Source organism: Cryptomeria japonica, chromosome 7, assembly GCF_030272615.1.
Source record: "Cryptomeria japonica chromosome 7, Sugi_1.0, whole genome shotgun sequence".
In the NCBI taxonomy this organism is placed as follows: Eukaryota; Viridiplantae; Streptophyta; class Pinopsida; order Cupressales; family Cupressaceae; genus Cryptomeria; species Cryptomeria japonica.
Window position 1 is genome coordinate 230,943,231 of NC_081411.1, and position 144,179 is coordinate 231,087,409.

Below are 144,179 nucleotides of genomic sequence, written 5' to 3' on the forward strand. Positions count from 1 at the left end.
AATGAATCATATGATACCAAATCTAAGCAACCAGTGCTTGCATTATCCGGAAATCCTCAAAATATGAAAAATCTTAAAAATGCTAATACAAATGCTAACACATATACCCCAAACACTGATCAAGGATAACTCAACACAAACAACACCAACGATACTCAAAGAAAAAACATGAATCCGGGACCTGACAACAATTCACGCAACAACACGAACAATTTCCAAAAGCGTATCTTCACACCACTAGGACAATCATTAGAATCTGCATTCAGAGAACTTTTGGCAAACAAGATTCTTTCTTTGCCTCCAATCAGAAACTATGAACCCCCAATCAAACCACCTTGGTGGAATGATTCACACTATTGTGATTTCCATCGCAACAAGGGTCATAGAACAAACGAGTGCATGAGATTGAAACACATAGTACAGGACATGATTGATCAAGGTGACTTAACGGTGGACGGTCTCAAAACAAATGGTGATCACAGAGCCTTCAAAAATCCTCTCCCAAATTACAACAAAGATGGAGCATCAACTTCAGATGATACACACGGAGCTCGTATCAATCACATCTACAACAACAAGATCAACCACATATCAGCTGAAAATCATCAAGTCAATGTCATCACCATTCGAGATTGGCATGATCATGAATCTGTCAATGTAACAACCCGAACTCAGAAATATGTCTTGAAGGGACATACTGCACCTACAACTACCACACCAAAAATCCAATATGACTTGGCTAGCCAACTACGCTAGACTCCAGCTCAGATATCTATCCTAGAATTATTGAAACTATCACCAAAGCACAAAGACATATTGGAGCAAGCACTATTGGAAACAAATGTACTTCAAAATCTGGATACAGACAGATTTCAAGCCATGGTCGCCCATATGATAGGACCTCATAACCTCACCTTCTCAGAGCATGACAATACTTCCTTGAGTCATCTGCATAATACTCCTCTCCATATTGAAGTCATTTTTTGCAAACACCGAGTAAAAAGAGTCTTAATAGATGGAGGAGCCAGACTTAATATCTGTACTTTAAAGCTTATCCGTGCATTAGGCTTCTCAAAAGAATCTATTGATCCTTGCAAGAAGATTACCATAAAAGCATATGATGATGAGGAAAGGTCCTCTAGAGGAACAGTGATATTACCTATCCAAGTAGGACTAGTATAAAAGGATACTATATGTCAAGTCTTAGACATAGATCTAACCTACAATATCTTGTTAGGATGCCCTTGGATACATGAAATGCAAGCAGTACCTTCTACGTATCACCAGTGTGTCAAGTTTCCTTATGATGGATAAGAAATCTCCATATCAGCTGATCATAATCCATTTCAACATTGCAACACAATGGGGATAGCCCAAGACAGTTTGGTTCCTCATAATAGAGAAAAGTAATGATCCTTGACATCAGATCTACAAACAGTAAAACCCAACTCCTTATTGAGAGACTTCAAGCAGAAGATGCAAATCAAAGACCAGGGCATGGGAGAATACTCTTTGCAACCTTTATGTTAGGCCAAATTACCAACATCACCTAGATTGCATGGTTTTCCTACTACATCAACACATCTGGCCACTCAGCCCATCACCAAATTTGATGGTACCTTCATCCAATTGGGCACTCTGGCACATGAATCAGAAGACAAGGACGTTCTTAGCTGGTTATACAAAGATGAGGAAGAAGATCATAGAGTAACCACTCTAGACATTGTTCTACCGACACACCTGTATGGAAAAGGCTACTTAATCATGAAGCAAATGGGATATGGCAGTAAAGGACCTATTGGGAAATGCAAAGAAGGAGTCACTGAACCTATAGATCTTCCTTCACAACCTAGTAGAAACAAAGTAGGATTGGGTTCTAAACTCACATTCCTATTTAAACAGCCACCACACACAACTACAAAACCTCAATGGAAGGTAAAGAAGAAGTATAAAGAAGAATCCTGGCAGGAAGCACTCTTTGAATTAGCAGAAACAATCCGCAAGGCACGGGAATGTCAAAATCAAAAGTTGCATCAGGGAGAGCTTCTAAGTCATAAGAAGGCCCTATTTGCAGTAGTAGCTCATATTCAAACACCAATGTCTCAAGAACAAATCATATCATCTCCAGATACCGTTATTCCTCCTCGAGGAAGTACAGTCTATGAACAAATCCAGAAAGTAGAAGATGGATCTGATACAGAATCAACAAAAACCATCAAAATGGTATCCATCATCAAAGATTTATTTTCACCATACAACATACCTATTTACAGCACAGATCGAATCTGGGATGATGCCTATGAGATAGATTCCAATGAATATGAATGGGGTACCTGCTCCAATGCTACTATAAATATCCTAGACGATACTAATTCTATATCCCTTTCTCAAGAAGAACATAATGTAGAAGATAGACCTCTTGAATTTGGACCGCAGAATATCTATGATGCCACAGAAAGCGAACAGAAACATTATGAGCAAGTATACGTAGAGGATAATACCATCGAAGACCTCGACGAAATCCTGGACTTCTTTAAAACCAAGAACAATCATGATGAAAACTCTGTCCTAACACTCATAGTAGTCGAACTTGATCCACCCAACGATTCCTTACCGCTTGTCTTTCCTGACCTCATTGACTGGGATGAACCTAAAACACATGATATACCAATTTTCCCAGATGATGAATCTATTATCAATTACCTATGTACCGTAAATCTGGAAACAGGCTCTACCAGTGAACAAAATAACGATGTCTACAAACCAGGGAGTGCCAAGTCTCTCAGTTGCAAAAATGAACTAAGTAAAGGATCTCATGCTGAAAACCAGTCAATGGCAGCTCTAGATCACAAAAAAGTAAAAATAAAGGACACATCTAAGGGTGAAAACCTTTTTAAGGCACCCAACGATGGGAGACTTTACACTCTTCCTGAGCACTTTCATGAGCGATCACCCATTTTGATTGAGCCCACTCAATCAATCAACATTGGTACCACAGAAGCAGCCAGAAACATACACCTTGCAGAATCTCTAACAGAGGCAGAAAGATCAGTATTCATCATCTTCTTTAAAGAATAACAAATTAACTTTGCTTGGTCATATGCTGATATGCCCGGAGTAGATCCACACTTAATCATGCATCACTTGTCCATTTCTACAGGAGTTAAGCCAGTCAAGCAAAAGCTACGAAAGATGAATCCACAGGTGGCACTCATGGTCAAAACTAAACTAAAGAAACTATTAGATGTCAGATTCATCTGACCCATTGACTATGTAAAATGGATTTCCAACATCGTTCCGGTATCAAAACCAGATGGTAGTATCAGAATATGCACTGACTTCAGAGACGTCAACAAAGCTTGTCCAAAAGACGACTTTCCTCTACCAAGTATCGACATCATTGTAGATCTCACAGCAGGCCATGGAATGCTCTCACTAATGGACGGTTTCTCAGGCTATAATCAAATTAAAATAGCTCCTGAAGATCAAGATAAAACAGCATTCACCTGTCCTTGGGGAACGTACTGTTGGAATGTTATGCCTTTTGGCTTAAAGAATGCAGGGGCCACTTATCAAAGAGCAATGACAACAATCCTCCATGACATGATGCACACATTTATGGAAGACTATGTGGATGATTTACTAGCTAAATCCTTCACTAGAGCAGAACATCTCAGCATCCTAACAAAGATCTTTGATCGATTGGAGAAATTCCAAGTCAGGCTCAACTCTAAAAAGTGTGTCTTCAAGGTTACATTAGGCAAGTTACTAGGCTACATAGTCTCAGCTAAAGGTATTGAAGTAGATCTAGCAAAGGTACAAGCCATTATGGACATGCCACCACCACAGAATATCAGTCAACTCAGATCTCTACAAGGATGACTTCAATCAATCAGATGATTCATCGCTCAGCTAGCAGATAAAAGTCTACCATTTAACCATTTACTACACAAAAATGTACCATTCAAATGGGAGGCCAGGTGTGTAGAATCTTTTTACCAAATCAAACAGTACCTGATGAATCCACCAGTTCTAGTACCACCAGTCGCAGGAAAGCCACTTATCCTATATATCTCAACAACAGATATATCACTGGGGGCACTATTGGCACAAGAAGATCAACAAGGAAAGGAACGAGCCATATATTACATCAGTCGGACATTGAATGGCTATGAACTCAACTATACATTCATTGAAAAGGCTTGCCTAACAGTGGTCTTCACATCTTAGAAGTTCTGACATTATATGCTAGCACATACCATTAAGCTAGTAGCAAAAATTGATCCTCTCAAATATCTACTTAGCAAGGCAGCTCTTACAGGCTGATTGGCTAAATGGGTCATGATTCTTAGTGAATTTGACATCCAATACATAGAAAACGAGCCATCAAGGGACAAGTAATTGCAGATCAGTTGGCTGAAGCACCACTCCCCGACAAACACACCATGGAGATTGAATTTCCAGACAGGGATGTTCTTGCTCTTTCTACCAAACAATGGACCCTATACTTTGACGAATCCTATACACAACACGGTTCAGGTGCTGGCATTTTGTTCATCACTCCTGAAGGACACACTATACCAAGATCATATAGGCTTATGTTTCCCTGCACCAATAATGTGGCTGAATATGAGGCATTGGTTATAGGCATCAAAATGGCCGTAGAATGGAAAATCACAGAGTTAAAGGTCTATGGGGACTCACAACTAGTTGTCCATCAAATCAACAACAACTATCAGACAAAGGATGACAAGCTACTACCCTACAAACGAATGGTGGATGACTTCAAACAGTATTTTGTGCACATCACCTTCAAGCAAATACCAAGGTTGAACAACAAAGCAGTCGATGCAATGGCTACAATCGCTTCATTACTACAAATTCTAGAGCAACAGAGTCGTTACGAGTTCCTGGTAGAGCAATTGTTCTCCCCCGCCTATGACCACTCTGATTCCCATGTTATCTATGCCTTGACTGGTTTAGATTCTCCGTTATAAGGACCGATATACGACTACCTCAAGCACAATATCTTACCAATTGACCAATCTCGTAACCAAAAACATAACTTTATCCGACAAGCTGCTCGTTACACCCTTACTGCTAATACTTTGTATCGTCGAGGTCTAGATGGTACTCTTCTTCATTGCCTTGATCGTAATGATTCTGATTCTGCTTTACACGAGCTTCACGAAGGTATTTGTGGCACACATTCAAGTGGCACTACTCTTGCTAAAAAGCTTCTACGGATGGGATACTACTGGCCTATAATGGAGAAAGACTCATATCATTTCGCCAAGAAATGTCCTAAATGCCAAATCCATGGTAATCTGATACATGCACCAGTCCAGGAACTGCAGCCATTTACAACATCCTGGCCTTTTTGTTAGTGGGGACTAGACCTAGTTGGCAAGATTCATCCTTCATCATCAAATGGACACAAGTTCATTATAACAGCAACATAATACTTTACCAAATGGATAGAAGCAGTTCCCATGACCACAGTGACCGGGAAACAAATTGCCTCTTTTATCCTCAATTATCTGATCTGCAGATATGGTATTCCAAGTTCAATTATCATAGATAATGGATGGCCCTTCAAGAATCAAGATGTCCAAGAACTATGTGAAAAATTCAAAATCCAACATAGATTCTCTACACCATACTACCCACAGGGAAATGGTCAAGCGGAAGCATCTAACAAGACAATACTGAAAATCCTGAAGAAAACAGTGAATGATGCAGGCAAAGATTGGCACATACAACTCAATCCAGCACTTTGGGCATGCAGAACTAGCATCCGCACATCTACAGGAGCAACACCATACTCATTGGTATATGGATCAGAAGCCATTTTACCCCTGGAGGTAGAAATCCCATCTCTCAGAGTCTCTTCGAAAGGTTTAATCCCAGATGAAGAGTATCGAGTTAACCAACTGCAAGAACTTGAACTATTAGATGAAAGACACCAACATGCTTATACTCATCTCAAAGCATATCAACAACGTATGTGCAGGAGCTACAATCACAAGGTCATTCCCTGCAACTTCAAGGTTGGTGACCTAGTCCTCAAAGAAAATCCAAGAAATCAGCAAGATTGAGAAAAGAAAGGGAAATTTGAACCTAACTGGTTGGGTCCCTATGTTATCATATCAGTCTATGGATTAGGTGCCTATCAGCTAACAAATTCTGAAGGAGATGTGCTCGACAAACCAACTAACATCATCCATCTAAAGAGGTACTAAACTTAAGTGGCCTAGTGCACGGAAAAAGCTAAAATAAGCAAAAAAAAAAAAATCCAGAAAAAGCAAAAACATTAAGTACAAATAAAAACAAATGGTGAAAACCTAGTAAACAGGCACTCTTGTGAAAGAATGGCTCCTCCATCTATGTCAATACCATTTTATCCATACAAACACTATCAACCATCACCCAACACTTAGCAAATATCCATTCAGGACATACTTAGCATAGTCACTATCCTGATTTGTCTATATATATCCTCTTACCACTAATCTACCATGGCTTGGAAATCACTATACATATTCACATCAAGAGGCACACTCAGCTAGGGGCATTCCAATCATCTAAAAATTGGTAAACATTCAAGACATCAAGGCTATTTGCAAAACTCCAGAGCATGACATCCAACAACCAAAACTACACTTCATCGCAACACAAAACAATTCACAAAAATACCAAGGATGGATGATTTTCTGAAGTACTAAATGTTGCATTCTTGCATAAAAATCTTGACTATTTTTGCATTTTGAATTTTTTTCAAAATTGGATTTTCTTTCTTATCTCACAAAATGCTTCAAAGCTAGAGATCAAGGGGAACTTCCAATATTTTCTTAGTCTTCTATCTGGGAGGCAATCACTTGTACTATATGAATACATGCCTCAAGACGTGATACATCGAGTATCACTAAAGGCCTGATTCCACTTCACACATACAAATGATTTAATCTTGTATGTTTATGCAATACGCACTCAGGTCGTCCTAGTTCAATTATACCTTGACGCTTATGCTATCTTGCAAAATCAAAAATCATGTAAATTTTTCTCAGGTCATTATGGTTCAATTATACCATTATGCTTGTATAAATTTTCAACATATCCTAAACAAATCAATGCTCAATGATGATATCTACAAAGAAAGCAAACGAATGGCTATATCGGATGGCAAATACAGAATGAGGGATGCTCCAAAACATTAGTTGCATATCATTTAAACATGTTTTCATATCATTTTAACATCATTGCATATCATTTTACATTTAGTTGCAAATCAAATCATCTATGTCATTTTAAGATACATCACACCACATATCCAATCATACATCTCATTTTCAAGATACATCTCACAGCATATAAACACATACATCCTGCATCATATATTATATCATCTATTTAAAGCATTGCATCACATAAACAAAATAACCCAAATAAATGCATCCATATAAACACCCCACATGATCAACAAAAATGGTGCCGTAGATATATATATCTCAAAAATGATCCAAATGTACAAAATGTGTCAAACACTGTGTCCAGTACAAAGAATACAATGCTCAAAAATACAACAGAGACCATGTCTCTCAAGTATGACTATCCCCTAATGGAGATGGTCTCGCTCCAGATGCACCCACCCCTGGATCCCTAGGAGGGTCTTGTCTCGGTGGCCCTGTGACACCTCGGCTCTCAAATCATGACCCAGTATCTCAAGATCGACTAGATCTCGACTGTGCAAAACTCTATACTCGGCGATCCCTGGGTACTGCAGCCTCATAGTGCCGCCAATAGTACTTTGCCTCTTGGGCTCTCAATGCCAGCTCTCTTAGGGTGTCTCTCATTGGACCACCCACCGCTGCTCTCTGCATACTCGACACCACCTCCTCCGCTCATCCCCTCCGCTCTATCTCAGTGTCCTGCTCAGTGGTCAACTGAGAAATCTACCACTGATAGGTCAAAATCTGTGCCTGCAGCTGCTGAACAGTCACCTGTAGGGTCCAGATCTGAGCATCCTCAATGTGACCCAGGATCCAAACCCGTAGTGGTACCTATGCTAGAGGAACCCCTCCCACTCGGCCTGTCCTTGGTGCTCGAGGTGCGAGTACATCCGTCCTCCTCCTTTGTGCCGGTTGCATAGCCTCCTCTATACCACCCACTACAGCTAACACCTCCCCCACTCTCCCCTCTCTATCGGCTCCGATAGCCAATCCACCTCTCCCCCTATCTATCCTTGCCTGTCTCACCACTCTATCCACACCTCTATCCCCTCTCCTCCCTCTATCTCCCCGCCTCCCTCTGGCTCCTCTCCCTTGTCCTCCTCCTCCATCCTCCCCATCATCTCTGTCATCTCCCCCGTCTCCCTCCTCCTCATCCGAATCAAAGGCTGGCCTCATCTCCTCAAGATCAGATATCCTGGCCACCGCCCGCACAACAAACAATCGAGCAAACTCATTCGTCATGCCCGCATCCTAAATCTCAGGGGCATAATCCCATATATGCCCTGCTAACCCCACAAACTCCTCCACCGCCACTGCACTATCAATGGTTGGCCCCCAATCAACCACATCCTATCATCGCCGTGCATATAGACATGCTCCCTGTGGAATACCCTACTGGTGCCCAAACTACCTCAAAACTTGGGTCACCACAAACCTCTCAATCACAAACGGGGTCCTCCCGATCAGATGTCTGGTCATGAAAACAAAGGGCATCTCCAGCCCATCCTCAACCCACACCTCACATCCTGTATACGGTCGCCATGTGACCGTATCAATGTCATCAAGTACCCTCCTCCAATGCTCTAGTTTGCCCAGCTTGCGCTGGACAACTAGACCCCTGTATCAATAGGCATATGCTGCTACTATGGGCCTGTCCCTGTCTGCTAGTGGCCTCGCTGCTGGAATATGCTCCCAGCACCATACCTGTAATAAAGTCATGCCAGCTGACAAATTGCCGTAACTGAGATATACTACCTCATGTAGACCCCTGTATAAATGGGCCAGTATAGCTGACCCCCATGAAAACTTCCGTCCCTGTGTAACCATCTCCTCCAACACCAGCCCCCATCCCACCGAGAATCCCTTTGACCTGCGATCAAGACAAAGGAATCCACCAATGAACCCTGCTAGTATGGATGGCAGCGGTGCATAATCTAGGTCCAAAAACTCCCACCATGGAATCTCATAGCTGCAGACTGTATCATCCTGGAAAATACGATGCAGTGCCTTGGTCCCACCCTCCTCCGACTGCTCATATGGTAGTAGTGCCCCTACTACAGGGATGAGCAGAATGTGGTAACAGTCCTCTGGTGTGACTATCATCTCTCTAGTGGCAAAATGGAAGGTGTTCGTATCACTGTGCCATCTCTCCGCAAGTGCTATCAATAGCCCCTGGTTCACAGTAAACCGAGGCATATCTAAGAGGGAAGTCAACCCACATCTCTCGATAATATCGAGATCAGCCTGCGACAACTGCGGTATCAATGTCCATGGTTTGGGAAATCTCTCCCACGACTGCACCACACCCAATTGCTCCTGTCAACAAGCAAAACAAATCCAATATCAGTTTCCACATCAAAACAAAGATATCAAAATCAAACTCACATCAACCACATGAAACAATTTGCTCATCTATATCAAAGTTCAAAATCCTATCATTTCATATCAACTTGTAAAACAACTCAAGTTCTCAAAAACCATATCAAAACTTGTAACACAACTCAAGTCTCCACAAATCACATAAACTTGTAAAACAATTCAAGTTTCCCACCCATATCAGCTTGTAAAACAACTCAAGTTTCCAACCCATATCAGCTTGTAACACAAATTAGGCTTCACACATTGAACTTGAAACAGAACAAGCAAATAAATCATATTTTGATCAACACAACACATTGATATCTATACATCACTTGGAATATTGCAAATCAAAATAAGTTATACCGATGCTCATATTGGACAAATCCATAAAATCATGACAGACAGGCACGACAAATTTACAAATCGGCTCATCTCGCAAAAATTTTCCAGATGCGCTAAAACAGACTCCCGCTGCGCTAAAACTCTCCCACACGCTAGGCTATTTTTCCTATGCTCTAATCTATTTTCCCTATGCGCTAGATTGACTCTACACGCTAAATCTTTCCCCCCATGCACCACCTAACCTACCCTATGCACTAGAATGACTCTACGTGCTAATCTACACCTCCTAGGCTCTACCCGTTTGACTCTATGCGCTAGGTTAATCCTACATGCTAAACCCCCTTACCTATGCGAACCCCTGCAACCCCTATGCGCTAGGTCTACCCTACGCGCTAACTTGTTGACCTGACGTGCTATCCGATGGTTGCCATGCGCTATTCTACACATATGCCCTAACCTATATTTCCTATGCGCTATCCTATCTATTTCGGACGCGACCCCTAATATTTGACTAGATTCGCTACTTTAAACTTTGTATGCGCTAATCTATGCCCTAGACGTGCTAAACCGTTTAACCCAAACTTTGAAAATCAAAAAACGACTAAAAATGACAAAATGAAAAGTCAAAAGAGGGTCAAAAATGTTGACTTACTGGTGGTCCATGCGCTATAAGTCTCCGGTACCTCCGAACGCGCTCGAAACGGTGTCTATGATATGGAATAGGCATTTTCTCTATAGACCAAATTCTCTTTCTTCAAAGTCAACAAAGCACAAATGAATCTAATTCAAGCCCTTTTCCCCTATTATAAGAGGAAAATGAAATTAGGGTTAGCCGAATGGACCTGTAATATGGTCGCGGTCTCCCCTATACCATAACATTTGTAACTTATCAGGAGATGAATCAATTTGCACACATTTCACATACCCAAAATCATACACATCATATGCAACTCATCAAATTAAATCAAAAAATTTATATTGATTCATCTCTCGAGGGGGCATCACCATCAACTATCGAATCTGGGGCATCACACATCAAATCAAATCTGAGGTACAACTTGTAAATCGAAAGAACGACACAAAAATTGCATTTGATCATAAATCACAAAAACACGTCATTTTATTTGAAATAACATGTGCACACACATCACTTCAAAGAGGGGCAAAATGTAGACATATAAAAATGACCATATTCCTAAATGAATATTTTATGTTCATTTCTCTATTTAATTAAACCCAATTTAATTAAATTACCCACATTCCTCTATTTAATTAAGTAAATTACTCAATTTATTTAAATTAAATTCACTGTACCCATTTAATGAATGAATCATTTTATTCAATTAAACCCCCCTATCCACTTTTAATTAGATTCAAATTTAATAAAATAGTTATCTTAAATTGAATAAATCTAATTTATTTAATTTCCCCAAATTGCAACCAAATTGAATTAAAATACTTTATTTCAATTAAATCCTATTATCCCTCCATCCACTTGCAAAATCCTACATGTCCCACTTGCCTTCCTAAACCCCTTTCTAATCCCTTCTAGACTCTTCTAATCACTTCTAATTATCCTAACCCATCTTCTAAACTTTGTCACATCCCTAAGCAAAGGGAAGCCACTTCTCAAAACCTCAAAGTCTTTGATAGCCATTAAAGGCTTCAAGTCTTCAACCACTTAATTCCTCAAAGTCTTTGATAACCATTAAAGGCTTCCAACTTTCAACCACTTAATCCCCCAAAGTCTCCAATAACCATTAATGATTAACTCAAACCCTCTTACATGGTTAAAGAATTTGTTTTAACTCAACCTTTACTCAACCCAAGGGTCTCATCAGGCCTTTAATGTTTTAACCATGATTATCTCTTAATCATTTGCACAAAGGTTTATCTTTGGATTAAGTCTTAATCCAGTGGGTAATCCTAACTTAAGCTTGACCCTTATCTCTAGATGACCATAAGGTCTTCTCAGGCATTTAATGTCTCCAACCCCTTCTCTCAACCCAATCTTATGTTGACAGTTGTCACCATTTCATTGGTGCAAATTGTAAACATGGATCCCCAACTTTCAAACTCATCCGTTGATTAACTCTTTCAAGCCTGACCATCCATTGCCCTATTTTTGCTATAAATAGAGCTCTCATTCCTCCATTTTTAACAGATCATCCCCCAAATTTGTAGTATCACACTTATGCTCAAATACATTCAAACTTTCATATCATTTTTATGCTCATCATTTAGCCTCTTTTAAATCAGGAACTAGTCTAAATATGCATGTTTAGAATAATTTCTTTATCATTTTAGCTCAATCATAGACTAATATATCATGTTAGGATAGTATTCATACTAACCTTGTCATCTTATCATCTAGTTTATTGCATTTCTAGAATCATACATAGTTTAACATACCTTTCATTCTAAAATCTATCAAAACATCCCTCGTTCTTGCATTTGCCATCCCTAAACCATTTTGCTCAGTGATCTGAGAGCAAAAACATTGGTTTGAGGGACATTGTAAGATAGAGATCCTTGGGACCAACCTTGGGAAGCTGAGTAATACTTCATTACTCCATAGCTTGCACCAAGAAGTCCTGTGTGTGTGTGTGTGGATAGGTATTTTGGAACATTTTTCACATATTAAGTTCTATCGACCCACTTTTCCCGCATACAAGATATAGTCAAGAGGGATAGGGAAATTAAAGAAGTTGAACTGTTAGGCATTTGTGGTTCTATAAATAATTAGGAAATGAAAAGATGTATATATGTTTGCAATAGAATATTTTTTACCAGAAAACCCCAATAAATAAGCTTAATGATGAGTAGAGTAAATGAGATAATAAATGAGGCCAAAGATGGTTGGGCTAAATTCTTGCAAAAGAATCATGATTTCCTTACTTCTCAAGAAGAATTTGCTAAGGCAACAACTCCCACCATTCTAGATAGATCCAAGTGTTGGGACTCATTAAATTTGAGTCAAGTTTTGAGCCCCATTTCAAAAACTTTCTATTGCATTTTCAGAAAGGCACCTAATCTCATTCAGGTGGCCTAGTTAGAGAGAGGGTAAAATGGAGCCAGTTGATTTTCAAAGGGTAAGGCTTGGGAAATGTATCCTACACCTTTAATTTGACCTATGCAGTGTGTTGCAGCTTTCAGATTTCAGTTTGGATCAATTTATCAAGTACCCATTTCAAGGGGCAAGCTGAAAGTGCATTTTAGGTGCAAATGCAAATTTGATTGAGTAGCCTACTTTGAGTGCTTATATCTTTTGCCCTGTTGATTTTCATGATGAAATTAAAACTGGCTTGAATTCTATGCATAAAAATGCACCTCTGTGCAAAATTTCAAGTCTTTATGAATCCATTTGCTTAGTTCGGTAAGCTCGATCTGTTTGCAATTTGTGTTGTTTGACAAGTCCTTGTTTTAGCTGCTAGTCGGAGCCCTATTTTGCATAAGTGTAAAAGTTGCCTCAGTGAATGTCATGTCAGAGTATTTCTTATGGGCTATTGTTGGTGTAAATGACAAGTTATGTTTCTAGTTTCAAGCTCCTGCCAATCCGTTTAATTGGTTTTCAAAAGGGTTTCTTGAGCCATCTATTTCAGTGTTCCGTACTTTCATTGCTATATCAGTTAAAGTAGCTATTTTCATGAGCGCACCATTTGCACCCAATCAACCTTTTGGTCAAATTGAGAATTTTGAGATTTGATATGTACTTCAAAGTACCTATGCCTTAGATTTGAGGGTCTACAGAGATCATTTGATATTTTTAAGAAAGGCATCATGAGTTGCCTGTGCATTGACTTCATCAGGTCCACAGTGCCGACAAAGCCAATTGGTCATCTTTGACCATTAATATCTCTTCACTCAGGATTCGTCTTGAGAAACCACTTGGTAGAGTTCATACTCGTATATCAGAGTACATGCTTGTTAGATGGCAAGGTCCAGAAAGGTGTTTTGACTAGTTTGAAAATTATGTATTCGCGATTAAATGCAAAAATGTGGTGCAGGTGCTTGAAAGTTGCAAAACTCAGTTTGATGATCCGAAAATGATTTTGATCGATTCTAGAGGTATGTTTAAGGTTCGTGAGAAATTTTCAAGGTTAGTTGCATGAAAACAAAATTGTTTTTAGCCAGACCCACTTTTAGGCCCGACTTGGCTCATGCATGTGCATTGATTTTGTTGGCAAATTGGTTTATTAAGAGATGATTTCGTTTCATTATGTGGGCATATAACTAAGAGGATTTTATGGAACTTTATGGTTTTGAAATTTTGGGTCAATATGTCATATGTTTAGTTCTCATTTTCCATTCATAGCTACTTTGAAGAAAAGAAGGAATAAACACATATAAGATTATTCAAGAACATAGTTTGGGCACAAACACAGTGATTTGAAAATGCCTATGGACAACTCTTGTAGTAATTAAAGACAATAAGAGTAGAAAAGGTAGATTCAAAGAGACTTTGATAGTTTTATAACGGAAAGAGAAGCTACAATATACATAGATAGTGAAATCAAAACTACAAAGTCATTTACACAACAACACACAAGCAAATCAGAAATTAAATGAGTTTGAAAGTCTAATGATTGCTGAGAATGTGTAGTCATTTTGGATGAGAGAAGTCCATGACTGTATATCTATAAAAATAGTTCATGATAAAGAATAATGGATAAGGATCATGCACATTACTCATTATATGGGTTCACTATCAAAAGAGTAGAATCATCATCACAGTCACGGCAACAACTCATGGACAGTAGTGAAAAAAAGGACAATGTCAGAGCAAAGGAGACTTTAGTGAAATGCAATCAGCAACCAACTATACTCCCTCCTCCCACTCATGGTAAAGAACATCTTAAAATTTAATGGCAAATACAAATGGCAAGTCTGAGTCCTCCCTCCTCCTTGTTGTGGTACGTGGGCATTTTCAAACTTTAGAAAATGCAAATTGTTGGGCGTGAAGCATGGGCCTGTTGAAGAGGCAATGGAACTTCACATGAGAAGCTTCAAAGCAAAATGCAAACATCTCCTCCCTCTCAGCCGTAGCTGGTGAAAAAAGCCATTGGAAACTTTCAAGTAAATGAAAAGGCTTTGTGAACTTTTAGGTGTGGTTACCATATCAATGAACCTTGCCAATATCCTTCCAGTGGCATGGTGAATAGACTACAGGAAACCCCAAATCAAATGCCAGATGATGCCCCTGCATGGAGAGTATGGAGAGTTAAAATGAAATGTAAATGGCAGCCTCCTCCCTGCATGGTGTGTGGAGTGTGGAGGGCATTAAACCTCCTATGCGTGGTTGAAAAGGGCATTATAAAATTAAAGAAAACACCAAAAGTGCCATTAAAAGCCTTCAGAAGAGCATTTCTGGGAAAATGTATTATCCCACATTGGTGGTGAGAGAAAATTTTTTGGTATTTATAAGCAAAAACACACTCATTCATAGTGTCAAAGCCTTGAAGGCTTTTGACACAAGGAGTCGGTTAGGCCCCAAGGCGGACCCCACGCACACGAGCGCGCTTCCTGAGGCGACCAAGGAGGCCAAGTGGCGACCAGGTGGACCCACGGAGGCACCGATCCTGAGGTGAGTTTTGCAAAGAAAGAGAGACTTAACCGGTGAGAGGGTTGCAGGAGATCCAATGTTGCACATTGATTCGTGAAGGGAAGATGATTGAAAGTTAAGCTTCGCAAAATGGCGAAAAGCATGCACGAAAAGGCAAAGGTTAAAGAGTGAGCAAGTTTTGTGAAGATCGATGGCCAATGTGATTTTGTGAGACAAAGATGCATGCCTGTTACCCTTTGTGAAATGGTGAAAGGTGATGTGGGAGGTCCAAGTGGAGGTCTAGCTCACGGGTCCCACTGATATGGTGGACAAGTGGCGATAAACAAGCAGTCTAGTAGTAGTCTAGTGGTGGTGATGAGGCGGACAAGTGGCAGAAAGATGATGTGTCATCCCAGGTGGTGCCTAGTGGACCCCATCAGCAAATCATAAGCTGCCATGTGGTAGGGCATCAAGAGTTAAAAATTTGAAAAATCAAAGTTAAATATATAGTTTCAACTATAGGGAGAAATTCCAAAATTTAAATAACAGGTGCATATCCAAGTTTAATTCGCTTGAGAGGTTATTTTTGCCCGAAATAGCAAGTATTATATATCACCAGAAAGCTCTCAGAATGAGCCATGCACTTATGGAATTATTTTCAACAAATGTGGGATATTTTGAGAGTAGTTTCCATGGGAAGGAGAAAGGAAAATATCCAGTTGGAGAAAGGGGACACTTGGTAGTGTGTTATGCAGACCTGATTTTTTTCCCTCCTCTTTTTATTCTATTTTTTTCTCAATTGTAAGGGTTCCAAAAATTTTGAGGAAGTGCTCAGACTTCATCTCTTCCAGTTCTGAGTTTTCTGGAAGATTGTACAGGGCAGTGCTTTTTTTTTAGTAATGGAGTTTAATTCTTGTTGTAGTTGTTCTTAGTTGCAAGTTCTTGTGTATGTAAGGCATGCATAAATTCACACAAGATTGTCTCTAGATTTGTACTTCCATTCTATTCAAATCAGATCCTCAAGGAGGATGAAATTTGTTATCTCAAGGAGATAGTTGTGATTGTCTGTAGGGATTCTTCAAGGAAGGATTTAAATTCTATAATAAATCATGGATAGTGGAATACAGTTTCAAGATCTAATGATTTTGTTAATGATCTTAGTAATACATTTATGCAAGGCATTAATACAAGAATACCTAATAATGAAGATGGATTTTCAATCAAAATTTTCATCTATAGTTTGATGTGTGACTTTGTTACCCTTGGATAAGGCACTGATCTTGCAATGAAGGCGATTCTCAAACCAATTTAAAATCCAATTAGAATATCTTTATTTTATGTTATGTTTTGAAATGTTTCATCTATCTCATGCTCAAGCATAGCTGAGTTGTATGTGTAGATCTAGCCCATTTGTAGTAACCCACTTGTTGTTGAGCCCTTGTGAGATCTATCTGTTTCTGTTGATGTTGTCATAGGTGTGTAATAGGTTTAATTTTAAGAATCAAAGGTATACCCACCTAGGTTTTGCAGAGCTTGAAGAGTAGAAGGATTCATATCCTTGTCATGTTGTCCAAGCCCTGAGGTTCTTCATAGATTGAATTGGCTACTTCATAGATCCATTGCAAGTGTACTTGGGTTAATAAGTTTTGATGAACAACACCAAGGGAAAAGGAATTTTTGGAAGCTTGGATCAAATTTCGAATGAGCCAGTAGTTAAATCTAAAATTGATGAGAGTGTACAGACTAAACTGGTAGAGACAACATTTATACAGTATGAGCAAGGTAATATAAATAATGTATAAGATGATGGACTTGTAAAGCACTAAGAGGGGGGGGTGAATCAGTGACACCAAAAGCAATACTAGTTTAAACACTGATTGGTAGATATACTTAGAAAGTTTGTTAAACACTATGCATGCAATCCAAACTGATATAAAAGCATCCACAATAAGTAACAAGTGTTTATACGTGGAAAACCCAAATGGGAAAAGCCACGGTGCTCGATGTAACTCACAAGTTAACTATCTACAGTAATAGATAACTGGCTGGTTAAGGTCCACAAAAGGTTTCTCTTCTAGGAGAAAATCCTATTAGAGATCCCAAAGCTTAGTTAAAAGTTATACCCTATTAAAGGTAGTACCCTGTTAGGAGTAACCTCAGTAGAGGATTTCTGAATCCAAACTAATGGATCACCTCGTTAGAGATTACCCGGTTAGGGGATTTGACTGTTGTAGTGATTAGAAAACAACAGATGGTGTAATCTAGTAGTAGCACAACTTTCTTGAATAGATCCTCTTCTACGCTCAAAACTTCATTACCAACATACTCTACAACTTAACACTTCTACCTTCGCATCAAATCATCTCATATAATATCTCATTTTCTCATACCAAAATAATTCATTGTGATTTCAATATATAGACATTTAGATTTCATGTCAGCCTTTAGAAATCATATCACAATTTCCTAGGTGCAGTGTATTTGGTCAAACAATCATAACTCATCACAGAAATATCACCAAAATTTGTCAGTGAGGATAACTCATCACATAATCAACAAATACTGGTTGGAACAACAATACTGGTTGAAGTTAAACATATAAACCATTTGTCCTTTAATTCTCCTCTGATAATCTCCATTGGATCTTCAGGTTGATGTTGAGTTATGAATATCCATATATAAATATATATATATACACCAGTTGTCGCCATGCATGTACTGGTTGTCACCATGTACCGATTTGATATAAACCTTCTAGTATATTGGCTGCAATATAAATAAATTTGAAGTCACACCGGTAGACAATGTGAACATATGTGTGTGTATGTGTTACATCAATGACAACATATAAAGTAATTCATTCCAATCATTATCAAGCCAACAATCTCTCCCTTTGGAATTGATGCAACACTTCAAAAATTTTACAGCAATACCACTAAGTGTGCTTACAAAAATTTGTACACATATAAAGTACACATATATTTCTACAACTCACTCCTACTCCCCCTTACTACATACAACATACCAAATTTTCACAACACACATATATATTTCTACTCCCCCTTTGACAACAATGCCAAATTGAAAAGCAAAATACATATATATATATATAGAAAATTTTGTATCAAAGTGTTTTACATATACAAAAAACTTTGGAAATCTGAATCAAGATGTATGTAGTACAATCCTTAGAAAAATGTCACTAAAGTTACTCTTCAATTGAGAAAAAACATGTTCCCATGTCTCTAGTAAGTTCTCAATGATCTCAATTGTGGTCATAATTTGAGTACAAAACTCTTCCATTGAATCAAGTGTACATGTCTCTGGGGTAGTCAAAATTGCCTCTGCATTCTTGTAGGCTCTTTGCAAGATGTCCACTTGGGGTCTAAGAAGATTCTTGAACTCCTTCAGGGATCAAAGTATTTTTGCCTTTTCAAAATCATAGGTATCTAATCTATTTTGTAAATCATCCACAAATTTGCCAAAAGCAAAAATAGAGTCTTGTAATGGTACATATGCATTGCATATCTTCTCTAGCTCTTGATTCATTTCATTTCTTTTGTTATTAATATCAGAATAAAGGAATGAAATATTAGAAGTAGATACAATAATTTTCGCTCTTGTTTGAATAACTTTTCTTAATAAATATTTATTAAGAGATAGAGCATTTTTTTCTGTATCAATTTCTTTCATTAGCTACTCTCCATGCTTCTTCCTATAGCTCTTCTCAACATAAGTATGTGTTGCTTCTTCTAGGGTCTTAAGTTGATCAGATGCATCAGCAACCAATTGACCAAGTTTTCAAATAGGAGATGGAAAATGACCTGTAGTAGTTTCCAGTAGAAGACTTGTTAGAATATCCACTATATTCTGAATGGTTTCTTCTTCCATTTTCTGCTCTTTTAGTGTCTTCTTTTGTTCTCTAGATTGCATGACAGTTGCAATCTTCATCAATTTTTTTGCAATCATATTATCAACAATTCTATGCCCTGTGATGCCTAATGAGTCATCATCATCTTCACCAGTCGGCTGAATGACTAATGTTTTTACCTGTTTAGGAGATGTAACCTTATTAATTTTCCCTTTCTCTTGTTATATCTCTGTCTCGTGTTCATAAATCTATGTATCAACTTTTTCAACAGATTCCTTCTAAGTGGTTTGTGAAATCGGTTGGGGTTGGGGTTTCACTAATTGATCTTTTGCCGGTTGAATATCCACTCCTGGTTGAGTTGCAGGTATCTCAACTGTAGTAACCTGTGATTCTGAAATTGTCAGTGGATGCATATTAGGTGTAGTCACATCTCCAGATAGATCTATTAATTCTTGAATATCATCAACAAGTATGAATTGTTGGGAAGTAGTGGCATCCTTCTTCTTGACAGGATAGATAACATCAACCTGCACAATTTCTTCCTCATCCATTTCTAGTCGATCAACAGTCTCTTGCTCAACTTTGGGAGAATGTTTAAAATCTTGCATCAGTTGGACATTATGAGCAATCTGATGAGTCTCAATTTCAACAGGTTGTACCTTCCCATTGACTAGCTTCAATCTTCTTGATTTGAAAGAAAATTGGGCTTTATACTGATCAAGCAATTTGATTAACTCATCCTTTGATAAATCAGAAAAATATTGCACAAATACATCATCAATAATTTCTTTTTCTTTCTTCACCACTTCCTCCCATTTATTCAAAATAATAGAATATAAAGAATTAGAAATATCCTTTTCAAGATCATGAGGTAATCTATTGTAATAACACAAATAACTGATTACCTTTTGAACAATTTGTTCCTTATGATCTTCATTGAAAGAATCAAAATGATCTTTGACATTATCAAATATGTTTCTCCCAAATGTCTTCACTGTTCTCTCAAAATTAGTCGTAGGCTTGTAAGTTAAGACATTAATAGGAATAGTTGCTTTCATTTTCTTGGGTTCTTCCTCAGTATCAGTGTCTTCAGATTCTCCTTGGAGAATCAATTTTTGAACTCTTTTCCTTGATGCAGTCTGCTTCTTTACATATACTTTAGGTTCTAGATACTTTTTAGTTTGGACACTTCATGTCACTCTAATGCTTTTTGTTACCAAAGGTGTTTTCTCAGCCTTCTTCCTCTTACCTTTTCCACTAATGGTTGGAGCACTACTGGTTCAAGCTTTTGGAGTTTGAACTTCAACTATATCCTTTCTTGTCTTCTTTTTGTCCACTCAAGATGCCAACACATTATTGGCAGAACCGATCAATAAGTCATAATTGACTTCATAACTCATGTCTTCCATCTCTTTTTCTCTAGGCTCAATAGCCTCCATTAGACAAAAATCAATGGTGTCTGTGAAAATAATGTCCTTAGCAAAGTTTTTCACCACATCCTCAAGTAGCCCTACCCTCATACTCATTTTATTTTGAAATTCATTGAAATATTTATTCATTGCAGCAAAGAAAGTGTTCCTCACAACCTTAATATTGTTCTTAATCTAGGCAATTACCGGTAGATCCTTAGACCATTCAAGATCACCAATTCCTAGTAGGAAATTATGGAAATAAAAGAATAAACTAACCAACAACTAACCAAGTTTAAATTTTAGACTATTGTCCTTCTTGATAGACTGAAGATTCAACATTAATTGGCTCCTTATGGCCTCACATAGGTCATAATTAGCATTTTCAGCTATCATTTTATAAGCATTATGCACTGTTGTAGATGGTACACTATTTATTCTATTGGAATAGAATATTTGGTAGCCTATAACCATAGTTGCCAATTTAACCATTGGGTCCCTAATGTTATTGACAGAAAAAGCACGCCCATCAAAGGTTGATGAGGTTAGAGTGTTTACTGTCTCTTTTGAAATTCACCTAAGCTTAGGCTTATCACCAGTTGAACAAAAACTAGTTACTGCTTGAATAGCCTCCTTGGTTATAGTGTGAGTCCTTTCCAAATACATGTTTTCCCCATGAAAGCGACTCAGAATAATTTGAATATGTTCCTCTTCAAAATATTCAAGAAAATAAGTTGCATTATGAAAACCTTTCTCATAAACCCTAATATACTCGGGTTGAATCTTTCCATTTTCATCGCAAAGGGATTTTAACTGAGAATAGATCGACAATGATCCTAAATCCTCAATTTTACAATCAATGTAGCTAGACAAATATCCTTTCACTATGACTCCATTAGGAACTTGAGATAAAGCATTATAAGACACAATCCATTCCAACTTCACAACCTCCATAGATTCAGATGTCATCATCAATTTCTCTACTTGCTTAGACAATGATGCCATTATAGATAAAGTAGATTCAAAGTAGGATTTTTCAAAGAAATACCTTACTTTACTCATGCTACCTTGGTTACCGGTTGATTACTCAAGTGCACACTAGTTTGGTCTACACTAACCTTCAAGTTAGCTTGCCCATGCAAATCATGATACAACTTTGACTAAAATTTAATAACTCTTTCTTTTCTTTGCAAGTGCTCAATAATTCTCTCTCAAATGAATTTGGGTAAACATAACAAAGAAAAACTCACTTTTATCCTTTTTACCTACTACATTAAATGTTCACCCGTTAAGGTTACAAACCCTAATTACACCATTTAATGATGCATACAATATTGACAGATGAAAAACTAATTGAAAAACTTTGAAAAACTATTGACTAAAGTTATCAAAATTTCATGCATTCACATTCTCTTACCACTTATTATTTTCGAGGGGTCCAGAAGTAGATTTACCACTATGATCCCCTTAGCCATATTGAAGGGCTCAGTTCACTGGTGTAGGATTCTCCACATTGGCTGAAGGATTAGTTTCTTCTATAGATATATCATCACTCTTATTTTTCCATATTCGATTCATTTCTTCTCTGGTTTTCTCAATATTTACCTTCTTCTTGCCTTTCTAATCTTCAGAATGATTAACTGGTTTGTCCTTTCTAGATCTACAAAATTTCGCCATATGTCCTAGTTTGTGACTATGATAGCAAGCCATTCCAGATGATCTCCAATGTCCTACATTGCCTCTTCCATTTCTCCTTCTGCAATTCAATGCCACATGACCAAAGTTGTTACAAATGGTGCAAATAACATTCGTTACCTTTTCCATCTCAAATGAACTAAACCATTTGACATAGGATCTTTTCCAGTTCATGTTACTCTGGTTATCATAGTTTCTCATCCAGTTGGCATAAGGTCTTGGATTCATGTGCGGTACTAGATTATTTTCTCAATATCTGCATTCAACTGATCTATGTCCATACATTTTGCATGTGAAACAATGACCTTCAAATTTCTTGGATATATACCTAGTGTTTGTATTGTAGCTTGCATTTTCATTATGTTTATTTCTACACACATTTGCAGTATGACCAGGTTTATGGCAAACAAAGAAAATAGGTTTAAAAACCTTCTTATCGATAGGCTTATAAGCTTTAGGAGTAGTTTTGTCCTTATGAATGTTTCTCTTTGTACCAGAAGATTCTCCTTTCTCAGATGTGTTAAAACCAAGTCCAGAGGTATCACCTTTAATCCTTTGTGATTGAATCTGCTCATCCAGCAAGGTAGAACTTTTGTTAAACTTTTCCAGCTTTCCATTAGCTTCGGTGAGCTATCTAGTAAGATCTTCATTATGTTTTGACAGAGTCTCTCTAGGAGATGATGTCGATTCAAGATCGAGTTGTAAGGTCTCTTTTTCTTCTTTCTCTGCATGCTAATGCTCATGCAAAGTAGCATTCTCTCGCTTGATCTTGGTAATCTCATGATCTCTTTCTTTGATGAGATCTTCAGCTATCCTCTTGGCTTCTAGTTCCTAACTCATGCGGATAGTTAGGGTTTCTATCTCTCTCCACAGATTTAGCTTTTCACTATTTAGTTTTTCAACTTCCTCAGCTAAAGCATCAATATTGGCCTCATCTGAAGAACTAGTATCCGATATTTCCTATAGTTGTTCGGTTCGCTCTCTCCTTTTGACTTGAGAAACTTTTACTTATTATCATGTGGTTGGTTTATTTACTTTATGTTTTATGTTTCTTCATTTACTGGTTTATATGTGTATGTTGTAAGAAGCTAAAATCATATATTACTGGCAGAACACTAATTAACCCCCCCCTCTTAGTGTTCTTGGATTCATTGTATTCCAACACATTAGTTACTCACTGTGATAACTCTGCTATAGATATATCAAAGAATTCAGTATTTCACTCTAAGACCAAGCATATATATATCAAGTATAAATTTTTGAAGGAGAAGGTGGACAAAAATGAAGTTAGATCGGTTTATGTGAACACTAAAAAACAGATTGTAGACATCTTCATTAAACCATTTCCTAAAGAATCATTTGAGTACCTCAGAGACAAATTAGGGGTTTTTGCCCCTCTGGCAAAAAAATGATTGATGCTTTTTGGAATTAGTTTGGTATGCATTATTAGAACTACTATTCATTCTGGATAGATGTGGTGATGCTACTACTCAGGGGAAGTAGTTAGTCTTGTGATTCAGTGGTTTATGATTTTTCTTTTATATTTATGTCAGATATCTGGCATTAACGTTAAAGGGGGAGATATATTCATGTGGAAAACTTAGGAGATATATACATTAGGGGGATAAATTTGTAGAACTTAACTTAGATATCATCTATAGGGAGAGTGCGGATCAAAACTTCATTGTTATATTCTTGTGTGGGAGATTTGTTTGGTATTTATTGGCACTTTGATGTTTTTCACATCTAGTGTTTCCATCAATGCAAAAGGGGGATATTGTTGGTGATTTAGAGGAATTGATTATGTGTTGCGTTGATGTTTTGTCATTGATGTCAACACTAGTTGCTTTGGTTGTTCATTGGTATCCTTTTGGTCCCACTAGGTTGATTGGTTTATGGTTGGTAGCTCATGATGATCCGGTATACTCCAGTATGATTTTGCTTATGGAATTGCCTTAGATCTTCTATTCATGCTACTGAGATACATGTCTAGCTAGTTGGTTTTAATTTGGTAATTGGATGCTATCGTTTATGCTAGTAAGCTTGGTTTGTTGATCTGGTGAGGGTTTCATCGATAGAGCTTTGTTGAAGATCTTTTGATGTTATGCATAAGTGGTGTTGGTGTGGCTTCTAGTAGAGTTTTAGGATGCTTATGGTGATCATGTTTGAGACTTGACTAGTTGGGATCATTTCCTTAGCATGTGTGGACCTAAATTGGGTCCGACAGTATCTAGGTTATGGGCCGAATTAATGTAACGTGTAGATTGGTCTTCTCGATGTGTTTCTGGGATGAATTATGGGTTGGATGACTATTGTTTGGTCTCAGGCCGACATGTTTTATAATTATGTAATTAGTTTATTGTTTAGTGGCCAAACTTATTGTTTATTGTCGAGGTTTTGTATATATATGTGCATGATCTCATTGTAAATCATGATAGATGATGGATGGAATTGTAAGCAAGCGAATAATTTAATAATCATTCGTGAAGAGGATTTGGTCAATCAATAGTGTGTTGGTATTTTGGATATGTTGATATGGTTTTGTCATTGATGTCAACACTTGTCAACCTTATCAGCACTTTGAGATTTGGTTTTGTCCACCGGCATGTAAGTAACTTATGCACAGTCACTGGTATTTGGTTCACCAGCAGGTTATATTGTTCAACGACACTTGGAATGACTTGGAGACTACCTGGTTATGTAAAAGACATTATTTGATCACTTAGTTTTCAAAATTTTGTTATTCATCTATTTGGGTTTGCATATTTGTTGATACCGACAAATAGGTCCAGGTTATGCACTGGCAAGCACATCTATTCCAGATCAGCATGACACGTTATGAAGATTATTTGTTATTATTGCAAATGCATTGAGCCAACATGATGTATCACATATTGATTTATTTGTAATTGATTTTATTGTAATATTCTTTGTAAGCCGACCTACACAATTGGTCTTAGGTTATGGTATAAATGTAAGATCTCATTTGTGAGATTGATATAGGATTGAAATGGGAATGTAAGTAAGTGCAAATAAGGTATATGCGAAAATAAGCAGAGCTATACATGCAGACATCATTTGAAGATTGAAGGAAGGTTTGAAGAAGGAAAATCAAAGCTTAACCACTACTGAATCTAGCATATGAAGATGCTATTTTGAGTAGTACATTATCATTGGATTTAACCATCCAATTCTAGTCAGTGTAACTCCCATTTTGTGATTGAGCAGTGAGCTCTAGGCAGCTGGCCTTTCTGCATGTGCAGACTCCATATTGTACACACATATTATCTGTAGTAGTATCATCTAATTGTGGGTAAGGCTTCCCACCATGGTTTTTCCCCTTACAGGGTTTCCACATACAAATATTTGTGTTATGTGTTGTGGATGTTATTGTCTTTCTATTTCATGCATTAATCTTTACCGGTACTGCAATTAACTGATAAAACTGTCTACCAACATAAAGTTTGGTTTACCAGTATTAAGCATTAAGTTTTGGTTAAGTTAATTTTGGTTTGAATTTATTGGAAAATTGATTCACCCCCCCCACTCGGTTGTCTCTGGGACCTAACAATTGGTATCAGAGACTAGTCCTCTTTTTGTAGAAGTTTAACAGCTTGAGGAGATCCAATGTCTTCTAACTATTTCAGGAAGGAAAGTCCTAAACTTGAAGGAACCAACTATGGCATATGGAAGATCAATATGAAGACACATTTGAATTGCATTGGAAAGGACATATCGGATGTTACAAAGAATGGTTATACTGCTCCTACTCAAGGTCAACCTAATACACCAAACTTGGCTAAAGATGAGGAAAATGATTGCAAAGCAAGAGAAGCACTTTTAAGCGCATTGTCAGATAAGCAAATCATTGGATTATCAGATAGATCTACTACTAAAGCTATTTGGGACAAATTGGAAACATTGAATGAAGGTGATACTATTCACATTAAAAATCCCATGACTAAGGTTTTTGGCTGGGTTACTTTTTCCCCTGTTTAGTTTTCCAACAGTGCAAGGCGTACAAGACAATTGTTAGCTCGGCGGTACTCCCTCGGTCCATATTTGACGTTCAATTTTTGGAGTACCGCAATGGTGACAAATAGAAAGACGTGCTGATTGGGTTTCTTTTTAGGGCCCACCTTTTAGTGCAGTAAGCAAATGGTTACCCGACACCATCATGCTTTGGTGGGTGCATTTCTGTTTCAAAGAATTTTCTAGCTTGCTTGTCCACGGTTAGTGAAATCTTTTTGGTTTATGACAATATGAAGATCATTGCAGGCAGGGACTAAAGTCTCAGGACCATTTTGCTGGGTGTGATCTTCAGGGCGACATGACATGGTTTTCTATTTGGGGGTGGTTATGCCTTTTTAGTGTGTTTGGGAGTTCTTTTCCAGAGTCGTGGGCTCTATTTATGCTTGTTTTTTCCCTTTTAGCAGGGGTTCAAAACTTTTCAAGAACATTTAAGTTTTCTTAGTAGGAATTTTAGCCTTTTAAAACTATTACTATTTTCTGGAGAAGGTTATTCAAATTGTGCCTACGGCCTGTGTGATACTTATTTCAGTATGCTTTGATGGTCTTTTCTATGTTGTTCTATTAGAATTGCAATAATTTTGGGAATATATTTATCTAAGATTTTTTCGATTAAACTATGTTTTACATTTGTTATCTGGTAAATGAATGATGAGTCTTTCCTTATGTTGCAAATAAATTTAATTGTATCTTGGTTATGTTCCTGATTCAGACTTGTAGATTGTTGAATGGGCTTAAAAAATCATATGTACTTGGGTTTTATATGCTCATGTCTTTTAAAAAATGCTTTGTTGTATCACCTCAATAGTCTAGATTTACTATTCTTAAATTTTTTTCTTTTCCCTTTCCTCCAAACCCATAAGGAAGAGCAAGCTTCTCAATCCCAAAGGTTATTCAGTGAAACCCATGCAACTAGTCCCCCATCATTGAATTTTCCATACGGCTGTTCATTTCCAAGGTAAAATTTAGAGTCAACATTTATTTTTCTCCCACGCTCGGTGGGACAAATTACTTCAAATATATCTCTAAGATAGTTTATGAGTCATAAGCCTGTCACTAGGAGTCAAACAACTTTAAATCTTCACCTTATTTTTCCTCCATTGGTGATCGTCTATTCAGCCACAGCTTCATCCTCTCTGAGTTTTCCCGAAGTCATACACGCTGTGATGGTACACGTTCCCCCCATAAATTTGTAACCTGGGATAATGGTAGCCCTCTCATTCCCCCAGTTCCACCCATGGTTTGGGGAGCCATCCCTATAGCTACGCTTAAGGTCATTCCTAAGTTGATAGGAGAATGTCATAAAACTCCTAGGGAGCATTTGCAAGATGTAGCCACTGTCTGCACTGTCCATGGTATCACTAAACAAAATGTAGCTCTAAGATTGCTCGTAGCCTCTTTCAAGGGAAAAGCTTTGGACTGGTTCAAATCCTTAGGCCCCAACACTATAGGAGATTGGGATCAGTTGGGAGATCATTTCTTTTAGAGATTCTCAGATAAAGTCGACAGATCATCCTTGATGCACCAACTCATCACAATAAAGAGGGCTCCGACCGAAGCACTAACTGATTTTAATATGAGATTTCAATGAACCTGGTAGAGGATACCATTGTCTGGTTGCCCTTCGATGGATATGGCTTACGTATTCTATCTGAAAGCTTTCAATTCTAATATATCAGTGATGATTCAATCTTTAGGAGGTAATACTCTTCCGCAAACATTTGACATAGCAGCCCAAGCTAAAAATAACCTTATCAACGCTGGGAAGCTATCCCCTCACCCTATAATGCTAGTAGTCCCTGAAATATCAACTCAAGTCTTAGAAGAAGCCACTCCCAGTACGTCCGCTCCATAATCTATGTATTCATTCCCTACTCCCCAAACCACCTCTTTGGCAGCTGAAGTTAGTGATATGAATAATCTCCTAAGATCCTTCTCCAATCAAATTGTCAACCTAAAAAGAGCCTAGGTATTGCTCGCCAAGCCCACGTTTTAGAAAAATGTCCAAGAGAATCGACCTCCGTACCAACATACAAATCATCATGCTGATAAACCTCCTTAGCTGAATGGCCAAATAGTCCCAGTCCCCAATCTGTTGTAGGTTGTCTACCCAACCACTGGTAGGGAACTGATAGTGGGCCAAAATAACTTGGTGGATGACACCAACTCTTGGTGTTTCCTATGCAACAATTCTCATACTTTGAGGAATTGCCCAAGAGGGAATTTTTAGAAGAGGGTTGTAGAACAAAATAATTCATTCATTATGCTAGATGACTCTGCATATACATTTCTGGGTATGGATAATGTGGATTTTGTGACTCAAATGCAAGGGATGTCATTGCAACAAGAAGCAGAGATTACCCCTGATCATGCACTTTTTTCATGGATGGAAGTCGAGGAAGTAGTGCTGACCAATGTCGCAATCACCCCGAAGGATGGAACCCCTCTCGTGCACTCAGATTACAATCTCTACTCTAAAAGGTGTTTGACTGGGGAAAGCATTGGTAGTATGAGAGTAGTTCCTATGGACAGACCCCCCAAACAATCGGTCATTAATTTTGCCTATCCAAGAAAATAGTTCATCCATTATAAGCCAAAGGAGTCAAAGGTTCTCATGCCTCAGGTGCAAGATGTGGTAGAACAGTTGAAGAAGGCCCCATCTCATGTCTCTTTGTGGGATCTTCTGAGTATTCCATAGAAATAGAATAGACTAAGAGAGGTGTTGTCTCATGACGGAAAAGATGCAAGTGTGATAGCTCCACAATCTCTTCAGACTGATGGAACGGGTCTCCGACTAGCAGCGGGCAAAGTGCACTCTCCGGTCGTATTGACAAATGAAGGCTCGCCCCCTACTACCCAAGGAGAAGGTAAGCCTAAGCCAAATCCATTCTACCTTATCCTTATAGTTGGAGATGAAATTTTGCATAACTCCATGATAGATTCTAGGGCTAGCACTACTGTCATGCCTAAGAAAATCACCAAAGTATTAAAATTTAGGTATGACCCTTTGAATAAAGAGGTCATGCAGCTCGATGGGAACAGGGTTCAGATGGTAGGTCTCATAAAAAACCTCCCCCTAACATTATTTACATGTCCAAGTGTGACGGTGTCTCAAGAAGTAGTAGTCATTGACATCCCACCTGTCTTTGGACTCTGTCTTTCTTAAGATTTTACCGCTAAAATAGGAGGCTATATGTCCCTAGATTGGTCCCATCTCATCCTCCATACCCAACACAATGCCAAGCTGAAAATCCTTTCAGAACCCCTTCATGTTGAGCATATAGTCGACCAAGCCTTGATTAATTTCAAATCTACCCACACCTCTATATCAAATGATGAACGAAAGGTGGTAGAGCTTTTAGAAGACGAAGAAGTAATGGGAGAAATTCCACCTCAGCAAGAAGCCTTCTTGAATGAGTTCATAGATTCAAACCTCTTCTCTAACTACCATGCCACCAGCCTAGGTACCTATTGCATTTTTGAAGAAAATCAGATCATCCCAAAGCTTACTACGGATCCGTTCTCTAAAGAGCAGTTGTCTTCAACAATATGGACCCTACACTTCAACAGTGCCAAATACAAGATGGGCTCTAGAGTGGGAGTTTGTCTCACTCCCCCTTTGGGAAAACAAATCCTAAAGCCTTTCCGGTTGTAGTTTGCGTCCTCAAATAATGAAGTGCAGTATGAAGGACTGATTCAAGGTTTGAACATGGCGGAAAGGATGGGCATTAAAAAGTTGAAAGTCCTTGGTGATTATGAGCTGGTGGTTCATCAAGTTTGAGGGATATCTAGTGCCAAGCATACCCGCATGAGGTCTTATCATGCTAGAGTGTGGGATCTAATAGAGGTTTCAATGCTTTCAATATAATAAGCATTCCTCAAAAACTAAATATGATAGTAGACCAAATGGCCACCATCAAAGCACAATTTGATCCTGCTATGGACTTCCTAAGTAGCTCCCAAGCAGTCAGCATGGTTGTCCACCCGACTATCCCAGATAATGATACTTATAGGCAAGTGTTCAAGAGTGATGAACAGATCACTTTGTTCATCCAAAGCTCGAGAGAATTTGTTGATCAGATACAACCTAAGATAGAAGAAGCCTATGGGAATTAGGTCATCCAGCTGAGATCCAACAAGCTCCCTAATGGTTTGATCACTTTAGAGAACCTGTTTGACCATGAGGATGCCAAAAAGGATAAGCAGAAGCTCACAAAAAACAAAGAGGATTATGCTGAAATGTCAGTTAGCAGTGGAAGAGTTCTCAAGGTAGGAAAGGGTATTTCCTCCAAAGACAGAAAGAAGTTGGCTCGATATTGTGATGAATATGAAGGTGCCATGGCTTGGTCTAATGAGGATTTAAGGGGATACGATCCTAATATCATCTAGCATACCATTGAGCTTGCAAATCAGGCCAAGTCGATCAGTAGAAGCAAAGACCGGTTAACCCAAAAATTGAATCTCTCATGGCCCAAGAGTTGAAAAAGTTGATCGAATGAAGGATCATTTACCCCATAAAACATAGTACATGGGTGTCAAATTGGTCCCTGTTAGGAAAAACAATGGAGATATCTGACTCTACATGGATTTTTGAGATCTAAATCAAGCATCTCTCAAAGAACACTATCCTCTGCCATCAATGGAACAATTACTGAGCACAGTGGCGGGATTAGAAATGTTCTTAATGCTCGACGATTTCTCAGGATATAACCAGGTAAGTGTGAAAGTGGTGGAGCAACACAAGACGACATTCACCACTAAGTGGGGAATGTTTACGTACCAAAAGATGCCCTTCAGATTGTCAAATGTTGGGGAAACATTTCAAAGGGCCATGGATTTATCTTTCAAAGAGATAATTAATAAGATCATCTTAATATACTTAGATGACCTAATTGTGTTTTCCAAATACTGGGAGGATCATTTTGAGCATCTCGGATTAGTCCTCCAAAAATGTCTTAAATTTGGGGTTCCTCAAAGAAATTTACTTGGGCATATAGTTTCAAAAGAGGGTGTTTCCATTGATCCAGACCGGTTCAAAGCCATTAAAGACCTTCCCCTCCCAGTCAATAAAAAGGGAGTACAATCTTTTTTAGGAAAGGTCAATTTTGTTAGTCATTTTATTTCTGAATTTGTCAGAATAATAAGACCCATCACTCTCATGTTAAAAAAAGATATACATTTCAAATGGACTACTGAGGCCATAAAAGCTTTTGATGAAATAAAAAAAATCTATCTGCTCTACTCCCATATTGTCTAACCCAGACATGTCAAAGGACTTCATAATGTACATTTTTTTCTGGTTAGCATAGCATCGCTATGGTCCTAACCCAAAAAGATGCCCAAAGAGGAGGAGAGCATCCCATAGCTTTCCATTCAAAAAATCTTAAGGATTATGAGGCCTGATACAACTTTGTCAAGAAGAAAGCCTAAGCTATTGTAAAAGGAATAAAAAAATTCAAGCATTTCAAGGCTTGTAATAAAACCATGATGTACGTAGCCCATCCCACAGTAAGGGAATACATTATGGAGGGTGACATCACTGAAAAAAGGGCAAATTGGATCACCAAGATTCTGGAATATGATGTTGATATCAAGCCAACAAATCTCATTTGTGGGAGAGGCCTATGTGAATATATAGTAAAAGAATGTGATCCCCACGATGATGAAGTGGCCAAAGAGGAAACGGTGATGTTTTTGCTTGATGTTCTGAATGACAGCTAGATTGACAAAAGAAAGCACTTTATGAAGACTTGAATTTTTCCCAAAAATCTTCCCCCGGCGAAGAGGAGATTTTATAGACTCCAAAATAGTGGTTTCCGCTTAATAGATGAAAATCTTTTCAAAAGAAATTTTAATGGAGTCCTGCTCCGTTGTGTAGACTAGAGCCAAGCTGAGAAAATCCTACATGAGTTCCACTATGGCTCCTCAGGAGGCTATTTCTCTGCACCCACAACCGCTATCAAGATTACTCAAGCTAGATATTTTTGGCCATCCATGTTCAAAGATACACATAATTTAGTGAGGGGATGTAAAGAGTGCTAGTATTACACAGGAAGGAGTAAGAAAGCTGCAACACCACTCAGGCCCGTGTCAGTGGAAGAGCTTTTTACTGAATGGGGCCTTGATTTTATCAAAATGATCAACCCCCTATTGGTATTTTGATATGGTTTTGTCATTGATGTCAACACCTACTGAAAACAAGCACTTTGGAGATCCAGCAACATTCATCGGCAAGCAAGTAAGTATTGCACAGTTACTGGTGTATGGTTCACCAACAGGATATAATGTTCACCGGTACCTGGAATGATATGGAAGACACTTGGTAATGTCGAAGACATCGTATGGACACTTTGTTTTGAAGGATTGATCATTGGTATATTCATATTTACATATTTGCTTTTACCGGCAAATAGGTCCAGGGTTATCTAGGGTTACACCCGTAGGTTTATCATTTCTAGATCAGTATGGCACGCTATGGAGATGATTTATTATTGATGTAAATGCATTTAGCTGACATGTTTAATTGGTTATTGCATCGGATATTATATTGTTTGTAAAATGTTTTTATTGTAATATCTTGTAGAGCTGACCTACTAAAATTGGTCTTAGGGTATGGTATAAATGTAAGATCTTATTTGTAAGATCAAGTGTGGAATGTGAAAAATAATTGTGTGAAGGTATATGTGAGATTAAGTAGAGGTATACATGAAGACATCATTTGAAGGTGAATATAGGTTTTTGTAGAAGCATATCAGCATTACACTAATACTAAATCCAGCATATGAAGATGCTATTTTGTGCAGTACATTCTTATTGGATTTAACCAACTATACTCAGTGTGACTCCCATTTGTGATTGAGCAGTGAGCTCTAGGCTATTGGCCTTTCTACATGTGCGGACCCCATTTTTGTACACTTACTATCTGTAGTAGTATCATTTGATTGTGGGTAAGGTTTCCCACCATGGTTTTTCCCCTTATAGGGTTTCCACGTACAAATATTGGTGTTATGTGTTGTGGATGACTTTATGTTTATGTTTCATGCATTAATCCTTACCGGTATAGCAATTTACTATTAACACTATCTACCGGCACACTTAACTAGTTTATCGATATTCAACATTAAGTTGGTTAATTGGTTTTTGGTTTGAATTTATTAGATAACTGATTCACCCCCCCCCCTCTCAGTTGTCTCCGAGACCTAACAATTGGTATCAGAGCTTAGTCCTCTTTTGCAGAAGTTTAACAACTTGAGGAGATCCAATGTCTACTAATTACTTCAGGAAGGACAGTCCTAAACTTGATAGAACCAACTATGGTATATGGAAGATCAGAATGGAGAAACATCTGCATTACATCGATAAAGACATTTGGGAAGTTACAAAGAATGGTTATACTGCTGCTGTAGCTAGTCAGACTGCTCTGACTACCTTAGCCAAAGATGAAGAGAATGATTCCAAAGCAAGAGAAGCACTTTTGAGCGCAGTATCAGATCAACAAATTATGGGATTATCAGATAGGTCTACTTCTAAAGCTATTTGCAATCATTTGGAAACACTGAATGAAGGAGATTCCACAATCAAGATTGCCAAACTTGAAAGCTTCTGAGTTAGGTATGAACATCTGAAAATGGAAGAAGATGAAAGGATTTCTGCTTTTATGGAAAGAGTAAATGAAATTGTTTTGGGTATTAAATGTTGTGGAGGAACCTTGAGTGAGGATGAAACTGTTTCAAAAATCTTAAGAGGTTTGCCACTGGCATATAAAATGAAGGTTACTACTATAAATGAGTTGAGAACAATGCCTAATACATCAGTGACTAGGGATACATTGATTGGAAAACTTTCAGCTTTTGAAATTGAAGAATTTGGTCTTGTTGCTACTATAAAAACTGATTTGGCCTTTAAAGCATCAACATCATCTGCTCCATCATTTGACAAATCAGACTAGAAAGCATTTTATGCAAGAGAACTTGAAGAAACCAAGAAGGAGAATGAAGAGCTTGAAGAACTTGAAGCACTATTTGCAAGAAAAATGTCAAAAGGTCCAATTGGAAGTAAGTATGAAGGTAAAGCACCATTTAAATGTTTTAACTGCAATAAAATTGGTCATATGGCTTCGAGATGCCCTGATAGACATGCTAGACTAAGACAAGAAGCTAGAAGAACATACAAGCCTAATCCTGAATATCAGAGATACAGATTTAAGAAGAACAAAGACAAATCTTGTTACATTGTTGATGAAGGTGTGACTGATGATTCTAATGAGGATCCAACAAACAATGGATGGGTTTTTGTTGCTATAACAAAAGATCAACTGGCACCTACTACTGAACTGATAGAACAAGCCCTAGCAGCTAAAGTTGAAGCAAAGGATGAATGGATCATTGACTCAGGATGCTCACATCACATGATTGGAGACAAAGGTAAATTCTTGAACTTTCAAGAATACAATGGAGGTTTAGTAAGATTTGGAGATGACAAAGCCTGTTCAATCAAATGTAAGGGTTCAATATCTCTTGATGGTAAGCACAACACTAACAATGTCTACTATGTTGAAGTATTAAAGCATAATATTTTAAGTGTTGGTTAATTAGTTGAGAAGGGATTTCAGTTACAATTTAAAAATGGAAAATGCAAAATCATGAATAGAACTGGTTTGGAAATTGCAACCGGTAATCAGACTAGAGGTAATATCTTTCATTTGAATAACAATGAAAAGACATGCTTAATTGCACATATAGATGAAAGTTGGTTATGGCATAAGAGACTATGTCATGTAAACTTTGATTGCATGGTAAAAATCAGTACTTCTATGGTAGTTAGAGATCTACCTAAAATTGTGAAACCTCATAACACAATTTGTAAGGAATGTCAATTTGGAAAACAAGTTAGAGCTAGTTTCAAAAGTATTCCAGAAAAATCCAATAATGCTCTTGATTTAATTCACACTAATTTATGTGGTCCAGCTAGAACTAAAAGCTTACAAGGTGATAGATATTTCATGCTAATTATTGATGATTATTCTAGAATGTGTTGGGTTACTTTTCTCAGAGAAAAATCAAAAGCACTTGGGAAGTTCAAACTGTTGGGGCTGATAAAAATTGAGTCAAGTTTAGAGGCCCAATCCAAAAATTTGCTCTGCATACCTAAACGAGTCAGTTTGAAGGGCCTAGTTTGCGAGGGGGTAAAATGGAGCTAGTTGATTTTCAGAGGGTAAGGCTCGGGATTCATGTCCCACACCTTTCATTTGGCCTATTTAGTGTGTGGCAACTTTCAAAATTCAGTTTGGATAAGTTTATGAGGTACCCGTTTTGAGGGGTGAGCTGGAAGTGCATCTTAGGCACAAATGCAGATTTTATTGAGTAGCCTACTTTGAGCGATTACATCTTTTGCCCTGTTGATTGTCATGAAAAAATTCAAAGTGGATTCAATTCTATGCATAAATGTGAGTCAGCTCACAAATTTTCAAGTCTTAATGAATCCATTTGCTCAGTTTTTGAAGCCGATTCCGTTTGCAGTTTCTATGTTTTGGCAAGTCCCTGTTTCGACAGCTAGTCAGAGCCCTATTTCGCATAAGTGTAAAAGTTGCCTCAGTAAGCGTCATTCCATAATGTTCATTCCGAGCTGATGTTGGTATAAATGATGAGTTACGTTTCAAATTTCAAGGCTCTACCAATCCGTTTGATCGGTTTTCAAAAGAGCTCATCTTGCCATCATTTTCAGTTACCCGCACTCCAGTGTTAGATCAGTTAATGTTGCCATTTTTGTGTGCGCGCCATTTGCGTCCTGTCAGTCTGGTGATCGAACTGAGAATTCAAAGGTTTAATATGTACTTAAAGGTACCTATGTTCCGAATTCGAGAGCCTACGGAGGTCGTTCGATATTTTTGAGAAAGGCGTCATGTGTTGCCAGAACATTGACTTCATCAGGTCCGTAGTGTCTACAAGGCCAGTTGGCCATTTTCGGAAATTAATATCTCTTCGCTCGGGACTCGTCTTGAGAAACCGTTTGGTAGATGTCATCCTTGTATATCAAAGTACATGCCTGTCAGATGGCGAGCTCCAGAAAGGTGTTTTGACAGGTTTGAAAATTACGTCATCGCGATTAAATGCGAAAATTGTGGCGTAATTGCCTAAAGGATGTAAAATGCAATTTTATGATCCGAAAATGGTTCCGATCATTTACAGAGGTATGTTTGAGGTCCGTGAAGCACTCCAGGGGTCAGTTGCATGAAAACGAAATTTTTTTAGTCGGACCCACTTTGGGGCCCGACCCGGCTCGACTGCAATTCGTCGGTTGGACAGTGAGAGAGCCGAGAAAGTTCAAAACCAAGTGCAAAATGATATGTATGTCAGGAAATGTAGTTGAGAGGATACCCTTGGGAAGGCCTTGGCTAATGATCAGTGTTAATAATGACACAGATTTTAACTTCTGCAAAGCTTAATTCGATCCAGGAGATTGTCTAATTGATTGTTCAAGACCATGTGAAAGAGTTTGCCCCGCTGGTGCAAGTAAATTTGAAAGCTCAATTCATTACAATGATGTGCCTCTTAATGCTAGCTCTATTTCCAAGTTTCCAATTTTTTCCCAAGGCAAGAGTAATTAGTGAACATGTCTATGGTTGTGGTCGTTGATTCATTCAAGGAATTGTGGAATAATCTATCAAATTGTGTGGAGCAACTGAAGCTTATTGCATAATATATTGCATTTAGTCCAGGCGTGATGAATAAGGGGTACTTCGGGTTTAAGTCTTGTTTTCAAATTCTCAATGGGCTCGCTTTGCATGTTCTATTGAAGTAAGCTCGCCTGATTTAGGCGATTCAATAATTGAAACTTTGAATTCCATGTATTCAATCATGGAGCCATTCCTATGATTTTACAATCTTTGGCATTTGTAAAGGACCCAGCTGGGCGTGGAGATGAGGAAAAGGTTGCATAGACATTCTTGCCAACCAATGACCTCCCTGCAGCATGGCTATGGAGTGTAGCCGAACCTTGAGTAGTGCATTGCATGGTCAATGGAGATGGCGTTGAAAGGTGTTTCAGAATGGAGGCCAAGGCAGCGTGGAGTTCCTTTGGTCGATGCAGCCCCAAACGAAACCAGCTTATCATCTCCTCCAAACGCTATGGCTTGTAACGTCTCCCATGCCGTGGGTTGCAAAAGGTAAGAGGCGTTTGGTGATGGAGCGTGGTGGGAGAAGGCGATGCCAAAGACCTCCCTGTATCATGGCTCCTCCCTCACACTCCTCCTTCGCACTTCCCCTCCCTCTACGTAGTTCTTCCCTTCCATTTGTGTGACATGTGCAAGTGCTTCTACTATATTGGCAGGGCAAATGATTGAAATGGGCATCTCTAGCATCCTGAGGGATATTCTTACTGCTTCTGGCATTGTATCGCAGATTACAATTCCTTTGTTTTCAAACAATTCAACTAATCAATTGCAGAACATTGTCTCCTTTGTGAATGATCTTCTTCCATCCGTATCTAATGAGAAAATTTCACTTCCCACCAGTGATGAACGTGATGATAGAGATAACTCAGCTAGAGAAAAGCTATTTCAAGAAAAACCTGAGCTTTTGGTGCAATTTGGAATGAATCTTTTTCAACTTATGATTCAGATATATGGTCTAAGCATCAATGCTCAAGTTAGCCGCCACTGTCTGAAAGTTATCAGCAAACTATTGTACCTCAGCACTCCAGAGATTTTGCAGCCATTATTAAAGGAAACCAACATATCAAGATTTTTGGCGAGAATTTTATCTGGCAAAGATTCTGAAATTTCACTTGTAGCAGTACAGATGGTGGAAATTTTAATTCAGAAACTTCCGGACATTACGTTCAATATGTTCATGAGAGAAGGTGTTTTTCATGCAGTGGGTACACTTATATCTATAGGGAGCACTGTCTCAGAAGAGGATAAAACTCATACAACATGGAATACGTGGTCAGAAAGTGAAGAAGAAAGTGAAGCAAATCAAATAGAAGAAATTGTCAATGCTCATGCAAGGCAATTTAAGGCTACATACTTTATTTCAAATTCAGGGGCTAGAGCTACAAAAAGTTTTTGCAAGTTGATAAATCTTTGAAAGAAGTATAACAACGAAATACCATCAATCATTGCTAATATTCTGGCTGAACTATGCCAAGATGATGGCGTATCAACTTTTGAGTTTGTTAAAAGTGGGGTTGTGGCATCCTTACTAAATTATTTTGCAGGCAAGGACTTGAAAAGAGATAAGATGTTAAAATCTGATTCCATTGAGCATTAGTTAGAAACAATGAAAAGACCACCGATTTCCAAGAAATTAAAAAATCGCCATTAAAGACTCAGAAATTGCTTCAAAAATGAAGCTCCAGGCCTAATCGCTTTGTCCCACATGCGCTGGGAGAGGGACATTTTTAGTGTTTATATACAAAAACTCACAGCAATATAATGTCTAAGCCTTAAACGCTTTTGACACAAGGTGTCCATGGGCGCTCAAGGCGGGCCCATGCATGAGCACGCTTCTCGAGGTGAAGGAGGAGTTGACTGGACGAAGACCAAGTGGACCCCACGCAGGCACGTTTCCCGAAGGAAACAGGTGAAATTTTGCAGACGACGGCCGGGTTAACGAGCGAGCAAGTTCGAGAGAGATCAACGGCTCGCGCTATTTCACGAAGGAAGATGCACAAAGTTTAAACCTCGCGAAATAGTGAAAGTGAACAAGAGCCGTCCACGTGGCATGTAGGTGGCGGGTACAGTCAGTGCTCCAGCAAGCGAGTCCCGGTGAGGTGGCACCAAGAGGCAGTGACGTGGCCGACAAGTGGCAAAAGATGAGGTGTCATCTCAGGTGGCGCCCAGTAGACCCTATCAGCCAATCAGATCCCGCCACGTGGCAAGACGTCAGAGCACATTTGGAGATGAAAAATTTAAAATTAAAATTGTTTATTATATAGTTTAGACTATATTAATAAATGAAAAATTTAAATGTTTAAGCATATTGGGGAATTAATTTGCCCAGGGTCTAAATTTTGGCCAAAATATAAAGTATTATATATCGTCGGAAAGCTCTCGGAGTGAGGAATCTAATTATGAGGTTAATTTTGAAAAATGTGGGATATTTTGGATGCAGTTTTCATGAGAACGAAATTCAGTTAGAGAAGGGACACTTGGCAATTCAGTTGCAGATTTTTTTTTCTTCCCTCATCTTTTTATTCCCCATTCTTCTCAGTGGTAGGGGTTCCAGAAATTTGGAGAATGACTCCATTTTTTATGGCTTCCAATTCTGAGAATTCTTCCAGATTGTACAGAGAAGGGTTATCCTTTTAGTAATGGAGTTCGATTCTTTGCTATAGGTGTTCTTAGCTGCAGGTTCTTGTGTATGTAAGGCATGCACAAATTCACATAGAAGTTGTCTCTGGATTTGTATTTTCATTATATTCAGATCAAATCCTCAAGGAGGATGAGATTTGTTATCTCAAGGAGGTAATTGTGATTGTTTGCAGGGATTCTTCAAGGAAGAATTTAAATTCTGTAATAAATCATGAATAATAGAATATAGTGTCTGGATTTGATATTTTCTGTGAGTGAGCTGAGTAATGCATTTATGCAAGGTATTAAATGCATGAATATTTAATAATGAAGATGGATTTGCAATATAAGGTTTCATTTATAGTTTGATGTGTGACTCTGTTGCCCAATGGATAAGGCACTGATCTTACAAGTTTGGGGATGTCTTTCAGAACAACATTTTAAAAGATAAATCTATTTTCCCTTCATGTTTAGGGGTGTTTGTGTTCCATTCTTTCCAAGCTCTATTTCATCCTATTGCTTGTATAGATCTAGCCAATCTGTAATGTTTCCTAATATGTTAAGCTTGTGAAATGATTTGTCTGCTCATTGTTGATGCAGTCTTATGTTTGTGATCGTTGTATTCAATGCATCAAAAGGGTGTCCCCCCCTAGGTCTAGCAGAACCTGAAGTGCAAGAGGATCATTAGGATCCTATGTTATGTTGTCCAAGCCCTGAGGTGTTTCATTGATTGAGATCGGCTATCTCATAGATAGATTTGCACGTGTCTTGGGTTATCACTTTTGGTGAACAACACAAACTATTCAAAGCAATGGTTGAGAATGAAACCGGTAAGAAAATCAAATGTTTAAGATTAGATCAAGGAGGAGAACTCACATCTAAGGACTTTAATACATTCTGTGAAGTGAATGGAATCAAAAATAGTTATCAGCACCTCAGACACCATAGCAGAATGGAGTTATTGAAAGGAAAAATAGAACTATCTTGGATGTAGCAAGAAGTATGTTATCAGAAGCAAATCTACCACATGTGTACTGGAGAGTGGTAGTTAGCACTGCTGTCTATACATTCAACAAAGTTCATATCAAAGGTGAAACCGGTGAGACCCCTCATGAACTATGGTTTGGTAATACTCCTACTCTTAAGTATTTCAGAATTTTTGGAAGTAAATGTTATATTAGAAGAGATGAGTATATTGGCAAATTTGATCCTAGAAGTGATGAAAGAATATTTCTTGGTTATTCATCTAAGAGCAAGGCATGTAGATGTTTTAACAAAAGATTGCAGAAAATTGTTGAGAGTACAAATGTAAAGATTGATGAACAATTCAGAGGAACTTCAAGGTATATAGACTTTGAACTAGCAACAAAAATTGTGACAAATGAACCTACACTGAATCCATCGGTACAAAATGAAGATCCAGTTACCCCAGTATCATCAGAGGATTCCACGGTAATTGAAGAACAACAAAAAACTAAGACACCCCAGTATGTAAGATTGAATCATTCTAAAGATCAGATAATTGGAAACAAATTTAAAGGAGCTATGACAAGAGGAAGATTGGCAAATGAAGAGGTATATCTTATTTCTCAAATTGAACCATCATCTATCAATGAGGTATGTGAAGATAAATTTTGGATTAAAGCTATGGAAGAAGAAATAGGACAAATTGAAAAAAATAATACTTGGACATTAGTTCCCCGGCCTAAAGATAAAAATGTAATTGGAACCAAATGGGTATTTAGAAACAAACTTAATGAAGATGGTAAGATTGTCAGAAATAAAGCAAGACTAGTGTGTAAGGGATATTCTCAGAAAGAAGGAGTTGATTACAATGAAACCTTTGCACCGGTAGCCAGAATTGAGGCAGTCAGATTATTCTTGGCTTTTGCAGCTCACAAGGACTACAAAGTCTATCAAATGGATATTAAATGTGCATTTTTGAATGGAGATCTTAAAGAGGAAGTATATATTGAACAACTTGATGGATTTTCTTTGATAGATGACAAGAATATGGTTTGCAGGTTAAAAAAGCTCTGTATGGATTGAAACAAGCCCCAAGAGCTTGGTATGCAAGATTGGATAAGTATCTTTTAAAGATTGGTTTTACTAAAGGAAATGCAGATAGCAATTTATATTACAAAGTAACTAATGATGACATCTTGATTATTGAAGTATTTGTTGATGATATAATCTTTGGAGGAGAAGATGGACTATGTAAAGAATTTTCTATTAAAATGCAGCAATAATTTGAAATGTCTATGATTGGAGAAATAAAATTCTTTTTAGGATTGCAGATTTCACAGACTGATAAAGGTATATTTTTGAGTCAATCCAAATACTTGAAAGAACTACTAAAGAAATTTGGGATGGGGAACTCTAAATCGTAAGCACACCTATGACCACAAATGACAAATTATCTCAAAGGGATGAATCTACACCTGTTAATCCAACTAGATACAAATCTATGATTGGAGGTTTACTGTATTTGACACAAACCAAACCTGATATTATGAATGCAGTATGTATTGTTTCTAGATTTCAAAGTAATCCTAGGGAAAATCATGAATCAGTAGTAAAAAGGATTTTCCGGTACTTACAAGGTACAACAAATCTTGGATTATGGTATCCTAGAGATGAAATTTTTGATCTATGTGCATATACAGATGCAAATTGGGAAGGAGATGTGGATGATAGAAAAAGCACCACTAGAGGAGCATTCTTTCTTGGAAAGATATTAGTTTCTTGGTTGAGTAAGAAATAGAGTTGTACATCTTTATCAACAACAGAATCAGAATATGTTGTAGCAGAAACTAACTATACACAAGTACTATGGCTTAAGCAAATGTTGAAAGACATAAAGGAAAAATGCAAGGAACCTATTACTATATATTGTGATAACACTACAACAATTGATATATCTAAGAATCTGGTATTACATTCTAAAACAAAACATGTTTCTATCAAACTGAATTTTCTAAGGGAAAAAGTTGAAGAAAAAGAGATAAAACTGGTTTATGTGAATACTAAAGAACAACTTGCAGATATTTTCATAAAACCTTTGCCTAAGGAGACTTTTGAATATCTTAGAGATTAGCTTCGAGTCATACCACCACCGGTAGAGACTTAGACAGTTGATGATTGTCATCAACCGGCAGAATTAAAAGACAAATCTTTATTCCGGTCTTTGATGAGGAAGCTACTTCTCAGGGGGAGTAGTTGGTATTTTGTATGAACTTGATTTTTGTAACTTTGGCATTTTATGTCAAAGGGGGAGATATATCTATGGAAAAACATGTTATCTTTTAAGGAGAGATAGAGATTGGTATTGAAGATTAATCTTTGGATAAACACATGTTGCTCCCAAGGGGAGAAATTGTTGTTTAGGAGATTTTTGGTATTTGGCATTTCTGTTTTGGCACTTTGATGGTTTTTCCATCTTGTGTTGCCATCAATGCCAAAGGGGGAGATTGTTGATATTTTGGTATGGTTTTGTCATTGATGTCAACACCTACTGAAAACAAGCACTTTGGAGATCCAGCAACATTCACCGGCAAGAAACTAACTATTGCACAATTACTGGTATATGGTTTACCGATAGGATATAATGTTCACCGGTACTTGGAATGATATGGAAGACACTTGGTAATGTCAAAGACATCGTATGGACACTTTGTTTTGAAGGATTGATCATTGGTATATTCATATTTACATATTTCCTTTTACTGGCAAATAGGTCTAGAGTTATCTAGGGTTACACTAGCAGGTTTATCTTTTCCAGATCAACATGGCACGCTATGGAGATGATTTATTATTGATGTAAACACATTTAGCCAACATGTTTAATCGGTTATTATATCGAATATTTTATTGTTTGTAAAATATTTTTATTGTAATATCTTGTAGAGCCGACCTACTAAAATTGGTCTTAGGGTATGGTATAAATGTAAGATCTTATTTGTAAGATCAAGTGTGGAATGCAAAAAAGAATTATGTGAAGGTATATGTGAGATTAAGCAGAGGTATACATGAAGACATCATTTAAAGGTGAAGATAGGTTTTTGTAGAAGAATATCAGCATTACACTAGTATTGAATCCAACATATGAAGATGCTATTTTGTGCAGTACATTCTTATTGGATTTAACCATCCAACTGTAGTCAGTGTGACTCCCATTTGTGATTGAGCAGTGAGTTCTAGGCTTTTGGCCTTTCTGCATGTGCAGACCCCATTTTTATATACTTACTATCTACAGTAGTATCATTTGATTGTGGGTAAGGTTTCCCACCATGGTTTTTCCCATTATAGGGTTTCCACATACAAATATTGGTGTTATGTATTGTGGATGACTTTATGTTTATGTTTCATGCATTAATCCTTACTGGAATAGCAATTTACTATTAACACTATCTACCGGCACACTTAACTGGTTTATCGGTATTAAGCATTAAGTTGGTTAATTGGTTTTTGGTTTCAATTTCTTAGACAACTGATTCACCCCCCCTCTCAGTTGTCGCCAAGACCTAACATCCCCCCAAGTTCAGCTAGACATAAGTGGATCTTGATTGCTACTAATTATTTCACCAGATGGTCCGAAGCTATTCCTTTACAGAATTCATCAGAAAGCGAGGTGTTGGATTTCCTAGAGGACTTGACATGTCGATACGTGTTAGGGTTTCAAGCAGATCCAAAACAAATATGAACTAAAAATTATATGCAGATTTAAATACAAAAGATAAAGAAATAAAATAGGACACAGATAACACAGAGATTTAACGTGGTTCACCCGGAATGGGTTACGTCGACCATACACAGTCATCCAATCTTTCTTATTATCCAGCAAAAATAGTACATCAACATTACAATGCCTTAAGCATCCTAGCCGCTTATAACATGCGTTTTTAGGGAAAAAACAAAGTTGGCCTTTTTACGGTTTTATTACAATGTCACTTTTCATCAAAAAAATACCCCACAATTTTTTTCTTGGGGACTCCTGCCCCTAAACCCCCACTTTTCTTGGGGGCTGCTGCCCCTGAACCCCTGCTCGGGGCCTAGCCCAGCCTTGGACCCTGGCGAGGATACATGTCGAGTGTACAGTACTTTGCTGATCAATCACCACATTTCAACAATCTCCCACTTGGAGACTAATCAGGCTCCACACCAAACAATATCCCACTTGGAGACTGATACTACATGACACCACTGTACATGCAACATCTGCTGGATAAAACACTAGGACTCGATTAGTATAAATTCCACAATTATCAATCAAGAAGACCAACAAAAACTGATGAATAAATCAGCTTCTCCTATGGAACTGCCTTCATGAACATATCAGCAGGATTCTCACTTGTGTGAATCTTCTCAAGCCATAACTAACCCTCCTCCAAAATAGTCCAGATCAAGTGGTACCTGAGCTGAATGTGCTTTGTCCTTGAATGAAAAGCAAAGTTCTTTGCAAGATGAATGGCACTCTGGCTATCAGTATACAATGGGCCATCCTTTTGTGTCTAACCCAATTCCTCCAGAAAACATTGCAACCAAATCATCTCCTTGCTGGCTTTTGTAGCAGCAACATACAAAGCTTCAGTGGTTGAAAGTGCAACAACCTTTTGCAGCTTAGAAATCCAACTAATTGCAGTTCCCCCTATAGTAAAAACATACCCTATAGTACTCCTCCATGAATCAATATCACCCACTAGATCAAAGTCAACAAATCCACTCAGAGCAGCATTAGATCCTTTGAAATATAATGCCTTCGTAGTAGTTCCTTTCAAATACCGAAGAATCCATTTCACAGCATTCTAATGTTCCATAGCTGGATTACTCATAAACTTGCTCACAACTCCCACTGCATGTGCAATATCTGGCCTTGTGCATACCATTGCATACATCAGACTACCAACAATTGATGAATACGAGATGTTAGATAGTTTATTAACCTCTTCCTGTGCCTTTGGGCACATCTCCTTAGTCAATTTGAAATGACTAGCCAAAGGTGTACTAACTGCTTTTGCATCCTGCATGTTAAATATTTTCAACACCTTCATTATATATTCACTTTGGGACAAATTCAAGGTTCTATTTTTCCTATCCCGTGTAATCCTCATATCGAGAATTTGCTTAGCTGCACTCAAATCGTTCATAGCAATGACCTGGCTAATTTTTGTTTAAGATCATTTATATGTTGCATGTTAGACCCAACAACAAGCATGTCATCAACATAAAGCAATAGGATAATATAACTATCATTATCAAATCTCTTAAAATATACACAATGATCAGAATGACATCTATGATAACCATGTTCAGCCATGAAACTATCAAATATTAAATACCATTGTCAGGGTGCTTGCTTTAGGCCATATAGACTTTTCTTCAACCTGCACACCAAGTTCTCCTTACCTTTGACCTCATATCCCTGTGGTTGCAACATGTAAATTTCCTCCTCCAAATCTCCATCGAGAAAAGTTGTTTTGACATCTAATTGTTCAAGATGTAAATCATATACAGCCACAAAGACTAAGTACAATTCTAATTGAAGTCATTTTTACAACTGGAGAAAATATTTAATCATAATCTATACCCTTTTTCTGTGCAAAACCTTTTACCACAAGTCTGATCTTATATCTTTTCTGACCTCCTTCCTCCTCTTTTAACCGATAAACCCATTTGTTAGGCAAGGCTCTTTTTTTTGTAGGTAAAGGGACTAAGTCCCAAGTCTTATTTTTCATCAAAGAGTCCATTTCCTCTATCATGCCTAGCTCCCACTGTTGTTTGGCATCTACCTATATTGCTTCTTCATATTCTTCTTGTTCACCAGAATCCATTAATAAATTAGAATACAAAGAAGGAGAAAATCTTTCAGGGGGTCTACTTGTCCTCGTAGAATGTCTAACACTTGCAAGAGTTTGTGGGACAATCTGTTGTTGTTGAGCATCAGGTACCTGTGGCATTTCATTTTCAGGAATCTCATCCAACACCACATATTCTTGTTTGTCCTGTTTATGCTTGTTTTCCTGCATCTATTCTTTATACATAACCTTCTCATTGAATATAACATCTCTACTTCTAATTATTTTCTTATTTTCAAAATCCCATAACCGATAGCCATATTCATCTATCCCATATCCAATGAAGGTACATTTCTGAGATTTAGCATCAAGCTTGGTTCTATTTTCTCTATCAACATGGACAAAAGTTTCGCAACCAAAAGTTTTTAGAAAAGAATAATTTACCTTTTTACCAGCCCATGCCTCCTCTGGAATACCACCATCCAAAGGGGCTAAAGGTCCTCTATTTATCAAATAGACAACAATATGTACAACATCTACCAAAAAATGTTTTGGCAATCCAGCATGGAATCTCATGCTCCTCGCATGTTCCATGATAGTCCTATTCATTCTCTCTGACACACCATTTTCCTGTGGAGTTCCTAGAATTGTCTTCTTTCGCATCCCATTTAAGGAGCAATAATCTTCAAATGCTTTGCTGCAATACTCACCTCCATTATCCGATCTGAGACACTTCAACTTTTTTCCTGTCTCACTCTCAACCAAAGCTTTCCATTTCTTAAAAGTTCATGTTTTTCTAGTTGAGTCATCAATAAAAATAACATAATAACAAGAGCCACCAAGAGATGACACCTGAGTCGGTCCCCATACATCTGAATGTACAAACTCTAACTTCTCACTCTTCTTCTCTTTCCCAACCTTGAGAAATCTAACTCTTTTTTGTTTACCATAAACACAGTTTTCACAAAAACTCTAAATCAATCTTCTTTAGACCTGGCAATAGATTTTTGGAGAGAAGGGTTTTCATCCCTTTCTCACTCATGTGCCCAAGCCTATGGTGCCACATTATCAAATTTGTTCTTGCAACATTTATTGTTGTTGTCCCTGCAGTAACTTTATCTGTAGCAGCTAGAGTAGAGTAAGTGTTACCTGTACATAGATATAATGTACCCACCTTCGCACCTTTAGCTATGACTAATGATCCTTTAGCGACCTTCCACATACTGTCTGAGAGGGTAACTATGCAACCTTCACTACCTAGTTGGCCTGCAGAAATTAAATTTTTTCTTAAATTAGGAACATGTCTTACCTCTTGCAGAAACAAGTCATTTCCATTCTGCAACTTGATCTTTATCTTCCTTTTCCAACAATTTGACAGGGCTCATCATCACCCAAATATACCTGTCCAAAATCACCTTGAACATAATCTAGAAAATATTTTCTATGGGGTGTAGCATGAAATGAAGCCCCAGAATGTATTACCCACAAATCATTAACATTATCCAAACATAAGATTAAAGCATCTTGTAAAGTATTACTTGCAATATTAGCTTCCTTACTATCATTTTCATTTTTGTCTCCTTGTTTGTTTTTTTAAGACCAACAGTCTTTCTTTAGATGACTAGGCTTTCCACAGTACCAACAATCTTTCTTTCCTCTAGATTGAGAGCGTCCTTTCTTTGACTTCCCTCGTGACTTCTCATTCTCAAGGCCTTTTCCTCTTTCCTTTGATCTTCCTCTATTCTCCATATTCAAAACACTACTTGATGATGTTGGAGTCTCACCTGTGCTTTTCCTTCACATTTCCTTGCTTAGGATAACACCAACAATATCATCAAATACCAAAGTATTTTTACCAAAGACAGAGTTACTTACAACCATAACCAAGCTATTTCAACTTTCTGGCAAAGAACATAAATTCAAGAGAGCCCTAACCTCTTCTGCAAAGGTAATTTTTACCAAAGACAATTGATTGGTAATTGTATTAAATTCATTTAAGTTCTCTACTACAGATCCTCCCTCACTCATTTTCAAATTAAACAAACGCTTCATAAGAAATACCTTATTCGAAGCTGAGGGTTTCTCATACAACTTAGCCAATGTCGCCATCAAATCTACAGCCATTTTTGCTTCTGTTATATTGAAAGCTACAAATGGTTCAAGGCACAATTGAATGGATCCTAGTGCCTTTCTATCTAAAATGTCCCACTCTTCATCTGATATTGTGGTCATTTTCTTTGCCTTTCCTTCCAATGGCTACCACAAATCCTTTTGATACAGGTAATCCTCCATCTGCATTTTCCATAACTGATAATTCTGGCCGTTAAAATTTTTGACCTTGAATTTGGAATCCTCCATTGCTCCCACTCAAATCTGAAAGTCCTACCAATTTACAGAAAACCTCACTCTGATACCAATTGTTAGGGTTTCAAGCAGATCCGAAGAAAATATGAACTAACAATTATATGCGGATTTAAATACAAAAGATAAAGAAATAAAATAGGACACAGATAACATAGAGATTTAACGTGGTTCACCTAGAATGGGTTACGTCCACCATACACAGTCATCCAATCTTTCTTATTATCCAGTAAAAATAGTACATCAACATTACAATGCCTTAAGCATCCCAACCACTTATAACATGTATTTTTAGGGCAAAAACAAAGTCGTCCTTTTTAGTGTTTTATTACAATGTCGGTTTTCATAAAAAAAAAACCCAAAATTTTTTTTCTTAGAGGCTCCCACCCCTTAACCGCCGCTTTTCTCAGGGGCTACCATCCCCGAACCCGTTATATCAGATACATGCTGAGTGTACAATACTTTGTTGATCAGTTGCCACATTTCAACAATACGGTCCCCCAAAAACTGTTATATCAGATAATACACGTGCATTCACAAGCTCATGAATTACCCAATTTGGCCTCAGTAGAGGTATTTATCTCAAAACCTTTTTAAACTACTATCCTCAAGGGAATGAATTTGTTGAGTCCACTAACAAAAACTTGATCAGACTTATTAAAAGGATAGGTTGTGAATACAAGAGGGAATGACATCACCACCTAAGAAGTGTATTAGGGGCGGACCACATAACACCCAAGCAGATTCTAAAGAACTCCTTGTGCAAGCTGGTATATGAAAAAGATGCACTTTTCCCCATGTCGCTAAAGATCCTGATGTTGCAATTGCTAAAATCAATGGAAGTGGCTGGAAACGGAGGCCGTAATATTGGTAGAGATTATGGAGCTAGAAGAAGTAAGGGAGGCAGCCTTCGTGACCCTTCAAGACAAACAAGAAGTTGTCAAAAGATGGTTTGACAGTAAAAAGAGCTTTGATTTGGTCTTCACCCTCGGGGACCTTGTATTAAAATATAATGAGAGGGCGACAAAGCTTGGTCAGCATGCCAAGTTAGACTACCTATGGGAGGGATATTTCCATATTATACATTGCAAAGGTTTCAATGCTTTCGAGCTAGAAGACATGAATGGGGACCCCCTCCCAAACCCGGTTAACGGTTTCCACCTCAAACCTTTTCATTAAGTGTTCCATCCCCTTTTAATGTATATAATGTATATATTATTTTTTTTAGTGCCTATTTATCTTATTTATTCCTAGCTAGAATTAGGCAAGCAGATATAGAAAGAGGAGAAAATAGAGAAAGAAGAGAAAATAGATAAAGGGGAAAAGCGAAAATCAATTATATTAAAAGCATTTTTGTATTTTCATTAAAAAATGAGTAGGCTTTTAGCCTCTCCTTTTTCTACAATCATTTTGTTCAAATCCAATATGACGGTTCGTCGCCTCTTCAGCAGCTCTCTTCAGTCTCATCCTCATCAGCATCAGAGGTTTCCTCTTCTACCAACCACTCAGAGTTAGAGGTTCTCTCGAACTCCTTGGGCATGAAAATAACAACAAGGTTTGGTTACTGATCTGGCATCAAAATTCTCAGGAAGATATAGTCCCTGAATCCAGTATACTAGTCCGTACCTTCCAGGATCGGGACTATCAAATGGACATGCAGAAGAAATTCTATGGCAAGCTCAGCGTGATACTGATGAGAGGACAATGTCATTGTTTTCAGCCTGCTCATGAGTAGGTGCCAAGATACCTCCTTGTTGTGTGTGAAGAATAGCTCCAGGTCAGATGCCAGAGGAAGCCCTTGTCAGGTCGCGGAGACAACTGAGAGGGGGGGGTGAATCAGTTGTCAAATAAATTTAAACCAAAAACAACTTATCCAAACCAAATGCTTAATACCAGTAAACCAAACTTTATGTCGGTAGACAGTTTATTAGTTAATTGCAGTACCGATAAAGATTAATGCATGAAACAGAAAGACAATAACATCCACAACACATAACACCAATATTTGTAGGTGGAAACCCTATAAGGGGAAAAACTACGGTGGGAAACCTTACCCACATTTAGATGATACTAATACAGATAGTATGTGTATACAAATGGGGTCTGTACATGCAAAAAGGCCAAGCGCCTAGAGCTCACTGCTCAAACACAAATAGGAGTCACACTGACTACAATTGGATGGTTAAATCCAATAATAATGTACTGCTCAAAATAGCATCTTCATATGCTGGATTCAGTACTGGTCTAGTTCTGATATGCCTTCACAAAAACCTTCCTTCAACCTTCAAATGATGTCTGTGTGTATAGTTGTGCTTATTCCCGCATATACCTTCTTATAATTTCTTCCTTCTATCACATATCGATCTTACAAATAAGGTCTTACATATATACCATAACCTAAGACAAATTATAGTAGGTTGGCTCTAAAAGATATTACAATAAAAACAATTTACAAGTAAATTAATAACCGATGCAATAACCGATACAACATGTTAGCTTAATGCATTTACAACAATAATAAATCATCTCCAAAGCATGTCGTGCTGATTTGGAATGGATAAGCATGTCAATGCTTATTCTAGACCTATTTTCCGGTAACAAAAAATATGCAAACATGAATATACCAATGAACAAATCTCCAAGACAAAGTGTCCAAACAATGTCTTCATTATAACCAAGTGTTTTCCATGTCATTCCAAGTGTCGGTGAACATTATATCATGTTGGTGAACCAGATACCAGTGACTGTGCATAAAGTCACTTGCTTGCCGGTGAACATTGTCAATTCTCCAAAGTGCCAGAGTTGATAAGTGTTAATAGGTGTTGACATCAATGACAAAACTATATCAACATATCCAAAATACCAACAATCTCCCCCTTTGGCATTGATGGCAACACAAGATGGAAAAACCATCAAAGTGCCAAAACAGAAATGCCAAATACCAAAAACCAACAATCTCCCAAAAGAGATTATAACCAGAAATCAAAAATTCAGATATAGAGAGTAATCAATGTCTCCCAAAATAACAATCACTCCCCAAGTCTCTAGGTTTTCCTTGTGTTTTTCCATATCAATCTCTCCCCCTTTGACATCAAATGCCAAAGCTAATACAAAAACCAGGTTCAAATACAAAATACCAATCAATTCAATATACCAACTACTCCCCCTGAGAAGTAGCTCTCCTCATCAAAGATGAAGTAAAAGATTTCTCTGTTAATTATGCCAGTTGATGACAAACATCAACTATCTAAGTCTCTACCGATGGGGGTATGACCCCAAGCTGATCTTTGAGATATTCAAAAGTTTCATTAGGGAAAGGCTTAGTGAAAATATCTGCAATCTTCTCTTTAGTATTCACATAAACCAATTTTACTTATTTTGCTTCAACGTTCTCCTTTAGAAAATTCAGTTTGATAGAAACATGTTTAGTTTTAGAATGTAGTACCGGATTCTTAGATATATCAATTGTTGCAGTGTTATCACAATAGATAGTTATAGGTTCCTTGTATTTTACCTTTATGTCCTTCAACATTTTTTTAAGCCATAATACTTGTGTATAGTTAGTTCCTGCTGCAACATATTCTGATTCTACTATTGATAAAGATGTGCAACTTTGTTTCTTACTCAACCAAGAAATTAATCTACTTCCAAGAAAAAATGCTCCATCGGTGGTGTTTTTTCTATCATCCACATCTCTTGCCCAATTTGCATTTGTGTATGCACATAATTCAAAGTTTTCATCTCTAGGATACCATAACCCAAGATTTGTAGTGCCTTGTAAGTACCAGAAAATCCTTTTTACTGTTGATTCATGATTTTCTCTTGGATTACTCTGAAATCTTGAAACAATACATACTGCATTCATAATATCAAGTCTTGTTTTTGTCAAATACAGTAAACTTCCTATCATAGATTTGTACCTAGTTGGATTAACACATGTAGATTCATCCCTTAGTGATAATTTGTCATTTGTAGTCATAGGTGTGCTTACTAGTTTAGAGTTTTCCATCCCAAATTTCTTTAGTAACTCCTTCAAGTACTTAGATTGACCCAAAAATATACTTTTATCAGTCCATGAAATCTGCAATCCTAAAAATAATTTTATCTCTCCAATCATAGACATTTCAAATTCTTGTTGCATTTCAATAGAAAAGTCTTTACATAAACCATCTTCTCCTCCAAAGATTGTATCATCAACAAAAACTTCTATAACCAAGATGGCATCATTAGTTATTTTATAGTATAAGCTACTATCAGCATTACCTTTAGAAAAACCAATCTTCAAAAGATATTTATCCAATCTAGCATACCAAGCTCTTGGAGCTTGCTTCAGTCCATACAAGTCTTTCCTTAACTTGCAAACCATATCTTTATTATCTGTCAAAGAAAATCCACCAGGTTGCTCAATGTAAACTTCTTCTTCAAGATCTCCATTCAAAAATGCACATTTAATATCCATTTGATATACTTTATAGTTCTTTTGTGCTACAAAAGCCAAGAATAATCTGACTGCTTCAATTCTAGCTACCGGTGCAAAGGTTTCATTATAATCAATTCTTTCTTTCTAACAATATCCCTTACACACCAGTCTTTCTTTATTTCTGATTACCTTACCGTCTTCATTAAGTTTTATTCTGAATACCCATTTTGTTCCAATTACTTTTTTGTCTTTAGGCCGGGGAACTAATTTCCATGTGTTATTCTTTTCAATTTGTTCTAATTTTTCTTCCATAGCTTTAATCTAGTGTTTATCTTCACATGCCTCATAATTGATGATGGTTCAATTTGAGAAATAAGACATATCTCTTCAATTGTTAGTCTTCCTCTTGTCATAACTCCTTGATACTTGTTCCCAATTATCTAATTTTCAGAGTGGTTCAATCTTACATATCGGGGTGTCCTTGTTTGCTACAATTCCTCATTTACAGTGGAATTTTCAGATGATACCGGTGGGTTAAATGTAGGTTCATTTGTTAGTATCTTTGTTTCCGGTTCAAAGTCTATATACCTTGAAGTTCCTCTAAACTGTTCATCAATTTTCACATTTGTACTCTCAACAATTTTCTACAATATTTTGTTAAAACATCTATATGCTTTTCTCTTAGATGAATAACCAAGAAATATTCCTTCATCACTTCTAGGATCAAATTTGCCAATATACTCATCTTTTTTAATATAGCATTTACTTCCAAATATTCTGAAATATTTAAGAGTAGGAGTAATGCCAAACCATAGTTCATGAGGGGTCTTACCAGTTTCACCTTTGATGTGAAATTTGTTGAATGTATAGACCACTATACTTACTACCTCTCTCCAATATACATGTGGTAGATTTTCTTCAAATAACATAGTTATAGCTACATCCAAGATAGTTCTATTTTTACTTTCTACAACTCCATTTTGTTGTGGTGTCCGGGGTGCTGATAATTGTCTTCTGATTCCATTTACTTCATAGAATTCATTAAATTCCTTAGATGTAAATTCACCTCCTTGATCTAATCTCAGGCATTTGATTTTCTTAGCGGTTTCATTTTCTACCATTGCTTTGAATAGTTTGAATTTCTCAAGTGCTTCTGATTTTTCTATGAGAAAAGTAACCCAACACATTCTAGAATAGTCATCAATGATTAGCATGAAATATCTATCACCTTGTAAGCTTTTAGTTCTAGCTAGACCACATAAATCAGTGTGAATTAAGTCAAGAGCATTATTGTATTTTTCTGGAATACTTTTAAAGATGCTCTAACTTGTTTTCCAAATTGACATTCCTTACATACCGGATTGTGAGGTTTAACAATCTTAGGTAAATCTCTAACTGCCTTAGTTGTACTGATTTTCACAATGCAATCAAAATTTACATGACAGAGTCTCTTATGCCATAGCCAACTTTTATAAATATGTGCAATCAAGCATCTCTTTTCACTGTTATTCAAATGAAAGATGTTACCTCTATTTTGATTACCGGTTGCTATTTCCAAACTAGTTTTGTTCATAATTTTGTATTTTCCATTCTTGAATTGTAACTGAAATCCTTTTTCAACTAATTGACCAACACTCAAAAGATTATGCTTTAAACCTTCTACATAGTAAACATTGTCGGTATTATTCTTATCATCAAGAGATATAGTACCTTTTCCTTTTATCAAACAAGCTTTATCATCTCCAAATCTTATTAGACCTTCATTATATTCCTGAAAGTTCAAGAATTTACCTTTATCACTAGTCATATTATGTGAACATCCTGAATCAATGATCCATTCATCATTAACTTCAACTTTAGTTGCCAGGGCCTACTCTACCAGTTGAACAGTAGGTGTCGGTTGATCTTCTATTATAGCAACAAAAACCCATCCATTATCTTCTGGATCCTCATCAGAATCATCGGTGACTCCTTCATTAGCAAGATAAAAAGATTTATCTTTATTCTTCTTAAATTTGTATCTCTGATATTCAGGATTAGGCTTGTATGTTTTTCTAGCTTCTTCTCTTAAATTTGTATCTCTAATATTCGAGATTAGGCTTGTATCTCTGATATTCGGGATTAGTTTTACCTTCATACTTACTTCCAACTGGGCCTTTAGGCATTTTTCTTGCAAATAATTCTTCAAGTTCTTCAAGTTCTTCATTTTCTCTCCTTCTTTCTTCAAGTTCTCTTGCATAAAAGGCTTTCCAATCAAATTTGTCAAATGATGGTGCAGATGATGTTGATGCTTTAAAAGCTAAATCTATCTTTATAGTAGCAATAGGACCAAATTCCTCAATTTCAAAACATGAAAGTTTTCCAATCAATGTATCCCTAGTTACTGATGTATTAGGCATTGTTCTTAACTCATTTATAGCAATAACTTTCATTTTGTATGCCGGTGGCAATCCTATTAAAACTTTTGAAACAATTTCATCTTCATTTAAGGTTCCTCCACAATATTTGATACCCAAAACAATTTCATTTACTCTTTCCATAAAAGCAGAAATCCTTTCATCTTCTTCCATTTTGAGATTTTCATACCTGACTCGGAAGCTTTCAATTTTTACAATTTTGACTGTGGAATCTCCTTCATTCAATGTTTCCAAATGGTCCCAAATAGTTTTAGCAGTAGATCTATCTAATAATCCCATGATTTGGTGATCTGATAATGCGCTCAAAAGGGCTTCTCTCGCTTTACAATAATTTTTCTCATCTTTTCTGAAGGTAGGTGAATTAAGTTGATTCTAAGTAGGAGCAATATAGTCATTCTTTGTAACTTCCTATATGTCCTTCTGAATGCAATTCAGATGTGTCTCCATCCTGATCTTCCATATCCCATAGTTGGTTCCATCAAGTTTAGGACTGTCCTTTCTGAAATAGTTAGTAGACATTGGATCTCCTCAAGCTATTAAACTTTTGCAAAAAGAGGACTAGGCTCTAATACCAATTGTTAGGTCCCAGAGATAACTGAGAGGGGGGCTGAATCAGTTGTCAAATAAATTTAAATAAAAAACAACTTATCCAAACCAAATGCTTAATACTGGTAAACCAAACTTTATGCCGGTAGACAGTTTATCAGTTAATTGTAGTACTAGTAAAGATTAATACATGAAATAGAAAGACAATAACATCCACAACACATAACACCAATATTTGTACATGGAAATCCTGTAAGGGGAAAAACCATGGTGGGAAACCTTGCCCACAATCAGATGATACTACTGTAAATAGTATGTGTATACAAATGGGGTCTGCACATGCAAAAATGCCAAGCACCTCACTACTCAAACACAAATAGGAGTCACACTAACTACAATTGGATGGTTAAATCCAATAATAATGTACTACTGAAAATAGCATCTTCATATGTTGGATTCAGTACCAGTGTAGTTCTGATATGCCTTCACAAAAAACTTCCTTCAACCTTCAAATGATGTCTGCGTGTATAGCTCTGCTTATTCTCGCATATACCTTCTTATAATTCCTTCCTTCTATCGCATATCGATCTTACAAATAAGATTTTACATATAAATCATAACCTAAGACCAATTATAGTAGGTCGTCTCTAAAAGATATTACAATAAAAACAATTTACAAGTAAATTAATAACCGATGCAATAACCGATACAACATGTCGGCTTAATGCATTTACAATAATAATAAATCATCTTCAAAGTATGTCGTGCTTATCTAGAATAGATAAGCCTACTAGTGCTTATTATGGACCTATTTGTCGGTAACAACAAATATGCAAACATGAATATAGCAATGAACAAATCTCCAAGACAAAGTGTCCAATCAATGTCTTCAACATAACCAAGTATTTTTCATGTCATTCCAAGTGCCAGTGAACATTATATCTTGTTGGTGAACTAGATACCGGTGACTGTGCATAAAGTCACTTGCTTGCCAATGAACATTCCCAGTTCTCCAAAGTGTCAGAGTTGATAAGTGTTAATAGATGTTGACATCAATGACAAAACCATATCAACATATTCAAAATACCAATAGTGCTTGGAAGGGGACGTAGTATGCAACTACATTCTCCAGTCCACCCAATTAATCCTTGGAAAAGAGAGCTTGAGTCAGCCGCGTCGCTAGCAACCCAGACTGACTGCAATCCAGTAGAGAGGCTATGAATCGTGAACAGATGTCTGTATTCACTCAGTATCGGTCAAGGTTACCAATAAAATCCTCTCCAAGTATCCATTTGATGGTGGCTATTATTTAAGGATTCTTCTTACGCGTCATCCCCTGCAACCTCCGGTCAGGGATATTTCCCAAGAAAGTGACTTGTGCTTTGTTACTGACGAGTCTAACTGGAGTATCCATTACTACAGAAGCTCCACTATTAAATCTTGCAATGTCGTAAAAGAATATCTGAAAAGACATATTTATAGCAAAATTTCAACAGAAAGATGTCGAATGCTCAAAGTGCATGTCTTCCCAAATCTCAATGTTTCTGTCATATCTCCATTAATTTGCATAATGCAAATGAGATTGTTCTCAAAATAACAATGTCCTGTCAGCTACCTTGAGAGGGAGGTTGATATGAGCAAAGAGCCATGCATATGTACAGGTACATTGCATTTTAAATACCAAGTTTTGTCAGACTATTTTAGCCCACGCGAACTTTATTACTGGTCGATCCTCTCAATCAAAGAAAAGATTTGCCTGAGGGAATTTTCCTCGAGTAATGGTAGATTAGCCAAAGGCATTCTTGGGAAGAGGGAATGGTAGTGCCCTTCATCAGTGGGAGTTTATTGCAGCAACAATTTGAGTTGGTACGCATGTAAGCAGGTACTTGCCATTAAGCATTTCACTTTTGCAAAAATCCAAGCTCGTTTTGCATTTAAGAATTGAAGTTTGTCCCTCTTATCTGTCCATTTTCGAAAAGCGAAAGAAAAGAAGACGAATAAGTTTTATCTCCTGATTTTAGAATATTTCTAGCAATGAAAGGAAGCTTTCTGCCCATAATAGATTTTGAGGCTGCATCCACAAGTGTTGTTCCTGGAGGTTTTTGGGTTAATGTTTTTGGGGATCTATCCTATAATATATATGTCATCCCTCTAAAGAAGGAGTATCCAAAAATAAAGGCCAAGGCTAAAGAGACAACCTGAAATGCATCTGTTGTTCTGGACTCCTTGGAAAATATTTTCAAACCCGAGGTTCTTATTAGAGGATGCTTCATCATAGAGCTGACTCCCAATCTGTAGTGGTACATTTCTGGAATAGTGGTGCTCCCCAATGCTTGGTTCCCATAGTCCTATACTACCTTGAGCTCGTAGCAGCATGCGTGGAGGTTTTTGATCCCACATCATGCTCTGTCAGCGACTCCCTCCTGAGATTGGTCATATCTCTAGAAGCCATTAGGGAGATGATGTGCTGACTGATTTTCAAAGCAATAGATGGTAAAATGAAAGGAAAAGGAAGGTGCTCGTCTAGCCTGCCCTCATTTGCAGACACATTTTAGTGAGCAAAAGGATTGCCTCTACTTTGAAATTTTTTTCCCAAGGTTGACAAGATACAATCCATCGACGTTTGTCTTCAAAGTTCCATGACATCTGACAAAGTAGATATTATGGAGGAGACTTTAAAAGCCGTATCCACAGATTTTATCAAGAAGAGTCATCGTCTGGAAAAGCTCCAAGCGAAGAATGCTAGTCTCCGAGATTCCCTCACCTAGCAAAGGAAAGAATATAAAGCCCGGAGGTCAGAAATCAATTGTCTACAGAGCTTGCTCACTCAGGATAATTTGGAAAAAGGGAAGTTGGAGTCAGCCTTCAACAATGTGAGCTCTCAGCTAAAAGACCAAGAGGCAACAAGGAATGTAGCTCTGAAGGAATTTCAAGAGAAGGATGCGGAGATACAACAATTAAAGGCAACCTCTAGGGATGTTACTCAGGTCCAAATGTAGCTGCGTGAAGAAATCCTTCTAAAAGAGGATTATGCCCATCAACTAAGTAAGGTCGAAGTATCATTGTCTGAAGAAAAGACAAATTTTGAAGTAGAGCTGAAAGCGAGAGAGGCTAGTCTTGGACAATCCGATGAGTGCATTTCAGAGTTGGAGGCTCTTTTGTTGCATGAACAAGATCATACATCGTAGTTGCAACAAGTTGTCTAAAATGGAGAGGCAAAGATCCTTACTTTGGAGAATCAAGTGGCCATTTAACAAAGCAAATGTAGCTAACTCCAGCCAGGAGATGGTTGCGAAGGATGATGAAATTTTGTGATTGCTGAGCATTCCACCTCTGAAGCAAATTTCTCAAGATTTTTCTACCATGTTGATAGAGTTGTATGTTTCTCATTGGGAAAAGGTAAAACAGTACTGCCCTTCCCTGCAGCCTGTGCTAAGATTTCTTAGTGAAGCGCAGTCTCTCTGTGCCGAGGCCAATGCCCTCATTAACAGTTCCATGCTTTTCATCGGTCCTAAGTTCCTGATAGCCTAGGGTCTTATTCAGTTGTTGTATTCTTCTTAGGATGAAGGATTAAGGGAGAAAGGGATTTCTGACCATCGACAATTGATTAGAAAGACAAATGTTTTCATCAACTGGCATAGGGTAATCATGCAAGCTTGAATAGCCCTTGCACCCTTACAATTTTTCAGTTTTGGACATCAAGTGATGTTTAGAGAGGTTTGTTTCATTGGGCCTGCCTTCTCCATTTCCTGTGGATGATACTGTGTTAGGGATTGAGAAAATATTAAGCCAGGTTGAGCATTTGCAACAAGATAGAGCTTTCCTGCAGTGCCTAGGTAGTCCTATTTGGGCGACTAAGGTGGAGTGTCTTTTACACCCTCTGGCCCAACTCTCTGTTCTCCTAAAGTAGGTCCAGGATGAGCCTGCACCCTTACCTTTTGATGAAGTGATTTGTCTAGATCAGTATTTCCAGAAATTAGAGGTGTAGGTTACACTCTCCAAGGATGAATGGCTGCCTTTGAAGAAGACCTTCGATTTGCTTCCTCCCATTTTGGCATGAAGTCTGGTCTGCGAGCTAGCAGTTTTGAGTTCTCATATTCTGCAAGCAGAATTTCCCTTATGAGTTGCCAGGAAATGTTCACATTAAAAACCTTGTGACTAAGGTTTTCAATTAGGTTAGTTTTTTCGCCTTTTTAGTTTTCTAGCAGCAGGGTGTACAAGTAGTGCAGGGTGTACAAGACAATTGTCATCTTGGTATTACTCCCTCGGTCCATATTTGGCATTCAGTTTTTGGAGTAGCGCGACGGTGACAAATGGAAACACGTGTTGACTAGGTTCTTTTCGAGGCCCACCTTTTACCGTAGTAAGCAAATGGTTACCCGACACCATCATGTTTTGATGGGTGCATTTCTATGTGAAAGGATTTTCTAGCTTGCATGTCCGTGGTTAGCAAAATCTTTTCAGTTTATGATATTATGAAGATCGTTGCAGGCAGGGACTGAAGTCTTGAGACCATTTTGTTGGGTGTGATCTCTAGGGTGACACGACATGGTTTTTTGTTTGGGGGTGGTTATGCCTTTTTGGCATGTTTGGGAGCTGTTTTCTAGAGCCGTGGGCTCTATTTATACTTGTTTTTTTTCCTGTTAGCGGGGGTTCAGAACTTTTCAAGAACATTTAAGTTTGGTTAGTAGGAATTTTAGTCTTTTAAAACTATTACTATTATCTAGAGAAGGTTATTCAAATTGTGCCTGCGGCCTTTGTGATACTTCTTTCAGTATGCTTTGATGGTCTTTTATGTGTTGTTCTATTAGAATTCCAATAAATTTGGGAATACATTTATCTAAGATTTTGTCGATTAAACTATGTTTTGCACTTGTTATCTGGTAAATGAATGATGAATATTTCCTTATGTTGCAAAGAAATTTAATTGTATCTTGGTTATGTTCCTGATTCAGACTTGTAGATTGTTGAATGTGCTTAAAAAATCATATGTACTTGGGTTTTGTATGGTCATGTCTTTTAAAAAATGCTCTGGCGTATCGCCTCAATAGTCTAGATTTATTGTTCTTAAAGTTTCCTTCTTTTCCCTTTCCTCCAAACCCATAAGGAAGAGCCGACTTCTCAATCCTGGAGGTTATTCAGTGAAACCCACGCAACTAGTCCCCCATCACTAAATTTCCCATAAGGTTGTTCATTTCTAAGATAAAATTTAGAGTCAAAAGATACCAGAGTCAAAATTGTAAAACTTGAATGCTTCCGGGTCGGGTATGAAAATGGAAGAAGATGAAAGAATTTCTACTTTTACGGAAAGAGTAAATGAAATTGTTTTAGGTATACAATGTTGTGGAGGAACCTTAAGTGAAGATCAGATTGTTTCTAAAGTTTTAAGAGCATTGCCACCGACATATAAAATGAAAGTTACTTCTATAAATGAATTGAGAACAATGCCTAATGCATCAGTATCTAGAGACACTTTGGTTACAAAACTTTCAGCTTTTGAACTTGAGGAATTTGGTCCTGTTGCTACTATTAAGATAGATCCAGCTTTAAAGGCATCATCATCATCTACAGCATCATCATCACCATCTGAGAAAGCTGATTGGAAATCCTTTTATGCAAGAGAACTTGAAGAAATAAGAAAGGAGAATGAAGAACAGGAAGAACTTGAAGCACTATTTGTAAGGAAAATTCCTAAATGTCCAATTGGAAGTAAGCATGAAGGTAAAGCACCCTTTAAATGTTTCAATTGCAATAAAATTAGTCATATGGGTTCTAGGTGTCCTCATAGAAATGCAAGATTAAGAGAAGAAGCTAAAAGAACATATAAGCCTAACCCTGATTATCAGAGATACAAGTTTAAGAAGAATATAGATAAATCTTGTTACTATGCTGATGAAGGAGTTACTGATGATTCTGATGAGGATCCGATAGACAATGGATGGGCTTTTATTGCTATAACAGAAGATCAACCGACACCTACTGTTCAACTAGTAGAGTAGACCCTGGTAGCTAAAATTGAAGATAAGGATGAATGGATCACTGATTCCGGATGTTCACATCACATGATCAGTGATATGAGTAAATTCTTAACCTTTCACGAATACAATGGAAGTCTAATAAGATTTGGAGATGATAAAGCTTGTTTGATCAAAGGAAAAGGAACTATATCTTTTGATGGTAAGCACAATACTGATAATGTTTACTATGTTGAAGGTTTGAAGCATAATCTTTTGAGTGTTGGTCAATTAGTTGAAAAAGAATTTTAGTTACAATTGAAGAATGGTAAATGCAAAATCTTAAATAGAACTGGTTTAGAAATTACAACCGGTAATCAGACTAGAGGTAATATCTTTCATTTGATTGCTCATATTGATGAAAGTTGGTTATGACATAAGAGACTATCATGTAAATTTTGATTGCATTGTGAAAATCATTACAACTAAGGCAGTAAGAGATTTACCTAAGATTGTTAAACCTCACAATCCGGTATGTAAGGAATGTCAATTTGGAAAGCAAGTTAGAGAAACTTTCAAGAGTATCCTAGAGAAATCTAACACTATTATTGATTTAATTCTTACTAATTTATGTGGTCCAGCAACAACTAGAAGTATACAAGGAGATAGGTATTTCATGCTAATCATTGATGACTATTCTAGAATGTGTCAGGTTACTGTTCTCAGGGAGAAATCAGAAGCATTTGGGAAATTCAAACTATTCAAGGTGATGGTAGAGAATTAAATTGGCAATAAAATCAAATGTTTGAGTTTAGATCAAGGAGGTGAATTCACATCTAAGGAATTTAATACATTCTGTGAAGTGAATGGGATCAAAAGATAGTTATCAGCACCCTGGACACCCCAACAGAATGGAGTTGTAGAAAGGAAAAACAAAACTATCTTGGATGAAAGTAGAAGCATGATATCAGAAGCAAACCTACCTCATATATATTGGAGAGAAGCAACCAATACAACATTTTATATACTCAACAAATTTCACATCAAAGGTGAAATCGGCAATACCCCTCATGAACTATGGTTTGGTAATACTCGTACTCTTAAATATTTTAGAATATTTGGAAGTAAATGCCATATTATAAGAGATGAGTATATTGGCAAATTTGATCTTAGAAGTGATGAAGGAATATTTCTTGGTTATTCATCTAAGAGAAAGGTATATAGATGTTTTAACAAGAGATTGCAGAAAATTGTTGAAAGTGCAAATGTGAAGACTGATGAACACTTTAGAGGAAACTCAAGGTACATAGACTCTGAACCGGAAAAAGAGATAATCACAAATGAATCTACTATGAGTACATGGGTACAAAATGTTGATCCAGTTACACCGGCATCATCTGAGGATTCAACAGTCACTGAAGAACAACAACAAGTAAAAACACCTCGGTATGTAAGATTGAATCACTCTGAAGATCAAATAATTGGAAATAAATATCAAGGAGTTATGACTAGAGGAAGATTGGAAAATGAAGAGGTATGTCTTATTTGTCAAATTGAACCTACAACTATTAATGAGACATGTGGAGATAAATATTGGATTAAAGCTATGGAAGATGAATTGGAACAAATTCAAAGGAATAACACTTGTTCATTAGTTCCCCGACCTAAAGACAAAAAATGTAATTGGAACTAAATGGGTATTAAAAAAAAAACATAATGAATATGATAAGGTAATAAGAAACAAAAAAAGATTAGTGTGTAAGGGATATTCACAGAAAGAAGGAGTCGATTACAATGACTCCTTTGCACCGGTAGGTAGAATTGAGGTAGTCAGACTATTATTGGGTTTTGCAGCTCACAAGAACTATAAAGTATATCCAATGGATGTTAAATGTGCATTTCTGAATGGAGATCTTGAAGAAGAAGCTTATATTGAACAACCTAGTGGATTTTCTTTGACAGACAACAAAGATATGGTTTGTAGGTTAAGGAAAGTTTTATATGGACTAAAGAAAGCTCCTAGAGCTTGGTATGCTAGATTAGACAAATATCTTGTGAAGCTCGGTTACACTAAAGGTAATGCTGACAACAATCTATACTAAAAAGTGACTAATGATGACATCTTGGTTATTGAAGTTTTTGTTGATGATATAATCTTTGGAGGAGAAGATGGATTGTGCAAAGACTTTTCTAATAAAATGCAGCAAGAATTTGAAATGTCTATGATTGGAGAGATAAAATTCTTTTTAGGGTTGTAGATTTCACAGACTGATAAAGGTATATTCTTATGTCAATATAAGTACTAGAAGGAATTACTAAAGAAATTTGGCATGCAAAAATCTAAACCGGTAAGAGCACCTATGACTACAACTAATAAACTATCTTTGAAGGATGAATCAACACCTATTAATTAGACTAGATACAAATCTATGATAGGTGTTTTATTGTATTTGACACAAATAAGACATGATATTATGAATGCAATATGTATTGTCTCAAGATTTCAGAGTAATCCTAAATAAAATCATGAATCAGCAGTAAAAAGGATTTTCTGATACCTACAAGGGACTACAAATATTGGTGTATGGTATGCTAGACATGAAAATTTTGATTTATGTGCATACACATATGCTAATTGGGCAGGAGATGTAGATGATAGAAAAAGCACCACTGGCAGAGCATTTTTTCTTGGTAGTAGACGAATTTCTTGGGTGAGCAAGAAACAAAGTTGTACATCACTATCAGAAGTTGAATCAAAATATGTTGTAGCAGCAACTAATTACACACAGGTATTATGGATTAAGCAGATGTTAAAGGACATAAGGTAAAATGCAAGGAACCTATAACTATTTACTATGATAATATGGCAGCAATTGATATATCAATGAATCTGGTATTTCACTCAAAGACTAAACATCTTTCTATGAAATTTAATTTTCTGAAAGAGAATATTCAAGCAAAAGAAGTGAAATTGGTTTATGTGAATACTAAAGAGTAGATTGTAGATATTTTTACTAAGCCTTTGACTAACGAGACCTTTGAATATCTCAGAAAGAAGCTTGGAGTTCTACCCCGACTGGTAGAGACTTAGAGAGTTTATGTTTGTCATCAACTGGAAGAATTAACAGAGAAATCTATTTTTCCAGCTTTGATGAGGAGAGCTACTTCTCAGGGGGAGTAGTTGGTATTTTGTAATGAGTTGGTATTTTGTATTTGAATTTGGTTTTTGTATTTATTTGGCATTTGATGTCAAAGGGGGAGAGATATTATGGAAAAACACATTATCTTTTGGGAGATATTATTCCTAGGGGGAGAGACATTATGTATTTTGATTAGTGATTAATGATCTCTTCGGGAGATTGTTGGTTTTTGGTTTTGGCATTTTGATGGTTTTTTCATCTTGTGTTGCCATAAATGCCAAAGGAGGAGATTTTTGGTATTTTGCATATGTGGATATGGTTTTGTCATTGATGTCAACACTTGTCAACAGTAGTCAACCTTATCAGCACTTGGAGATTTGGTGTTTTCCACCGACATGTCAGTGACTTATGCATAGTCACCGGCAGGTTATATTGTTCACCAGCACTTGGAATGACTTGGAGACTACCTGGTTATGTCAAAGAAATTACTTCATCACTTGGTTTTATCTATTTGGTTATTGATCTATTCAGGTTTGCATATTTGCTGATACCAACAAATAGGTCCAAGTTATGCACCAGCAAGCACATCTATTCCAGATTAGCACAACACTATGGAGATGATATGTTATTATTGCAAATGCATTGAGCTGACATGATGCATCACATATTGATATTTTTTTAATTGATTTTATTGTAATATTCTTTGTAAGCCGACCTACACAATTGGTCTTAGGTTATGGTATAAATGTAAGATCTCATTTGTGAGATTGAAATAGGATTGAAATGGGAATGTAAGTAAGTGCGAATAAGGTATATGCAAAAATAAGTAGAGCTATACACGCAGACATCATTTGAAGATTGAAGGAATGTTTGAAGAATGCAAATCAGAGCTTAACCGGTATTGAATCCAACATATGAAGATGCTATTTTGAGAAGTACATTATCATTGGATTTAACCATCAAATTGTAGTCAATGTGACTCCTATTTTGTGATTGAGCAGTGAGCTCTAGTCAGCTGACCTTTCTGCATGTGCAGACTCCATATTGTACACACATACTATCTACAGTAGTATCATCTGATTGTGGGTAAGGATTCCCACCATGGTTTTTCCCCTTACAGGTTTTCCACATACAAATATTTGTGTTATGTATTGTGGATATTATTGTACTTCTGTTTCATGCATTAATCTTTACTGGTATTGCAATTAACTAATAAAACTGTCTACCGACATAAAGTTTGGTTTGTCGGCATTAAGCATTAAGCTTTGGTTAGGTTAATTTTGGGATGAATTTATTGGATAACTAATTCACCCCCCCCCCTCTTAGTTGTCTCTGAGACCTAACATAGTGATCGAGATAGGTTTATGTAAGAGGATTAAATGCTCTGGTATTGATCTTATGTGGAACTATAATTAGGCATAGGAGATGCTATTATTGCAGTTCATTCTTCCTTCTAGATTGTAGTCTGGATTTTTATGTGCTTAGTTGGACTCCCTTTTTAATGAGTAGTGTGCTCTAGACTATTGGCCTTCCTTCAAGTGCAAGACCGTCAATTTTTTAATTACATACTTACTATAGAAGTATTATCTAACTGTGGGTAGGCTTCCCACTATGGTTTTTCCCTATACCATGTTTTTCACATACAAATCTTAATGTCACGTGGATAGTATTTACTCTCTAACTGTTCCTTGTTTTTAATTGGTATATCTACTATTTTGGTAATTAATTTATGCAATCTTGTATTAATCTTATGTGTTCTAGTATTAAAGTTTTAATTGCTTAAGGTTCTGGTAATCTCGTGACAAATGATTCACTCCCCCTCTCAGTTGTCTTTTGGTTATTTGAATTGTATAACATGATGTACCTCACCACCTTTTCTCTGTCCATCTCTCTATGTCCACATCCAATCACCATTTTCTAGAATTCTGTATTACATTCCTTCACAATCATGTTTCCTTGTTTCAGGTTCTAAAACTTCTTGAACAACTCCAATCCATAGTCTCCTGATATGAACTTGGCCTTCAATTTTGCAACCATTGGTCTATATCAGGTGATCTTCAATTCACCATTCTCCACTTTGTCTTTCTGTGATTCCTTCCACCATAAGGCATCATGCCCTTTCAACTTAGTATGTGCCAACCAAACTTGATGTGGGTCCTTGACATCCTCAAACTCAATGTAGTCCTCCAACTCTCTGATCTAATCGATCAAATTATCCATGTTCAACATTCTGAAAAAAGTTGGAAACCTCAAATTTATGAAATTTAGTTGCTTTCTCCACTGCTCTTAGGAATATTTCCTCTCTTTTATCTTTCAGTCCTTCAACTTCGTCAATCTCTTCACCGACTTCCTCATGTTAATCCTTTGAATTAGGGTTTCTCTGCAAACTAGCCAAAGCATTTCAGATTTCATTCCTCACTTCATTATTGAATTCTTCCATCATCTTCTCTACCATCTGGGGGTTTGTCCATCTAGGCGGCATCTCCTCGCCCACTCTGGTGAACTACCTCAACTCGACGATCTAACTACCAGTTTGAATTGCCTCCCTTCCATGATCTATTGAACATACATGGTGTTGGAATCCAAGAACACTAAGAGGGGGGGTGAATCAGTGTTCTATTGGTATAATATGATTTTACCTTTTTATAACATACACATATTAACCGGTAAATGAAGAAACATATAGCTTGAAGTAAATAAACCATCCACATGAATGAACACCATAACACACATAATTTATACATGGAAAACCTCAAAGAGGAAAAACCACAGTGGGATTTGTGACCCACAATATCAATTCACTGGCCATATGAAAGATATTACATAGTATGGGGACCTACACATGTAGGAAGGCACACTGCCTAGAGCACACTGCTCAACACAAAAGAGTCTCACTGACTACAAGCTTTTGTTGTGATAAAATTGTTGGCAATAGACACTCATTGGATTCATTTTGTTGTCATTGATGGAAACAAGATTTGATGGGAGTCATTTTCTGGCAGACACCGGCATTGGAGTATCCTATCTTACACCGACACCGACATCCAACACTTCAAGGAAGCCAACATCAAGGAAGATTTATTTAGAAAATCAATTTGTAATTATTGTATAAAGCCGACATTGTATATCTTTTGTAATTTATTATAAGCCGACATAAGGCATATTATTTGTATTGGGTATATAGGTCAGTGTGTTAGGTCAATTTGAATATTGGTATAGATGATGCGAGTATAGAACTTGTGGATTTTGGAATGCGAAGATCATTTTGTATGTGAATGTTGTATCATTAATGATCTATAAATGTTTTAAGACATTCTTGGAGGGGAGGTGATACTGGTAGTAGTGTTCAAGGTTTATGAACCAGTACAGAGTAGAGCTATAATTGGAACTTTATTTGGCATAGAAAATGCATTTTTGTGAGTTCACTTTCATTGTTTTACTTCTAGAGAAGCTTGTAGTCAGTGAGACTCTTTAGTGATGAGCAGTGTGCTCTAGGCAGTGTGCCTTCCTGCATGTGCAGGCTCCCATTATATGTAATATCTTTCATATGGCCAGTGAATTGATATTGTGGATCACAAATCCCACTGTAGTTTTTCCTCTTTGACATTTTTCACATATAAATTACATTTTTTATGGTATTAATTCATGTGGATGGTTCATTTTCTTCAAGTTATATGTTTATTTGTTTACCGGTTTATGTGTTTAGTATAAAAGCATAAAATTTTATCTTACTGGTAGAACATTGGTTCACCCTCTCTCTCAGTGTTCTTGGATCCCAACAATTGGTATCAGAGCCTGGTATCTCGGAGGAAATTTAACAGCCTGAAGAAGATCTTGAAACCAAAATCTTTAAGAATGGCTATGGAGAATCAACTTGAGATGGCTCTTGAGGATTATGATGCTGAAACGATGAAGAACTTGAAACTGGAAGATGAACTAAATTCTGCAAATGAATTCATATTTGTCCTACAATAAAGGTTATCATCATCTCAAGCTAGAAGGAAAGAACATTTGCAAAAAAAAGATGATGATAATGCTCTCAAGGAACAATGTCAGAAACTGAGTCATGCAAACATGCTCATGCAAAATAAAATGCAAGACCTGACTATGAGGATGTCTAAGGATATTGAGGACAGAAAGAAGAAAGAAGAAAATCTTTCTACATCTCTGAAGAAAAAATTTGAGGAATGTGATAGATTGGCTCATGAGAATGATATGTTGAAAACTAGTTTTGTAAAATCCTTGAATAATGAATAAGAACTTGAAAGATAAGTAATATCTCTGAGAGATGATCTGACTACTACAAGTGAGTACAAAGAAAAGGTTAGGATTAGTGTTGCACAATTGGATGACTTCTTGAAAGGACAAAGGAATAGTGATGATTCTAGAGGACTTAGATTTGTACAAGGTGAAGGCTTCAGTATTACAGATCAGACAACTGATGTGCAGAACTCATTAGAATAGAGGAAACCGATAAGGAAATCTAATTCTTATAAATTCAATGGTAGATGTTTTATTTGCAATAAATTTGGGAATATGGCTAAATAATGTAGAAATAGAGAAAATCAAAACTATAATTATGTTCCTGATCAATGCACGAATTGCAAGAAGTGTGGTCATAAGAAAAAGGATTGCCAAATGAATGTTAAATGTCATGCATGTGGAAAGTTCAGACATTTTTCTAATCATTGTAGGTCAAGGAATGATACTGGATCTGTCAAAGCAATTCAAAATAACAATGTTACATGTTATGCATGCAACAAAATATGTCATATTGCTAAGTACTGTAGAAGCAAGACTCAACCGGTTAGCAATGATAAAGATAATGAGAAAGGAAAGAAGAAGGTAGATGATATACAACAAGATCACACCAAGAGATTCAGACTTGTAGATTGTTGAATGTGCTTAAAAAATCATATGTACTTGGGTTTTTTATGCTCATGTATTTTAAAAAATTCTCTGGCGTATTGCGTGAGTAGTCTAGATTTACTGCTCTTAAAGTTTCCTTCTTTTCCCTTTCCTCCAAACCCATAAGGAAGAGTCGACTTCTCAATCCTAGAGGTTATTGAGTGAAACCCATGCAACTGGTCCCCCGTCACTGAATTTCCCATAAGGCTATTCATTTCCAATATAAAATTTACAGTCAACAGATACCACATTCAAAATTGCAAAAACTTGAATGCTTCTGGGTCAGGAATGAAAATCTGAAAATGGAAGAAGATGAAAGAATTTTTGCTTTTATGGAAAGAGTAAATGAAATTGTTTTGGGTATACAATGTTGTGGAGGAACCTTAAGTGAAGGTGAGATTGTTTCTAAAGTTTTAAGAGTATTGCCACCAACATATAAAATGAAAGTTACTGCTATAAATGAATTGAGAACAATGCCTAATGCATCAGTATCTAGAGACACTTTGGTTGGAAAACTTTCAGCTTTTGAACTTGAGGAATTTGGTCATGTTGCTACTATTAAGATAGATCCAACTTTCAAGGCATCATCATCATCTATATCATCATCATCATCATCATCATCTGCGAAATCTAATTGGAAATCCTTTTATGCAAGAGAACTTGAAGAAATCAGAAAGGAGAATGAAGAACTGGAAGAACTTGAAGCACTATTTGCAAGGAAAATTCCTAAAGGTCCCATTGGAAGTAAGTATGAAGGTAAAGAACCCTTTAAATGTTTCAATTGCAATAAAATCGGTCATATGGGTTGTAGGCGTCCTGATAGAAATGTAAGATTAAGAGAAGAAGCTACAAGAACATATAAGCCTAACCTTGATTATCAAAGATACAAGTTTAAGAAGAATAGAGATAAATCTTGTTACTATGTTGATGAAGGAGTTACTGATGATTCTAATGAGGATCTGATAGACAATGGATGGGCTTTTATTGCTATAATAGAAGATCAACCGACACCTATCGTTCAATTGGTAGAGCAGGCCCTCGTGGCTAAAATTGAAGATAAGGATATGGTGCAAGTGCGTTTGGAAGACCAAAGGACTCAAAGAAGCTATTAAATACTTTTGAAGTTCATATTAAGACAAGTTCAATAAATTATAATGTCTTATGGCCCATTATGGCCTTTAATGCTTAAAAATGTAATAAGTTTTAATTTGTCCTAGAGGGCCTGGTAAGGACCTTAGGACCAACAAAAAAAAGATTTAATGGGAATTTATGGCTTAGAGAGTCTAGGAATGTTTAGAAAATTTTAAATAAAACATTTCAAGACATTTCATGTCAATAGTTAGGAGTTTTAATCAAATTATGTCATCTTCCCAAAGTTGACAAATTTGAATATTTGAAATAGGTAGTTTAGGGGGGAAATTAGTTTTTAAGAGTTAAATGTTTTAAAAATGAAATGTAACCAATCAAAATTGGCTGATATAGTTAGGGAGAAGTTATAAATGGGAAATGAAATGCTTTGTATGGCAGATCATGCTGGTGTATGGACTGGGAACCGAGAAAATCAATAGAACACTCTATTTTCTACCATTTTTTATGTTTGGTGCATTGTAATTTTGATTTTATTGGTGTTGTTGATCTAAAATGATTTGAGGACTTGTAGGAACCATGGATACATTGTTTTAATGCACTGAAAATTCATTCTTGGTTTCAGTTTGTAATTTTGGGCTGATTGTTAACACATTTTGACTAGTTTTTTTATCAAGAAAAGTGATTTTCTAACATGAAGAAGGCATTCCATGATTGAACCAGGCCTGTGAATAATGGGATGTCTCCATTTAACATGTAAAATTATTTCCTAACTTGATAATGTGTAGATAAGTTGGAGAAATGGGTGATCACCATTGGAAAAGTGTGAAAAATGCATTGAAAATGCTTGCTAAGGAGCAGCAGTAGAAAATCTGCCTTAAGGAGGGGTATTTTTTATATTTGAAAGTGTTGAGAAATTTCAAATGAAAGGTTAATCCATCATCATTTGGATGGTATAGTGTTTGGAAGTGGGATATGTGAGAAAACTCACTTTTGAGGGTTTGTGAGAGGTTAAATTTTGGATTTCGCATTTAAAAGGTTTAAACCTTGAAAATAATTTCATTTTCCTTTTTTTTTAACCATATTGGATGACTTTTGAGAGTTTGGGAATCAAGGAGTTAAAACATTATATACATCTTTTGTTAAATTGCCACTTTTTGGGCGTAAAAATGGTGCATAGTTACAGGACAACATATACTTTCCAAAACAACCCTATTCAAGATTATTATATGTCAACGTAGAGCCAAATGGGTGTCTGAATCTATAATTTATTTTTTTAGTTGTTTGTAAAAGTTTGGAGAAAACAATTAATTTTCCTCGCTGTAGGGCGAATTGGGCAACTAGGCCTAGAAGGCTAAAAAGAGGGCTTTGCAGTTAAACCAGTTCTTGGAACCACAAAACTAGTTAAAACACCTTATTTGGAGGTTTTATAAATATTCCATACCTTTGGAATAATTTGGAGAATTATTGGTTTGCATTTGACCTATTTGAGCCATTTGGGTGCTTGAAGGCCTAGGGGATTGGACCTTGTATTTCCCTTGTAAATATTAAAGGTTCATATATCACACCCTTCCACCACATTAGGTGGTATCAAAGCTTTATTTAGTAGGTCTTTAAGGAGGAAAACCAACAAACTAGAACATGGCACCTAAAAACCAAATAACAAGAGAGATTGAAGAGTTGAAGGCAACCCTAGAACAAAAAGAAAGAGAGAATAGAGAATTAGAGGCAACCAAGGAAAGGGAAGAAAGACAAATGAGAAGGGAGAGACTTAAATTGTTAGGAAGGATAGAAGCCTTAGAGAAAGAAAGAAGAGACCCTATAAGAGAAGATAATCATGAAGAAAACAATGAAGGAGAAGAGCAAGCACATGGGAGACATAGGGATGAAGAAGACCCTGAAGAGAGGAGATTTGTAAGATTGATTAAGGCTGTACAAGGTACTGGTATGAAGACACAAGTTGATTTGCTAATCTACCAAGGCAAGATGGAGAGTGAAGAAGTGCTTGGTTGGATAGAGGCACTTGAGAATTATTTTGATCTAGAGGATATAGATGGAGACAAGAAGGTGAAAATAACAAAAGCAAGGCTAAGGGGAACAACCCTTACATGGTGGACAAGTATTCAAAATGAGAGAGAGAACAAGGGATTGAATAAAATCTCAGATTGGGAGAGGATGAAGACTATGGTGAGGAGTCAATTTTTGCCATCAGACTTGGCAATCGAGATAAAGATGAGGAGAAACAACTTGAAACAAAAGAACTTAGATATAATGTCCTATACTGAACAATTTCACACCCTGAGCATTAGGGGAGGAGCAGAAGATGAAGATGAGAAGGTGTCTAGATACATCAATGGCCTCAAGTACAATATTTAGGATGATAGGGTTGAATATGCCTAGAACCCTTGGAGAATGCTTTCAGTTAGCAGTGAGAGAAAAAGAGAAGTTAAAGAGGAAGAATGAAAGACAAGGAAACAATAGAGGACGTGGATTCATGAGAGGAAGAGGAGGAAGAACAAATTAGACTTGGGAAGACAAGGATAAAGACAGAGGGAATACTTCAGAGCCAAGAGGAGGATACAACCATAGAGGTGGAAGATTTGGAGTAGGAAGAGGAAGTGGAACTTTTCAAGGTAAATGTTTCAATTGTAATGAGGTAGGTCATCAATCCTTTAGGTGTCCTAAATGGGTTGAATTTGATAAAGGACAAGAGAGAAGAGTAGGTTCGACACAAGAAGAAGAGAAGAAGGAAGATGGCAGACCAGTGCTAGCATATCTAGAGACAGAGGAAGAATTCCTTATGGTAAGACAAGGTGAGCAAATACAAGAACCAAAGGTGAACATTTTCAGAACATATTGTTTGACCAAGATAATTATGTCAATTGATTATAGATTCTGGTTCACATAACAATTTGGTTTCATTTGACATGATATGGTGACTAAGTTGGGATTGACAATGGTGGATCATCCTAACCCTTATAAGGCCACTTGGGTTGATCAAGGGTTGAATATGGAGGTTAGGAAGTGAGCTCTTGTTAATTTTTCAATTGGTCCTTATCATGATCAAGTAATGTGTGGTATCATACCTATGAGTTGTGGACATATAATTTTTGGTAGACCATGGCAATGGGCAAGAAGAACTCTTCATGATGGTTACTCAAATGCCTACATTGTGCATAAGGGGAGACAAAGATATAAGTTACAACCTTTGGATTACAAAAGTAATGACAAGATGGTGATGTGTTTTGGAAGCAACATTCCATTGAATGAGCAGGTTAGAGATGAGTATGATACTAGTTGGGGGCAGCAAACCCAAGGCAACAAAAATTTGGTTATGATAGAGAAGAAAATCAGTCCTAAGAGCAACTGACTGGGACTTAAATTATGTTCAAATAGGCACTATTAAGTGTCCATTTCAAGGTCAGATGAAGGGAGGACAGGTACAGGTGGTGCAGCAAACAACAAACCACTATGAAGCAGCAAAATCAAATGGGGCAGCAAGGTAGCAGTCTGATCCAAAAATAGGGTCAAATACATTTTCTTTTCATTCTAATACTTTTGGCAAAGTGAGTGCAGGTGATGGCAGAAAAAGGATCACATTGGGAGACCAACAAATGAGGAGGCATTGGCCAGTTGATGGAGGCAAACTCAAGCCAAACTCTTGGGACAAAAGTTTTTTCCTTTTTGGGGAGCATGGTGTAGGTGAATTTGGAAGACCAAAGGACTCATTGAATCCATCAAATACTTTTGAAGGTCATATGAAGACAAGTGCAATAAATTATAATGTCTTATGGCCCATTATGGTCTTTAATGTTGAAAAATGTAATAAGTTGTAATTTGTCGTGGAGGGCCTAGTAAGGACCTTAGGACCAACAAAAAAAAAAGATGTAATGGGAATTTATGGCTTAGAGAGTCTAGGATGGTTTAGAAAATTTTAAATAAAACATTTCAAGACATTTCATGTCAATAGTTAGGAGATTTAATCAAATTATGTCATTTTCCCAAAGTTGATAAATTTGAATATTTGAAATAGGTAGTTTTGGGGGGAAATTAGTTTTTAAGAGTTAAATATTTTAAAAATGAAATGTAACCAATCAAAATTTGTTGATATAGTTAGGGAGAAGTTATAAATGGGAAATGAAATGCTTTGTATGGCAGATCATGCTGGTGTATGGACTGGCAACCAAGAAATTCAATAAAACACTTTATTTTCTACCATTTTTTATGTTTGGTGCATTGTAATTTTGTTATTTTTATTGGTGCTGTTGATCTCAAATACTTTGAGGACTTGTAGGAACCACGGATACATTGTTTCATGCATTGAAAATTCATTCTTGGTTTCAGTTTGTAATTCTAGGTTGACTGTTAACACATTTTGACTAGTTTTTTAATCAAGAAAAATGATTTTCTAACATGAAGAAGGCATTCAATGATTGAAACAGGCCTGGTAATCATGGGATGTCTCCATTTTACATTTAAAATTATTTCCTAACCTGATAATGTGCAGATAAGTTGGAGAAAGGGGTGATCACCATTGGGAAAGAGTGAAAAATGCATTGAAAATGCTTGCTAAGGAGTAGTAGTAGCAAATCCACCTTAAGGAGGGGTACTTTTTATGTTTGAAAGTATTGATACATGTGAAATGAAAGGTTAATCCATCATCAGTTGGATGGTATAGTGTTTGGAAGTGGGATATGTGAGAAAACTCACTTTTGAGGGTTTCTGAGAGGTTAAATTTGGGATTTTGCATCTAAAAGGGTTAAACCTTGAAAATAATTTCATTTTCCTTAGGTTTGAACCATATTGGATGATTTTTGAGAGTTTGGGAATTAGGGAGCACAAAAATTATATACTTCCTTTGTTAAATTGCCACTTTTTGGGCCTAAAAATGGTGCACAGTTACAGGACAGCATATACTTTCCAAAACAACCATATGTAGGATTTTTATATGTCCATGTAGAGCCAAATGGGTGTCTGAATATATAATTTATTTGTTTTGTTTTTTGGAAAAGTTTGGAGAAAACAATTAATTTTCCTCGTTGCAGGGCTAATTGGGAAACTAGGCCTAGAAGGCTAAAAAGAGGGCTTTGCACTTAAACCAGTTCTTGGAACCACAAAACTAGTTAAAAAACCTTATTTGGAGGTTTTATAAATATTCCATACCTTTGTAATCATTTGGAGAATTGTTGGTTTGCATTTGACCTATTTGAGCCATTTGGGTTCTTGTAGGCCTAGGGGTTTGGATCTTGTATTTCCCTTGTAAATATTAAAGCTTCACATATCACACCCTTCCACTACATCAAGATGAATGGATCATTGATTCCAGATGTTCACATCACATGACTAGTGATATGATTAAATTCTTAACCTTTCAGGAATACAATGAAGGTCTAATAGGATTTTGAGATGATAAAGCTTGTTTGATCAAAGGAAAAGGAACTATATCTTTTGATGGTAAGCACAATACTGATAATGTTTACTATGTTGGAGGTTTGAAGCATAATATTTTGAGTGTTGGTCAATTAGTTGAAAAAGGATTTCTGTTACAATTCAAGAATGGTAAATGCAAAATCTTAAACAGAACTTGTTTAGAAATTGCAGCCGATAATCAGACTAGAGGTAATATCTTTCATTTGAATAATAATGAGAAAGCATGTTTGATTGCTCATATTGATAAAAGTTGGTTATGACATAAGAGACTGTCATGTAAATTTTGATTGCACTGTGAAAATCATTACAACTAAGGCAGTAAGAGATTTACCTAAGATTGTTAAACCTCACAATCCGGTATGTAAGGAATGTCAATTTGGAAAGCAAGTTAGAGAAACTTTCAAGAGTATTCCAGAGAAATCTAACAATATTCTTGATTTAATTCATACTAATTTATATGGTCCTGCAATAACTGGAAGTATACAAGGAGATAGGTATTCCATGCTAATCATTGTTGACTATTCTGGAATGTGTTGGGTTACTTTTCTCAAGGAGAAATCAGAAGCATTTGGGAAATTCAAACTATTCAAGGTGATGGTAGAGAATGAAACTGACAAGAAAAACAAATGTTTGAGATCAGATCAAGGAGGTGAATTCACATCCAAGGAATTTAATACATTATGTGCAGTGAATGGGATTGGACGACAGTTATCAGCACCCTGGACACCCCAGCAGAAAAGAGTTGTAGAAAGAAAAAATAGAACTATCTTTGATGGAGATAGAAACATGATATCAGAAGAAAACCTACCTCATATATATTGGAGAGAAGCAACCAATACAATAGTTTATATTCAACAAATTTTACATCAAAGGTGAAACCGGTAAGACCCCTCATGAACTATGGTTTGGTAATACTCCTACTCTTAAATATTTCAAAATATTTGGAAGTAAATGCTACATTAGAAGAGATGAGTATATTTGAAAATTTGATCCTAGAAGTGATGAAGGAATATTTCTTGGTTATTCATCTAAGAGCAAGACATATAGATTTTTTAACAAGAGATTGTAGAAAATTGTTGAAAGTGCAAATGTGAAGACTGATGAACACTTTAGAGGAAACTCAAGGTACATAGACTCTGAACCAAAAATAGAGATAATCACAAATGAACCTACTATGAGTACACCGGTACTGAATGTTGATCTAGTTACACTGGCATCATCTGAGGATTCAACAGTCACTAAAGAACAATAGAAAGTAAAAACACCCCGGTATGTAAGATTGAATCACTCTGAAGATCAGATAATTGGAAATAAATATCAATGAGCTATGAATAGAGGAAGATTGGCAAATGAAGAGGTGTGTCTTATTTCTCAAATTGAACCTACAACTATTAATGAGGCATGTGAAGATAAATATTGGATTAAAGCTATGGAAGATGAATTGGAACAAATTGAAAGGAATAACACTTGGTCATTAGTTCCCCGACCTAAAGACAAAAAATGTAATTGGAACAAAATGGGTATTAAAAAAAAAAATTAATTAAGATGATAGGGTAATCAGAAACAAAACAAGATTAGTGTGTAAGGGATATACACAGAAAGAAGGACTCAATTACAATGAAACCTTTGCACCGGTAGCTAGAATTGAAGTAGTCAGACTACTATTGGCTTTTGCAGCTCACTGCATTTCTGAATGGAGATCTTGAAGAAGAAGCTTATATTGAACAACTTGGTGGATTTTCTTTGACAGATGACAAAGATATGGTTTGCAGGTTAAGGAAAGCTTTATATGGACTAAAGCAAGCTCCTAGAGCTTGGTATGCTAGATTGGACAAATATCTTTTGAAGCTCGGTTACACTAAAGGTAATGCTGACAACAATCTATACTACAAAGTGACTAATGATGACATTTTGGTTATTGAAGTTTTTGTTGATTATATAATCTTTGGAGGAGAAGATGGATTGTGCAAAGACTTTTCTAATAAAATGAATCAAGAATTTGAAATGTCTATGATTGGAGAGATAAAATTCTTTTTAAGATTGCAGATTTCATAGATTGATAAAGGTATATTCTTATGTCAATATAAGTACTTGAAGGAATTACTAAAGAAATTTGGCATGCAAAACTCTAAACCGGTAAGAACACCTATGACTAGAACTGATAAACTATCTTTGAAGGATGAATCAACACCTGTTAACCTGACTAGATAAAAATCTATTATAGGAGGTTTACTATATTTGACACAAACAAGACCTGATATTATGAATGTAGTATGTATTGTCTCAAGATTTCAAAGTAATCCTAAATAAAATCATAAATTTGCAGTAAAAAGGAATTTCCGATACCTACAAGGCACTACAAATCTTGGTTTATGGTCTCTTAGAGATGAAAATTTTGATTTATGTGCATACACGGATGCTAATTGGGTAGGAGATGTAGATGATAGAAAAAGCACCACCAGCAAAGCATTTTTTCTTGGTAGCAAACTAATTTCTTGGTTGAGCAAGAAACAAAGTTGTACATCACTATCAATAGCTGAATCAGAATATGTTGTAGCAGCAACTAATTACATATAGGTATTAAGGATTAAGCAAATGTTAAAGGAAATAAAGGTAAAATGCAAGGAACCTATAACTATTTACTGTGATAATATGGCATCAATTGATGTATCAAAGAATCTGGTATTTTACTTAAAGACTAAACATCTTTCTATCAAATTTAATTTTTGGAAAAAGAATGTTGAAGCAAAAGAAGTGAAATTGGTTTATGTGAATAATAAAGAGTAGATTGCAGATATTTTTACTAAGCCTTTGCCTAACAAGACCTTTGTGATAGTTCTGATACTTATTATAAGTATAGATCCAATAACCAACAAGATGAGAGGGGGTGGGTGAATCATACAAACTTAATCTTCCATAAAAACATCAGATTCAACCTCGGTAACATATACTTTAGTAATATAACCAAAACTGTTAAACATGTAAACTCAAAAGCATATAAACATCATAAACCTCATAACACCAGATTTAACGTGGAAACCCAAATAGGGAAAAACCATTGTGGGATTTTGGACCCACTAAGAAATATACTCTTCTAGAGTATGCTCGGTTAAAAGCAAATCCTGTTAAAGATTACAAACACATTGCTAGATGTGACCCAGTTAAGGGATTTCCCTCAGATCTATTAGGATCTTCACTTTGTTAGAAGTGACCTTGTTAAAGGATTTCAAACACTCAATCAAAATGTCACCTTGCTAGAGGGTTTTACAAATAAGACTATTAAGTACACTCAGTTAAGAGATTTTCTGTCAATTTCACAAAATAACAGTAATAAAAATCTATCTGCAACTTCACATCTAAAATGCTAAAGCAGATTCTTATTTGTTTAATACAATCCAGACATAGAACTAATCTTGTCCATCTGCTGGGCTTCTATACTCTATTATTCAAATAGGTCTTCAAGCTTCTGTCCTCGGTAACCACTATGTAGCATCCCTATGCATACACTTGCCCGCATACATTGTTTATCAATAGTTTCCTATTTATAAACAATTAGGTAACCGCATAATCTCCTTGATCACATTTCCCATGATCAATCATAGCCATCAGATCTTTTGTCTTGTCTAGGTTCAATGCATCTTTCGATCTAAAAAATGTTTTACCCCACCTTGGAACTTGCATACATTTCTTGGAACTTGTGCTAGGGTATTGCGGTTCAATCTGTGCTGTAGATCTTCATGCCAACTTTCCTTTGCCATAGATTCATTAACAAACTTCATGCACAACATACCAATCATTTAATCAGTTCCAGCTCATCAGCTTCCTTCATTAAATAACACATGTAAACATTTAATGCATATGGTTATAGTTTGGTTACAACTCGGTAAATACTAAACTTTACTCAGTAGACATTCCGCCTTCATTAACCAATACCGATAACCTTAGGGTTTACCGACTAGGTTCCTTAGGGTTTATCAACTAGGTTCTTTGCTTGGTAACATAGTATAGTATTAACCTTACAATTTACAACATATGTATGATGTCAAAACAATCTAAACATCATGATCTCATCATTGTCTGAATCAGTAATAGTTGCCCATTGAATACATTATTCATCCCCTTATTCATTATATTATTTCCTATGTCTTTTATTGACATCTTTATACTCTTCAAATCATACTTCTCAAGATATGGCAAGATCATACTAAATTAGAAAATCAATTTCTTGATATCAATGACAAAATAATAATATCATGATAGTAAACATCCTTAATCAGTTATATCCATAATCATCAACAACCTTCTCAATATCCTTATTGAAATGCCAACAATCTTTCATTGTCTGTTATAATGCTATATTGCCAACACTTTGAATATCTCAGAAAGAAGCTTGGAGTTCTACCCCCACCAGTAGAGACTTAGAGATTTGATGTTTGTCAACAACTGACATAATTGATGGAGAAATCATTTTTTCCAGCTTTGATGAGGAGAGCTACTTGTCAGGGGGAGTAGTTGGTATTTTGTAATGAGTTGGTATTTTGTATTTGAATCTAGTTTTTGTATTTATTTGACATTTGATGTCAAAGGAGGAGAGATATTATGGAAAAACACATTATCTTTTGGGAGATATTATTCCTAGGGGGAGAGACAATATGTATTTTGATTTTTGGTTACTGATCTCTTTGGGAGATTGTTGGTTTTTGGTTTTGGCACTTTGATGGTTTTTTCATCTTGTGTTGCCATTAATGCCAAAGGGTGAGATTGTTGGTCTTTTGGATATGTTGATATGGTTTTGTCATTGATGTCAACACTTGTCAACACTAGTCAGCCTTATCAGCACTTGGAGATTTGGTTTTGTCCACCGACATGTTAGTGACTTATGCAGAGTCACCGGCAGGTTATATTGTTCACCGACACTTGGAATGACTTGGAGACTACCTGGTTATGTCAAAGACATTACTTCATCACTTGGTTTTATCTATTTGGTTATTGATCTATTCAGGTATGCATATTTGTTGACACCAACAAATAGGTCCAAGTTATGCAGCGACAAGCACATCTATTCCAAATTAGCACAACATGTTATGGAGATGATTTGTTATTATTGCAAATGCATTGAGCCGATATGATGCATCACATTTTGATATTTTTGTAATAGATTTTATTGTAATATTCTTTGTAAGCCAACCTACATAGTTGGTCTTAGGTTATGGTATAAATGTAAGATCTCATTTGTGAGATTGATATAGGATTGAAATGGGAATGTAAGTAAGTGCGAATAAGGTATATGCAAAAATAAGTAGAGCTATACACACAGACATCACTTGAAGATTGAAGGAAGGTTTGAAGAAGGCAAATCAGAGCTTAACCAGTACTGAATCTAGCATATGAAGATGCTATTTTGAGCAGTACATTATCATTGGATTTAACCATCCAATTGTAGTCAGTATGACTCCCATTTTGTGATTGAGCAGTGAGCTCTAGGCAGCTGACAATTCTATATGTGTAGACTCCATATTGTACACACATACTATCTGCAGTAATATCATCTAATTGTGGGTAAGGATTCCCACCATGGTTTTCACCCTTACAGGTTTTCCATGTACAAATATTTGTGTTATGCATTGTGGATGTTTTTGTCATTCTGTTTAATGCATTAATCTAGTGGCATTATGTGAACTGGCATGAGCCTTATGTGAATGTGAACTGGCATGAAGACATAATGATATTGTATGTTGCCATTGATGTCAATATTAGACATAGCATGAACCAGCACATGTGATAAGTGAAGAAAGAGGTACTAGTATATGTGTGAACCGGTATATGCCAAAGTGAAGCGGCACATTTGTTCAAGGTGAACCAGCATGCAATTATGGGAACCGGCACACGGAAGCACTGTATGACTACCAGTTGGTAAGGCAGCTTCCACTTTGAGGTTTCCAGTTGGAGTATCTCAAGTCTGTGTGACTCAATCGATGATCTTTGTGTGATGAGTTAGCAGTATGATGGAAGACAGATCGTGTTGCGACGTAAGCTCTGTACATGTGAAGGATCTTGCATGAAGAAGACTATTTCTATCTACCTCAGGAATGTGCGAAGTTTGTCAAATGGTGATAACACGTGATGGGTTATTAGCCGCCTTGAAAATGGTGGATAATGGATGATGGAAAATGTCTTGAGATAGACTCAAGACTGGTGCATTTAATGTAGTATGATTCAACAATCAGGATCGAACTGTTTGAATTGCTCAACCTAACAGGTTTAGGGTTTAGGGTTTTTGCTACCGACCTGTATGTTCCCTATAAGATTGATGTTAGGTTTCTATCTGAGGTTGTTGGCAAAAGTTGTGAATGTGTATCCAAGGAAAGTGATACGAGATTCTTACCAGACCATAGGAGAGAAGAGATACCTGTAAAGTGAATGTGCAGAAGGAAAAGAGGATCCTAAATGGATCTACATTAGCATTAAGTGTTGTTAAATAGATCATTGTAATACATATTGATTTCTAATCACTTCAACAGTTGTAAAATCCCCTAACAGGGTAGCCTTAACTAGCTTGATTCAAAATCCCTTAAATCGGGTGGTCTTAACTGGATTGTTTCAAATCCCTTAACCGGGTAACTTGAAGCTAATGAGCTTTGAGAAGATGGAGAAGCTTAGGAGATCCTTTTAGCTATTGAGTTCTTAAAATCTTGTAATAAGGTGACCCTACCGGGTTTAACCCTTAACTGGGTATCCCTTAATCCGGTGATCCCTAACAGGATCGGTTCCTACTAGAACCTATTGTAATGTTCTTAACCGAACAAGGCTCCTAACAGAGCGGACTTCTAAAGAGTTCAAAAAGCAACTTGTGGGTATTCATCCCCACCATGGTTTTTTCCAGTTGGGTTTCCACGTGAAAAAATATGTGTGTCATGTGAAATGCTTTCGTCTTGTGATGCTTTGTTTTATCTATTATGCACATGAAGGTTCTATGTTTTATGCCTGTCTATAAAACATATTGAACTCACTGTTGTGAAGATTTGATGGTTAAGTCTACTAGTTTATGCATGTGAATATTATGATAATGTGGTATTGAGCTAAGAGAAAAGCTTATTGAGTGACCGGTTCATGACTGATTGAGCTATACTGGATGTTACCGGTTGCACTCTGTTTTACCGGTATCTCTATTTATCAGTCATTCAGAGTGTTTGCTGTCAAATTGGTTTTGGATAGTATTTGTGTTTGTACTGATTCACCCCCCCTCAGAGTACCAGTTTTGTACTAGTGGTTCATCATTGAGTTATCAATTGGTATCAAAGCGCTCCAGGTCCTCTGTGTTGTAAGCTTAACCGCTTGAGGAAAAGATCCTAGCCAAATGATGAAGAGGGAAGGTCCAAAGTTTAACAGGTAAAACTTTGGTATATGGAAAGATAGGATGAAGATATTCATCACAAGCATGGGTGTTCAACACTAGAGTTATGTTGAAAATGTATATGTTGTTCCTACCTGTACTCTCACCGATGACCAAAAGAGAGAGATACAAGAAAATGGTCAAGTCATGGAAGTGCTCATCAGTAGTCTATTTGACATTGAGTTTATTGATGTTCAGGACAAGGCAAATCCCAAAGAAGTATGGGATGCTCTTGAAAATATCTATGGTGGTGATGAGCCTGTAAAACAGGCTAAGGAAGAGAGCTTGAGAGGAAAGTTTGAAGACATGATGGTTGAAGGAGAGACCTTTCAGTAGTATGGAATAAGAATCAAAATAGTTGCTGGAGAAATAAAGAGTGCAGGTGGCAAAATAGAAGATTCCACTATGGTCAGTAAAGTCCTGAGATCCCTGTTGCCGGTCTATGCAATAAGGGTTGTTGCTATTCAAGAGTTGAGATCAATAGACAAGTCTAAGGCATCCTTGGACTCGATCATAGCCAAGTTGATAGCCTATGAGCTGAATAGTTTTGATGGTAGTGTTCAAAAGTCAAAATCAGCTTTTAAAGTTTCTGCTATACCATCCAGAAAAGGAAAAGAGGCTAGCACTAGTGGGGAACCTAGTCAGAATAGAGAAATGAAGGATGAAGAGTTTCTGATGGAATTTGAAGCTCTTCTAGCCAAGAGATTCCCAAAAGGAACTGGTAAATACAAAGGTAAGCTACCTTTGAAATGTTTCTCCTGCAACCGGATAGGACATATTGCTATGAACTGTCCTAATAGTGACAACAAGGACAAACCGAAAAGGTTCAAGAAATTCAAAGGAGGAAACCAGAGAAATTGTTTTGTGGCAGTTGATGAAGGTGTCACAGATGAGGAATCAAAAGAAGAAGAAAATGAAGACATTATGTTTGTTGCTGTAAAGGAAGATGTGGCAGACAGGAAGGCTCTTGTCTCCCAGTTTGAAAATTCAAATGAATGGATCATTGACAATGGCTGTTCTCACCATATGACTGGTGACCGCTATCCTTGGAAGAGTATGATGGTGGTGTGGTTCGCTTTGGCAATGATGCACCTTGCATGGTCAAAGGTAGAGGCTCCATCTCTTTGAATGGAAAGAGTACTGCTGACAATGTGTACTGGGTTGATGGTCTCAGACACAACCTTCTAAGTGTTGCCCAGCTAAATGATAGTGGTCTCACTCTGCAATTCAAGAATGGAGTTTGCAGAATCAAAGGTAAAGATGGTAAATTGGTAGCCACCGGCATGCAGACTAAAGGTAACCTATTTCATCTAGATGCAAATATAAGTACATGTCTTATGGCTAAGCTTGATGATAGCTGGATATGGCATAGGAGATTCTGCCATGTGAACTTTGACAACATTGTGAAGGCTAGTAAGATCAAGGCAGTTAGAGGGTTGTTGGTGCTGAGCAAACCAGATAATACCTTGTGTAGAGAATGTCAATTGGGGAAAATGTCTTCCTCAACCTTTAAAGGTAAATCTTTCACTGCTGACAACTTGCTTGATCTTGTGCATACTAATTTATGTGGTCCTATGAAAACTAGAAGTGTGCAGGGTGATAGGTACTTCATGATTCTCACTGATGACTGCTCAAGAATGATGTGGGTCACATTCTTGAAAGACAAGTCTGAAGCTTTTGGGAAATTCAAAGCATTCAGAGCATTAGTGGAGAAGGAAAGCAATAAAAGGATCAAATGTCTCATAACTGATCAAGGAGGGGAATTCACTTCCAGTGAATTTAACAAGTATTGTGAAGAATTTGGCATCAAGAGATAGTTGTCTGCCCCCTGAACTCCATAGCAGAATGGCCTAGCAGAGAGGAATAATCAGACTATGGTTGAAGCAACTAGAACTATGTTGATCCAAGGAAAGGTTGCTCACACCTTTTGGAGAGAAGCAGTGAGCACTGCAGTCTACACTATGAACCAGGTACTCATCAAAAAGGGTAAGGACAAAACTCCTTATGAGTATTGGACTGGTAAGACACATGGTTAGCTACTTTAAGGTATTTGGTAGCAAATGTTACATCAAGAGGAGTGAACATCAGGGCAAATTTGAAGCTAAATGTGATGAAGGAATATTTCTAGGATATTCCACTGAGAGTAAAGCTTTCATGTGCTACAACAATAGGACTCAGAGAATTATGGAAAGCATCAATGTAAGAATTGATGAATCCTCTGAGAAGACTGAGAAAACTGGCAGTGAACAAGTTGTAAATGAACCGGTTGCAACCTTCTGGGAACCGGTTGTCAGTCAACCAAGTACCAGTAATAGTGTTCCTAAATCGGTGAATGCTGATATTGATGAAGATGAGGATGAAGAAGAAAAGCAAGAAGAACCAATTAAGACCATTCCTTAGTATGTCAAGTTGAATCATGATCCCAAACAGATCATAGGTGATAAGGATGTAGGAATCCTTACCAGAAGAAAGATCAGAGAAAACTTATGTATGATCTCTGAATTTGAGCCTAAATCATTCAAAGAGGCTCATAATGATGAAGACTGGATCAAGGCAATGGAAGAAGAACTTGACCAGATAGAGAAAAATGGTACATGGTCCTTGGTACCCAGACCAGAGCATAAAAATGTTATTGGCACCAAATGGGTGTTCAGAAATAATTTGAATGAGGATGGCACAGTGATTAGGAATAAAGCCAGACTGGTATGCAAAGGATATGCTCAAGAAGAAGGTGAAGACTATGGGGAAACCTTTTCTCCTGTAGCTAGATTGGAAGGAGTTCATATGCTTGTTGCATATGCAGCTTTTAAGAGATTCAAGGTATATCAAATGGATGTAAAATCTGCATTCCTAAATGGTGTACTTGAAGAGGAGGTATATATTGAGCAACCAGATGGGTTTATCCTATCTGAACACAGTGACATGGTATGTAGGCTACATAAAGCATTATATGGTCTAAAGCAAGCACCTAGGGCATGGTACGAGTGCCTACTTTCCCATCTTGTGAAGATTGGATTTGAGAGAACAAGTGAAGATAGCAATATCTACTTGAAGTTTGAAGGAGATCAGATCTTGATCTGTGAAGTTTTTGTTGATGACATCATCTTTGGTGGAGATGACAAGATGAGTCATGAGTTTGCTGATGAAATGAAGAAAGAGTTTGAAATGTCACTCATAGGGGAGATTAAGTTCTTCATTGGACTACAGATCTAGTAGATGAAAGATGGAATCTTCATCACTCAGTCCAAATATGTCAAAGAGTTGTTGAATACTTTTGGCATGGAAGATAGCAAACCGGTTGGTACACCAATGGTGACCAGTTGCAAATTGACAAAGGAGGATGATTCTGCATTGGTTGATGAGAAGGAATACTAGTCAATGATTGGTAAGCTAAATTATGTAGTGCATAGTAGACTAGATATTGCACATGCAGTTGGCATCACTGCAAGATTCTAGAAGAGTCCAAGGTAATCTCACTTGAGTGCAGTCAAGTGGATTCTTAGGTATCTGAAGAGAACAATTGACTATGGATTGTGGTACCCATACAACAATAATTTCAATTTGAAAGTATTCACAGATGCTGATTGGGCCGGTAATGTGGATGACCGAAAGAGCACAACTAGTGGTGCATTCTTTCTCAGTGGTAGACTGGTCTCATGGATGAGTAAAAAGAAGAGTTGCATCTCTCAGTCTATAGTGGAAGTGAAGTATGTTGTAGCTTTCATGAACTGCACTCAGACAATCTGGATGAAGCATGTACTGGAAGGCTTCAAGATCCCTATATCTGAACTGGTAAGTATATTCTGTGATAACACAAGTGCTATCAATATATCAAAGAATTTGGTTTTACATTCTAGAACCAAGAATTTTGAGCTTAAGTATCATTTCTTGAGGGAAAAGGTTCAGAATAAAGAGATTGCACTGGAGCATGTGTCCAGTAAGGAGCAGTTAGCAAACATATCCACCAAGCCTCTCCCAAAGACAACATTTGTGCATGTGAGAGGTGAATTAGGGGTATTGCCCCTTTAGGAGGTGAACTAAAAGTGATTATTCCACATTAGTCAGGTACTGGATAGACAAATATTTGGTTGATTGGTGTGTTTAAGGATGCTACTCCTCAGGGGGAGAAGCATGATGAAATAGTGATGATTGTACCTCCACTTTGGCATTATTGTCAAAGGGGGAGAAGGAGTGAAGCGAAAAGATATCTGTAGCAAAGGGGGAGAAGATGTGAAGCAGAGAAGATATCTTTAGTATATTTCCATCAATGCCAAAGGGGGATATTGTTGGCATTATGTGAACCGGCATGAGCCTTATGTGAATGTGAACTGGCATGAAGACATAATGATATTGTATGTTGTCATTGATGTCAATATAAGACATAGTGTGAACTGGCACATGTGATAAGTGAAGAAAGAGGTACTGGTATATGTGTGAACTGGTATATGCCAAAGTGAAGCAGCACATTTGTTCAAGGTGAACCGACATGCAGTTATGGGAACCGGCACATGGAAGCACTGTATGACTACTGGTTGGTAAGGCAGCTTCCACTTCGGGTTTCTGGTTGGAGTATCTCAAGTCTATGTGACTCAATCGATGATCTTTGTGTGATGAGTTAGCATTATGATGGATGACAGATCGTGTTGCCACATAAACTCTGTGCGCGTGAAGGATCTTGCATGAAGAAGACTATTCCTATCTACCTCAGGATTGTGCAAAGTCTGTCAAATGGTGATAACGTGTGATGGGATATCAGCTGCCATGAAAATGGTGGATAATGGATGATGGGGAATGTCTTGAGATCAACTCAGGACTGGTGCAATTAATGCAGTATGATTCAACGGTCAGGATCGAAATGTTTGAATTGCTCAACCTAACAGGTTTAGGGTTTAGGGTTTTTGCTACCGACCTGTATGTTCCCTATAAGGTTGATGTTAGGTTTCTGTCTGAGGTTGTTGGCAAAAGTTGTGAGTGTGTATCCAAGGAAAGTGATACGAGATTCTTGCCAAACCATAGGAAAGAAGAGATACCTGCAAAGTGAATGTGCAGAAGGAAAAGAGGAGCCTAAATGGATCTGCATTAGCATTAAGTGTTGTTAAATAGATCATTGTAATACTTATTGATTTCTAATCACTTCAACAGTTGTAAAATCCCCTAACAGGGTAGCCTTAACTGGCTTGATTCAAAATCCCTTAAATTGGGTGGTCTTAACCAACTTGTTTCAAATCCCTTAACCAGGTAACTCAAAGCTAATGAGTTCTGAGAAGCTAGAGAAGCTTAGGAGATCCTTTTAGCTATTGAGTTCTTAAAATCCTCTAACAAGGTGACCCTACCAGGTTTAACCCTTAACCGGGTGATCCCTAACAGGATCGGTTCCTACCAGAACCTATTGTAATGTTCTTAACCGGACAAGGCTCCTAACATAGCGAACTTCTAAAGAGTTCAAAAAGCATCTTGTGGGTATTCATCCCCATCATGGTTTTTCCCAGCTGGGTTTCCACATGAAAAAATATGTGTGTCATGTGAAATGCTTTTGTCTTGTGATGCTTTGTTTTATCTGTTATGCACATGAAGGTTCTATGTTTTATGCCTGTCTATAAAACATATTGAACTCACTGTTGTGAAGATTTGATGGTTAAGTCTACTAGTTCATGCATGTGAATATTATGATAATGTGGTATTGAGCTAAGAGAAAAGCTTATTGAGTGACCGGTTCATGACTGATTGAGCTATACTGGATGTTACTGGTTGCACTCTATTTTATCGGTATCTTTGTTTATCAGTCATTCAGAGTGTTTGCTGTCAAACCGGTTTTGGACAGTATTTGTGTTTTTACTAATTCACCCTCCCCCTCACAGTACTAGTTTGGTACTAGTGGTTCATCATTGATTTATCATAATCTTTACTGGTACTGCAATTAACTGATAAAACTATCTACTGACATAAAGTTTGGTTCACCGGCATTAAGCATTAAGCTTTGGTTAGGTTAATTTTGGTTTGAATTTATTGGATAACTAATTCACCCCCCACTCTCAGTTGTCTCTAAGACCTAACATAGTGATCAAGCTAGGTTTATGTAAGAGGATTAAATGCTCCGGTATTGAGCTTAACCAGAACTATAATTAGGCATAGGAGATGCTATTATTGGAGTTCATTCTTCCTTCTAGATTGTAGTCTGGATTTTTATGTGCTTAGTGGGACTCCTTTCGTAATGAGTAGTGTGCTCTAGACTGTTGGCCTTCCTACAAGTACAAGCCCCTCATTAATTTAATACTTACTATAGAAGTATTATCTAACCGTGGGTAGGCTTCCCACTGTGGTTTTTCTCTTTATCATGTTTTTCACAAAGAAATCTTGATGTCATGTGGATAGTATTTATTCTCTAATTGTTGCTTGTTCTTAATTGGTATATCTACTATTTTGGTAATTAAGTTATCCAATCTGGTATTGATCTTATGTGTTCTAGTATTAAAGTTTTAATTGCTTAAGGTTTTGGTAGTCTTGGGACAAATGATTCACTCCCCCTCTCAGTTATCTTCTAGTTATTTGAATTGTATAACATGATGTACCTCACCACCTTTTCTCTATCCATCTCTCTATGTCCAAATCCAATCACCACTTTCTAGAATTCCTTATTACATTCCTTCACAATTATCTTTCTTTGTTTCAGGTTCTAAAACTTCTTGAACAACTCCAATCCATAGTCTCCCGATATGAACTTGGCCTTCAATTTGGCAACCATTTGTCTCTATCGGGTGATCTTCAATTCACCATTCTCTACTTTGTCTTTCTACAATTCCTTCCATCATAACGCATCATGCCCTTTCAACTTAGTATGTGCCAACCAAACTTGATGTGGGTCCTTGACATCCTCAAACTCAATGTAGTCCTCCAACTCTCTGATCTAATCGATCAGATTATCTAGGTTCAACATTCTGAAAAAGTTAGAAACCTCTAATTTATGAAATTTAGTTGCTTTCTCCACTGCTCTTAGGAATATTTCCTCTCTTTCATCTTTCGGTCCTTCAACTTTGTGAAGCTCTTCACTGGCTTCCTCATATTCATCCTTTGAATCAGGGTTTCTCTGCAAACTAGGCAAAGAATTTCGGATTTCATTCCTCACTTCATTCTTGAATTATTCCATCATCTTCTCTACCATCTAGGGGTTTGTCCATCTAGGCGGCATCTCCTCACCCACTCTGGTGAACTACCTCAACTTGATGATCTGACTAACAATTTCAATTGCCTCCCCTCCATGATCTATTGAACATGATGGTGTTGGAATCCAAGAACACTGAGAGGGGGAGTGAATCAGTGTTCTATTGGTATAATATGATTTACCTTTTTATAACATACACATATTAACTGGTAAATGAAGAAACATATAGCTTGAAGTAAATAATACATCCACATGAATGAACACCATAACACACATAATTTATATGTGGAAAACCTCAAAGAGGAAAAACCACAATAGGATTTGTGACCCACAATATCAATTCACTGGCCATATGAAAGATATTACATAGTATGGGGACTTGCACATGCAGGAAGGCACATTGCTCAACACAAAAGAGTCTCATTGACTACAAGCTTATGCTGTGATAAAACTGTTGGCAATAGACACTCATTGGATTCATTTTATTGTTATTGATGGAAAGAAGATTTTATGGGAGTCATTTACCGGCAGACACCGGCATTGGAGTATCCTGGGTTACACTAACACCAACATCCAACACTTCAGGGAAGCCGACATCAAGGAAGATTCATTTAGAAAATCATTTTGTAATTATTGTATAAAGCCGACATTGTATATCTTTTGTAGTTTATTGTAAGCCGACATAAGGCATATTGTTTGTATTGGGTATATAGGTCAGTGTGTTAGGTCAATTTGAATATTGCTATAGATGATGGTGTGAGGCCCTACCCCGACTCAGTTTGACATTTTCAGTTATTTGCATATTGAGACTATTATGGATGCTTTATTTTATGTGTTATGGACTTAGAACTTATATGATTCCATGATTTGGATCACATTGACATATGTTGATGCTTTATTTTATGCATGATGATTATGAAACTTTATATGTTGCTAGATTAGAATTACATTGAAATGGTGAATGTCATTATTGGAATTGCAGGACTTCATTTTGATGATAGAAAAATGATGCTTATTATATGAATGGTTCAATTTTGAGAATTACGTTAATTGCTTATGTGAGATCGAAATTTATTTGAATGAGATATTGAATTTTTGTTGACAATGTATGAGTGTTTGATGTGCAATGAAATCTATGTATTTGATTATGTATAATTGTGATTATTTGGAATTACTAATGTGTTAGTTGAGATGTGCAGGAAAATTATCCATGTGACCATGGAATTTATATGGAGAACCAAACCTAGACCAATGTACGTTTGTTAAGCCGGGAGTTGTCTATTTGGAGAGACAACACCCCATTTGTAATGTATTTTATTTGTGAAGTGTATGATGCTTGAGTGTTAAAATTAATTTTTATGTATATGTGTAATCCTACAAGAGACAAATTCCATGTGTGATTTTTATAGTGTATTTTTATTGTGTCACTTGACACATGTGCTGGTTAGTGTCATTGATTTTGACTTGTCTCTTGGAGGGAGTTTTGTTTCTACCAAAGCCATTCAAAAAAATGAGTGTGGTCCCAAATATTGCCTTGGGTAGGGAGTCTTGGGAGTGGTCAACTCAAGTTTGACCCGTAGGTAAACTTCAGTTGGGTTTCCAAAGGGTTAAATGGACTCCTAGGGTCAGTTTTAAGGCTTTTCCAAAGGTCCAAAGAGTATACCTATGGGTTAGGGGTATTTTGAAACATGTGACTTCTCCCATGTGACTGTTTAGTCACCTCAAAAAGTGGTGTTTCCAAGGTGAACGAAAATTCAACTTAGAAAGTTCCTCCTAGGATAGAAAACCTTCCCTTTTGATGTCAAACTCTCTTCCCCATTTTCTCTCACCTTTTCCCTTTCCAGTTTTAGGAATGTGTAAGAGTTTGGGAAGAGCAACCAATGGGAACTCTCACCTCACCCAAGGGGTTGGGAAGTGTGTGAGAGGCCTTCTTAGGCAAGAATTGGAGACTTAGTGAGTAATCACCCACTCTCCTTTTTTGGAGATTATGCTTTGTTTTGAAAAATTAGTAGTAGAATAGAACTTTTGGTGGAATTTGGAGAAAAGTTTGTGTGGAATTGGGCAGCTCATCCCCAACTAATTTTAGTATACCTATTGGCAGAATAAGGTTGGTTTCTTTTTTTTTTAATCTCCTCTTGTTATGTTGTTCATGTTAGTTTATGTTGTTTTGTTGAAGGAAAGAGATGCTTGTAAAGAAAGTGTTTTATGAAGTTTTTGTTGAAGTAAAAAAATGTGTAGTTTTCATTTCCATGTGTTTTTGTTTTGTGTTCTTGTTGTTTTGGGAGTGTCCAAGATCTCCTACTCTTGGGAGGGTAGGAAGATCTTGGGGTGGAAGGAGTATGACAGCCTTGGGTGAGAGGCTCTCCTTATGGAGAGTGATCTCAAGGGTGTCCTTTGTGACCCTTGTTGCATAGCCTTGTGTATGCATTTGGGGGTCATAAGGGGAGTGAATATGGCCTTGAGCCTTTTAGGGGGCATAAGGAATGTGGAAGTGTTTTGTTGCATTTGTATTGCCATGAGGTGGCTTGTGTTGTATTTGGCTTGCAATCTCCCCATTGGTACTTGGTCCACTTCCACCCATGGAAGAATCATCATGAATGTGGTGAAAGTGTAGCTTGGGATGGGAAACTTGTATGTTGAGTGTCTTCCTATGTTTTTTGTGGAGTTTGCTTGTTTGTAACCCGTCTAGTGCTTGGTTCTCCAAGCTCGGGGGTGGCTTCTAGTAAGCCTAGGCTGGGAGGTGAGCTCTCCATGGTCAAAGATGTGTTTTATTGCAGGTTGCATGGGATGGGAAAAGAAGGATTAAAGAACTATGTTGCTGTTTTGTGTTGCAGAAAAGTGTTTTAAAAAAAAAGAGAAATGGGATAGATTCAATGTTGTAGTGTATAAAAGGAGAAATGTGAGCATTTGTGGTATTTACTTTCAAGAAAAGAAAGAGATGTATTACATTCTTGCTATCATGAAAAGAAAAACATTGTTGGGTTTTCACCCCATTTGTATCCATAATTATTTTGTATCTACTTGTTAATGAAATACATGATGTCTTTCCTACCTTAGTTAGTTTGCAAATGAAAGGAGCAATGCATTAGGTTGTAGGTAAATTTTCATGTTTTACAAAAAGAAAGAAAAATAAATGCATTTCTTATGAATTCTGCAAGTAGATGAAATTTATTGCTACATGTGCTTTATGAAATTATGCTGCTGCAAATTTATTTAAAAACAATCATTTATTCCCCATTTATTGCAGAAAATGAAATCTTATTAATTTGTAGTCTATTTCTTTCCAAAGGATTAGCATTTAGTCTTAGTTTATTTGCCTACAAAAAAAATATGTTTTCTTCATTATTCAATCTGCAATAAGTATTAGGAGGTTCTTGCATGTATTTAAAAGATGCCCCAAATAAGTTATTATGGTAATACATATATTTATATATATATATATATATATACATATATATATATATATATATTTAATTCCTTTTCCTTTTGAAAATCTGTTTATAACAAAAAAAAAAGAGGTGTTTCTACAGATTTAATAACATTATGAAAGAAGGAGAAAACTGATATTATGCTAAGTCTTTCAAATATATATATATATATTCTTTTTATGATGAATCTGCCCAGTTTCAGAAATAAATCTATATGTAATTTTCTTTACCAAAATATATATATACATATACATATATATATATATACATATATATATATGTAAACAGAAGAAACAAAAAAAAAACATATTATAAATTGTGAATGTTTTAACTTTGTTTTAAAACGAAATAAACATAAAAAAAAATGTTTAATAAAAAAAAACTATGCTATGAATATCGCGGGGGCCGTAGCACCTGGGCGGCGGCGGCCGCAGCCTGCGGCACCCGCAGACTGCGGGCGGCGACGTCCGCAGCCTGCGGGTGGCGCCGTCCGCAGCCGGCGGTGCCCCGCGCTGCCGGCACTTCCCCTGCGCTCCGCCTCCTCCTTACTCCCCATGCAGCGGCAACAACTAACAAACAAAACGCCGCTCCGCCTCTCCCTCCTCCACTCAGCCCTTTCCCCGCCCACCAACTAGTTAAATGCATAAAAAAAAAAAGAGAGAGGGGTTGGCTTCGGACTGCCCTGCGCGCTGCCTCTCATGGCCGCCGACCCTCCTTCACCTGCACACACTCACAAATTAAAAAAAAGAGAATTCACATGCACACACAGCACTAGACCAAAAAAGGGGAAAAAATAAAATAAATGATAACATAGTTGCCCTAACCCTAGTTTCGGGTTAGGGCAACCACACACATTGAATTTTAAATAAGTATGTGTGTGGTCGGAGAAATATTTTAAAAGGGGTAGCTCATTATAATAGAATAAAAGCCCCACCCCCTCTGTTGGATGTATTTATAAACTTATATATAAACTCCTTCTTTAAAATACATTCTTAGATAAAATATATAAGTGAATAAATATATGTGTATATATATATATATATATATATATATATATATATATATATATATATATATATATATATATATATATATATATATATATATATATATACATATATAAGAGTGGACTAATTTTAGTACTTATTTGTAAATAAATTTGTTAGGTGTAAAATTAAGTTTTGTATATTCTTTTTTAAAATATTGGGCAAATGTAGAAGAAATTTTATAAAAAGATTTTAATACTTGGTGGATTAGACTCAAAAAAAAAATGTATAAGCAATAATATTTGTAGGGCCAAGAGGGCCGTTTAAGTCTAAGATTATAAAGTGTCTTTTTTAAATTATGGGGGTTTTATTTTAATAAGGTGTTTTAATAACGAGGATAATTAAACTTAGAATCCTAGTAGGTTAAGAAAGATAAGATAAATTTTAAAACGTTTAAATTCGAGATTAATCGTTATACTTGAGATTCTAATTATTTATTAATGAAGATTAGTGTTAATCCTTTTGGGAGAAATTTTAGCTCGTAGATGACTCAGTTAACCTTATCGCTTAATTGAACTTAATTACCTGATTTACACAAATGTAGTTAAGACCAAACAAAGTTGCATTATATTAATTAAAGTAAGTCGTTAATTAGTTAAGTATTTAAAAAAAAAAAAAATTATTCCGTTCGTGCCCAAAAGTTTGGGCATGACAGATGGGAGGATAGAACTTGTGGATTGTGGAATGCGAAGATCATTTTGTATGTGAATGTTGTAACATGCTATGATCTATAAATGTTTTAAGACATTCTTTGAGGGGAGGTGATACTAGTAGTAGTGTTCAGGGTTTATGAACCGGTACAAAGCAGAGCTATAATTGGAACTTTATTCAGCATAGCAAATGCATTTTTGTGAGTTCAATTTCATTGTTTTACTTCAATAGAAGCCTGCAGTCAGTGAGACTCTTTAGTGATCAGAAGTGTGCTCTAGGTAGTGTGCCTTCCTACATGTGGAGGCTCCCATTATATGTAATATCTTTCATATGGCTAGTGAACTAAAATTGTGGGTCACAAATTCCACTGTGGTTTTTTCTCTTTGAGGTTTTTCACATATAAATTACATGTGTTATGGTATTCATTCATGTGGATGGTGCATTTTCTTCTTATTTGTTTACCGATTTATATGTTTTTGGTATAAAAGCATAAAATCTTATCTTACTGGAAGAACACTGATTCACCCCTCTCTCCCAGTGTTCTTGGATCCCAACAATTGGTATCAGAGCCTCGTACCTTAGAGGAAGTTTAACAGCTTGCGGAAGATCCTAAAACCAGAATGTTTAAGAATGGCTATGGAGAAGCAACTTAAGATGGCTCTTGAGGATTATGATGCTGAAAGGATGAAGAACTTGAAACTAGAAGATGAATTGAATTCTGCAAATAATTCATTTTTGTCCTACAAGAAAGGTTATCATCATCTCAAGCTAGAAGGAAAGAACTTTTGCAAAAACAAGATGATGATAATGCTCTCAAGGAACAATGTCAGAAACTAAGTCATGCAAACATGCTCATGCAAAATAAAATGCAAGACTTGACTATGAGGATGTCTAAGGATATTGAGGACAAAAACAAGAAAGAAGAAAATCTTGCTACGTCTCTGAAGAACAAATCTGAGGAATATGATAGATTGGCTCATGAGAATGATATGTTGAAAACTAGTTTGGTACAATCCTGGAATAATGAACAAGAACTTGAAAGATAAGTAATATCTCCGAGAGATGATCTGACTACTACAAGTGAGTACAAAGAAAATTTTAGGATTAGTGCTGCACAATTGGATGACTTGTTCAAAGGTCAAAGGAATAGTGATGATTCTAGAGGACTTGGATTTGTACAAGGTGAAGGCTTAAGTATTATAGATCAGTGAACCAATGTGTAGATCTTATTAGAAGAGAGGAAACCGGTAAGGAAATATAATTCTTATAAATTCAATGGTAGATATTTTATTTGCAATAAATTTGGGAATATGGCTAAACAATGTAGAAATAGAGAAAATAAAAACTATAATTATGTTCCCAATCAATGCATGAATTGCAAGAAGTATGGTCAAAAGAAAAAAGATTGCCAAATGATTGTTAAATGTCATGCATGTGGAAATTTCGTACATTTTGCTAATCATTATAGGTCAAGGAATGATACTGGATATGTCAAAGAAATTCAGAAGAACAATGTTACATGTTATGCATGCAAAAAAATATGTCATATTGCTAAGTACTGGAGAAGAAAGACTCAATCGGTTAGCAATGATAAAGATAATGAGAAAGGAAAGAAGAAGGTAGATAAAATACAACAAGATCACACCAAGAGATTCAGACTTGTAGATTGTTGAATGTGCTTAAAAAATCATATGTATTTGGGTTTTGTATGCTCATGTCTTTTAAAAAATGCTCTGTTGTATCGCCTCAATAGTCTAGATTTACTGTTCTTAGAGTTTCCTTCTTTTCCCTTTCCTCCAAACCCATAAGGAAGAGCCGACTTCTCAATCCCGGAGGTTATTCAGTGAAACCCATGCAACTGGTTCCCCATCATTGAATTTCCCATAAGGTTGTTCATTTCCAAGATAAAATTTAGAGTCAACAGATACCACAGTCAAAATTGCAAAACTTGAATGCTTCCGGGTCGGGTATGAAAATCTGAAAATGGAAGAAGATGAAAGAATTTATGCTTTTATGAAAAGAGTAAATGAAATTTTTTTGGGTATACAATGTTGTGGACGAAACTTAAGTGAAGATGAGATTGTTTCTAAAGTTTTAATAGCACTACCACTAGCATATACATAGAAAGTTACTGCTATAAATGAATTGAGAACACTACCTAATGCATTAGTATCTAGAGACACTTTAATTGGAAAACTTTCAGCTTTTGAACTTGAGGAATTTGGTCCTATTGCTACTATTAAGACAAATCCATCTTTCAAGGCATCATCATCATCTACAACATCATCATCATCATCTGAGAAATCTGATTGGAAATCCTTTTATGCAAGAGAACTTGAAGAAATCAGAAAGGAGAATGAAGAACTAGAAGAACTTGAAGCACTATTTGCAAGGAAAATTCCTAAAGGTCAAGCTGGAAGTAAGTATGAATGTAAAACACTCTTTAAATGTTTTAATTGCAATAAAATTGGTCATATGGGTTCTAGGTGTCCAGATAGAAATGCAAGTTTAAGAGAAGAAGCTAAAACAACATATAAGCCTAACCCTGATTATCAGAGATACAAGTTTAAGAAGAATAGAGATAAATCTTGTTACTATGTTGATCAAGGAGTTACTGATGATTTTGATGAGGATCCGATAGACAATGGATGGGATTTTATTGCTATAACAGAAGATCAACTGACACCTACTATTGAACCAGTAGAGTAGGCCCTGGTAGCTAAAATTGAAGATAAGGATGAATGGATCATTGATTCCGGATGTTCACATCACATGACTGGTGATATGAGTAAATTATTAACCTTTCAGGAATACAATGGAGTTATAATAAGATTTGGAGATGATAAAGCTTGTTTGATCAAAGGAAAAGGAACTATAACTTTTGATGGTAAGAACAATACTGATAATGTTTATTATTTTGAAGATTTGAAGCATAATCTTTTGAGTGTTGGTCAATTAGTTGAAAAAGGATTTCAGTTACAATTCAAGAATGGTAAATGCAAAATCTTAAACAGAACTGGTTTAGAAATTGCAACCAGTAATCAGACTAGAGGTAATATCTTTCATTTGAATAACAATGAGAAAGCATGCTTGATTGCTCATATTGATGAAAGGTGGTTATGACATAAGAGACTCTCATGTAAATTTTGATTGCATTGTGAAAATCATTACAACTAAGGAAGTAAGAGATTTACCTAAGATTGTTAAACCTCATAGTCTGGTATGTAAGGAATGTCAATTTGGAAAGAAAGTTAGAGAAAATTTCAAGAGTATTCTAGAGAAATCTAACAATATTCTTGATTTAATTCATACTAATTTATGTGGTCCAACAACAACTAGAAGTATACAAGGAGATAGGTGTTTCATGCTAATCATTGATGACTATTCTAGAATGTGTTGGGTTACTTTTCTCAGGGAGAAATCAGAAGCATTTGGGAAATTCAAACTATTCAAGGTGATGGTAGAGAATGAAACCAACAAGAAAATCAAATGTTTGAGATCAGATCAAGGAGATGAATTCACATCTACTGAATTTAATACATTCTATGAAGTGGATGGGATCAGAAGACAGTTATCAGCACCCTGGACACCCCAACACAATGGAGTTGTAGAAAGGAAAAAAAGAACTATCTTGGATGTAGCTAGAACCATGATATCAAAATCAAACCTACCTCATATATATTGGAGAGAAGCAACCAATACAATAGTTTATATATTCAACAAATTTCACATCAAAGGTGAAACCGTAAGACCCCTCATGAACTATGGTTTGGTAATACTCCTACTCTTAAATATTTCAGAATATTTGAAAGTAAATACTATATTAGAAGAGATGAGTATATTTGAAAATTTGATCCTAGAAGTGATGAAGGAATATTTCTTGGTTATTCATCTAAGAGCAAGGCATATAGATGTTTTAACAATAGATTGTAGAAAATTGTTGAAAGTGCAAATGTGAAGACTAATGAACAGTTTATAGGAAACTCAAGGTACATAGACTCTGAACTAGAAATAGGGATAATCACAAATGAAGCTACTATGAGTACACCAGCACAGAATGTTGATCTACTTACATCGACATCATCTAAGGATTCAACAGTCACTAAAGAACAACAACAAGTAAAAATACCTCGATATGTAAGATTGAATCACTCTGAAGATCAAATAATTGGAAATAAATATCAAGGATTTATGACTAGAGGAAGATTGGCAAATGAAGAGGTATGTCTTATTTCTCAAATTGAACCTACAACTATTAATGAGGTATGTGAAGATAAATACTGGATTAAAGCTATGGAAGATGAATTGGAACAAGTTGAAAGGAATAACATTTGGTCATTAGTTCCCCGACCTAAAGACAAAAAATGTAATTGGAACTAAATGGGATTCAAAAAAAAACTTACTGAAGATGGTAAGGTAATCAGAAACAAAACAAGATTAGTGTGTAAGGGATATTCACATAAAGAAGGAGTCGATTGCAATAAACCTTTCCACCGGTAGCTAGAATTGAGGTAGTCAGACTATTATTGGCTTTTGCAGCTCACAAGAACTATAAAGTATATCAAATGGATGTTAAATGTGCATTTCTGAATGGAGATCTTTAAGAAGAAGCATATATTGAACAACCTGGTGGATTTTCTTTGACAGATGACAAAGATATGGTTTGTAGATTAAGGAAATTTTTATATGGACTAAAGAAAGCTCCTAGAGCTTGGTATACTAGATTGGACAAATATCTTTTGAAGCTCGGTTACACTAAAGGTAATGTTGACAAAAATCTATACTACAAAGTGACTAATGATGACATCTTGGTTATTGAAGGTTTTGTTGATGATATAATCTTTGGAGGAGAAAATGGATTATGCAAAGACATTTCTAATAAAATGCAGCAAATATTTGAAATGTCTATGATTGGAGAGATAAAATTCTTTTTAGGGTTGCAGATTTCATAGACTGATAAAGGTATATTCTTATGTCAATATAAGTACTTGAAGGAGTTACTAAATAAATTTGGCATGCAAAAATATAAACCGGTAAGAACACCTGTGACTACAACTAATAAACTATCTTTGAAGGATGAATCAACACCTATTAATTAGACTAGATACAAATCTATGATAGGAGTTTTATTGTATTTGACACAAACAAGACCTGATATTATGAATGCAATATTTATTGTCTCAAGATTTCAGAGTAATCCTAAATAAAATCATGAATCAGCTGTAAAAAGGATTTTCTGATACCTACAAGGCACTACAAATATTGGTTTATGGTATTCTAGAGATGAAAATTTTGATTTATGTGCATACACAAATGCTAATTGGCAGGAGATGTAGATGATAGATAAAGAACCACTAGTGTAGCATTTTTTCTTGGTAGTAGACTAATTTCTTGGTTGAGCAAGAAACAAAGTTGTACATCACTATCAACAGCTAAATCAGACTATGTTGCAGCAGCAACTAATTACACACGGGTATTATGGATTAAGAAAATGTTAAAGGACATAAAGGTAAAATGAAAGGAACCTATAACTATTTACTATGATAATATGGCAGCAATTGATATATCAAAGAATCTAGTATTTCACTCAAAGACTAAACATCTTTCTATCAAATTTAATTTTTTGAATGAGAATGTTGAAGCAAAAGAAGTGAAATTGGTTTATGTGAATACTAAAGAGTAGATTGCAGATATTTTTACTAAGTCTCTACCTAACGAAACCTTTGAATATCTCAGAAAGAAGCTTGGAGTTCTACCCCCATCGGTAGAGATTTAGAGAGTTGATGTTTGTCATCAACCGACAGAATTAACAAAGAAATCTTTTTTTCCAGCTTTGATGAGGAGAGATACTTCTCACTGGGAGTAGTTGGTGTTTTTTAATAAGTTGGTATTTTGTATTTGAATCTATTTTTTGTATTTATTTGGCATTTGATGTCAAAGGGGGAGAGATATTATGGAAAAACACATTATCTTATGGGAGATAATATTCCTAGGGGAGAGACAATATGTATTTTGATTTCTAGTTAATGATCTCTTTGGGAGATTGTTGGTTTTTGGTTTTGGCACATTGATGGTTTTTCCATTTTGTGTTGCCATCAATGCCAAAGGGGGAGATTGTTGGTATTTTGGATATGTTGATATGGTTTTATCATTGATGTCAACACTTGTCAACACTAGTCAACCTTATCAACACTTGGGGATTTGGTTTTGTGCATCGACATGTCAGTGACTTATGCATAGTCACCGGCAAGTTATATTGTTCATCGGCACTTGGAATGACTTGGAGACTACCTGGTTATGTCAAAGACATTACTTCATCACTTGGTTTTATCTATTTGGTTATTGATCTATTTGAGTTTACATATTTGCTGATACCAACAAATAGGTCCAAGTTATGCACTGACAAGCACATCTATTCCAGATTAGCACGACACTATATGGAGATGATTTGTTATTATTGCAAATGCATTGAGTGACATGATGCATCACATGTTGATATTTTTGCAATTGATTTTATCGTAATATTCTTTGTAAGTCAACCTACACAATTGGTCTTAGGTTATGGTATAAATGTAAGATCTCATTTGTGAGATTGATATAGGATTGAAATGGGAATGTAAGTAAGTGCAAATAAGGTATATGCAAAAATAAGCAGAGCTATACACGTAGACATCATTTGAAGATTGAAGGAAGGTTTGAAGAAGGCAAATCAGAGCTTAACTGGTACTGAATCTAGCATATGAAGATTTTATTTTGAGTAGTACATTTTCATTGGATTTAACCATCCAATTGTAGTTAGTATGACTCCCATTTTGTGATTGAGTAGTGAGCTCTAGGCAGTTGACCTTTCTGCATATGCATACTCCATATTGTACACACATACTATCTGCAGTAGTATCATCTGATTGTGGGTAAGGATTCCCACCATGGTTTTTCCCCTTACATGTTTTCCACGTACAAATATTTGTGTTATGTATTGTGGACATTATTGTCATTCTGTTTCATGCATTAATCTTCACTGGTACTGCAATTAACTGATAAAACTGTCTACCGACATAAAGTTTAGTTTACCGACATTAAGCATTAAGCTTTGGTTAGGTTAATTTTGGTTTGAATTTATTGGATAACTAATCCCCCCCCTCTCAGTTGTCTCTAAGACCTAACATAGTGATCGAGCTAGGTTTATGTAAGAGGATTAAATGCTCTGGTATTGATCTTAACTGAAACTATAATTAGGCATAGGTGATGCTATTATTGTAGTTCATTCTTTCTTCTAAATTGTAGTATGGATTTTTATGTGCTTAGTGGGACTCCTTTTGTAACGAGTAGTGTGCTCTGGACTTTTGGCCTTCCTACAAGTGCAAGCCCCTCAATTCGTATTTACATACTTACTATAGAAGTATTATTTGACTGTGGGTAGGCTTTCCACTATGGTTTTTCCCTTTACCGTGTTTTTCACGTACAAATCTTGATGACATGTGGATAGTATTTATTATTTAATTGTTTCTTCTTCTTAATTGGTATATCTACTATTTTGGTAATTAATTTATGCAATCTGGTATTGATCTTATGTGTTCTAGTATTAAAGTTTTAGTTGCTTAAGGTTCTAGTAATCTCATAACAAATGATTTACTCCCCCTCTCAATTGTCTTCTAGTTATTTGAATTTTATAACATGATGTACCTTGCCACCTTTTCTCTATCCATCTCTCTATGTCCAGATCCAATCACCACTTTCTAGAATTTGTTATTACATTCCTTCACAATCATGTTTCTTTTTTTTAGGTTCTGACAATTCTTGAACAACTCCAATCCATAGTCTCCCGATATGAACTTGGCCTTCAATTTTGCAACCATCTGTCTCTATTGGATGATCTTCAATTCACCATTCTCCATTTTGTCTTTTTGCAATTCCTTCCACCATAAGGCATCATGCCCTTTCAACTTAGTATGTGTCAAGCAAACTCAATGTGGGTCCTTGACATGCTCAAACTCAATGTAGTCCTCCAACTCTTTGATCTAATCGATCAGATTATCTAGTTTCAATGTTTCAAAAAATTTGGAAACCTCAAATTTAAGAAATTTTGTTGCTTTCTCCACTGCTCTTAGGAATATTTCCTCTCTTTCATCTTTCAGTCCTTCAACTTCATCAAGCTCTTCATCGGCTTCCTCATATTCATCCTTTGAATCAGGCTTTCTCTACAAACCAGCCAAAGCATTTTGGATTTCATTCCTCAGTTCATTCTTGAATTCTTCCATCATCTTCTCTACCATCTAGGGGTTTGTCCATCTAGGCGGCATCTCCTCTCCCACTCTGGTGAACTACCTCAACTCGATGATCTGACTACCAATTTCAATTGCCTCCCCTCCATGATCTATTGAACATACATGGTGTTAGAATCCAAGAACACTGAGAGGGGGGGTGAATCAGTGTTCTATTGGTATAATATGATTTTACCTTTTTATAACATACACATATTAACCGGTAAATAAAGAAACATATAGCTTGAAGTAAATAAACCATCCACATGAATGAACACCATAACACATATAATTTATACATCGAAAACCTCAAAGAGGAATAAGCACAGTGGGATTTGTGACCCACAATATCAATTCATTGGCCATATGAAAGATATTACATAGTATGGGGACCTACACATGCAGGAAGGCACACTGCCTAGAACACACTACTCAACACAAAAGAGTCTCACTGACTACAAGCTTCTAGTATGATAAAAATACTAGAAATAGACACTCATTGGATTCATTTTGTTGTCATTGATGGAAAGAAGATTTGATGGGAGTCATTTACCAGCAGACACTGGCATTAGAGTATCCCAGGTTACACAGACACTGACATCCAACACTTCAAGGAAGCCGACATCAAGGAAGATTTATTTAGAAAATCATTTTGTAATTATTGTATAAAGCTGACATTGTATATCTTTTGTAATGTATTGTAAGATGACATAAGGCATATTGTTTGTATTGGGTATATAGGTCAGTGTGTTAGGTCAATTTAAATATTTGTATAGATGATGCGAGGATAGAACTTGTGGATTGTGGAATGCGAAGATCATTTTGTATGTGAATGTTGTATCATGCAATGATCTATAAATGTGTTAAGACATTCTTGGAGGGGAGGTGATATCGGTAGTAGTGTTCAGGGTTTATGAACTGGTACAAAGTAGAGTTATAATTGGAACTTTATTTGGCATAGAAAATGAATTTTTGTGAGTTCACTTTCATTGTTTTACTTCAATAGAAGCTTGTAGTCAGTGAGACTCTTTAGTGATGAGCAGTGTGCTCTAGGCAATGTGCCTTCCTGCATGTGCAGGCTCCCATTATATGTAATATATTTCATATGGCCAGTGAACTAACATTGTGGGTTACAAATCCCATTGTGGTTTTTCCTCTTTGAGGTTTTTCACATATAAATTACGTGTGTTGTGGTATTCATTCATGTGGATGGTCCATTTTCTTCAAGTTATATGTTTATTTGTTTACTAGTTTATATGTGTTTGGTATAAAAGCATAAAATCTTATCTTACTGGTAGAACACTGATTCACCCCTCTCTCCCAATGTTCTTGGATCTCAATAATTGGTATCAGAGCCTGTTACCTCGGAGGAAGTTTAACAGCTTGAGGAAGATCTTGAAACCAGAATCTTAAAGAATGGCTATGGAGAAGCAACTTGAGATGGCTCTTGATCATTATGATGCAGAAAGGATGAAGAACTTGAAACTAGAAGATGAACTGAATTCTGCAAATGAATTCATATTTGTCCTACAAGAAAGGTTATCATTAGCTCAAGCTAGAAGGAAAGAACTTTTGCAAAAACAAGATGATGATAATGCTCTCAAGGAACAATGTCAGAAACTGAGTCATGCAAACATTCTCATGCAAAACAAAATACAAGACTTGACTATGAGGATGTCTAAGGATATTGAGGATAGAAAGAAGAAAGAAGAAAATCTTGCTGCATCTCTGAAGAACAAATCTGCAGAATGTGATAGATTGGCTCATGAGAATGATATGTTGAAAACTAGTTTGGTACAATCCTGGAATAATAAACAAGAACTTGAAAGATAAGTAATATCTCTGAGAGATAATCTGACTACTACAAGTGAGTACAAAGAAAAGTTTAGGATCAGTGTTGCACAATTGGATGACTTGTTGAAAGGACAAAGGAATACTGATGATTCGAGAGGACTTGGATTTGTACAAGGTGAAGGCTTCAGTATTATAGATCAGACAAATTTTGTGTAGAACTCATTAGAACAAAGGAAACCAGTAAGGAAATCTAATTCTTATAAATTTAATGGTAGATGTATTATTTGCAATAAATTTGGGAATATGGCTTAACAATGTAGAAATAGAGAAAATAAAAACTATAATTATGTTCCCAATCAATGCACGAATTGCAAGAAGTATGGTCATAAGAAAAAAGATTGCCAAATGAATGTTAAATGTCATGCAAGTGGAAAGTTCAGACATTTTTCTAATCATTGTAGGTCAAGGAATGATATTGTATATGTCAAATCAATTCAAAAGAACAATGTTACATGTTATGCATGCAACAAAATATGTCATATTGCTAAGTACTGTAGAAGGAAGACTCAACCGGTTAGCAATGATAAGGATAATGAGAAAGGAAAGAAGAAGGTAGATGAAATACAACAAGATCACACCAAGAGATGGGCTAGAAAATCTAAACGACCAAGTGGAGATGGATCTACACTAGTATCCCCACCGATAGAATAGGGAATTCCTCTAGTAACTGATGCATAAGACTTAGGGTTTGGAAAACTCATTGCAAAATCTTGCATATTACCTCAGAGAAGATCTAAGGAGATCTAGAAGAGATCTAGAGAGTTGTGTTCATCATTGATGAAGGTTCAACTGACACAAGACTGTGAAACCGACATCCAGTAGCGTCATTTATGAAGCATTTATGATAGTGAAAGTTTATGGTTTTACTTGCTGATAAAAATGGTAAGTAGATTCATTTTCACTCACTGAGAATTCAAGCATTTAGAGTGAATAAAAGGCAATTTTCAAGAGAATTAAGAGCACGCAAAAGCATTGTGAAAGGATTTTGAGCAGTCATATGAGAAGCACTCAATCTTCCACCAACATTTACTTTAAGGTATTCTTCAAAATGGCATCTAGATCTTCAGATCCTACTTTCATTGTAAATCCAACCATTGTCAAAGTTAAGGATAGGTTGAGGCCTATATTCAAGGAGCTTCCTTTGATTGCTAAGAAAGAAGACTCTGCGGGAGCATTTTCTAGGGTTCTTGATGGTGTAATGTATGTTGAAGATGCAACGACATACATTCACTGCACCCTAGAGGATATAGGAACATAATAGATCAAAATCATGTATCAATCCGTGATATTAGACAACTCCGGAACCATCAAGCTAGAATACAAAGCAATTGAGGATCTAGGGTTAATCGATATTCTATACATGCAGGAATTCAAGGATGAGATCATCAGATACGTTCTGAGCAGGGTTCACAATGAGTTTATCTAGCTAGATCAGCCTTACATGATCACTAAGGAGGCTATTCAAGCAGTCACCAACTTACCGAAGGTTGGACAAGAACCTGGCAAGAAAATTTCCAATTCAAAGGTTGAGAAACTCATTGGTGCAACTCATGATCACAAATCAATGAGAATCAACACAATCACCGACACTGATGTGAAATTTTTAAGCATGATAATAGGCTATAAGGTAACTCAATCTAGCCAATTGAATTCTATTGCTAGCTCATGCATCCATATTGCATATCAGATGCTTAGGAATGATGCAAAATATGATTTATGTGAATGGGTAAGGAGTGAGTTGATGTTAAATCTTGGAAAGATCAAGGGAGTTAAGAAAGGAACTTTTAGATATGGAAATCTCATTGTATGTCTGATGCTTTACTTCATGAATGAGCTACCTGGTCTTGGAAAGAAGCATTGGGCTTATGACATACTGGTAGGTATGCAGATCAAGGAAGCAATCATTGGTCTTGGTATCGACAGAGATGAGAAACTTTGGGGTTACTTTAAAACATTTCAGGAAAACATGAGGCAAAGGGAGAGGTTATCAAAGACATTGTGGAGAAGTACTCCACTAGTATATGTTTCATGGTGAAGAGCAATGGAACCCTTATGGAGGTAGTTGAACCAAGGACCATTTGTGTCACAGAGATTGGTTATAAGGTGGATGACAACATTCAGGACCTCTATGCAAAAATGTTGCTAGATACCCCATTGGATGACAAAATAGAGAATTTTGGCATGATAGAAGATAAGGCCTTTGAAGTCAAAATTGGCTTCAATAGGAAGAGAAGGGAGAAGAAAATAGAAAATATGTCTACTTTTATGTAGAATGTCTTGCACATTATAGATACTAAAATGGGTTTTGGACCTAAACCAGTAGGAGAACCAGCAGTGGCTAGTGCTCTAGAAGTGAAGAAGCCTAAAGCTTACATTTCTATTATCACTTCTAATTCTAACCTTGAGGACAATGAACCTCTAGCTTTCAGAAGGGTATAGAGGAAAAAAGTAGATCAGCCACTGGTAGATCAAAAGGTGGAGCCAAGGAGGATACTTGTCAGAAAGGTAACAAAACCTACTACACCCCACCTCCAGCAAGGAAGCCTACACAAAATAGGAAACCAGTTACATCTACTCTGGCAACCCCCAACAAAAAGAAGAAGAGTGATGATACTGAGTCCAGTAAGAGAAAAATGAATTGTGCTGAGTTAATTGATGAAATTACAAAAGATAGAATTTTGAAAAAGTATCTATGTATTATGAGAGTTTAGAAGAAAATGAGGAGAATGAGATAGAAGAGGTGATTTTTTTACATATAGATATCTATAAGAAAGCCTTAGTAGAAAATTTGAAGGAAATACCTCTATCATTGTACAATAAACTACACGCTAGAAGACTTGACACAGTCAAGAGGGATAGGGAGATCAAAGAGGTAGAAATTTTGACTTTATGTGGTGCTATTAGTAATGATGAAATGAAGAGATGTATTATTGTTGCTAATAGGATAGTTTTCAGTAGCAAACCTCAACATATAAGCCTAATGATGGGAAAAGTTAATGAGATGATTAATGAGATAAGTGAGGGTTGGACAAAATTCTTCTAGAAGAATCCAGAGTTTGTTAAGGCAACAACTTCCACCATTCCAGATAAATCAAAAGGGAAAGGTATTTTGGATAGTTCAACTCCAATTTTGACTAAACCGATAGTAACTATAGATATACATACTCAATCGGTAGTAAAGGAGAGTGTGATAGGACCTAAAGCTATGTCTTGCAAAAAAATTTCATCCTTGTTTTATTAGTTGCCTTTGGTCAAATTATCAGGGTTTAGGGCTAATGGGTTGTGTCTTTTATGATTAAATCTTGGTTTAAAAGTGAGTTTTCGGTACTTGATATATTATACTATTACTTTTTCTCACTTAAAGCTGAGGGTTTTTCTTTCATTCGCGGGGCCATTTTATTTCCTAAGTCATCTGAATGAAATTTCCTATAACTAGTTTCCCTTTTAATTTTTACGCCAATGCTTGTATTTTTCCTAAGTTCAAAAGGTCTTGACTTCTCTGACCACTTTCTAAAGATAGGATAAATCTAATGGCTAGCACTTCCATGTGATCAAAGATGCAAGGATTTTAATGACCATGGTATCACGAGATTGTGTCGCATGTTATCGGTGGAAACCGACAGGGTTAGCAACGTAACCAGTTGAAAGCATTGTGATACTGGTTCGTAGGTGGTAAAGGTCGATCTACTAACAGTCCCATTGATTTTCATGTGCTTAGAATAAATGAAGATGTTTTGTCTTGAGGTAAAAGGTGCTTGAATTTTAAGTCCTGAAAGGGTTAACAAGCAGTATGCTAGGTAGTAAAGTTTGAATAGATCTAACGACCCTTGTATTCCCATGATGTAAGTTGCAAGATGGTTACAAACTATGGCATCATGAGATGATGCCACGTGTCTTGAGTGGGCCAGGAAGACCCATAGTGAGGTTGATGGAGCTCAATAGAAATATGAGGTGTTGCTATCTAGTCACAATTTTGTGGGGCCATTGATACAGATGAAAGGTTAGGCACCGAGTTGAAAAGAGATGATCATTGGATTGGCCAACTTGAAGGGAGATCGATGACTAGGTTTAAATTTTTTAAAAAATGCAAAGTTATGAGTTGTTGTTCCGCTTGCACAAATATTAATGGTGGATGAGACATTTGTGTCCTTTCCCAAATAATTAAAGAACTTTTAAGAGGTTTTTGATTCATAAAAGATTTCATAGCGACCTTGAAGAGTTCCTTGCTGCTGAAGGAGACTGAAACGACTCTTTGTGACACAGAATTATCAACTCTAGCAAAAATTGATACTTTCTAAGTTCTCCATACTTTCTTAAAAAAAATTGATACTACGTATTGTGTATGAGGTTGCAAGAAGAAAATTCAATTTGTTCCAGGGTTAAGATACTAGACAAAAAATAGTGAAATTTGTTTGAATTTCTCTGGTAAATTAAAAATCTTGTAATAGCCCTAGTTTTGTTCCCAAATTTGAGATTATAGTATAAAGCCCTAGTTTTAGAAGATGCCTCCCTCACGGAAACATTCAGGGCAAGTGGATTATATGAAAAGGAATATTTATGATGATTTCTTCGACCAATTGAAACCTTCTACAAATGATACACAACAAGGGCAGAGGTTTGTAGATGGGAAAACCCTAGGGGAAGGGTTGACTAACAAAGAATTCCGCTTGGCGGATGCTAATATACCAGTAACTGGGTTAGAGATTTTAAAATTATGGTATGGACAAAAGAAATTGAATTCCCCATTATCCAATCTATGGCAATATGATTTGGGCAAGTTTGTAGTACCAGGTGTTTTTATGAATGTCGATTTACTCAAGCCTGTTGCTGACAGGTACGACCCAATTTCAAGGGTTATTAGGGGAAATTATGGAGAAATTTTATTAACCATCACAAGAGAGGAATTTCAAGAAATTGGTGATTTAGACGAACCATCCCCTAGCCTGGTACTAGTAGATTTAGATGAATAGAAGGCGAATTATTACAAGATGAAGGAATGCATTAGAAAGAGTTTCCTTCCAATCAATTTAGCAAGAGCGGGAAGTACAACATACCATATAGGCCCTAGTTTAGAAGAACCATTCCCAATTGGTGCTTTCGCTCGTTATTTCAAGGCTACTTTCTTTTCTATATCCCAAGTATTGGGTTTTAGTCCCATTACAGTAATTCTGCATAATTTCATGTACATGGCTATTTAGATTTAGTATCCGGATTTTATAGTGGTTTTTTATTTTGCCCCTTATCTTGAGGAAAAGTTTCATGAGGGGTTAATAGAAATTAAGAATCAAGTTGCCAATGTTAAGTTTTCCTAGTATTCTCTACTCATGCATATGTTCCTTTCAAGGAGTGCAAATTATTTTGAGGGTACCATGAACCTCATAAGAACAATAGATAATCAGGAGATTCCAATACAACTTTGGAGCACAGACATGTCATGAGATAGACAAGAGGCTAGCTATATAAGATTTGATTAAAAATCTTGTTGCATCTAGGTTGATACAAAGGTTAGCAGTGAATCCTCCAAGGATTCCTAAGGAGTTACATGATTTTGTAAGACCCAAGGAAAGGGTGCCTCTTGCCAGGGTTGAACATAATTAGGGGGACCTTATCCCATACTCTTTAAGTACTGTAATAAAAATCTATGGCTTTTTTGTACATCCTCATGTACTTCCCTTCAAGGTTTCTCTGAGAATGGGTTTTGCTATGGTGATGTGGAAAATTGGATGTGTCCAAGATAAAGATTTAAAAGGAAAAGGAAAAGGGGCCATTTTCCTAGATTACACCATTATTCCTTCTTGATTATAAAGGGAGGATATGAGAATTTTGACAAATTCTTTGCTCCATATCATTTGGGGGTAAGTATAGCCATAAACAATGATCTTGAGGGTTTTTACGACATTTTCAAAAAGAGAATAAGAGCAGCTCTATCACCCCGTGTGCATAATTTTCTTCAGGACTTAATAAGGAATGAATTTGTCCCCATGATGCAAGAATGGAGGAAAGAGAAGTGGATAATGTTTGGAAAATTATGGGTTTCTATTCATAAGATGGATCCAAAATATGATCCATTAAAGGAATTTTCCCCATTTCATGCCAAGATTGATTTTGTTATGAAATTTTTTGATGAATTGACGAAGGTCTTAAGAGAGAAGCTAGACAATCTTGAAGAAGTTTAGGGGCAACAACAATCAAGCTCACGGCCCCTGTATCCCAGAGATCAAGTGATGTAAAAATAGGGGGGCATGTTTAAGGATCTCCTCATAAAAGAATTAGAGAAGAAATAAGTTAGGAAGAAGATAGTAGAAATGATAGCGGGAGGTTGATAAGGAGGAAGGGTAAGAAGATGAAGAGTTCAGAGCCTTTCCCCAAGATACAAACTAAGCCTCTTCAAGGAGTCAAAATTATTGATCTTGAAGATTCTGATAGAAGTCCCTCACCATCAGCTGTATCTTTTTCATCATTAAGACAAGATGGGGAACAGGTGGAGGAAAACAGGTTTGTTGCAACAAGTGTAGAAATGCAGATTGGTATTCCTATATTGCCTCCTAATTTGTATTGGCATTTTGTTGTCATTGATGACAACCGATATGGGATGACCACCGGTAGAAAAGATGTATGTGCAACACTGATATGGAGGAGTACAGGATGTGATATCTTGGATATCACCATGTGTTTCAAAACACTATTAAGGTAAAGAAGATAGCTTCAAGAGTTACCAGTACACGAGTTAGTGCCTGACTTGTGTGATGAGATAGAAAGTTATTTGAGTGGTTGTTTGTGATGAAGAGGTAGAATGTTACCTAAATCACATCAACACTGGAGGAGAAGAATGAATAGGTATGTTGTAAGGTTTCTAGACAACATGACTCCCACCTGATGAAGTTGCAGTCACCATATAGAGTGATGACTCATAGTGAATGTGCGGACAATGAATCACATGTGCCTATTTGAAGAGATGTTGCATAAACAAGAAGTCACATGAGTACATTTCAGAAAGAAAATGGTGTCACTCCACTGGAAAGTGGAGCTTATCTCCTATTATGCATTATGTGCATCATAGTCCCTTAAGACAAGGTAGATAAGGCAAAGCCAGGTGTTTCAAGGTTCACACCAGGTCTACCAGTGATTTGAAGGAACGTCTCAAAGTGCATCAGATCAGAGTTATGCACTAGACCAAAAGTGAAGGCATGTTGAGATGTTGGTATAGAAGGAATGTGATGTGTTTGTCATCTTGACAAACCTATTGTGAAGTAGTCCGAGATGATCAAGGAAAAGGCATAACTAAGCAGATCCAAATAGAGGAAGAATGGTCTGACTAGAGAAGGAGTCTAGTGAAGGTGGATGACTTGTGTCATCAAGAGTGCTTACTGGTATGCATGTTCACTGATAATATGAACAAGGTTCTGATGCAGATGTCTTCCCACCCTATGGGAATAAGAATGTTCTGGATAGACATAGCTGGAGACTAGTTTAGATGTTCCACTGACAGTTCAACTAAGTGCAGACATGAGGAGTTAACCAATAGAATGTGAAATACCGACAGGGATAGTAAACTGGCAAAAAAGAGGATCTGGTACAGTGGTAGGTTGGTGATGCTCTCTGGACCAACATGAAAGAATCAAGCTGGTAGCTGGTTGACATGGATGCCACATGTAGTCAAGTTTCTGAACCTGCATTTAGATGAAGAAGAAATGTACACCGACGGGGTAGTTGCAAAGTTGGTTGACATTAATGGAAGATCCCACAAATCATGGGATGTGTTGCAGAGTCCTTGCTGAGGTTTGTAGCTTGAGGTCTGAAGGACAAATACTATATAGCTAAGAGTGATTAAGGAGATTGAGGCAGATGAAAGAAACAACAAAGACCAATCTTGGTGTTTGACCAAGAGATCAGTCAATAGGGAAAATGCAGATCAAAAAAGATGGAAGACATGATCAAGAAAGCACATTAATGATGAAGTTGTATAGTTGGCCGTTAGGAATATTAGATCAAGCATGATCTGATTGGATTTGGTGTGCCTTAAGGACAATGAGGAAACCCTAACCACCCATGATTTTGAATTGTTTTTTGGTGGGAAAACCTGGCTATAAATATGAAGGCCAAAGACATAGTTATGTTGCTGCTATATAGAAGAATATTGTGCTACTGCAAAGAGTGATACTTCTTCAAGTAAGAGAAAATCAGACAAGTTCTCAACGACCATCAGAGAAGTGAGTGAGAGTGAGGGAAATCTTGGTTGAAGAGCTCAATCGGTAGGAGAGAAGAACTGGTAGTGTTCATACCGGAAGAGCAGAAGTGAAGTAGGTTGTAGAGAATGTAGACAAAGAATCGACAAAGTGTTATACCGGTGAAGAGAAAAGAGTAAGGAAGATATTTAGCAGAGAAGAAGAAGAGGAGAGGTATACTGATGTAGTTTATGATAGTCAAGCAATAGAAGAGAGCAGTAGAAGACTGACTCAGTGTAGCAAAGAAGGTATCTCACTCACAGAGTAAGATATATGAAATGGTTGTAAGATTCACTTGTAACAAGATAACCACTATTGTATTTTATGTTTTCATTGTGTTCACTGAGTTGTAGCTCAGTGCAGGGGTGGTAGCTCCTTTGGGTTGTAGCCCATTAAGTCAAGGGTTGGTTCTCCTTTGGGTTGTAGCCCATAAAGTCAGGGGTTGGTGCTCCTTGGGTTGGTGCCCTAAACTTTGTAACAATGTTTTCATTGTGAGGCTGGATTGGAGAAGTAGACTTGAGCTGCATTGCTCACCGAGGTTTTTCCCATCTTGAGTTTTCCTTGTATATGCTGGTGTTATGTGATATACCCTTATATGTGTTTGGATCTATTTTGATGTCCCCACTAACTGATAAGTCTTAGTGGTGCATTGTGTCTAATAATTGGTATCAAAGCCTAGGTTCCCAGCTAGATGAGTTTGCTCCAACTTGGGTAGTTTCTTGCTTAAGGACACAATGGTTTGTTTAGTGTCAATCCCTACTCCAATGTTTGATGGTTCAAACTATGTTGTTTGGAGTTGTAGAATGGAAGTCTTCCTATCCTTCCTAGGTTATGATGTCTGGATGGCAGTTGTTAATGGCCTCCCTAGGAATGTCAGTCCTCCCACCAGATCTGAAGAAGAAAAGAGATGTATATATAATGAAGAAGACATGAAGGCTATATTTAGTGGGCTCACTGATGATGTTCCCTCATAGGTGGATAAATGCAAATCAGCAAAGAGTCTATGGGATAGACTGAAAAAGATATATGGAAATGAACCCTACACCACTAAATCAACTTGTGAGAGTCAGAGGAACTTTACAACAGATACATGTGCAGATGATAGAGGTGGTTCAGATTGTTGTTGCTATAGTTTTGATGAAGAGGAAACTCATCTCTTCATGGCACAAGAGATAGAAAGTGATGCACACACATCAGAGTGTGACAAGGCTGATAGATCCCACCAACAAGATGTGTTTGGGAGTGATGATGAATATGAAACCAAAGTAGATCTTGAATGTGAACTGGTAAGTGCACTAGATGAGCTGCAAAGTGTTAGAAAGAATTTTTAAAATTACAAAGTTTCAATTCATGATGAATGCAGCCGGTTGAGAATATGTCTTGAAGAATCAAATAACAATATCTACATATTGACATCTCAACTTGAAGAGGAGAAAGGATTGATTGGTGAGTTGAAATCAATCTTTGATGATAAGGAGAGAAGATGTGAGGATCTCCAGCTAGAAGTGGAAACAAAGGACAAACAGTGTCTGAAGCTGAAAAAGGAAATGGAGAGCATCAGGAAAGAACTTGAGAAATGTCAAAATGAGCTCAAGATAAGGATCCAGTATGATGGAAATACTGAGGCCTTGGACAAAATGTTAAGTAAACAAAAACATTCCAAGGATACTAATGGATTAGGATGTGCTACCGGTGAATACTCTACAAGAAAGGAGACCTCCCACAAAGATATTCAATTTGTCTCCTAAAATGAAAATGGAAAAATCCAAACCTTCATAGTAAAAGATAATCCAAGAAAGAAGGTTGACCTAACTTCAACCGATGAAGACTTGAAGAGGAAAACTGGTGCTGCATAGAGAAACAACGCAAATCTAAAAGGAAAAAGAAACCTGTGGGAAGACAGTTTTACCAGTAGCATGAATAGGAGAAGACCTCCTACCAGTAGAAGATAGAGAAATGTTGCTACCACCAAGTCAAGACAAGCATGGTAGAAGAAGAGATCAGATGGAATATCTGCAAAGCATGGACAACCCAAGATTCATCCTCAGAGAAGGAGAAATAAAGAGGCCAAACTGGTAAAATCGCCTCATGTTTGGCAAAACAAATTTGTAGTAATAAGCCACCTTTCTCTAGTTATTGCTTTGTATGTAGAGGATTTAGTCATAGGGAAGATGAATGTAAAATGAGGCCTCGGAATAGACAGGTTTTTCCTCCTAGGAATAGCTTGTTAGATTGCAAGAGAAGAAATGCATTTGGGCATAATATATCAAAATGCAGAAACATGCATATGCCCACTCTCAGTTATACTAACAAGAATACATTTACTGCTCCTAGAAATGCAAATGTTGTATGCTATTATTGCAATAGATTTGGCCATAGAAATTATGAATGCAGGAAGAAGAACTCACCTTCCTATGGCAACTGGTGGAACCATCCTAATTAACTCAGAGGTAGTTATAGGACATATGAACAACAAAGACCTACATGGAACAAAATGAAAAGTGTTCCTACACATGCAAGGAATTCAAGGAAACTAGTAACCAACCAAAATGGTATGGTCAGAGGAGGAAGAGCTAACTGGTATGTTGGAAGGTTCCCTAATCATGAGGTTGGGATGCATGTTGTGTGTCACTATAGTACTATCTATAGAGAAAGGACCAATGAATAGGAGAAGAAGATGACTACATATGTGGAAAGGAAAGAATTCAAGGAGACAGGGAGGAAGAAGAAGAAAAATATGACCATGGACCAAGATTATGCATTCAATGCACCAGTGATATCTGCTATGGCTTAAAGGAGATGAATAACTCAAGGGGAGCTACACATTGATCAAATCATTCACCCCTTTTATTGGAAGTGGACAAGAATTTGAACAAGCTATTACCGATAAGAGGAAGGAAATGAGATAGTAGTGTGTGTAGGTACCACCTTGACTACAAATGGAAGATAGTTTACTGATACATGTGAAATGAATGGTAGTAGAGGAAATTGGAACCAGGAAATGAAGTTAAAGAGGAAAGTGTCCTGGTAGAAACAAGAGACCGGTATGTGCATCATGTTATTGGCATAGATGTTGATTAGTTTTGCTAAGTTATGTAAGTCAATGAGTTGAGGGATCATTTCAGTAAATGTTATGGCTTGGATGGATGTGGTTGTCTCAGGTGTTATTGGAAAGGACCTAAATGACATGTATTGGTTTGGTAGTTGTTCTCATGTGGATGCATCTTTATGATTCAATCGGTTGGATAGGTGACCTACAATTGGAATTGTGGTCATGATGGTAGAGGTTACAGGTACTAAGGTGAGTACCATTTTGAAATCTGGTAGATGAGAAATAAAGACCAAAAATATGTGGTTTAGGGGGAGTTCAAAGCTATATCCTTAGATTGATATCAGATAGACTGAACACAAAAGAAGATCAAGTATATGCTTAAAGAAGGAGAGAGATCGGTGTTTGTTGTAAAGGGTTGTTTGGTACCTAAGATTTCCATCGCAAGTGTTGATGTTTGAGATGATGTTGTGCATAATCTTCAAGAGGGAGATGCACTTGGTAATAAGGGGAGAAAGATTCCTATCAGTGCTCGGTAGATGCAAGGAAAAATGTTATCCCAACAGTGCCCTTTGCCATTATTGTCAAAGGGGGAGAAAGTTACTGTAGTATATAGGATACTAGATGAGTTGACATCAATACCAAAGTGGGAGATTGTTGGCATTGTGTTATCATTGATGTCAACCATTATGGGATGACCATTACCAGAAGAGATGTATGTGCAACACTTCTATGGAGGAGTATAGGATGTGATATCTTGCATATTTCCATGTGTTGTAGAACACTGATAAGGCAAGGAAGACGACCTCAGGAGTCACCAGTACACAAGTTAGTGCTTGACTTATGTGATGAGATAGCAAGGTATTTAAGTGGTTGTTTGTGATGAAGAGGCGGAATGTTACTTGAATTAAATCAACACTAAAGGAGAAGAATGAATAGGTATGTTGTAAGGTTTCCAAATAGTATGAATCCCACCTAATGATGTTGCAGTCACCATATGGAGTGATGATTGGTAGTGAATGTGTGCACAATGGATCACATGTGCCTATTTGAAGAGATGTTGCACAAACAGGGAAGCTACATGAGTACATTGCAGAAACCAGATGGTGTCACTCTACTGATAAGTGGAACTTATCTCTTATTATGCATTGTGTACATCATAGTCCCTTGAGACAAGGTAGATGAGGCAAAGGCAAGTGCTTGAAGGTTCACATTAGATCTACCCATGATTTGAAGGAGTGCATCAAAGTGCATGAGATCAGAGTTATGCACTAGACCAAAAGTGAAGGCATGTTGAGATGCCAGTACAAAAGGAATGTGATGTGTTTGTCATCTTGACAAACAGGTTGTGAAGTAGTCCAAGCTAATCAAGGGAAAGGCATAACTGAGCAGATGTAGATAGAGGAAGAATGGTCTGACTAAAGAAGGAGTGTAGTGAAGGTTGATGACTTGTGTCATCAAGAGTGCTTACCGGTATGCATGTTCACCAGTAATATGAACAAGGTGTTGATATAGATGTCTTCCCACCTTATGGTAATAAGCATGTTTTGGATAGACATGTCTGGAGACCGGTTTAAATATTCCACTAACAGTTCAGCTAAGTGTAGACATGGGGAGTTAACCGATAGAATGTGAAATACCAGTAGGGATAGTAAACCGACAAGAAAGAGGAACCATTAGAGTGGTAGGTCGGTGATCCTATCTGGACCCACATGAAAGAGTCAAGATGATAGCTGGTTGACATGGATGCCACACGGAGTCAAGTTGGTGGACCTACATTCGGATGAAGAAGGAATGTACACCGACAGGGTAGTTGAAGAGTTGGTCAACATTAATGGAAGATCCCACAAATCACAGGATGTGTTGTAGAGTCCTTACAGAGGTTTTTGGCTTGAGGTCTAAAGGAAAACTATGAGCCAGCTAAGAGTGATCGAGGAGATCAAGGTAGATGAAAGAAACAACAAAGATTGATCTTGGTGTTTGACCAAGAGATTAGTTGACAGGGAAAATGCAGATCGAAAAAGATGGAAGACATGATCAAGAAGGAATGTTAATGGCAGAGTTGTATAGTTAGCCGTCAGGGAGATTAGATCGAGCATGATCTGATTAGTTTTGGTGTGCCTTGAGGACAATGAGGAAACCCTAACCACCCATGATTTTGAATTGGTTTTTGGCAGGAAAAGCTAGCTATAAATATGAAGGCCAAAGACATAGTTATGTTGCTACTATATAGAAGAATATTGTGCTACTGTGAAGTGTGATAATTTTGAAGTAAGGGAAAATCAGCTAAGTTCTCAATGAGAATCAGAGAAGTGAGTGAGAGTGAGAGAGAACTTGGTTGAAGAGTTCAACTAGTAGCAGAGAAGAACCAGTAGTGTTCATACCGGCAGAGAAAAAGTGGAGTAGGCTTTAGAGACGGTAGACAAAGAATAGGAAAAGTGTTATACTAGTGAAGAGAAGAGAGTAAGGAAGAGATCCACCAAAGAAGAATAAGATGAGAGGTATACTAGTAGAGTTTACTGGCAATGAAGCAATAGAAGTGAGTAGTAGAAGAGTGACTCACTGTAGAAAAGAAGGTATCTCACCTGTAGAGTAAGATATATGAAATGGTTGCAAGATTCACTTGTAACAAGCTAACCACTCTTGTATTTGATGTTTTCATTGTGTTCACTAAGTTGTATCTTAGTGTAGGGGTGGTAGCTCCTTTGGGTTTTAGCCCATAAAGTCAAGGGTTGGTGCTCCTTTGGGTCATAGCCTATAAAGTCAGGGGTTGGTTCTCCTTTGGGTTGTAGCCCATAAAGTCAGGGGCTAGTGCTCCTTGGGTTGGTCCCCTAAACTTTGTAACAATGTTCTCATTGGGAGGCTGGATCGGAGTAGTAGACTCCAGCAAAATTGCTCACTGAGATTTTTCCCATCTTGGGTTTTCCTCGTATATCCTGGTGTTATGTGATATCCCCTTGTGTGAGTTTGGATCTATGTTGATCTCCCCACTAACTGATAATTTTGAATTGTTCTTGATCCATAAACTGGTATGCTCACAAAGGATAGCTAAAGGTAAAATATTTGAGAACCACTGATTCACCCCCTCCCCCTCTTAGTGGTACATTGTGTCTAATAATTTGGAATTGGATCTCACTCCCTTGGATATCTAGGGTAAAGCCTTGCAGGAGGAATGTGACAATTTCCTTGAGGATTATGCATTTGTAAGAAGCCCAACCTTTTTTCAATTAATATGGAAGACAAAGGTTGAGGAATACAAAGAAAGGATTGCTAAGAGGAAGGCCCAAAGGCCAGATATATTAGACCGTGAAATCCAAGAGGAAGTAAAGAATAAAATGAAAAAAGAGTTCAATAAAATCACTGCTAATGAGGGTAGGAAAAGTATAAATTAGGCTAGAGTCTTGATATTGCCAAAATGGGATATAGCAAATGCAGTGGCATTTGATGTAATTGAGAAATCAAAGGAAGAAGAAGCATGGTTAGCATTAAAAGGATCAGACTTTGTAGATGATTATGCAACCTTGACCATCTGGGAATTAGAGGAAGGACCTAGGAAGCTTGATATCAGTGATTTAAACTCCAACTTGAGGGGAAGCTTAATTATAAAGAGAGAATTCAACACATCAAGTGTAGAGGCTACAAAGTTGAATGTTAATGTTGCTAAACTAGCACATGAGAGTGCAAAAAGGGAAGCTTCAAAAAAGGCTGAGCTCATGGAGAAGTTTGATAAGATTTTTAATGATTATAATGCCTCTTAGAAAAGGTGCATGGAGTTGCAAATAAGAGTGCAACTCCTTGAGCAATGACAAATAAATATTTCCTATCCTACACTTCCAGGAACACCAAAGCCATCAACATCCAGGTTGCCATCTATGATCCAAAAAGGAGAAGCAACTCAATTAAACACAAGTACTAAATCCCTGGCATGATAATAGTTCCATATGATGATGATGAAGATGAGCCTGATACTACAAGGTCAACTGAACCAAATGTGTCTCAAATTTTGTAGAAGATTGTTGAATTAGAAAATAAATTGAAAGAATCAGAAAAAAAATTAGCCAAGGAGCAGAAGGGTATAGTTAGCTTAGTGCTCACTCATTTGAATGAGAAAATTGAAAGCAGGTTAAGCAGTATTCATTCCTTATATTCTTTAATTTTTGATGCTATTCAAACGTTTAATGATGATAAGGAAGTGGTAATTCCTTTGTTTAGAAAGTGGTTACAAAGGGGAAATGAGCTTAGAATGATGTCCATGGCCTCTAAATTTCATATTGAGAGACTACATGCACTCCAACTAACATATTTGTTGGTGAAATCAATGCAGGAAGCCCAAATTCTACCTGAAAATATAGAAAGAAAGGTAAGGGAATTGATGAAGAATTTTGGTGAATTGGAACAAACTCTTTTGCCAGATATTGAAGACAAAGAAGGGACAGTTAAGGCTTTGCATCTCTTGAAGGAAGAGGCAGAGAGAGTTATAAACACCCAGGTAGAAATGACTTGTGATGGGCTAAATATGGATATGCTAGAGGATAGTATGGATAAAATAATCACTACAAGGTTATTTTTCAAAACCTTTGAAAGAGAGGAAAACCAAGTACCCGTTAAGTATATTCCATATAGGGCCAAAGCTAACAAAGTCATGAAGTTCAATTGGCCATCTAATGAATATTATAGTACGTGGAGTGGCTTGTATTTGAATGATGAATAGAAAATTATAAATGGTGTGCATAACTATTTTTGTTTTCTAGTGGTAGATATTTTGGAACCCGTAAGACAGGATGGGGTAATTTTCATCATAAGTTTTGAAGAAGGCGACTACATATTTTGATCCAGTATAAGCAAGTTTGAGGAGGATTGTTTTGTATAATAAAACGTGGTTATGAGTAGTCATTCTAAGATGATAGGTGTCTCCTCTAGCCTGAAGCTTGTTTGTTCCCTTATTTTCTAAAAGGGAATTCAGGGCTATGAGACGGGGTTCTGAATTTTGGTCCCTCAAGTGTTCTAAATTTTTGTTTCCAAATAGCTAAGTCTAGGTGAAACAAATGTATTGTAAAGGTCATTTTATAGATTAAATAGAAATAGAAAAGAGTCTTGTGTCTATTTTTCTTACAGGTTCTTGATGGAGTTATGTATGGAATGTATTTTTACAGAAACTGTAGAATTAATAAACAAATATATGATTCAAACCCATTTCTCTCCAATGTATTATTCTACCATATTTTGAATGCATATTATCAAGGATTTTATCATTTGTTGCATTGTTGTGGTGTATGTAAATTTTGTTCATGCTTTGGTCTAAGAGGTCAATTAAATGCTTGAACAAGATTGCAGAGTGATATGTATTTTTACAGGGATTTTGATAAGTAGTTTTGGGTGGGGATTACAAATGAGATAATATTACAAGGCAATATCATCTCCGGTTATATGCTATTAGATAAATTCCGTCAGAAATACATTCTAATGCACCATGAATTCATGTACCCAATGGAATAAGGCACTGATCATAATTAAGTGAATGCCTGGGTATTTATTTACTATTTGAAATCACCATAGGCTTGCTATAACTTGTTGAATATTAGAATATTTTCATTTTACATAAAGTTTGTCATATGTGCTAGTCATCTCATGCTCCAAGCGGGTTGAGGATCACTGAGGAATTTTCCATTCCTAAGCATTCTCCATAATTGTTTGAGTCTCCATATGAGATTATCTGCTTTGTTTCATGCATAATTTGTGAGTCTAGCATAAAATCACAAATAGGCATGGGGATCACCCTCCCAAGTTCTGTAGAGGCTAAAGCGTAGAAGGATCTTGCATCCTTGTCCTTGTTATTCCAAGTCTGAAGAGTATTAAATAGTTGGAAGTGTCTTTTGGTAGATATTTTCAAGAGAAAACAACTTGGTCTCTGCCTTTGAGTCAGTGTAAACCCATTATTTTGGGCACCAACAAAAATGGTGACTTTGCTGGGGAATAAATGATAAAGAGTCTTTGGTTAAAGAGTTCTTGTTTGAATTATAGTAGAAGTTTTCATAATATTTCTATGATTTAATGGTTGAGCCCATGGTTCTGTACTTTTTTTTCATGTTATCTTGTGAAAAGGGTATTTTACATTTTTGTGAGAAAGATATTCTGGTTTATGAACTAGGTTCATAGATCTCCTTCAAGAAATATCCCAAAAGTAATTTGGGTGGTGACTCAGAGGTTTTTACGCCAGTGCATATATCTTTGAATAATTCTAAATCTTTGAAGGACTTTGTTGTTATGAGTAAAGAAAAGAACACTAGAGGTTACATGAAGTTGCACCCTGAAGAAAAATTGGAAGAACTTCATGGACCTTTGCAAAGTCAAGGAACAAGAAGAAACATAGATACAAGCACTGCTCCCTCATCATGGATGCCCAAGCACAAGAATACAAGTAATTCATAGTTAAAATCTATTCACAAGGTTCATGCATCATCTTCTAAAAGTTATGAATCAGATAGTTTAGGATTTTTCAACTCTTTATTTGATACACCTATACAAGAAGAAATGTAACCACAAAGGAAATAATGCATTCAAGTTCAATATTCAGAGAAGACAAGAGGTCGGAGTAGAATTAGAAGTCATCAAAGTGAGAATGCCATTGATGTACCTCCTCCTCCAAGTCTCAAAACATTTTTTTTCTTGTAGTTATGAATCAATACAATAATAGAATGATGTGAACTTAATTGATTTAGATGACACTTCTAGATCTGAAATAACTTTGCCAGATCTAGAAGAAGTTTTTGGAGATATAGATATATTGAGAAGATAACTCCAGGAATAGATAGATCTCAGAAGTAAGAGAGAAAATGAAAAGGAATCTGATGTTATGAGAGCTATGATAGAAAGATATGGTCTGATAAGATAGTTAGCAACACTCCAAGCCTTAGCACAAGAAAATGATAAGCCTAGGGTTGAGGGCCCTGTTCTAAGAGAGATTGTAGATAAGAAATATGAAAATGCCATAAGGGAAAGGGCTAGGAATGATGAGGAAAACTAGAGGTTAACTAATCTTAGCCAACCTAATATTCAGGTTCCTAAGTTAGACTTGGATAAGGAAAAATAGAAAGTGTTTGATATTAAGATAGATGATAGGAAGTCTTTGACTATCCCAGATTTTAGCTTGAAGTTATCCCAAAATGACAATGAGTTAGAAACAACCAATATAGAAAATGAAACTCTTGCAAAAGAGTTGAAGAGAGTTGAAATGGAAGCCTCAAATGCAAAGATGAAAAGGAAAATTGATTTCCTTTAGTTGACAACTTTGAGTAGTGCTTCATTCATGGTTGGTCCATCCCAAACTTAGGCTATTGCTAGTACAACTCTGAATGTCATTACGAGTATTCCATCTCAAAATAACCAAAGCACTTAGAACACTGGGACTCTTCTTGTTGGACAAAAAGGTTAGGTAACTACTCAAAATAGTAGTCATCCCTAATGTCTTAAAGATTTTAACATAGTTGTAGGGATTAATAATGGAACAGATACTACTATAGCTAATACTATAACAAGTATTGTAGGAAGAACTACAGCAGGGCAATTTCAAAGAAGACCCATCCATCTAGAGAGGTTTAGGCAATTACATATTCATGGGATCCCAGGATATCCCAATGTTATCTCAAATGACTTAAGGGATAAATTTAGTAAATTCATAGGTAATAATGCTATAACTGGTGAAGAACACCTAATGGCATTCACTGACAAGTTAAATGATTATGAGGTGGAGCATGAATATGTGGTTATAAAATTATTTGTACAATCTCTGATAGAGGATGTCAGGGATTGGTACATGGGATTGCCAACTGCAAGTATTAGTTCCTGGGAGGACTTTAAGAGGTTTTTCAAAGAGCAGTATGGTGACAAAACAAACCCCAGTTTCATGTTAAATGAGTTAAATAAAATCAAGAAGTCATTGAACGAGGATGTGTCTGATTTCAATATTATATTTCAGAAAGCTATGCATAAGTTGTTTTGAGTGTTAAGCTTGGATGAAAATGTTTATCTGACTATGTATATAAATGCATTTGATGCAAAAATGACATATATACTTAGAGACAAGGATCCCCAAAATTTGAGAGATGCATTTAGAATAGCTATAAATGCGGAAGGAAATAGAAGAGCTTTAGGTAAGCTTGGAAGAAGAGAGGATCCTAGATTTTCTAGAAATACCAAAGACAAAATTTAAAATCCTTTAGGTGCAAAACCTAAAGAAGAAGAAAGATGGGACAAGGTATTTAATACCTTGAAAGACTTGAAATTGACTATGGCAAAAAAATGACAAGAGTTATGTACTAGAAAAATGACAATTCAATAAATTTAATAAACCACTAAGATTGCAAGATTACCCATACAATACAAATTGGAAGGATGGAAAGCCTTTCCATCAACAAAAGGGTAAACAAGAACAACAAACCCTTGACCCATTACAGAAACATACCGTGAACATGGTGGATGATACTCCCTAGTGTGTTGCTTGCCAATCACCCCATTCACCTGAATATTGCATTGTAACATAATTTATTTATGTTAAGGATGAGGCACACAAAGAAGAGGAATAAACATTTGAAGGAGATGATGTTGACTATCTTATGATTTCTTCTTGTCTTTGAGAAGAAGAGTATTCTTTTGATAATAAGACTCAAGAATTTGATACAAGATAATAAAAGGAAAATAAATGAAACATATCATCTGATGAATACTAAGAGGGGGGGGTGAATTAGTATGCCAAAAATATTTGCACTGAAACACTTACATAGTCTAAAGATAAACTGGTAAAGCAGTCTAACAGTCAAACTGGTTACCACATATGCAAACCAAAATGCGAATAAAGCATTCACCCACAAAAGAAATACAACCATAACACAAGATATTTGATGTGGAAACCCAACTGGGAAAAACCACAGTGAGATGGAACTCACAAGTCACTATCTGCAGAATAGAAACTAGACTGGTTAAGGTCAGACCAGTTAAGGTCTTACAATGTTCTTCACCAGAACAGATCCTATTAGGAATCTCAATCTCTATTAGGAGATAAGTCTGATTAAAGACTACCTTGGTAGAAGATTTTAAATTCAAATGTGTGAACCACATTGTTAGAGGATTTTACAAAGGCTTTGAGGCCTACCCAGTTAAGGGCTACAGACTTGTCAAAGATGTGAGTAATCAACAAGTGTTTGATCTATCTAATAGCACAAACTGCTTGGTTAGATCTAGTAATGCTCATAGATAATGCATTCCAGCATTACTTCAATCTCCTCTATCTCTCTCTCTTAGTTACAACTCGATCTTCTCTGATAAGGTCTCTCTCAACTTCCACCTTAAACCCTAGCTCAACATTAACCCTTTTTGCAACTTCTTCAACAACTTAAAAATCCTATACATGATGTCCTTTTAAAGGAATCTGATTTCACATCGGCCCAGTAGGATTACATTACAATTTCCTAGGTTCAGTGAATCTAGACATACTCAGTAACATGACACAAGAATCACCGTCAATGTGTCGGCACCGTCAAACAATCGGTGGATTGGTAACTCATCACAAAATGCTGGTTGGTAACTCATCACAGAGTATTACCGGTTCATACAAAATACCAGTTGCCGGTTTGACAAAAATGAAGACTAGTAAGAATGTGTTGTGCCACTTTTCTTCCTCGTACCACTTGTGATTTGTGAACCGCTTGGGGTCGACATGCCGCTTCAGACCAGGAAACACATTCTGCAAAATCACCACTAGTCTAGAGACTAGTATACAACATACCGGTTGGAACAAAATACCGGTTGAGCATAAGCTCATACTGTAGTGTCCTAAAATTGCAACACTTGCAATTTTGACTGCATTTGGGTCTTCACGATGGTGATGCAACACGGAACCTGAATAGAGACCCCGAAACTTGTTCATGACACCAAAAACTGCATTTCTCAGCACCCTGGCCTGATCCTCCTTGCACCCAACTGTCCCTGGAGGTGCGACCATGGCACCTAGCGCCCTGGTCCTTCAGGACTAGGGCGCCTAGCGCTCTGGTCCCCCAGGACCATGGCGCCCAGCGCCCTGGTCCCTGGCCCAATTTTTGGGCCCGGTCTCTTTTGGGTCTCGGGTCTTTATGTTTGCAAATTGGAAAATAACATTTCCTGGTCGGCCTAAGGTCAGGAAAATCAGTCTTTTAACCCTAATTGACAAGTATATAAACTACATTTCCTCTCTCAAAAAGAGAGGAGGACATATGTGAGCAAGGCGCGAAAGCAATATTCAAACATTCAAGCATTCAAGCATTCAAGCATTCCTTCAAGCAATTGATCATTCTAAGTCTCCATTCAAGGCTAAGTGTTGCATTCAAGACAAGGATTCAACCATTGAAGAGGAGATCACTTACAACACATTACATACTACATACATTACACCTTCGCATGTAAGAATACAAACATTCTTACAACAAGGTATCAGTACTTGTTTACATTACAAACATTTACATTTACAGCATTCTCATTTCTTGGTTAATTCCAAAACCGGGGTTTGACCTAAAGGCAAACCCCTCATCCCTAACCCCCCAATCGTCCTCTCTTTTCTGTGTGTAGGTTGCAGGTACGCGGCTGTAATTGAAGATCTGGAATCCTTGTGCAGAGACGAACAGATCCACCTTCGTTTTGCGGATTTTTGGGAGGACCGTGTGCACGCCGGGCGCCATCGTCCTGTCAACTTTCGCTCAAATTTACAGAACAGCACCGTCTCGACATTTTACTGCTAATTCCAGGTCCGCAGCTTCATATCATATCCCTATCTCTGTTTATAAGTGAATCTTTCCTACTTTAAATGCATTCCTAGTTCAATCTTTCTATCTATATTTCTTTACAAAAGAGGGTATCCTTGATGTCTTAACCCTTGAAAATCATTTAGAATCCCATCTTGCATTGCATGGGATTGGATCTTGTGGGTTTCAACCCCTCTTTTGAATGTAAAGTCTCTCCCAAGTGAAAACCATCAACCCTAGTGACTCTCCCTTCTCTCTCCTCGGAGTTGGGGAGGGGAGAATGACTAGGGTTCGATTTTTCCGCTTTACATTTTGGTGAACCCGACGTGAACATCCTCATTCTGATTATCCATGGTTAGATCTGAAAATTTTGTTTCCTTATTTACATTTCCATGTTTGATCTTTTGCAAATTTTAGAGGCTAATTGCATAAAAACCCTAAAATTTTCTTTTAAGTAATTAAACTTGTGAAATGTTTAATTGTTAATGCTTGTTTCAGATCTACCCTTCTATTGCAAATTCTTAATTCATTTTTGTGCTTTAATTCTGAAAATTAAGTGGTTAAATGTCAAAACCCTAATTTTTAAAACCTTCTTGATTCAACCTTTGACTGATAATTTCACTAATCAAAACACCTCCAAATCGGCTGTAACTTTGGATTCCGCAATAAAATCACAATATCTTTCATCCCTGAAAATTGGGAAAAAAGTTGCGAGGACCATGTGCACCCCGAGCGCCATCGTCCCCGACATTTTTTCCGAAATTTCGGGAGCTAGATCTTACTGTATTTTTCTGCTAAAATCCAGAATTTTGGCTGATTTTATCAATTTCAACACTTTCAAAATTAAAGTCAAAGTTGGTCTAGCGATTGCTTGGATTGAGGCTTCTAATCATTCAAAAATTGTTGAAATTGAAATTCATATCAAAATTGTGTTTCTTACTGTCCTAAATCTGAAAAGTGTGTTGGCATTCATTCAAAATTTTAGTGCTTTATTCAAATTTTTGCAGTTTGTGACTTTTGAAATTAAGTGTTTAATTGCAACAACTTTGATTTCCACTTTCAAATTCGAATTTTGCATGAAATCGAGTCAACTTTTAAATTTTGAAACTTGCATTGCTTTCAGCATTCCCTCTAAAATCATAAAATTCAAAATTTCAGTTTCCCCCTCTTTTCCAAAATTCAAATTTTACAGTTTTCAACAATCTTGGTAGGGTTCAATTTTGAGATTGCAACTTTAATTTGGCCTATCTACAGATCGTAAAATCACTCAATTTTTTCAGATTAGCTTTAAATCATCATAACTTTCATCCCTGAAAATTTCGAAAAAAGTTGCGAGGACCGTGTGCACTCCGAGCGCCACGGTCCCAGACATTTTTTCTGAAATTTCGGGAGATTGTCCTGATTGCATTTAACAGATTAAATCTAGGAGATTGGCTAATTTTATTGAAATTTGCTACCTCTAAAATTCAAAATCTTCTCTCTCTCTTTAGTGCATGAGTTTTACAACAATAAGCCCTACTTACACTATTCCCGTTAGACGAAGCCTTAGAATTAAGTCTTTCCAAGGTGTAATTACCGAGGAGATGGAACCTAATTTGAATGGCCTTTTTAACGAGGACATGGGTAATTCCTCTAATCCTCTTAATGATGAAGAAGCTCTCCATGAGGTTTCTATAGAACAACTTTCAAAATTGGATAACCAATTTGATGATTTTCGACAATGGATGTCTCAAGAATATCCTGATAGCGAAGCTCTTTCATTAAACTGAGGGTCTAAAACGTATGGTTCAAAGTGATAAGAATGGAATTGATATTTTGCGTGGTATTGCACACATTGTGGATTCGAATGTGATGCCTATGAAGAGTTGTGCCAAAACGTTAGGTTACACACAACCTCCTACTCAAGTTAATCATTCTATTTCTTTGACAACTCCTATTGCTAGTATACCTACTTTTACATCAAACATAATGACTACTTCAACACAAGACATTCCGCCTATGATCACCAGTCATGGGGGCAATCCCTCTTCTTCAATCAACCCTCTTCCTTCATTCAATCCAACTTCTTCATTCACTCCTTCAGTGAGTGTTCCTCTCATATCTCCACAAATCAACATGACGCAAGGGGGCAATTCATTTAACCATTCCATTCCTCCTTGTAGTGTTCCTCCTGTCCAATAATCTCCTATGACTAACTATCATAGTGTCCCACCACCTTACTCTCTACCTTCTTTCAATAACATAACACCTCCATCACAATCTAACACGTCTAATATGAACTGTTCGACTGAAGTGACCATTAACAATCTTGCACAAACTGTCTCTTCTTTACAGCAACAAATTGCCTTTATGAATCAATCTAAGTTTAGTGTGCCCACATTTGATGTTGCGAGCCCACTTTCTCCTGACATTGTTCGAGCTATCCCCCCTAAACATGTTGAAATTCTACATTTGGAGCTTTATAGTGGTAAGGGTGATCCTCTAACACATGTTAAGACCTTTCAAACAATATGTACCGATTTTGCTTATGACCAAAGATTGCTTGCAAAACTGTTTACTAGAACATTAAGAGATAAAGCCCTACAATGGTATTGCTCGTTGCCTTCTTATTCTATTACTTCTTTCGAACAACTTGCAAATGCTTTCATTCAACAATTTCAAAACAATATAAGTCCTAAAGTTACTTTGATTGATTTAATGCATTGTAAACAAGGTGTTAAAGAAAAAGTGACTGATTTCATTGGTAGATATAAGCATTTGTATGCTCAAATCTCTTTTCCAGTGCCTGACAATGATATTCAAAGAATCTTTATTTCTAATTTACAAAAAGACATTAGAGAAAAACTCCTGTTTTCTGAGTTTACTTCTTTCCAACAGTTGTGCACAACTCTTCACCATTATCAACTGACTGTGAGTGAAATGGAACAAGCAAATCCTATGGCTCTGAGTGATAAGGGTGATAGTAGTCAACAACCATTTGGGAAGTTTAAACCGAACAGAGAGTCAATTAAATTCAATGAAAACATCATCAACAACAATGTGAATGCAGCATCAGGTGTGCCTCCTATTTCTAAGTTTTTCAGGAAAGAAAGAAAGTTTACTCCTTTGAATGAATCATTGCATAGTATTATGAATAAGTTATTGGAACAAAATGTGCTTACTCTCCCTCCTATAAGGCAAATAGATCCAGCAAAGATTAATTCACCCTATTTTGATAACAAATCTTTTTGTCAATTTCATCGTCATCCTGGACATGATACTGAAAAATGTTTTGCTTTAAAGGGTAAAATTCAAGATTTGATTGATAATAATACTATCTCTATTTCTGGTGTGAATGATAAAGGCAACACATCTGTAGCTCCTCCTAACCAAAATCTTCAGATTTTTATAGATCCATTGCCTTCTCATACCTCTAATGCGATTGATACTACTGATTCCTCTGTCTCACCTGATGATCTTGTGTCTATGACTCCTAATGTGATTAACTTTGTGGAGCAGCAGAAAATCCCTAAAGAACCTTCCATCACATTTGATTCCAGTGAAACTATCAGGGCACCTGATGGTCCTTTATATATAGTTGCAAAAGTCAAAAATACACCTTGTCGTGGAGTGCTTATTGATCCTTCTTGCATGGTTAATATCATTACTAAAGAATTTCTTTTTACTTTGCAATTGAATCAAGTGATCTATGATGAAACAGATGTTGTTGTGAAACTGTTTGATGCATTTTCTTCTCCTGCAATTGGTTCTATTACATTACCTATTGAGGTCCATAACAAATCTCTTGATGTGGACTTTGCTATTATTCCATCATCCGAACAATTTCGTGTGAAGCTAGGCTATCCTTGGCTATCTTTCATGAAAGCTATTGCTTCTCCTATTCACAAGTGCTTGAAATTTCCCCATAACGGTGAAGTTGTTACTGCCAATCATAGTCTCTTTAAACCAGCTGAAAGAACTTCTAGTGTTCCTATTGATTACTTTTGGCCTAAACAATTCCAATCTCTTCTTCCGCGAAGTGATCATCTTTTCAAATCTTGTCAAAAGTGGAAAAAAGATATGATCCTATCTCTAACTGAACCTAGAACACCCAAACTTGACATTCCTATCATTCTTGAGAAGGAAGTTCTTCCTTTGAAAGATAAAACTAATGTCTTTCCTCAAGAAGATTCCCAACCCATTCCTATGGATGTGACTATGCCTATATCTAATAAGCTTTCTAAAAGTAGATCTATACCTCCTCGTCATGATGGACTTGGTCTCCTTCCTAAACCAAATATTCCTCCCTTATATGGAGCAGTTCCTCCTCCTTCCTCTTATGGAGAGAAGAGACCTTCCTCTTCTCCTATTATTCAACCTAAGAGACCTCAACCTGAACACCCAAGTGATAAGGATGAGAACATTCCTCCTCCTCAATCTTCTCAACTTACTACTAAGACTAGACGAAATCGTTCTGCACGTGAATGCCAATGAAAGCGTCATCTTAGAGCTCAGGTAGCTGCTTCTCAAACTTTGCAATCCCCAAAAACACCTTCAGCCAGTATTATTCCATTTTCTCCTCAGCCGACGATTGAGCCGAAATCTCCTAAACATAAGATGCATGATGGTCTTGATACTGTGCGAGTTAAAGATCCTATTTTTATAAATCTTGATGATGATATAGATGAAAATGTTATTCATGATGAAAATGTTACTCCTGTGCATTCTGATAGTGAATATGAATATGTTGATGTTGATAACCATTTATCTAACGCATTTTCTAAAGCACTTATCCTAGCTCCTAGACAAGAACACCGTGGCTTGCGATATGAACATAGCCCTTGTTTAGATCTTGTGATAGCTCCATCTGCTGTGTTGGATGTTCCTCCTCTAGCATGTTTCCTACCTTCCCGAAATACTGATCAGCAAGATCGGGGGGTAGATGACGTGCTAGACTAGTTTCATTAGCATAGCAGATTCTCTCCCCCTCTCTTTTGTTACTTCTTCTATGTTTTATTCTCATTCTTCTATTTTTTGTCCTTAGTGTTGTCTACTTGAGGACGATGCAAAGCATTGAGATCTTTCGATCTCTCTCATGTTGACTCAAAAGACACATGTGTTCCTTTCTTCTAGGTGACCTTCCTTGATTGGGGAATGAAGAACAATTATGCATACATACATATGATATACATGAATAATCATACAGCATACTGAACCCGAGGAAAGTGAAGTCACCTTGTGCTTTGTGTTTTGTGTCTATTATCCTTGGGCTTATCTCACACTTGGGGGCTAAATCCTTGTGATAACGTGCTCCTTTCCTTTCTCATTTCTTATATGTATCACTACCTTAAAGAAATCACCCCCGGTGAGGCATGTGCGATCGTTTTAACGTAGGGGGGGCATACATCCCGTTCATATCTTTTCAAGATACTTGAAAATTTCTTGACAAATTTAGCTTTGCCTTGAAAATTTTTGATATCTTTCTTGCATGACTCATAGTGAGGGAACCTTACTACTAACAGTCATGGTTCTCCCTCATGATCTTCCCTTTTACTTTGTCAATTGAAGTCGTAAGATCCTTAGTCCACTGGGGGCTTGGTGTATCTTGCCTCCTTGACGTGGTGAAAGTTTTTCAATGTTGTTTCCTTCTACTTTACCGGAAGTATTGGCATACGCTTATACTCCGCTAAAGTGGGGGCTAAATGTAGCATCCTAAAATTGTGACACTTGCAATTTCGACTGCATTTGGGTCTTCACGATGGCGATGCAACACGGAACCTGAATAGAGACCCCAAAACTTGTTCATGACACCAAAAACTGCATTTCTTAGCACCCTGGCCTGATCCTCCTTACACCCTATTGTCCCTGGAGGTGGGACCATGGCGCCCAGTACCCTGGTCCTTCAGGACTAGGGCGCCCAGCGCCCTGGTCCCCTAGGACCATGGCGCCTAGCGCCCTGGTCCCTAGCCCTATTTTTGGTCCCGGTCTCTTTTGGGTCTCAGGTCTTTATGTTTGCAAATTGGAAAATAACATTTCCTGGTCGACCTAAGGTCAGGAAAATCAGTCTTTTAACCCTAATTGACAAGTATATAAACTACATTTCCTCTCTCAAAAAGAGAGGAGGACATATGTGAGCAAGGCGCGAAAGCGATATTCAAACATTCAAGCATTCAAGCATTCAAGCATTCCTTCAAGCAATTGATCATTCTAAGTCTCCATTCAAGGCTAAGTGTTGCATTCAAGACAAGGATTCAACCATTGAAGAGGAGATCACTTACAACACATTACATACTACATACATTACACCTTCGCATGTAAGAATACAAACATTCTTACAACAAGGTATCAGTACTTGTTTACATTACAAACATTTACATTTACAACATTCTCATTTCTTGGTTAATTCCAAAACCGGGGTTTGACCTAAAGGCAAACCCCTCATCCCTAACCCCCCAATCATCCTCTCTTTTCTGTGTGTAGGTTGCAGGTACGCGGCTGTAATTGAAGATATGGAATCCTTGTGCAGAGACGAACAGATCCACCTTCATTTCGCGGATTTTTCGGAGGATCGTGTGCACGCTGGGCGCCATCGTCCCGTCAACTTTCGCTCAAATTTACAGAATAGCACCGTCTCAACATTTTACTGCTAATTCCAGGTCCGCAGCTTCATATCATATCCCTATCTCTGTTTATAAGCGAATCTTTCCTACTTTACATGCATTCCTAGTTCAATCTTTCTATCTACATTTCTTTACAAAAGAGGGTATCCTTGATGTCTTAACCCTTGAAACTCATTTAGAATCCTATCTTGCATTGCGTGGGATTGGATCTTGTGGGTTTCAACCCCTCTTTTGAATGTAAAGTCTCTCCCAAGTGAAAACCATCAACCCTAGTGACTCTCCCTTCTCTCTTCTCGGAGTTGGGGAGGGGAGAATGACTAGGGTTCGATTTTTCCGCTTTACACATACATATAAAGGGGATCTTAATACAAGTGTGTGTCCATCAATGACAATCACAACATAAACATAAAAAATGCCAACAATCTCCCCCTTTGGCATTGATGGCAACACTTAGGAAAATAAAATTTTGACATCTAAGTGTTTTAGAACAGAAAAACTTGCCATTAACAAAATTGCTCCCCCTAAGCATATACACTATCCCTTAATCAACAGAGTGTATAGCAATTTTGCATTCAAAGCATAATCATCAGAGCATATAGCATATATCATAGCATATATCAAAATTTCAAAATAGATACTTCTCCCTCTGATATACTTCTCCCTGATATATCAAAATTTCAAAATTTTAAAACCATATACTTCTCCCCCTTTGCCAACAATGACAAAGTACCACTGAAAAAACTTGTTTCCATATATATATATATATATAAGAGTTTATGACAATAATGAATAATACTTATCAAAAACTGCTTTATAGTCCTACAAAAATTATTTCATGGAAAGAGACCAGGACTCAAGTAGGGAGGTAGCCACTTCCTTCTCTGTCTGCATTTGTGATACCTATTCCTCCATGGCATCTATTGTGCTTAATTCTTGTGTGACTGTCAAGGAATCTAGGTTCAGATAACATTTCTGGAGAATTTGTAGTTGTGGAAGTAATACCAGTTGAATCTCCTACAAATCCCTAGACCTTGTGCTGATCTCTTGCTCTATCTTGGCTGACTGGATCTGGAACCAGTGAACGGTTTGCCCATATGCTGCAAAGGAGTCATAAGGAGTCTTGAATGTGCTCTAGTAGGACTATAAGTCCATTTGAAGTTGTTGCTTCTTGGCTAGCACATCATCACATAATAGATGAAGTTGACAGATTTTGCTGAGTAGCAAGTTTCCCTCATCCAAGGCACTCCTTATGACCTTTTGATCCTTTAGCAGATCAGTCCTAAGCTCATTCAGTTTCTTCACTAGAGCAACATTAAGAGCCTTTTGGTGCTCTTTCTTTACATTGGCCTCTACTGCTTCTTCTAGGCTCTGCACTTGATCATCCACTACAATACACAAAAGTTTAAGTTGTGCTAGTGATGAATTAGTGTCAGGAAGATTAGTACCGGGGATTAAACTGGTAAGAGTGTCTACAGCTGCCTGAATGATGTCTTGTTACTTTTTCCTATGAATGATCTCAAGGCGCTCTTGAGAAACCTTGATGCTCTACATAAGCTCTGACTCACTTGCAGATTGGAGATCGATAGGACTAGAGATATCAACCGGTGAGGGTTGACTTTCGGTTGCCTTCGGAGTCTCCACCTGAGAGCTTTTTGCCACTTCTTGTTCCTTGGCTTCTTCAGCTTTCTTCTTTTTCACTTCTCTTCTCTTGTTTTCTTCCTTGTCTTCCTCTACCTTTTTCTTCTCTTCTTCCTTTTCCTTCTTCTTCTTCTCCTCTTCTTTCTTCTTCTTTTCTTCCTCTTCCTTCTTCCTCTTTTCTTCTTCTTCCTTCTTCTTTTCTTCCTCTTCCTTCTTCCTCTTTTCTTATTCTTCCTTCTTCTTCTTTTATTCCCTATCCTCTTCTTCTTTCTTCTTCCTTTCTTCTTCTTTCTTCTTCTTCTCTTCATCTTTTCTTTTCTCCTCTTCCTCTTTATTTCTCTCTTCCTCCTTTTTTTGTTCCTCATCTTCCTCCTCCTTCTTTTTGTCTTCCTGATCTTTGGCCGCTTGCTGTGTGTCCACAACTTGTTCACCACCCCGATTAGCCTGTTGCCCCTATTCAGTTCCCTCAGAAAGTATTTCCTAAGTGACATCTTCTATATCTAGGGCATCGACATCTATGGTGTCAATTGGTTCCTCTACCAGGTTGCCTTCCTCATCAAAAACCTCATCCGGTTTGGAAATAACCGGTTCCTTTTCCGCTTGGAGGTTGGCCATTCGAGCTTTGTGAGAGAAGATAGCATGGGCCATGTGTTGATGTGTATCCTTTTCTACATCATCAACTCTCCCCTCCAACAACCAGAGTCTTCTTCTCCTTATGAAGAAGAGACCTTTATTTTGATCTAATACATCAAATAATTCTGAATTTGAGAGTTTGGGGAAGTATTGTTCAAAAAAATTCTCCCTAATCTCTTGTTCCTTTTCAATGGCAATGCACCATTTGTTATCGAATGCTTTAAATAATAAATCCAATGTCTGAGATTTAATCTCTGATGGTGATCGGTCATTTTTACATAAATAAAGAATGATTTCCTGTAGTACTTCATCTTTTTCCTCACTATTGAGTTCATCATAATAATCTATTAAATCATGAAGTATCTTTCTCCTAATATTCTTTACTATTCTTTGACAATGTGTCAATGGTTTGTAAGAGGAGATATCTATATTTACCAGTGCAGATGCTGCTGGTTCATTCTTCTTCATCTTCTTGGTCTATCTAGCCTTCTTTGGCTGATCATCAGACTCAGTTTCTTCGGAGTCCGATTCATTTGCCTTAGTCTTCCTCTTTCTTTTGAAGACTTTTGTCGGTTTTACCTTCGGTTTCTTCTTTTCTGGTGACCGCTTGGTCACTCTTGGAGTCACAGTGGTAGTCGATGTCGATGCTACAGGCATTGCCTTAGCTTTCTTAGCTGCCAATTCTTTTCCCTTCTTCACCGATGGTTCTTCAACCGGTACGATCCTCTTCAAGTAGGTTCCAGTTCGCTTAGCCTTTGGATCAAGAGGTGAGGCAATAAGGGTTGAAGCATACCCTTCCAACATGTCAAACATGACCTCATAGCCCATAGGCTCCACTTCCTCCATTCTAGGCTCAATAGCCTCCATTAGACATTTGTCCACCTGAATAGTGAAACAAATGTCATCTTCATACTTCTTCACTATGTCACCTAACATTCGTACCCTCTGACTCATCTTTCTTCTGAACTCATCAAAGTATTTGTTCAGTACCTCAGGGTAGCCAGTTCCAATGGCTTGCACACTTTCCTTTATCTACTTGGTTACCGATTGGTCAGGGGACCAATGGACATCTCCTACACCTAAAAAGTAGCCTTGGAAATAGAAAAACAACCCTACTAGTAGTTGTCCAAACTTAAATCTCAGTGAATTGTCCTTTTTGATTGCCTTGAGATTTGACAAGAGTTGCCTCTGCATACCGATGCGTTTAAGTCAAATGATTTATCATCTATAATCATCTGGTAAGTGGCATTTAACATTGCAGCAGAGACAGAATTAATCCTGCTGGCTGAGAATGTTCTGTAGCCTATCACCATGTAGGCATATTTCACCAGTTCATCCTTGATAAGATTAACTGTCATACCTCGTGAATCACTTGTCAAACCGGTGAGCTTGGTCATTTCCATTTTGCTTACCGTTCTCAGGGCTGGCACTTCCCTTGTGTTGCAGAAATCGGTGACTACATGAATTGCCTCAGGCATGATATCATGCATTCTCTCTAGGTGTAAAGCGAAAAAATCGAACCCTAGTCGTTCTCCCCTCCCCAACTCTGAGGAGAGAGAAGGGAGGGTCACTAGGGTTGATGGTTTTCACTTGGGAGAGACTTTACATTCAAAAGAGGGGTTGAAACCCACAAGATCCAATCCCACACAATGCAGGATTGGATTCTAAATGAGTTTCAAGGGTTAAGACATCAAGGATACCCTCTTTTGTAAAGAAATGTAGATAGGATGATTGAACTAAGAATGCATGTAAAATAGGAAAGATTCGTTTACAAACAGAGATAGGGATACAGGATGAAGCTGCGGACCTGGAATTAGCAGTAAAATGTCGAGACGGTGCTATTTTGCAAAATTGAGCAAAAGTTGACAGGACGATGGCACCCGACGTGCACACGGTCCTCCGAAAAATCCGCGAAACGAAGGTGGATTTGTTCGTCTCTGCACAAGGATTCCAGATCTTCAATTACAGCCGTGTACCTGCAACCTTGTTGTAAGAATGTTTGTATTCTTACATGTGAAGGTGTAATGTATGTAGTATGTTGTATGTTGTATGTGATCTCCTCTTAAATGGTTGAATCCTTGTCTTGAATGCAACACTTAGCCTTGAATGGAGACTTAGAATGCTCAATTGCTTGAAGGAATGCTTGAATGCTTGAATGTTTGAATGTTTGAATATCCCTTCCGTGTCTTTGCACATATATGTCCTCCTCCCTTTTTGAGAGAGGAAATGTAGTTTATATACTTGTCAATTAGGGCTGATAGACTGATTTTCCCGACCTTAGGCCGACCTAGAAACATTATTTCCGAATTGCAAACTTAAAGACCCGATGCCCAAAAGAGACCGGGCCCAAAATAGGGCCAGGGACCAAGGTACTGGGCGCCATGGTCCCACCTCCCGGGACAGCAGGGTGCAAGGAGGGATCATGCCAAGGTGTAGAAAAATGCAGTTTTTGGTGTCACAAGCAGGTTTCGGGGTCTCCATTCAGGTTTAACATTGCATCACCATCGTGAAGAGCCAAATGCAGTCGAAATTGCAAGTGTCACAATTTTAGGACGCTAGATTTAGCCCCCACTTTAGTGGGAGTATAAGCGTATGCTCATACTTCCGGTAAAGTACAAGGAAACAACATTGAAAAACTTTCACCACGTCAAGGAGGCAAGATACACCAAGCCCCCAGTGGACTAAGGATCTTACGACTTCGATTGAAAAAGTAAAAGGGAAGATCACGAGGGAGAACCATGACTATCAGTAGTAAGGTTCCCTCACTATGAGTCATGCAAGAAAGATATCAAAAAATTTCAAGGCCAAGCTAAATTTGTCAAGAAATTTTCAAGTATCTTGAAAATATATGAACGGGATGTATGCCCCCTACGTTAAAGTGATCACACACACCTCACCGAGGGTGATTGCTTTAAGGTAGTGATACATATAAGAAATGAGAAGGGAGCACGTTATCATAAGGATTTAGCCCCCAAGTGTGAGATAAGCCCAAGGATAATAGACACAAAGCACAAAGAACAAGGTGACTTCGCTTTCCTCAGGGTCAGTATGCTATATGATAATTCATGTATATCATATGTATGTATGCATAATTGTTCTTCATTCCCCAATCAAGGAAGGTCACCTAGAAGAAGGGAACACATGTGTCTTTTGAGTCAACATGAGAGAGACCAAGAGATCTCAATGCTTTGCATCGTCCTCAAGTAGACAACACTAAGGACAACAAATAGAAGAATGAGAATAACACATAGAAGAAGTAAAAAGAGATCAAGAGAGGAGGAGAGAGTCTTCTATGCTAATGAAACTAGTCTAGTACGTCATCTACCCCCCGATCTTTGTGATCAATATTTTGGGAAGGCAGGAAACACGCTAGAGGAGGAACATCCAACACAGCAGATGGAGCTATCACAAGATCCAAACAAGGGCTATGTTCATGTTCCGAGCCATGTTGTTCTTGTCTAGGAGCTAGGATGAGTGCTTTAGAAAATTTGTTAGATAAATGGTTATCAACATCAACATATTCATATTCACTATCAGAATGAACAGGAGTAACATTTTCATCATGAATAACATTTTCATCTATATCATCATCAAGATTTATACAAATAGGATCTTTAACTCGCACAGGATCAAGACCATCATACATCTTATGTTTAGGAGATTTTGGCTCAATTTTCGGCTGAGGAGAAAATGGAATAATACTAGCTGAAGGTGTTTTTGGGGATTGCAAAGTTTGAGAAGCAGTTGCCTGAGCTCTAAGACGATGCTTTCGTCGGCGTTCACGTGTAGAATGATTTCGTCTAGTCTTAGTAGGAAGTTGAGAAGATTGAGGAGGAGGAATGTTCTCATCCTTAGCACTTGGGTGTTTAGGTTGTGGTCTCTTAGGTTGAACAATAGGAGAAGAGGAAGGTCTCTTCTGTCCATATGAGGAAGGAGGAGGAACTGCTCCATACAAAGGAGGAATATTTGGTTTAGGAAGGACACCAAGCCCATCATGACGAGGAGGTATAGGTCTACATTTAGGAAATTTATTAGATATAGGCATAGTCACATTCATAGGGATAGGTTGGGAATCTTCTTGAGGAAAGACATTAGTTTTATCTTTCAAAGGAAGAAATTCCTTCTCAAGAACGATAGGAATGTCAAGTTTGGGTGTTCTAGGTTCACTTAGAGATAGGATCATATCCTTTTTCCACTTTTGATAAGATTTGAAAAGATGATCACTTCACGGTGGAAGAGATTGGAATTGTTTAGGCCAAAAGTAATCAATAGGAACGCTAGAAGTTCTTTCAGCAGGTTTAAAGTGACTATGATTGACAGTAACAACTTCACCATTATGGGGAAATTTCAAGCACTTGTGAATAGGAGAAGCAATAGCTTTCATGGAAGATAGCCAAGGATAGCCTAGCTTCACATGAAATTGTTCGGATGATGGAATAATAGCAAAGTCCACATTAAGGGATTTGTTATGGACCTCAATATGTAATGTAATAGAACCAATTGCAGGAGAAGAAAATGCATCAAATAGTTTCACAACCACATTTGTTTCGTCATAGATCACTTGATTCAATTGCAAAGTAAAAAGAAATTCTTCAGTAATGACATTAACCATGCAAGAAGGATCAATAAGCACTCCACGGCAAGGTGTATTCTTGACTTTTGCAACTATATATAAAGGACCATCAGGTGCCCTGATAGTTTCACTGGAATCAAATGTGATGGAAGGTTCTTTAGGGATTTTCTACTGCTCTACAAATTTAATCACATTCGGAGTCATAAACACAAGATCATCAGGTGAGACAGAGGAATCATTAGTATCAATCACATTAGAGATATGAGAAGACAATGGATCAGTAAAAATCTGAAGATTTTGGTTAGGAGGAGCCACAGATGTGTTGCCTTTATCATTCACACCAGAAACAGAGATAGTATTATTATCAATCAAATCTTGAATTTTACCCTTTAAAGAAAAACATTTTTCAGTATCATGCCCAGGTTGATGATGAAATTGACAAAAAGATTTGTTATCAAAATAGGGCGAATTAATCTTTGCAGGATCTATTTGCCTTATAGGAGGAAGAGTAAGCACATTTTGTTGCAATAACTTATTCATAATACTATGCAATGATTCATTCAAAGGAGTAAACTTTCTTTCCTTCTTGAAAAACATAGAAATAGGAGGCACACCTGATGCTGCATTCACATTGTTGTTGATGATGTTTTCATTGAATTTAATTGACTCTCTGTTCGGTTTAAACTTCCCAAATGGTTGTTGACTACTATCACCCTTATCACTCGGAGCCATAGGATTTGCTTGTTCCATTTGACTCACAGTTAGTTGATAATTGTGAAGAGTTGCACACAACTGTTGGAAAGAAGTAAACTCAGAAAATAGAAGTTTTTCTCTAATATCTTTTTGTAAATTAGAAATAAAGATTCTTTGAATATCATTGTCAGGTACTGGAAAATAAATTTGAGCATACAAATGCTTATATCTACCAATGAAATCAGTCACTTTTTCTTTAACACCTTGTTTACAATGCATTAAATCAATCAAAGTAACTTTAGGACTTATATTGTTTTGAAATTGTTGAATAAAAACATTTGCACGTTTTCGAAAGAAGTAATAGAATAAGAAGGCAACGAGCAATACCATTGTAGGGCTTTATCTCTGAATGTTCTAGTAAACAGTTTTGCAAGCAACCTTTTGTCATAAGCAAAATCAGTACATATTGTTTGAAAGGTCTTAACATGTGTTAGAGGATCACCCTTACCATTATAAAGCTCCAAATGCGGAATTTCAACATGTTTAGGGGGGATAGCTCGAACAATGTCAAGAGAAAGTGGGCTTGCAACATCAAATGTGGGCACACTAAACTTAGATTGATTCATAGAGGCAATTTGTTGCTGTAAAGAAGAGACAGTTTGTGCAAGATTGTTAATGGTCGCTTCAGTCGAAGAGTTCATATTAGACGTGTTGGATTGTGATGGAGGTGTTATGTTATTGAAAGAAGGTAGAGAGTAAGGTGGTGGGACACTATGATAGTTAGTCATAGGAGATGATTGGAAAGGAGGAACACTACAAGGAGGAATGGAATGGTTAAATGAATTGCCCCCTTGCGTCATGTTCATTTGTGGAGATATAATAGGAACACTTATTGAAGGAATAAATGAAGAAGTTGGATTGAATGAAGGAAGAGGGTTGATTGAAGAAGAGGGATTGCCCCCATGACTATTGATCATAGGAGAAATGTCTTGTATTGAAGTAGTCATTATGTTTGATGTAAAAGTAGGTATACTAGCAATAGGAGACATCAAAGGAATAGAATGATTAACTTGAGTAGGAGGTTGTGTATAACCTAAGGTTTCAACACAACTCTTCATAGGCATCACATTCGAATCCACAATGTGTGCAATACCACGCAAAATATCAATTCCATTCTTATCACTTTGAACCATACGTTTTAGACCCTCAATTAATGAAAGAGCTTCACTATCAGGGTATTCTTGAGACATCCATTGTCGAAAATCATCAAATTGGTTATCAAATTTTGAAAGTTGTTCTATAGAAACCTCATGGAGAGCTTCTTCATCATTAAGAGGATTAGAGGAATTACCCATGTCCTCTTTAAAAAGGCCATTCAAATTA